At 31.8% G+C, this 122,845-nt stretch overlaps 12 protein-coding genes and 1 long non-coding RNA gene across 16 annotated transcripts; 10 read left to right on the top strand and 3 right to left on the bottom strand.

Annotated features, from left to right (window-relative positions):
* The first annotated feature begins 4,092 nt into the window (after nucleotides 1-4,092).
* On the top strand, nucleotides 4,093-4,875 carry LOC129876263 (40S ribosomal protein S17-like). The gene has a single exon (XM_055951646.1). It carries the CDS (start codon nucleotides 4,228-4,230, stop codon nucleotides 4,681-4,683), a length of 456 nt encoding a protein of 151 aa, XP_055807621.1. The 5' UTR covers nucleotides 4,093-4,227; the 3' UTR covers nucleotides 4,684-4,875.
* Nucleotides 4,876-6,198: 1,323 nt separating this feature from the next.
* On the bottom strand, nucleotides 6,199-17,589 carry LOC129876521 (uncharacterized). Its single transcript, XM_055951974.1, has 8 exons — nucleotides 17,403-17,589; nucleotides 17,203-17,305; nucleotides 17,022-17,126; nucleotides 13,166-13,251; nucleotides 10,149-10,390; nucleotides 8,558-8,738; nucleotides 7,327-7,510; nucleotides 6,199-6,822 (listed from the first exon to the last, which is right to left on the bottom strand). The coding sequence occupies exons 1-8, from the start codon at nucleotides 17,453-17,455 to the stop codon at nucleotides 6,520-6,522; spliced, it is 1,257 nt and encodes a 418-aa protein (XP_055807949.1). The 5' UTR covers nucleotides 17,456-17,589; the 3' UTR covers nucleotides 6,199-6,519.
* A 7,492-nt stretch (nucleotides 17,590-25,081) lies between these two features.
* LOC129875536 (E3 ubiquitin ligase PQT3-like) lies at nucleotides 25,082-35,144 on the top strand. 3 transcript variants are annotated; one of them, XM_055950844.1, is made up of 17 exons: nucleotides 25,082-25,931; nucleotides 26,788-26,899; nucleotides 27,396-27,477; nucleotides 27,579-27,745; nucleotides 27,884-27,972; nucleotides 28,439-28,507; nucleotides 28,608-28,764; nucleotides 28,841-28,989; nucleotides 29,177-29,341; nucleotides 29,447-29,758; nucleotides 29,870-29,911; nucleotides 30,055-30,319; nucleotides 30,538-30,660; nucleotides 31,053-31,128; nucleotides 32,240-32,967; nucleotides 34,525-34,589; nucleotides 34,820-35,144. In XM_055950844.1, exons 1-16 carry the CDS (start codon nucleotides 25,766-25,768, stop codon nucleotides 34,532-34,534), a joined length of 2,712 nt encoding a protein of 903 aa, XP_055806819.1. In that variant the 5' UTR covers nucleotides 25,082-25,765; the 3' UTR covers nucleotides 34,535-34,589; nucleotides 34,820-35,144. The 3 variants fall into 3 exon arrangements, with proteins under 3 accessions (XP_055806819.1, XP_055806818.1, XP_055806820.1); XM_055950843.1 differs by having other exon boundaries at nucleotides 31,050-31,128; XM_055950845.1 differs by lacking the exon at nucleotides 26,788-26,899 and having other exon boundaries at nucleotides 25,843-25,931; nucleotides 31,050-31,128.
* A 9,006-nt stretch (nucleotides 35,145-44,150) lies between these two features.
* LOC129876517 (uncharacterized) lies at nucleotides 44,151-45,267 on the top strand. The gene is made up of 2 exons (XR_008763383.1): nucleotides 44,151-44,399; nucleotides 44,798-45,267. It is a non-coding gene; the product is annotated as an uncharacterized LOC129876517 (long non-coding RNA).
* Nucleotides 45,268-52,195: 6,928 nt separating this feature from the next.
* Nucleotides 52,196-58,048, top strand: LOC129877232 (ubiquitin-conjugating enzyme E2 variant 1D-like). Its single transcript, XM_055952721.1, has 4 exons — nucleotides 52,196-52,423; nucleotides 56,342-56,481; nucleotides 56,707-56,832; nucleotides 57,683-58,048. Exons 1-4 carry the CDS (start codon nucleotides 52,390-52,392, stop codon nucleotides 57,821-57,823), a joined length of 441 nt encoding a protein of 146 aa, XP_055808696.1. The 5' UTR covers nucleotides 52,196-52,389; the 3' UTR covers nucleotides 57,824-58,048.
* Nucleotides 58,049-60,687: 2,639 nt separating this feature from the next.
* LOC129877526 (4-hydroxy-tetrahydrodipicolinate synthase, chloroplastic) lies at nucleotides 60,688-63,302 on the top strand. The gene is made up of 4 exons (XM_055953042.1): nucleotides 60,688-60,791; nucleotides 60,890-60,954; nucleotides 61,077-61,160; nucleotides 62,183-63,302. The coding sequence occupies exons 2-4, from the start codon at nucleotides 60,896-60,898 to the stop codon at nucleotides 63,108-63,110; spliced, it is 1,071 nt and encodes a 356-aa protein (XP_055809017.1). The 5' UTR covers nucleotides 60,688-60,791; nucleotides 60,890-60,895; the 3' UTR covers nucleotides 63,111-63,302.
* An 8,100-nt stretch (nucleotides 63,303-71,402) lies between these two features.
* On the top strand, nucleotides 71,403-72,567 carry LOC129877548 (transcription repressor OFP18-like). Its single transcript, XM_055953066.1, has one exon. The coding sequence runs from the start codon at nucleotides 71,546-71,548 to the stop codon at nucleotides 72,455-72,457; it is 912 nt and encodes a 303-aa protein (XP_055809041.1). The 5' UTR covers nucleotides 71,403-71,545; the 3' UTR covers nucleotides 72,458-72,567.
* Nucleotides 72,568-79,863: 7,296 nt separating this feature from the next.
* Nucleotides 79,864-80,588, bottom strand: LOC129877251 (transcription repressor OFP6-like). Its single transcript, XM_055952742.1, has one exon. The coding sequence runs from the start codon at nucleotides 80,488-80,490 to the stop codon at nucleotides 79,924-79,926; it is 567 nt and encodes a 188-aa protein (XP_055808717.1). The 5' UTR covers nucleotides 80,491-80,588; the 3' UTR covers nucleotides 79,864-79,923.
* An 8,574-nt stretch (nucleotides 80,589-89,162) lies between these two features.
* On the top strand, nucleotides 89,163-91,401 carry LOC129877322 (putative HVA22-like protein g). The gene is made up of 5 exons (XM_055952809.1): nucleotides 89,163-89,294; nucleotides 89,387-89,485; nucleotides 90,272-90,328; nucleotides 90,438-90,714; nucleotides 91,017-91,401. The coding sequence occupies exons 1-5, from the start codon at nucleotides 89,263-89,265 to the stop codon at nucleotides 91,233-91,235; spliced, it is 684 nt and encodes a 227-aa protein (XP_055808784.1). The 5' UTR covers nucleotides 89,163-89,262; the 3' UTR covers nucleotides 91,236-91,401.
* A 2,100-nt stretch (nucleotides 91,402-93,501) lies between these two features.
* LOC129876169 (2-Cys peroxiredoxin BAS1, chloroplastic) lies at nucleotides 93,502-97,911 on the top strand. The gene is made up of 7 exons (XM_055951515.1): nucleotides 93,502-93,858; nucleotides 94,781-94,855; nucleotides 95,701-95,782; nucleotides 95,904-95,983; nucleotides 97,116-97,241; nucleotides 97,389-97,502; nucleotides 97,620-97,911. The coding sequence occupies exons 1-7, from the start codon at nucleotides 93,649-93,651 to the stop codon at nucleotides 97,734-97,736; spliced, it is 804 nt and encodes a 267-aa protein (XP_055807490.1). The 5' UTR covers nucleotides 93,502-93,648; the 3' UTR covers nucleotides 97,737-97,911.
* A 1,581-nt stretch (nucleotides 97,912-99,492) lies between these two features.
* LOC129876871 (cytokinin riboside 5'-monophosphate phosphoribohydrolase LOG7-like) lies at nucleotides 99,493-103,627 on the bottom strand. 2 transcript variants are annotated; one of them, XM_055952349.1, is made up of 7 exons: nucleotides 103,419-103,627; nucleotides 102,368-102,465; nucleotides 101,522-101,552; nucleotides 101,324-101,423; nucleotides 101,137-101,207; nucleotides 100,139-100,282; nucleotides 99,493-99,979 (listed from the first exon to the last, which is right to left on the bottom strand). In XM_055952349.1, exons 1-7 carry the CDS (start codon nucleotides 103,527-103,529, stop codon nucleotides 99,881-99,883), a joined length of 654 nt encoding a protein of 217 aa, XP_055808324.1. In that variant the 5' UTR covers nucleotides 103,530-103,627; the 3' UTR covers nucleotides 99,493-99,880. The 2 variants fall into 2 exon arrangements, with proteins under 2 accessions (XP_055808324.1, XP_055808325.1); XM_055952350.1 differs by lacking the exon at nucleotides 103,419-103,627 and adding an exon at nucleotides 102,665-102,753.
* Nucleotides 103,628-115,717: 12,090 nt separating this feature from the next.
* On the top strand, nucleotides 115,718-117,004 carry LOC129877810 (F-box/kelch-repeat protein At3g23880-like). The gene has a single exon (XM_055953342.1). The coding sequence runs from the start codon at nucleotides 115,718-115,720 to the stop codon at nucleotides 117,002-117,004; it is 1,287 nt and encodes a 428-aa protein (XP_055809317.1).
* A 3,806-nt stretch (nucleotides 117,005-120,810) lies between these two features.
* LOC129876859 (uncharacterized) lies at nucleotides 120,811-121,719 on the top strand. Its single transcript, XM_055952339.1, has one exon. It carries the CDS (start codon nucleotides 120,811-120,813, stop codon nucleotides 121,717-121,719), a length of 909 nt encoding a protein of 302 aa, XP_055808314.1.
* The last annotated feature ends 1,126 nt before the right edge of the window (nucleotides 121,720-122,845 follow it).

Below are 122,845 nucleotides of genomic sequence, written 5' to 3'. Positions count from 1 at the left end.
AGTTTATCTTGAGATCTAGTCAAATTAAAGATTGAATTTGGTCGAATTTAAGACATCAAAAATTTATTTTATAGTATTATAAGTCAAATTCAAATGTTGAATGCCCAACAAGATATTGACATCCAGAGAAGATTGTGAGCCATCCATGCAATAATGCCAATATTATAAGGTCATGCAGATTGTAAAATTGACATTAATACCTATATTTGATGGGGTGTTACACAAATCATAAATGTGCCTCATCTATAGTATGGAGGATAAAAGTGGGTAAATATCCTGTTTGGCCATCAAATTTGCTGAGTCGTCCCTGCTTGCATGCATACATACGATATTTATCAATACATGTTCATTTACTATAATTAAATAATTTAATATGATAAAATTGAAAAATGACTAAAATAACATTTATATTATGATCGAATTTACAGTAATACAATCATATTTTATGGTGTCTTATGTTTCTCTTGGATATTTTTAAAAGCATTTCCTTGATTTTATCGAGTGAGAATTAACAACAAATCAATGTTTTGTTATTTTGTTTGTACTCACACACACGACAAAAAAAAAAGACAAAGGAGTTTGATCATTATCACTCTTTGAACCAAAAAAAAATATGAAAACACCCTTCGCTTCATACTTCATTTTTTCCACGACGAAATCAGTTGAATCTCTTGGTATTAAATCTCGTATATATATAACTATATTCTTTCATAATTAAATTTTGACTTATAATAAGATAACTATCAATAAATATACTTTACAAAATATCCAGAAGGTACGTACTAAAGTCTGTAAAATATAAGTTTGTTACTGTAAATACAATCAGAATTTATATAGGCATCATTTTAGTCATTTTCAGGTCCCTATATTTATCCCAAGTGTCGGTAGTTGGCATACATTAAACTATAGGTAACAATATTTAATAAGAGCATGTGATATTGATGATGCACAAGAATGCCTGCCCTCACATGCATTAATCATCTCAAGAGTTATGTCGTACGCTAATAAATTACATTTCATTAAAAGATATGAGACGTGTCATAAAATTAAGGTCTTTCTTTCATCATATGGGAAATGAATTACATGAACATGTTAATGAGTACCATTTTATTGAAGTGTTTATCAAGAAATTAATTTATAATTTATTAATAAGTGATTTAATTATGCAAATATTATTTACACTAATAAATATTTATAAAATAAAACCGAGGATGAGCTAATCTAAACAATCATAACATTATTTATTGTATCTGTTCTTCACATTTAGGTTCTCTATGTTAAGTACTCAATGTTTATTATTTTCTAAATTGAATGATTGTATTGAAAATACGTATATACCTTTCTAATTTGAATGTTTGTATTGAAGATATGCATATGTTCCTCAATTATGAGGCTTAATTAATATACAGATACTTAAGAATTTTACTTGTTTATTCGATGTGCATCTAAACTAATTCCAACTTTAACATGTGAATTGTGATAGATTTCTTTCCTTTGAGATGGATTTGTCCATCACATGAGTTGGGCTTTATAAGTGCATCATTGGAGTAGGAGTTGGGTTTGGGTCCAGCCTCAACCCATAACTTGAAGTCAATGGGCTAACTGAGGTTAAGCAAAATAGTCTGTTAAACTTTCAAAGTTAGCTTATTTGAAACATATTTTTTGCCAGAACATTTGAAGAATAACCGTTTATCTTTGACTAATCAATTTGAAGAATAACAATTTATTTTTGGCTAATCAATTTGGAAAGTAATTTTGTCAATACTAAAGTAATAATGTGGACTTGGCCAAGGCCAAAGTTCCAAAAAGTAAACAACTTAGGCAACTATTCAAAAGCCTTTTTTTTTCTATTAAAAGCTTGATGAAACACCTCAATCTCGAAAGTAAGTACTTTATGCTTTTGAGAAATTTGGCTAAATAGATTATCAATTCCCTCAACTCTAAAAGGTAAAAATTGGGTCGCATAACCATGTTTTTGATCGGTATTCAAAGTTTAGTTGTCATTTAAAATGTAAAATGAAAATGTGATCCTTTATATTTGGAGGTAGATTTAAAATAGTCCCTTAAATACTCTTGAGTTATTGTGGTCCTTTTAAGTTTATTAAAAGTGAGCAATTTGTACTTGGGTTTGATACACTTGAATTGAAGATTTTTCGCAAATCTCACGAGTTAGTGGTAAAATCTGCATACACTATATCCTTACAAGACCCCACTTAATGAAATTTTACTGAGTATATTGTTGTTGTACAACTATAGAGGTATCAAGTTACTAAGCCACACTATGAAAGTGTGGGAAAGAGTGGTGGAGATGAGGGTGAGGAGAGGCGTGTCTATTTCAGAGAACCAGTTCGGATTTATGCCGGGACGCTCAACTACAGAAGCCATCCATCTTATGAGGAGACTGGTGGAGCAATATAGGGAGAGGAAGAGGGACTTGCATATGGTATTCATCGACTTAGAAAAGGCCTACGATAAAGTTCCAAGAGAGATACTATGGAAATGTTTGGAGGCTAAAGATGTACTTGTGACATACATTAGGGTGATCAAGGATATGTATGAGGGAGCCAAAACCAGGGTAAGGACAGTAGGAGGGGACTCAGAGCATTTCCCAGTTGGGATGGGGTTGCATCAAGGATCAGCTCTAAGTCCATTTTTATTTGCCTTGGTAATGGATGCATTGACGCGACAAATTCAAGATGAGGTGCCATGGTGTATGCTTTTCGCGGATGACATAGTCCTGATTGATGAGACTCGTAGTGGAGTTAATGCTAAGCTGGAGGATTTGAGACATACCTTGGAGTCTAAAGAGTTTAAGCTGAGTAGGACCAAGACAGAGTACTTAGAGTGCAAGTTCAGTGAGACACCTCAGGAGGTTGGCGTGGAAGTTAAGCTTGGTGCCCAAGCCATTCAAAAGAGAAGTAGTTTTAAGTATCTTGGGTCTATCATGCAAGGCAGCGGGGAGATTGACGATGATGTCACACATCGTATTGGGGCAGCGTGGATGAAATGGAGGCTCGCTTCCGGAGTGCTATGCGACAAGAAGGTGCCACCACAACTTAAGGGCAAGTTCTACAAAGTGGTGGTTAGACCGGCTATGTTGTATGGGGCAGAGTGTTGGCCAGTTAAGATCTCTCACATTCAAAAGATGAAAGTTGCCGAGATGAGAATGTTGAGATGGATGTGTGGTCACACCAGGAGCGACAGGATTAGAAATGAGGCTATTCGGGACAAGGTAGGAGTGGCCTCGGTAGAAGACAAGATGCGGGAAATGCGACTGAGATGGTTTGGGCATGTGAAGAGGAGAGACACAGATGACCCAGTGAGGAGGTGTGAGAGGTTGGCCATGGATGGTTACAGAAGAGGTAGGGGTAGGCCGAAGAAGTATTGGGGAGAGGTGATTAGACAGGACATGGCTCAGTTACAGCTTACCAAGGACATGACCTTAGATAGGAGGCTGTGGAGGACCCACATTAGGGTAGAAGGCTAGTACATAGTCTCGTTATTCTTCCCTATTCATAGGCGCACTAGCACATTACAATTCCTTGTGCTCTCATTTCTGCTATTTCTGTTACTATTTATTACTTTCAGTACTTTTGATTACTCTATTTTATCTGTGATGCCTTCGTTATTTATTTTCCTATAGCGCTTTGAATTTCTTAACCTTATCTGACCCCCTTTTATGCCTTTTTTGAGCCGAGGATCTCTCGGAAACAGCCGTCCTACCTTGGTATGAGTAAGGTCTGCGTACACTCTACCCTCCTCAGACCCCACGTTGTGGGATTTCACTGAGTTGTTGTTGTTGTTGTTGTTGTATATTGTTGTTGTAAAAGTGTTTAGTATCCTATAACTACACCTTCAAATGAGAGTTCAAGTTAAATATTAAAAAAAAGGCAGCCCGGTGCACTTAAGCTCCCGCTATTCGCAGGGTCCGGGGAAGGGCCCGATTCAAGTTAAATATTAAGTTTGTTAAAAATTTATCAAAGGTCAAAAAGTGTTCACTTTTAGCAAATGTAAATGACCAAAATTGCTCAAAGAAACATATTGAGGGACTACTTTGAACCTACCACAAACTTGAGGAACCATTTTTGTCATTTCCTTCCCCAAATCCTCATCTTTTAAACCCTAAAGCAACCCATTAACCCTAGTTCTCCTTCTTCCTCCTCCATACACAACTCGAATCTCCTCCCCGCCCCCCTACCCACGTCGCCTCCGCTCCGTTAAGCAGCCATGGGTCGTGTCCGTACAAAAACAGTGAAGAAATCTTCACGCCAAGTCATTGAACGTTACTACTCAAAAATGACCTTAGATTTTCACACAAACAAGAAGATTCTAGAAGAAGTTGCTATCATCCCATCCAAGCGTCTCCGCAACAAGATCGCTGGATTCTCCACTCATCTGATGAAGCGAATCCAAAAGGGTCCCGTTAGAGGCATTTCTCTTAAGCTACAAGAGGAAGAAAGAGAACGCCGTATGGATTTTGTTCCTGATGAATCTGCTATTAACACTGAGAGGATTGAAGTTGATAAGGAGACTATTGACTTGCTTGCTTCAATGGGTATGAGTGAACTACCTGGTGTTGTACTCAAGGAAGAGCAGACAGTAGCTATAGCTGCACCTGTTGGTGGATTCGGCGGCGGCCGTGGTGGATTCGGCGGCGGTCGTGGAGGTCGTGGTGGGTACTGAGATGGGTTTGTTCGTGTTTTTTACTTAAATGTTCGTTTTTGTTGTTATGAGAAGTGATTTTTACTGAATTGTAGCTTGATTTTTATCTGATTATGGGTTTAAATTTGGGATTTTGTGAACCAATTTAGTGTTTTGAACTCATGTTACTATGCATTTCTGTTTATGAATGGAATATTGCAGAATTAAAAGGTATTTCTATGCTTTAATACTTTTGGTTATCGCGTAGTTTCGTATTTTTTTGTGTACGACTATATGTTGCTAGATTTGTTTGTATCTTACTACATTGCTGTCGTTGGCTCATTATATTCTTTATTTTCTCCGGATCTCACTTATGGAATTGCTGTCGTTGGCTCATTATATTCTTTATTTTCTCCGGACCTCACTTATGGAATTAACGGGCTTTGGGTTATGTGCATGTTATGTTGTAATGATTCACTTCTCTGCTTGTCCAATTTGGTGTAAACTAAAACTTCAATTTTTGTGCCAAGTTCCAATTTCAAGATTTGCTTATCTAAGCATTATAGAATTTACTTGTGTTAGCTCTGCAACAGATTGAGATGAACTCAAATATAATCATCAGACATCACTAGATCCTTTAATGTCTACATTGGTACCATTTCTGTCCATGTTGCATGTTTTCTTCTTTGAGCAATTGGTTAATCATTGGGATATGGATGTGGAAACTTTGTGCAGAGTCTTAGGAAGATATTCTGCACTTCCCTATCAGTATTCTATCATAGATGGATAGCGAATTTGTTCATCCATGATTTCCTTTTTGTTTGTTACGAGAAATCTATCAATCAGTTTTGATTTTTTTCTCTCTTGATTCTTCATGTATAGATTCAGATTTTCCCTATGCTATTCTAGGAGTCTCTTTCTTTTAATGTATGGCATCGCCATTTCCTTCAGATAGCAGCCAGTAATTCTGAACTTAATTTGAAAGACATACTTCTTCTTGCATGTCCATGTCATTTGTCCTTAAGTTCAGAATGTTGCATTCTTATAGACGTTTTTAATATCATACAAATGCTATGACATGTTTGAACTCAATAAGGTTCAACAGTCTTATATTCACATAAATGTTGCAACATACTAAAAACATGAATTTTAAGTTGTTTCTTTCCTTGTTCTTTAAAATTTTGTTTGAAATCACTAAGGTTCAACAGTCTTATATTCACGTAAATGTTGCAACATACTAAAAACATGAATTTTAAGTTGTTTCTTTCCTTTTTCTTTAAAATTGTGTCAAGTAAAACTATGACGAAACAAAGTGCATGAGATGGAGCATGTTCTATAGAATGTGAATTGGTTGCTGTTGACCCAAAATCAAAGTTATCGGCGAGTCCAAACAAATCGTTTCCAAGTTTGGCCATTCTTTAAACCCCCAAAAATTGTCCTTCTAACTTTATGAATCGTGTAAATTCACAGAAGAAAAGCAAACATAGAGTAACAGGTTCTTGGCCAATGAAGCACTTTTCAGCATGCACATCTAAGGCATTTTATGTTGAAATCACCTTAAGAGCAACATTTGCTGAATCTGCATACATTAAAATGATAATTACTATTAACAATGATGGGAGAATGGCTTTAAGTAATGATTGCAAAACCTTAAATTACACTCTCGATTCTATTTACGCATACACAGGGTTTGAGCATCTATTGATTTTGCACCCACTTTCATTGTAACAACAAAATACATTATTAAATTACACGCAAGACAGTGATCTCTTGAATTTGCAAGCCAAACCGTGCTAATTGGGCAGAAGAAGTGAGTCCAGGAAAACAGCAAGTGCCTCAACTTCAGATAAGTCTGAGTGGACGCAGCCCACAGGCACATCACTGACTTGAATTTGCAAGTCCAACCATGTTAAGCATATGGCGATCCTCTTTAAATCTTTCTAACACGGTACCTTGAAGTCGATCCTGATTATCTGGAGCTCTTTTTATTGCAACTCCCCAGCATTCTATCACTTCTGGGAAGATTTGGTGGGTCTTTGACAAGCTAGGACTGCCAAAGGTAGTGCAGGTGAAAGTATGCCCCTGGTCAAAGTTAGCTGAGATGAACAAGCCGAAGTGGTGAGCTCGTCCTCCAAAACCAATGCCATTGGGAATGCTCTCAGAACTAAAATGTATAGCACACTGCCGAAAGATAAGAGCTTGAATATCTTAGTAGTAGTTCGATAGTCGATGAATAAAATTCCAGTTAGCAAGTATAAATTGTTTCAACGTCTGAACATCCAGGCTAAAGGAGTTTATATGAACCAGGAAAATTAGCATCAGAGAGGACTTGGAAACATGTTGATACATTTCTGCCTCTGCCCAAGTCTCAGAAGGCAAGAGAAGAATGACAGACCTCAAGCTCCAAAATCCAGAATCTGTCAAGGATCTTGGTGACTGCTGGTCAAAGTGAGATGATCACTTACTATTCTAAGGCAATAGGTATAGTAACCAATAGCAACGAGTTGCAACTTGAGAAATGAAGAATACACGGGATAATAGGAAAAATGAAGTTTTGGAGAGTTGGAGGAACTTTGAAGTTTTGAAGACGGAGAGGCCTTCTCGAACAATACGAAGTGCATCCATTATTTATTTTGACAGCTAATATGGATAAAGTAACTGATATCAAAAAGTTCAGAAACTTACCCACTGTAAATTAGAGTTCGCTCCAGTAGGACGGTAAACCGATGCCTTTGGGTATAGCTGGAAGATGAAAGACTTCATGTCCCCATAAAAGTCAGCATGTCTCTCCCATGGCTGAGATGCATAACCACCGTAAATATAGCCTTCTTTGTCTTTAATTACCAATAAAGATGGTCCTTTGTCATTTCTGCAGTTCACGTAGGGAGTTAATACTTGGCTCAAAAAATTGATAGTAAACACACTCAGACATAGAAAGGGGAGGACAAAGTGATGGCATTTATGAATTAGTTGCGCCAAAATTTATCATTTAGCTACTACAAGAAACAAGGCTACATGCAATATGGTGTACGGTCCTGTGGTGGGATTCATGTAGCTAAATAAATGACATTTCTGTGTGGGTGTCAATAGCAATTTCAAGTCTTCGACAACAAATTCTTGAGTCATCTTTGGATTCCTTGTATTGTATTATAGACGCCTTAGTAGTTTCTTGGTTAGTTTGAGACTCAGTTATGCAAAGTTTATGAAGAAAACAATGAGTGATTCTTGAAACTTACCGAGGCTACATACCCATGTAGAGGGTGTAGAAATGCCTGTAGGCTAGGTCTAAGTAGGAAAACTCCACACACAAGTCACAGCAGAGCAGGGGTAGATAAGGGTGGCGCATCTCAAGAGGAGAGTGGTGTGAGCCATGGGAATTATGCAATGCCCTATCACCACCATAAATAAAGATCACAGCTTTTTAGAGGATGGATCATGAATATGACACTCCACTCATATATTAATGCAACTGGCAGATACCTTTAACCTTCCTAAGGGAAGCATCTATAATTATACAATGCGGTTAGTTTTGCTGGGAACCTATTGGAGAAATGTGGGTTATACTATCTTGAAATTTCAAAGTCCATTGAACTAAAGATACTTATGTAAACTTTGCAGCTGATCTCATGGCATTTAACCTTAAAACTATTATTAAAAAAAACAATTAAAATGGCATCTAATAGCAAGTTGTGCAAGTGGATGTTAGGATAAACTGACAGATATAATATAAGCATATTCAGTGATCTAATAAGCAGAGAAATGTTCTGTCAAGCACCAAGTAATCATGGAAACAAGGTGACTAACAATAAAATATTTACCAAATTATAACTAATTTAAAGATCTCAATGAGATCAAAGATAATGATAGTTAATCCTCAATAAGAAACTCATTTCTAATTAAGCAGGAAGCCACTCACGAAATGTTCCCCAGGAAAGTACTGAAACTTAGGCCATGTACTGTACTGTGATACAAAAGTCTCCATTCATGCAGCTCGTCTTGAGGGAGGGCCCCACCTATATGCCAAGCATATTCCTTTCTTAACAATATTACAGCAGGATCAATGTTTTCTGGGTATTCTAGCATAGGAACCTCAGAGCCTGCAAAAAAATACTAATAGATTAGTTAACACTGCTTACCACCTACCTTGACTACAGTTTTGCAACTGGGAAAATAATTCACCGTTTTTTTTGTTTTTTGGGGGTGGGGAAGTGGAACGAATATTATGAATACAGAATAAACAGATTTCCTCGCACAAATTTAAATGTGTATAACTGAATATTCTAGAGTTGCTATAAGTAAAGTCATGGTTACGAAGGAGCGAAGCCAAATCATCATTCACTAACAATCAACTAAATTACTGTGCTACAGCTCCTTTTGGTGTCTCAAAATGAAAAAGGACTTATTTAAAAGCATCTCTGATGAGGTTATCATTAATACAAATTAAAAAATGAAAACTCGTTGAAAAGACTTATAGCAATATGCAGAAGGAAGATCCATGAATTCGAAAATATGGGTGCACTATTACGACGAGGTGGATTAAGGATGTAAATTTGACGGGTTTCAACCTTTAAGTTCTTACCATTGGATCTATTACGCTTTTTGAATTATAGGTTCAAAGCTAATTATTTTTATATAGTTGCATATGTATCTATATTTTGTGTCCAAATTATTGAATCAGTTGAACTCATTGGCTATACGCTATATCCTTCACTGCTACTAATTTTAATTTACATATATATTTTTACGGCGACAAAAGGAGAACAGGAATTTCAATGTGTCATACTTGGAGATTTTGAAAGAACAAACTAAACACAAAAAGAAAGAAAAAACATATTTCATTAAAACGCAAAGGCATAGAAAAAAGTAAAATATAACAAGATAGACATAGATTTTGAACCCCGGCCTCACTTAGAGAGGTGTACCCAAATACCATTGCACCATATCACACTTTGAGCTTGGGCGCGCACACATATATTTAAGTACTTTTAAATAATTTTAGCATTCCTATACATGTGCGCATGAACCCAGGCTCCCCACCTAGATATGCCATAGGCAATATGCTTAAATTATGTTTTAGTACTAACATCAAGATTGCCTTTTTAATATGATATCATCACAATGAATTCTTCATTTGTTCTCTTATTTATTGTTGACGCCGCTTACTAAAATTCCTGTGCACACCATTGGTTATGAGAATCCCCGTAACAGCAACTACACCAGTATATTTAACAACTCCAGCATATGCATGATAACATATAAGTTTCAAAGAAAACACAAGTAATGTCTATTACATGGAAAAGTCAGTATCATGCCTAGTTGTCATAGAAGTTTCAGCGAATATAGAAGTAATGTAAGAAAAGCTAACATTTAAGCCCAACAGAAATTCAGCCAGTAAGCAATGTCCAATATGTAGAAAAGACATTCCTCTTATAGAAACTACAAATGAAAAGAAAAAAAGAAGTGTAAATACAGAATTAGAAAACACAAGATGACTGTAAAGCAGAAACCTGAATCACGTGGAGACAACAGAGTTCCGAGAAACTTCCTTACTGATGGAAGACGGGCACACCAGCTTCTAAATTCCTCAAAAGACATACAACTTTCAGCGCATTTTTTATCATCAGTTGTTAAATTTGCAGCATTGAGGAAAATGCCGAGAACTTCCCTCTCTGAACAAGGTTCAGATTGATGGCCCTCATGAGAAGGTATATTTCTGAGTACTGCAGTCAAGACAGCTTCAAGATCTGATCTGCAAGTTGATTTCATTGATGTATTTACCACCATAAAGGAGAAAACAATACTGCTGGTTTCTCTTTTATCTTTCTCTTTCTGGTATTCAATAGTACGGGTATCTATATAAAGAAAAAAGTGGATCCAGAACTATGTTTAATCATAATGAAAAATTAGATGTTTAAAACCGAACTAATCTGGGGATATTTTACCAGAGCTTCAATGAATTTATTTAACATCCAAGTTTAGGTAGTCAAGCTCATAAAGTGAAGAAAAAGCTTCGCATTATACATATATGTGTTCCATATAAAGAAAAAAGAGAAAGAGAAAAAGAAAAAGAGATTCTGGAAGAAATGAACCTTTCATCTGACAACAACTACTGAAAAATTAAATTACAGGAAACAATCTGTCATCTAATGCCAGATGATATGCCCTTTCCAATTATTTGTCAGATCCTCTGTACATCCATATCAGCTTGCAACGATGATTTGTAGGTTTTTCTCACACACACACACCAAAAAAAAGATTAAAAAAAAAAAGAGGATAGCTTCTAGTTCATTGAGAGCATTCAAAGAAGAACTCATTTTTCTTCGATTATAGAATATTATTTTGCTGAAATAGACCACGGAAGATACCCCAAAGGCCAAAGGCATGGTCAATTACATTTTATTCAACAAGTGTATGTACATGCTACTTAATGTTTATCAATTAATGTGACGTGATTATGTTGCCTATCTTGAATAATAAAACTGGAACTTCCTCCTTATTCCTCTTGTTTTTCCTCCATGGAGATCCATTCTCAGAAATAAAATTCTATATCACTTCCAAGTTCCACCTCAAAAAAGTAGGGATAATTTTTAACAAAAAAGGTCCAAACCCAGATGTTTCGAGTACAGTGAACAAACAATACGAGCCTATACAGTAAAAAGTAGGTGCAGTATGGTTGCCTCATTCAGAACTTAAATATTAGCATTTTCTTCACAGAGTGTAATGCTCCGGCCATCCTCCCTTCTTGTAATTCTTTTACCTGATTATTAGAGAGGAAATATAGCACTATCAAAGACAACCAACAACACTTGACTCCCCAACTAACCTGATGGTTAAATTTGTATCAAATGCTTGCAAAGATGGAAAAATAGTTAAAAGTTTGCAAAACACGCTTATTTGTACTTCTTAGGAAAAGCGCACCTGCAGAAGACAGCCAAGGAAGGGAGTTGAGAGGATCAATTATTGTAAAGCTTAACGGAAGAGGAATAACCCAGGGAGTGTGAGGAGGCTATAGAAAATAAGGTCTAGTATGTACCTATTAAAAAGAGTGATCATACTAAGACAACTGCAGGAAAAGGAACAGAATGACCAAGGATGACTAGAAGAAACAATTTTGGAAAGTCTGATAAGCGGTTTATCATGCAGAACTTTGCATAAACCAAGATACGCAAAACTTCCCTTGGAGAAAACCAGCCTGAGGGAACTGGATTTATCATTCCACCATCACTCGATTAGAGAGGGTAAAGGAAGAAAAAAGAAGTCGTGAATATCATAAGATGAGCAGGACAAAGACATGTTGGGTCTTTGTGAAAAATGTTACACACATAACAATCTCGACCAACTTCCATATAAGCTTTTAATCATAAAATGCATGCCTTAAATCCCTATTTTTTCAGAAGCTTGCATCACAACCTTTTTCGAGATATTCATTCGCTTGCCAGTTATATTAACATTTGACTAGTCTTCATTGACAGCTTATCTAGGAATTATGGTCAGTCATTCTTTTACTAAGATTCCTCCTCTCCGTAACATTAGCATCTTGATTATGATCATCTTCTCAACATTACCATTTTAAAGTAGTCCAAGAGATGCCCCCAGGGCTCTGGTCTCCAGTAGTAATAAAATCGCAACAAATGATGTGTGATTTAGGCACACATCATGGTTTCGAACATTGTCATTTGCCACAGATAAAAGCTCGAAATTTAAGTCGAGAAGGGTATAGTAGACCATCATCCACCAAGTTTCGAACCGTGTGCCACTAGGCATCAGGGATTCTTCGTTATGAAAAAAAAGTATACTAGAGATTCTGATATGTCCAATGCGAGAATCTCACAAGTCAGTTCAATACAAACAAGGTCAAAATTAAAAGGAATGTATAAATTATCCCTGGTCCTCATAGTGGTGGAAGGAAAATGAACTGCCTCAACTGTGCAACCACCCTCGATTTTCACATTAAACGTGTAACTTACCTTCACCTTACAGTATATTTTTTTTCTAATGAAATCCTACTTTACAGTATTTTTTTTTTTCTAATGAAGTCCTTCACCTTACAGTTTTTTTTGTTTTTTTTTTTTTTGGGGGGGGGGGGGGGGGGAGGGAGAACAGAATCTATGGGAACAAGTGAAAGAGTTAATTTTAAATCCAACTAATGGCAAGTGTACCCCTTGGCTAGTACTTTAAGGAGAGGATTCTCACTAAAAATAACTGCAGTTTAGCACATAAATCTTCAAATAGCTAGTCCAACCTTTTACCCAAAATGTGATCCCCTCACGATGTCCGACAACCCTCTATGCCTTCAACCAACCTACAGTAACAACCTCTGCCAGTTGTTTTCGTAGGTATAAAGTTTGAGCTGGTGAAATTGTCGATTCCACTATAAGTTAGTTTGGACTTTTTAATTTTAACCCATGTACCAAGACAGGTAATTGACAAATTTTGAAAGTCGAGCATAGTTACATGTGAAAAACTAAATCTAGAGGGACCAAAGTATACATAGCCTTAAACATATCAAGGTTTATTGTTCTACCTTCCAACAACGCCTTCATCAAAGACATCTAACAACTGATAGATAAACTCTTCAATATCAGCATTTGTCCCTTTTTCATAGGTTCCCTGCAATATAAAAAGTGGAACCACACACCATGAGTTCATATTTTTCATTTATTACTCGCAATAGAAACTTCACAGGTAGAGAGATACATGTCCACCTTTATGCAGCAAAGGGTAATGATTATCAGAATGAATTACAGTTTACATATATAACACCATTCTCTGCAATTGTGTTCTTCACTCTGGTTGTCTAGAAGGAGAGCATCTATATGCTGGTAGGAAACTTGAAATGGCACACAAGGAGAAGGCATGAATTTCTAGAGAGTCCTCAAATTCCAGGAGAAAAAGATATCATCATAGAGGTTTATTATGGTTGTTTTAGGGGTATGATGGACACATGAAAGCACCATAGCCAGCAGTTGATTAAGTGTTAAGTCTTCTGTTAAAACATCTCTTCATTCCATTAAGCTAGACCCTAGCTCAGCCATTGAACTTATCCAGTGAGTCCTACCAAAGTAAGTAAATCATGTTTCAGTCATTACTACCCTGAGTATCGGGACTGCAGTTGGAGCTTCCAATGGATCATACTGTTAGCTCCAGGATTTTAATGATGACAACAATCTTGTCCTTGAAAAGAGTATGTCACTAATATGGTGAAGTTTTGAATGCAGGTACAGCAATATGCTAATGAAGATCTTGTCAACTATACGCAAGTGAAGAGCCAGTACAAATCAATCAAGACTTACCAAGGAAACTATTCTATGATTGACTGAAGAAAAGGATCGGTGGAGTGAAACTAAATATATCCTGCTGCCAAGAATCAAGGAATGAAATTCCCGTTGAAGGGAACCAAGAGTATCTATGCAAGGGATGAACATGTTGTCGCTTTTTCTTTTCATGATAAGGTCAAGTTTGACTTATAAAGTACCAAGAATGTACAGAACAGTACATGACTCAATAACATACCATTACAATAGATTATCAAGTGACCCTTCCTTAGTCCTAACAAACCCAAAGTCCATACTGCAGTTACACCAAAAATATAAGTTATGTGGACAATAATTATTAATTCTAGAAAGGAGTCTCATTTTTCCTTCAAAGCAAGCATTCTTCCTCTCCAACCAAATAGTCCAATAAATGCATAAGGGAATAGTTTTCCAGATCTGCTTCAAATTTATTGAAATTTCCAGTACTCCAGTCAGCCCCTAATCTTCGAAGGGACCCATGAATCATGATACACCAATAGGCAATAATGTTCGGAAATAGCTCCCAGCATTGTCTTGAACTCCCACCCACCCACCACCCGATTCACACGCACTTGTATTTTCACACCAAGATGTTGCATTCGGTGTTGGTGATCCAGTGAAAACCGACTTAGCCGTGTTAGTGGTGAACGCTTTGAGAAACCACATAAGACTAAGCAAAATATTTGTGATCTGAACCAATATAAAAATTCCTTTTCACTTCCATACTTGATTAAAATGCAAAACTAACAAGTGTCTTCCGTAGCTTCTAGAACTCAGTTTTCTGTACACTAAATCAGGGTAAGACACACACACACACTTGTCTTTTCACATATTGCATGATGACAACCTCTACATCTCTTCCATGCTTATCATTTTGCATTCCTTTGGAGGTCCTATATGCACTAGCTTGGAATTCAATCTTATAAAAATGGAATTTGCACTCAAATGCAGTAAAGATGTAACTTGCATTTACTTCTGTAGATCTTATCTCTACCTCTAAGTCCCATGCTCCATCCTCCAATAGCTTGTCCTTGAATGTTTAGTGGTTTAAGCCTTTTAGTGTGCACATTAAAATCTGGTTGCATATTTCTCTTTTCAATTTTCACTCCTTTCTTTCGCTCTACATGCAAGAGCACCAGTCTCCTTTGGATGGTTAGGTCTTCTCCTGGTATAACATTGTCGTCCTTAAATGTGGCATTGTCACTTCTTTTAGTAAGAATGAAGTTTATATGTCTCTGGCTGCCTCCTCTCTTAAATACCATCAAATGTTGTTCTCTTTCTTCAAAGTAGGTGTTAGCTTAAAGCCTAAAAATAGATAACAAGCTAATGCAAACTTTAAAACCTTCCCTTCTCCATTGCTTGTACCACAAGATTTGTTATGTACTCAGTTTAAGTGTCACATATCTAACCATGTATCCATTCAAATCTCCTTGTACAGACATTTGTTGGTCACCTAGAATCCCTTGTACCAATGGATATATATTTTTTCAAAATTTAGTTCTTGTTTCCTCATCTAATTCTATTTGTGAAGCCTATGCACTAATGATACTTTTTGTTTTCTTTCCCACACTAAGATAATCCTATCAGCAATTTTTTCACTTCTGCAACTTTATCTTTAGCTCTCGGTTCTACATGATTTCCAACCTGTGCCTACTTTGATCATCTCACAAACCAGAATACCAAAAATTATAGCTTGTTTTGTTCATCTCGTTAACCTTCTCTCCTTTCCACCAAGTCTCTTTATAGACATGCAATATAGTTCTTCTCCTCCAGTCCTCTTTAAGGTAGACATTGATTTTATTTACTTCTTCGTACCTATCAGAAAAGATTCTTTGATTTCCCTATAAATCAACTTATGGTCCAACAACCTATTCGAAATTGACTCTCTTGGACGAACATATTACTCTATTCATCCACTATGATGGAAATATCCTCATGGTTTTTCTATACTTAGCATGATGGGCTTGGCGTTAAATCCTTTCTCATCTACCATCATATCCACATATTGTTTTGGTGGAACTAATTTCTTTACCCACATCCGTGCATGATGTGAGAATCCTTGGCTATACTCCTTAATACCAGGAGGCAATAGAATGGAAGCCCTAGCCTATTTAACGCCAAGCCCATCATGCTAAGTATAGAAAAACCATGAGGATAAAGGATTCATCACAATTGATTATTTCTTTACCCTAATCCTGAACCTAACAGGGCTAACACAACCCTCTTTTTTCAACCTTACTTGGAACTAGATGTATTCTGCGAGCATACGTAGAAAACTCATATGTAGTTTTCATATTGTAGATGTACTTCTTTTTCAAATACAATGTAATAACATCTATCTAATTCCTTGTATGTTGAGGTTGTTACTAGTCAATAATGTTCATGATGTTGTTATTCTTTTAGAGTAAAGGGCAAAGTATGAAAATTGTTCGTCCTATTATTACAACAAGGTAAGATGTGACAATAATGAAGGTGGATCATATGATACTCTTGAGCTCATACCCGAAAATTCATGAATAGGTGTAGGAAAATGTTCTTTTATAGTATTGGTTATAGGTTTAAGCCGGGAAATAGTCCCCTGCATAAATGCAAGTAAGTCTGCATACAATAAACCTACCACAGTTTGGTCCTTCAGTGGAACCCACCCACAGAGGGAGTTTAGTGCACCAGATTGTCCTTTTTTATGGCCGTGGTATTCGACCAGCTTACGTGCAACTTAAATAATCCATCAACATACAATACTATGGATGGAGTGAATTCAGATACTAACTCATATAAATTGCAGATTAAGTTATATAACTAAAAAAGCTATAAGAAAAAAAGATACAAAAAAATAAAATAAAAAATGGATCTTTACCCAAATAACCGGTCGGATTCATGTTTACTTTTACTAGCCAGTATAAATAGATTATACATGGTTATACATATATTATACATCTGCCAGCTATTTTAAGTTTATGGGGTTGAGTGGGCAGCTATTCAGGTTAATTCTTCACTGAAGGCCTATGTATACCATCAGCTCAACAAATGAGAAAACTTTAGGGTAACTAGTTCAAGACACAGTGGAATGAGACCAAAAATACTTACTTTGGCAATTACAAGGTCCTCAAATGTAAGTTTTTGATCCTTACGTTTCTGGGTGACCAAATCGAACATTCTATCACCCAACGGCCCTTCAACTCCGATATACGCCTATAATGTACAAATGCCCAATTTATAATTTGATTGTAAAAACCCAAAGAAGATACAGAAAATTGACAGAAAGTACCTTGAAAACAGAAGGAGAAATGTATTTTCCATTGCTTTGAGATTGTGCAGCTAGTGAATCGAACAACGATTTCAGGTCTTCCAGTTTCCTCTCTGTGAAGGCTCTACAAAAAAGAATTAATATATGCTGTTTGAGTTCAAAATTGATCAAATAATATTCAACTGTGTAACCATTTTGAATTGTTGTTATAGAGAAATTGCCTCTTGGCTAAAGCAAAGCGTGGATTCGTGGAATTCGTCTGAGAATTGCCCATTTTCTGCTCTTCCCTTTTCCCTTCAAGCTAAACGCGGCAGCAAGTAACAGTTTGCTGATATTTCAAGGGAACACAAGTTAGCGACCAAAATCAGATCGGCTAAAGATGTTGACAAGTGTGATTATTAGAAATAAATTATTACTCTCCTCCATTATGGCGTCTTTATAAATTTGAACACAATATTTAAGGAAAAAATTGACTTTTGAAATTTATAATCTATAATAATTTTTTTAATATTTATATAATTAAATATTAAAATATGATATTTTTTGGAATAGACTAAAAAGAAAAAGATGTCACATAAAATAGAATAGAGGAGGTATTTTTTTCCGAAAAAATGTTTCTCTTAATTTTAGTGATGCTTAGGATGATAAGTGTTAGACCTTCAATTTGAGGGTTTGAGTGGCTCGGACTTGACTAGAAATTTGCATGATGAATTTAGTCAAGGCTCAATAACTTCAATCAAGATCAAATTTAATTGAGAAAAGACCTTAACAGTGGCATGGCTAAGACATGCAAAGCAATGTGTGGCTAAGGCATAACAAGAACTGTACAAGGTTAAGACAAGATAAGATTGTGATTATGGCATAACCATAGCTAAGACAAATTCGTGAGGCTATGAGTTGGGCAAGGCAAACGATTTAGGAGGCTGAACACCAATGACAAGTTGTGTGGGGAAAAACCTGCGTACTGGGAGGCACATGGGCAAGGCGCGAAGCTAGGCACCAAAATGAATATTTGGCGTCAGATTTGAGGTTGCCCATGTTTGCCTCGCACATGCGTGTAAAGCTACTTAACCGTTTATGACTTGTTAGCAAATTAGTTTGAATTTGAATTTGGACTAGCAATTGGGAATGTCAACTGTCCAGGATAAGAATTTGTGTTTGACATGTGACAAGGGTGTGTGGCTTATTTATTGGCTCATGCAAACTTGTCACATGTCAGATTTGGCTTGTGGCTAATTTTTATAAAGTTGAGTGTGTTGTGTTTTGTTGTGGCACGAGTTTAATACAAAATTAGAAAGCGTGTATATGACCTTGTGTTGATTTCATATGCTTGTCTAATTCTAAGCTTTGAACCAAATTGAAGGGGAAATAGAGGGTTGATCAAAGATGTTTAACTTTTCGGTAGAGTTGAATTAAAGGGAGCCGACCCCAATAAAATAAGCATCTTACACCTCCAATTCTAAAATGGTACGATCATGTCAGTAAAAAGGTAAAATAATAAAAAAATGATGAGTAGAAATATCTTTTGAAGATTTATTAGAAGTTAATAATCGTTCTTCAAAAGGTGTACTATTATTTTTTTCACTTACGATTTGATGAAATTGTTTTTGTGTTAAAGATTTAATAATGTGAACAATATTTAAGAATTGTTTGAAGAGTACTATGAACAAGGGCAGATTTAGAAATATATATATATATATATATATATATTAAACCCTTCGCATTGGTATAGCGCCTTCCGAATTGATTCCTGGGTTTAAGATTTAAATCTCAGAGACTATGCCATGTTATACATTTAGCTATGTAATTTTTTTTTATTTTTCGGAACAACAACAAGAGGTCAAATAACTTCTCCACCCAAGGCTCAAGAGCCAAAAATCAAAACCCAAAATTCTATTATTGTTGACTTGTTTCATACATAAATTCTAAATTCAATTCAATTTCAAAATAGAAAATCAAAACTCATGCTTTATACTCAAAGGGCTAACTTTCTATTTTAGTGTAATTACTACTGTTAGTTTTAGGTGTTTTGTATCAGAATTACTATTGCATCCTTTTAAATTGTGTTTTGTTGACTTATTCACATGTTTATATTTTTATTTTTTGAATTTATGAGCAAAAAATATAAATTCACCACTACACAAGAAGTAAGAGTGAAGTATTTGTAAAAGTGAAAAGCTAATATTTATTCATAGTCTTTCTTGATATATATAGAGCTCGTTTGGATGGGCTTAAAAAAAATAACTTTTATGTATAAAATGCTTTTAGAACTTTAAAGTGCTGAAAGTTATTTTTATAAATAAGCAGTTGAGTGTTTGGATAAAAGTGCTTAAATGAGGAAAATTATGTGAATTTTAGGATTAAAAGAATAAAATGGGTAGTTTGGGAATTTAGTTAAAATATAAGGGATATAAAAGTAATTTCCATGGTCAAAGAAAATGACTTTAAACCCTTAGAAAAAAAAAGTTAGGAATCCTAACTTTTCATTTTTGACTGACTTTAAGAACTTTCTGGCTTAAAGTTAACATTAGGCAAACGGACTCATACTAGATAATTTGTTCGCGCTTCGCGCGGAACTAATCACCCTATTAACTTTAAAAATGATTTTTTTTCTAATATTCAAATACTAGAAGTAACAACTATTTTCTTTTTGAAAATTTTTAAGATATCAAGATCATTCCAACATAAATTTAAAAAATTGATATTGTTACATATCTCAAGAACCTATAATTAATGATTATAAATTCCTACTATTTGATCATTTTATCTTTTACTGCTCTTAACTTTTGCTCTCTGATTTAATTGGATAATTTAATTAATTTTTTAATATTGAATGATCTTTAATGAAATAATCAAGTGTCGTTGAATCAATTTTAGAGCATACACATATACTTGCTCAAGAACTTCATTATGTAAAGATTTATTAAAAACACGATAATTAAATTTAATGATGGATTTAAATAAGATAGACCCATTAACAAACAATACAATATACATTTGAATAAATAAAATACTAAACCAGGTAAAGCATGAGATAGAAAGGAAAAAAATAGAAGTTACATAATAGCATTGTTAAAATGTGGAATGTCTCATGACATAAAGAAGGAAATATTTTCAAATTCCATAAAACAAGGTATTTATCGCCTTTTAAAGAGATCTTGAATCTCTTATGCATCAAGATCGAATTAATCAATCTGAACAGAGACTAGTTTAAAGTGCAAATGCAGATGTTAGATTAAATTTCCTAAAATTTATAAATTTATAGCAAGAATGACACGGAAAAATTATAAATATAAGCTAAAAGATTGTTACATATAACATCATTAACAAAAAAAATCGTACAATTAGTACTAGATGAACAACCTAATAGAAATAGCTGAAAATTAATTTAATTTTGGCATTGGTACAACTAATGTTACAAAGACGATCTTCAGCCTCTATTAAAACAGAAAAAATAGGAGAGCATGTATATTCAAAAAATAACACACTGACTTAAGTTCCTCATAACTTACCTACTGAAACTCCCTATCCAGATTCATCTTTAGTAATTGACATACCTGCAATTTTCAATTTTCCAAGATGAATGTCAATTAATCACTAATTCTATCTTAATCGAAAAGGACAACAAACAACGTGCAACAAGAGTAATATGGTTATCTTCTGTTCCTAGTTCGTTACATGAGCAAAATAATAGGAGCGACCAAATTTATAAACCAACCCTTCTTTTCTTTTTAGCATCCCCCGCCTCATAAAACATCATTTGATGCTTCTGACACATATGATATGACATCAATTGTCCAACCCCTAAACAAAAAACATATATGTAATTCAAATTTCACTTCCACGATTATGAACCTTTCATTTCTCTATCGGCAATCCTAGGCCTGAGGAAGGTGATATTGAGGAAAATAAATGAAAGGATGAAAAAGAAAAAGAACTAACTCAGAGATTGCACAATTCCTAAAACATTAACATATTCCACATTTAGATCGAATTTAACTTATGTCCAAAATTCGACAATGATTTCGTGGGACATGATAATCTCAAGAAACAAAATATTTCATCAAGATATTGCTTTGCGTCTGCTTATACTCTCACTCAGAAACTGGGCTAACACAGACCCTTCCACGAAAGTACTATAAAGCTATGGAACTTGCAAATATAAACATTATACCAATTCTTGTTTTCATCTTACCATTTGCTTTAATCCTCAAACTTGTCAACATTACTATAATTACTTGGTACTCTTCACCATCCTTTGTTGCCTTGTCTCTAGCTGGACACCAGCCTCGCCTCCTTACAGAGAAGATACTCCAATTTCTCCTTTATAACATGTCACCCTGTAATACTGTAATCAAATTTCTACAGTTATTTACAGTGTTGAGTATCAAACAGTTGCTAAAAATGCTTATTACAAGCTTAAGCATGTCAAGAGAAGCCAAAAATATTACTACCCACAACCCCTAGCTCCAAGTATGATTCTTGCATTATAATAATTACAGCAAAAATACAAACAATGAGGAAAAAAGACAAAATAGGAAAAAAGAATACGTACACAGAGTTTTGAATGAAAAGGACAAGAACGGTTTCTTCTATGCCTTGACTGCCACTAATATTGAGGATCTGAGGCTTTGGGTTGAAACGGGTGTTACATTGAATTTTACTTTAAAATATGTAAATAAAGCATCAAAATTAAAAGCTTTGCGTTTGAACTTTACTAACAACACTTACATATCACAGATAAAGCATAAGGAGCGTGTTCTTGGTTTGATTCTTGTTTTCCCTTTATGCAGAGGACCTTTTTGGACTGAATGATTTAACAATAAGGTATCATTTTATATCTTCTGTTTACCTTTAAGTTGTGAGAGGAAAATTTATTGTATGAAAGAGGAGATTATTGTTAATACAAATCATGTCAATATTACTATACTTTCTAAGGGATGTGTGGTGTTCTAAAAGAGTTTCTGCTGCACCGCTACTTCAGCAAGGTACCTACATCATTCCCCAATATTTTCATTTAGATATTTTTGCATGTCTTTTCCCCCCTACCTATTAGATTAAACAAGAGTGATTTCATTGGATTAGGAAGTTCGTGGACCTGCAGATGTTTCAGAATCAAATGTTCAAGGCTACTCAGCAAACCAACGACTTGAACCTTACCAGTAAGAATATCGGTGATGTTCTTTCTTTTATGTGTACATCCATCTATATTTTGGACTATAAACTGAGGTTCTGAACACCTTACGTATATTATCACCTTGAAGAGTTCTAACTGAAAATTTACAAACTCCTAACATCTTCCAACAAGAACAAATCGTTGATGAAAATGTATTCTTTTCAGAGCACTTAGTTATAATTTTTGTTCTATCTTATTTCATTATCTGAATTTCAAAGAATATTGATATTGTTATGTCTTTCAAAGTCCTACAAGTAGTAACATTTCAGAGTTTTTAACCAATTGCTAATGAGTGATTAACCAAGATAATATTCAAAATGAGTACTGGTGAGATGTGAGAAGGATTTGAATTAGGATCATTTCTTATTATCTCATATACTAATCTCAATACCTGATTCAGCGTAACTCTAGACACAGAAATAATCTTTTTTTAAGAGTTTCACTATTGGACTTTGAATCCTTTCATATGACGGTAGTTTTATGTATGTACCTTCGGCTTCTTGTAAAGAGCATTCATATCTTCTTGTAAAAATATCACTGAGATCACCATAGTTAGAAATACATCCTTATTATCAAATAAAAAAGAAGAAGAAATAGAAACACCAAAAACATAATCATCTATTCAAATTCCTACTAGTAAATTATAAATATTCAGTATCTAAAAAAATTCCAAATCAAAGTAAGCAGAATGCAGTAAATGAAAGTGGATTTTGACATACCTCGATAATTACAAAGTGTCTTTGGAGACATCATTTTGGATCATATATCCATTCTGAAGAAAAAACTGAATGCTAATAGATGAGTTAAATAATAGAAAAAATTAATATGTTTCATGGAAGAGTGGAAGAAGAGGAAGAGAAACAATTAGAAGGCGTAACTTTTGTTCTTCCTAGAGAAAAAAATTAACTTTTGGTCTTTATGGAGAAATAAGAGGAAGAGACATGATAAGATGGCATAGCTTTTTAGTTCTCTTTTAATTAGGCGCAAATAATAAAATGAATGAATTATTGTGTTTTACGTAGATATGTATTTGAATAATATTATTATATATAAAATTCCTTAAAATCTTTGATTTTTAGTTATTAATTCAAAAGAGATTTTAATATAATAGCATATAAAGTAACATAACTTGCAAATGACAGGTTGAGAAATAGTATATTACAAATAACGAATTATTTAATTTCACATGTATCGATATTTTGAAAGTTGAATAGTAATCGTAACTTCATAATTCTATGATCAAGCACTATATTATATACAAGAGAATAAACTGATATATAAGAATAAATATTAGGGTCTATCTATGACACTATTCCATAAGATTAATCAAACAAGAAATAGCAACACATCGACATGTACATATGACAAGGCATAAATACCTATAAACGCTTGAAAAAGACATCTTATTACAAATAACAATTTAACAATGCAAGAAGACAAAAAAATAAACAAACATTAGTTAAAAAAAATCGTTGTCACAATTTAATCAAAATAAAAGTGAAATATAAGTAACTATCAAAACAAAAAATATGAATTCTATATCAAATGTTATTTTTCACCGGAACTATTTAATTTATGATTGGTTAAATTTTATTGATTGTTTTTCTTTACTTTTGCCTTCATTGTGGTGGTATGTCTAATACATTGCTTTTTCCTTAAGAAAAACACGACTAATTCATTTAGTAAAATTGATAGCACACTGCAAAAATGCAAGTTGTAGTTTCAAAATTCCTTTGTAATCAATATATGCCTTTATCGTGCTGGTATTTTTTATAACTTGTAATAATATGAAATTTATCAATTTTTTTATCAATTAGAGAAAATTTACAATTACGATTATAAATTGAATCTGATCAAAATATCTAACCGTCAACTAATCACTAAGTCCTTTGGTAGAGTGTATAAGAATAATGCTAAATAAAGTGTATTAGTAATGTTTGCATTAATTATTTCTTATGTATTGTTTGGTTTGGTGTATTAAAAATAGCATGCATTGCACAATTTTTTTTAAAATTATTTATTTACAAAGATACTCTTCACAAATGTGGTGGAAAAGATGTAAAAAAGTTTTTGAGGGCCAATTGAGTCTTTAAGCATGCTAATGCATGCATTAAATTTCCTTGCATTACTAATATCTAAAAATTCATGGTATTAGTAATACACAACTTAATACACAATAGAGTGTATAATTATTGCAAATATTTGTTATACATAGCATAAAAAAGCATATCAAGCAAGATACTAATATACCAAATTAATGCATGCATTATATCTCGAAGAATACAATTGAGTACACAACCCTTTGTTCCCAATGATTGAAATTCCAAATGATGCCATTTTTCTTTTTAAAAAAATCTTTAGACGATTAAACTAAAAAAATAATATAAAATAATTTTTTATTATGCGTATTCAATTTTGCTTGATGGATGAAAAACCTAACTATAAACTAAATAAAATAAAATAAAAAATTAGAAAACAATTTGCTACTAAAACGAAATTAAAGAATAATAAGGATAATAGACAAAATAAGATAATCAATTTTTATTCAAAATAACTGCCTCCACAAAAGAATGAGCCCACAGCTAAGCGCTAGCGTCAACACTTGTAAAATTTGCTGGGCTTAAATTGAAAATACTAAAACTAAGAGGACTAATCTGTAGAGAGGTCTTTATTTTTATTTTTTTCAATAGAGGGGTCTTTATTAAATTGTATAAAATCTGGAATTCTTCCCCAAATTCACCCCGACTATCAATCAGTTTCTCACCGTGGAAACCCTAGTTACGACACCCTATAAGCTTTACTCTCTTGGCTTTCTCTTTAGTTCTCCGTTCGATTCGCTTCGGAATTCAACGGATTTTCCGATGAGTTCACCGTGCGTGAAGAGGAATTGACGTTTTCCAGTAGAGAAATCTCTCCTGTTCTCTGAAGAATTGTCGGTCTGTCGGCGCTGATGGGATTCGATTCAATTCAATTCAATCGATCTGAAGAATCAGCTCCTGAGGTTACCGGATAGAATCATCAACCTCAAGTGTCTGCTAAGAGAGACGTTCGGCGTGATTTGATAGATCGGATCGAGATTATCCCCCAGTCGAAGGAGTAGCGGTAGCAGTGGTTTGATTTTGTTTAATAAACTCGTAGAAATCGCTGCTGAGTGAAGCTTGCGGATTAACTTGGTCGTGGAGGATGTTCAACTGATCTGTTGAAGGAATTTGGTTTGACTGATTTTCTTGAGTTATTGAAGAGAAGTTGTGAGATAGAAAAAAAAAGAGCTTCTTTTAATTTCTTTTGTACTTTATATTAATTTTTCTTTGAGTTCAATATCAGGCCTATTATAATTTTTGATCGGCCTCTTTGTTGTTGTTATTGATTTGTTTGAGGAAAAAAAGGAATTTTAAGAAAAAAAGAGCTATGTCAGTTTATTTTAAGTTTAAAAGTGCCAAAGATTATGATTCAATTCCAATTGATGGTCACTTTATTACCGTTGGCAACTTGAAAGAAAAAATATTTGAATCCAAGCATCTGGGCAGGGGTACAGATTTTGACCTTGTTGTCACCAACGCCCAGACTAACGAAGGTTGGTTAGCTTCCAATATAGTCAAGTCATTTTAGTGCATTCCTAGTTGCATTTTTAGTAGTATTGCGCAAGTTATTGTGTGACATTGACTTTGGGGTTTAGCGTAACTCAGGCATTGTTCCTGAGGTGTGTCTCGGTTGGCGATTTAATTGTCAACTCTCTGCTATCAATATAGTTAGGTACTTTTGTATGTGCTGCTTATATTCAAGGATTTTCAAAAGAAAAAGTGGCTTTTATCAAATAAGAAGATGATCACAGTGGTTTCAATTTAATTTTGAGTGGCTCATGCCTCCTAAATGAGAAGGATGATGCATTGACTTTTTAAAGAACCTTTGCATTGTAAAAATGTCTGATTGCAGTTTTCTCTCTTTGGTGGGATATAATTCTGGCACCTCATCTTAATGGGTTGTTTTTACATAATTATACTGATTTAAAAGGAGAGTGGTCTATTCGTTAATGTTTTAGTGTTAGGGCTAGTACACTAAGCTAGGACCATATCATCCTGTATAGCGTTTACCTTAAACTTGGTTATTCCGTAGTAGTCTTTGAAGAACTTAACCGATACTACTATGTATTGTACTACCTAGCATAAAATCCTTACCTTACTAGTGCTAGCCGAGGCAAAAGATATTATGTAAGGAACCTATTTCACTCAAGGTTGATGTCACATAGCAAATCTCATGGTCTAGTTGATCCCCTCTGTAAGGAATATATTGCTTGACAAATACTTTGTTTAGATTAAGGGAACTTGAATGGTGGATCATGCCATATTGATTGCATAGCTTGTATTTATTCCATATGTATTGTGAACTCTACAGGGCTTTATGTGCTTTGTCTTCTCTTTTTGCAATTTCAGAATATCTTGATGAGGACACCTTGATCCCCAAAAATACTAGTGTTTTGATTCGTCGCGTTCCTGGACGACCTCGCATGCCCATAGTAACTGCACCTGTAACAGAACCAGACGAGTATTAATCTTGATCCTTTTGACTCTCATCTGTTAGATTTATGAATAAAAATACTGTTTTATCATTAAGAATTCAAAATCTGTGGAAAAAGACAGTTGACCTGGATTGGTTACCTTGCTTATTTCCATAGAAAAGAATTGCGTGCGGGTTTCTCTTCTTCATGGAGCTGGTGGTGGGGTGTTATGGGTGTTTACTAAATCTCAAGATCCTTTTTCTTTGATTTTTCCTTTCCTTCGGAAGATTGTAGAAAGGTGGTGGGGTGGGGTATAGACCTTTGCATTTGTGTGGAAGGTGGTTGAAAGGGGTCGGTGTGTTGGGGGAGAACAGGTGCTAATGCTGTTACTGGCATTTTGTTGAATATGGTGTTCAGACCTTTTTTTCCCTCCCCCCTCCCCCCAGGGTGGGAAGTGGTAATCGTAGGTCCTTATACTACTTTTGTCTTTTGGGCTGTGCCATAATAACTATTTTGAATATGACCGAGATGTGCTTTTTGCAGGCCCCAAGTAGAATACCAGTCTGAGGAGGCTCAAACAGTAAAAAGTAGTTTCGTGGGAGGGGAGTCATCTGCCACCAAATATGTAAGCGTCCATAACACTATACGTTAGGAGAGTCTTGGTGTCTGTAGTCATGACAATTGGTGGTCTTTAAGCATACTGAAATATTTATCTCCATTTTGTAGCCTGAAGATCTCGACTGGGATGAATTTGGAAATGATCTGTACGCTGTTCCTGAAGCATTACCAGTCCAGTCAAGCAACCAAATGCAGGATGCTCCTCCTCCAAGTAAAGCTGATGAGGAGAGTAAGATCAAAGCTTTAATTGACACTCCAGCCTTAGATTGGCAGAGGTGGGAAAGCTTCCTTTTTCTCCTTTTAAAATTTTCATGCACACTTGAGAGTGTGTTTATTGCATTAGCTGCTACTAATTTCTAATATGCGATGATATTGGTATGAAAACGATTCTGATGATCTTTAAGTTAATGCAGTCAACCCTGTGATGGCTTTGGTGCTGGTAGAGGTTATGGACGAGGTCCAGGTGGAAGAATGATGGGGGGACGTGGTGGGCGAGGTTTTGGTAATTCACTCTCACTTGTCTGTTAATCTGCTATGAATCTTCCTATCCGTGTTGGGTTAAAGGACATTGTTTACTCAAGTATTTGCTAACTTGACATAGTAGTCTTTCCATGGTTTCATTTCATTACAACAATTATGCCTTGATTCAAACCAAGTTGGCGGGCTGTATGAATCCTTACTGTCCAAGCCGCTCCATTTAAGCCCGTCTCACTCCCACATGCCATCATTTCATTCTTTTGTAAAATCTGATGACAAAAGACTCATCAAGCCAATTGTAGGTTGAAAGTTTTTAAGATCTTGTGGTTAAGTTTCCTTGACTAGCCATGTGGGTTGGATAATTGTCAAGATGCTTTTGAGTATGTATTAAATTTTCATGTTGCTACTGGTTAGATGAATTACTGATTGTAATTGAATTTTTGGCTGTTTTATTTCTTATTTATGCTCAAAATTATATGCTACTCTTCCAGGTTGGGGTGGTGGATTGGAACGGAAAACACCACCACCAGGCTATGTATGCCATCGCTGTAAGGTGCCTGGTATGTTTCATATTTTTCATCTACCTGGTGGTCATTGTCTAAGAAATCTGTTATTAGCATACTGAGTCATTGTATCCAATTATGACATAAATCATTACAGGGCATTTCATTCAGCACTGCCCAACAAATGGTGACCCCAATTTTGACATTAGGAAAGTGAAACCCCCCACTGGCATTCCGAAGTCCATGTTAATGGCAACCCCAGATGGTTCATATGCTTTACCAAGTGGTGCTAATGCCGTCTTAAAGCCCAATGAGTAAGATTTCTTGTTATGTTGGTAGTATTGAGTTTGCTTGTAACAAGAATGCATATGACTGTCCCACTTGTTGCAGGGCTGCTTTTGATAGAGAAGTTGAAGGGATGCCTTCTATACGTTCCGTCGGTGATCTTCCACCAGAGCTTCATTGTCCCTTGTGTAAAGAAGTAATTAAAGACGCAGTGCTAACAAGCAAGTGTTGTTTTACCAGTTTCTGCGATAAATGTAAGGAGCATGCTGTTTAATTTGAGCATACTTCTGTTTAAAGAGTTCTTGCTATAAACACAAGGAGTTTGCTGTGTGATGTGGGTGTAGTGTTGTTGCTTCTACAGTGAATTTAAGGTTTTTACTATTCAATTTTAGTGTGTCCTGTATTCTTGAATTTCGAACTGATTGCAAGGGTGATCCTCAGGCATAAGGGATTACATCATCTCGAAGTCGGTGTGTGTCTGTGGGGCCACAAATATACTTGCTGATGACCTGTTACCCAACAAGACTTTGAGGGATACAATTAATAGAATACTGGAATCAAATAATAGCAGTGCAGAGCATGGGGGTAGTGCTCACCAAGTTCAAGGTTAGTACCAGTTTTAACTCTCTGAACTGTTCTCTTGTTTAAGTCCATTATCTGTTTAATTTTTTTATGAGGCTCAGGTCTTGCTTTTGTTGTTACATCTTCCAGATATGGAGTCAGCACGCATTCTCCCACCTAAGGTTCCATCTCCTTCACAATCTGCAGCTTCAAAGGGAGAGCTGTTACCACCACCACCTCCTCCTCCTCTGAAGGAGGAAAATTTTAAAGCCCAGGAGATTGTGGAAGGGAGTAAGAATGGCAGTGCTCCTCAGCAAATGTTGGAGAGAGGAAGAACTTTGAAGGTTGCAGATGTTTCTGAAGCCACACATGAGTCCGTCAGTGTTAAAGAACCTGCATCCCAGGGAAATGATCCATTGGCTGATGAAGAAGTTCAGCAAAAGCCTTTAGTTGGGGAGGCGGGTAATGGTGCTCTTTCGTTTACCTTTTTGGCTTCGCAAGTTATTGGTATTTTCTTACCGCCCTTGGATCGGAAAGTGTTCTCATCTAGATTTTGTTATTTTATGATTTCAGGAAAGAAAAAGAAGAAGAAGAAAGCACGATTGCCTTTGAACCGTACGCACTCATTTCCCTTCCTCTTGTGCACGGATTGATAGATTTGTTAACTATTTTTGAAATAAAACTTTGATTATTATGTCTGCAATCTTGATGGAGCTTTTTACACTTCCTAGTTCCTAAATTACTTGATGCTCTTGCAGCTGCTGCTGCTGAGATGCAGTGGAGAGCTGCTCAAGATCTTGCTGCTGAGAATTATATGATGTCCGTAGGTCCTGCTGCCTATAATCCTTATTGGTCAGGCATGCAACCTGGACTAGATGGGTTTGGAGCCCCTTATCCTGGGGCCATGCCATACAATCCTTATGGGATGGGTCCTCTAGATGTTCCCTTTATTCCTCCTGTTGTACCACATGATCCATTTGGTGGACAAGGTTTTATGCTGCCTTTCGGTCCTCCAATGCAGAGGTATAACTTCTGTTGTATTTTATTCTAAACTTCTCTCTGTTTAATCTATGATATGATGAGTGTTTTCACATGTTTTCGGGTCTTTCACTCTTGCAGTTTTGATAATGGCTATATATTGCAGTTAAATTACTTTTATATTAATGTATCTGTATACATCTTTGTTGGCGCATTTGAGATTTAGCGGTACCTGACTGGTTAAAATGGCCACCAAATTTTAGGGACCTTGCAGCAGACTTTGGGATGGGATTCAATGCTGGCCCACCAATTTTGAGCAGAGAAGAATTTGAGGCTAGAAAAGCTGACCTGAGAAGGAAGCGTGAAATCGAGAGACGTGGAGAGAGGTAATTTGACCATTCTTGTTAATTCTCAGCACATTAATGTGCTCTTACCGTAGAAAATCACATTCAATGGTCTGAGCACTATGCATTGAGGTTCTGTAAAGAATGTCCATTTCATAGTTCATTTCATCTTGATGGGTGATATTGAAATTTTGTTAAATGGTTGAGCTTTTGAGTATTGAGTTTTTTGCTCTGTTTACTCTAAGTGCCTCTGTACAACTTAGGTTTTCTGTACTTGGAAGTCATGTTGCAATCAGTTTGCACAATCTAGTTATATCCTCATATTTTGTCCTCCTTGGTAGGTCTCTATTGTCAACAGTCGTTGTCTTTTCTGCTTTTACACTTTTGATCACCTTCAATGATAATTTGATAATATCTTTTGTCATTTCCAGCAGGGAGCTCCCTAAAGACAGGGAACATGCAAGGGAAGTTGGGAGCGCTGCTGATGGTCCTTCTCTGAAACCCAAATCTGTAAGTATCTTGATTATCAAATATTCTTGGCTATTCTGGCCCTATATTTTAGTAGAAGACAGGCTGTGTGTTACAGGAAAAGTTTGGCTTGGTTTAGCCAAGAAGCAGCTAACAGCTAGTTTCCAGTTTCATCTTTCTATTACATGTAAAGTCCAAAAAGCAGCAGCCTTGGAGACTGAATTTCTAGGATAATTTCTAAGATTATTAGTACAGTACACATTTCTTTGGATTACCTTGATAAGGGGTTCTCAACGTATAGAAGATCGGTTGCCCATTATGCAAGAAGGGTATATATGACTTCCTAACCGTAGTTGGTGCTCCTTTTGAACGCCTGATGTTGCTTGATGAAGAAAGATATTGTGGCAGTTTTTTGTTGCCCTCAGTAAAATGGGCAGTGGACTGGAGTTCAATTTAGGAGCTATCAGAACAGTCCTCATTAAGATGTTCGTTTATACTTTTTTGTTAGTTCGTTTTTTCTGGTTTCTGTTCATTGGATGTGGTGGATGATCAGTGATTTTGTTCCCTTATTTATGTTCCTCTTTTTCAAAAAAAAAATGAACCTTTTCCCTACAGCATCGAGATTTGGCTATGGCAAAAGCGTTTTATGATGAAACTGTTAGCCTAATTTGACAAAAATGATGGACAAGACTCCAAAAGTATTCTCGACTTGAAAAAAAAGGAATCATTGAAGTGGAGTGGGAGATGGGGTGATGTAAATCATCTTATAATAAAAATTGGAGTGACATTTGATTGGTCCCTGGAAATGTACAAAGGTGTATTGATTTTGAATATTTTCTACACCTCCTAAAAATAAAAGAAAAATCAAGTTCAAAGAAAAAGATCTCAAACGGAGGAAATCCTTTTGAAAATTCAACCTGAAGTGAAGAGCCTATTATTAAGAGTTGTAAATTTCTTTCTCAAGAAAAAAAGGAGTTGTAAAATTTACTATCCTCTCCTTCTATAGTGCATGAATTTCCTTCAATTTTTTTTTGATAACCGTGAATTTCCTTTAAATGTATTTTATGGCTTTAGACCTGCATTTTAGTGTTCTTAAATATTCTTTTCTTTGCAATATTTGATATTATTAATATTTTCATTGATGATTCCCCAGAAAGCTCCGTGCTCCAGCCGTCCCCGCCAACCTGAGAGGCCTTCCCCGGACCTTGACCACCGCCGACGTGAGAGGCCATCGCCAGACCTTGATCACCATCGCCGACCTGAGAGGCCATCTCCAGATCTCGACCACCGCCGTCGACCTGAGAGACCATCACCAGACCTTGACCACCACCGCCGACCTGAGAGGCCATCACCGGACCTTGATTACCACCGCCGACCTGAGAGGCCATCTCCAGACCGTCGATCGCGTGACCCTGAACTTCCTCGCCCTTCTTCCAAGAAAAAGTATGAAGATTATGACGATCATCACCATGAGGACCGCCACCGCCATGACCACCATGAGGACCGCTATCAGCGCGAGCATACACATCGCAGTAGCAGTAGCCATCACCGTTCCGAATCTTCAGCTAGTGCCAAACCATCCTCCACAGGCCCATCTGAACCGCCATTGACAGTGCCATCCAAATCCGTGGATAAGAAGAAGGCAAGTGTTTTTTCTCGTATCAGTTTCCCAGCTGAAGATTCAGCAGCAGCTTCAAAGAAGCGAAAGGTGCCATCCTCGAGTGAAGTGCCAGTGAGTTCTTCGGCGAGCCACAGGACTGCCACATCTAATGGGTATCATGGGGAGTACAAAACGGCTGCTGGATCACGGAAGAGTGCCACCGCTAGTGTGGATTATGAGAGCAGTGATGATGATCGGCACTTTAAAAGAAAGCCTTCAAGGTACGAACCATTTCCGCCACCAGCTGCTGTAGAGTGGGAAGAAGAGGAGCAGGAGGGGCCTCCTCCTAGGCATAGCAAGGGGTCAAGGGGAATGGGGTGATCTGCATATAAGTTATATTTGCATTTTTCACTTCTTTAATATGTCAATTATTTGAAAGTTTCCAAGTTCAAAAAAAATGTCAATTATTTGCATTTCACTTGACAATACTGGGGTATGTTGTTGTAGTTGACTCTTCTAATATGTCAGTTGGCCAGTTTCTTGAGTTCTTTACAGCTATTCTGTTTGGAGATTTTGACGTAATACTGTCTGCAATAGTTAGAGTTGAACCTAGGTACATCACATTGATTCCTATTTTTGTTTCTCATAGCATTGCCATGTACTGTAAAATAGAGTTGATTGTTCATTTGTGCATTATGTATTACTGTATTGGCAAAAAAATGTGTTACTGGCTTAACTATCTCAATTGTAGCTCTACTTATCTAGGTTTGTTTGTCTTAGGAACCCAGCAAAATAGCCCCATATCAAAAGCAAAGTCATTTACTTGTGAGAATCTGGAGATAAATTGTGTGCATGTCGATGACATGCTTTAGCTTTACTGATTTCATTTGTAACTCACATGCAAAGAAACATTTTGATTTTTTTTATTGGTGTGGCACTGTAAAACAGCTGTAATTCCATACCAATGTTACTAGCTGTCTCATGATTAGATCTTGTCCAATTGCTCTGAGCTCCTTTTATGCTTTAGATAAATGGTAAGTTTTAACCTTAATATTCCTTATAATTGTCACTTAGCTGATACATTGTGGCACCTTGGTTCTGTCCAGCATCAAGAAAGACCTTTATTTACATTGAGAAGGTGCTTTAATTGTCCGTGCACACAAGATAGATCTCTCTTTTATGTACATCTGTGAGCATTTACACATCACTTGACTGACATCTGGGGCATGAGTAAAGCAGAGTATGTGCCCCTTTTTAGCTTCTTCTGGTGATGTGTTAGTGATGTTTTAGGGGTTTATAGTTAATATGAGTCTCGTTTGTCACGCTGACAAAAAAGGATCTGGTTAGTTGTGAACATTGGTGGCTTAACCTTGTTGACATCCTACCTTATGATAGTTATTAAAATAGTTCTTTAGCTGGCAGAAATTCTGAATGTCAAAAGAATTCACGGGAAGGAAGAAAATAAAGAGAATGAGATAGACGTCACTACTTTGCTTTGTACATACAACTAATGAAGAGGAGCCTGCACAGATTCACTTGCACGCGTTTTTCGTTACAGTTGTATGCTAATGGTCAAAATTCCGCCGCACAAGTATTGTGGGAATATCACTTAGAAGCTTGATAGGAACCATCTCACATTGTGTGTTGCATTAAAATCAGTTTTCTTTTTAAATGTTGTCATTTTTGTTTGAGGTGCCAGTGGAGCTCTCTTTTGGTGCTTGTGTGTCTAGCCTCTTCATTATTGAGTACAGATATCCTTCTACCATTCCTGTCATAGCTTCATAATGGCCTTGTGGTCCTTTCTCTACATATGCTTAACTCGTTGGTTCTCGATGCAGATTGAGATAGTATATGACAAGGGAGAGACTGAATCAGTAATAATCTTGCATGGATATAAATACAGGTAGAGAATAATTCTTGTTCGACATTCTTCACATATTTGCCTCTCAGACAATGCAAGTATTTTTCACTTACAAGCAATTTCCGGTGCCCTTTTCTGTTCTCTGATGGTGCAATAGAAACAGAAATATTTCTTTGGGGTTGAAGAGAATCTGTGAAGTTCATTATATCTGGTTATCAGAATGTTTTCACCTTGTTTCATTTGAATTGACATATTGTTTAATTGGGGTGCAGATTCAGAAGGCACGGGCATCTTTGGAACATTGAAATCTGGATGTCCTTTCCCGAGTGTTATCATCTACTTCACGAAGCTCTCAGTGCAATGTTGTTTCGAGTTTTAGTTTGATGCTTGAAATATGGGAAACAGCACAAATTTGCGCGTCTAAGGATCGTTAAAAAATGGACGGTCTATTGAATTGTTGTAGATTCTATCTAAGAATTGTAATATCTTATGAATGCGACATAGTTGTTTTTTGTTAATTTGAAACACCAAAAATTGAAAAATAAGATCGCGAGTTCTCTGCTTTTTTATTGCAATTTTGGTAGATAATTGTGATCATTATTATGTGGCATTGCAGTTGTCATATATTTTTTCAGTTGTGGGTTATATCCTTTTATTGGTTTTGACTATATTCTCACTGCAATCATATAATTTGTCCTTAATGTGTAGTTGGAAGTGATCTTATAAAGTGAAGAGACTGTTTGCTATGGTGTATAAGAATAATGTTAGATAGAGCGTATTAGTAATGTTGATATTTTTTTTTTATGTGTTGTTTGGATTGGTATATTAAAAATTACTCATTTACATAAATATTTTCCAGCAAATACAGTAGAAGGGATGTGAAAAAAGTTATGAAGGGTAATTGTGTTTTTTCAATTTTATCGGATGTATTTTTAGCTATGTTAATGTATGTGTTAATATTTTTTACATTATTAATATCATGATTTTTTTTATGTATTGATTATATATGATATCAAATAGAATGTATTATTATACTTAATGCTTACATAATTATGACTAATAAAATAGAAAAATAATAATTTAGTCATGTTTGAAATTTTTAAAATGATAAATTATTTGAAACAAACTATTTTTTAAAGGGTAAATTACCCTTTTACACATATTCCCCTAATATATTTACTTTTATTCCCATATACATCAAAAAAATTCCAAATTCCCTCTTTTTCCTTTCTCTCTCTATACCTCACTGATACATCCGCTTCTTCCTTCATCCTTGCCCTAATTTGCTCTAGTTAATTTGTTATTCTTCAACTGTTAATCAATTTCAAGGTTCCAAATAAGGTATATTTCAATCTTCCCTTATATGGAATTTTACTTCATCCTCATTCAATTTGATTTCTCCTAAAATTTGTATATTTTGATTTCTTCTGAAAATCTTTGAAAAATCTTCTAAATTTTTATCATTTGCTTTCTTCTGTAAATCTTTCTATTTTTGTTTCTCATACCTTCAATGATACATATGGAATCCGTTCATGGTCTCAAACAGTCCAATAAAAATCAACGAATTCTTGTTTCTCCTGGTTCTGATTCGTCTTGGGAAGGTTACGACGAAGTTAGATCCAAACATCGTAACGATCCAGCAGTGATGAATAAGCTACGTGAGAAATTGAAGTCGAAAGTTACAGTTAAACATGCACCCAAAGAAATAGACAACAAGATTGAAGGGGTTACAACATGCCCTAATCTCCCAAAGGTATGTGTTCAATTAAGTTTTTGTTTTAGAATGAAAATTTTGTGAAGGTTTTAATGATTCTGATACATATCATTTATGTATCAGATATATAATGTCTTTTTAAAAGGAATTTTTTTTGAAGATTTTCTATTTTTGATACATCATGTTTAAGTGTCAGTTTCTGTTGTTTTAATTTTTAATGATTCTGATACATATACATTTATGTATCAGATACATAATGTCTTTTTCAAATGTAATTTTTTGGAGATTTACTATTTCTGATACATCATATTTAAGTGTCATTTTATGTTGTTTCAAGTTTTAATGAAGCTGATACATATCATTTATGTATCAGATAAATAATGTCTTTTTCAAATGCAATTATTTGAGATTTACTATTTCTGATACATTATGTTTAAGTCTCAGATTCTGTTATTTCAAGTTTAATGATTCTGATACATCTACATTTATGTATCAGATACATAATGTCTGTTTCAAATGCAATTTTTTGAGAATTACTATTTCTGATACATCATCTTTAAGTCTCAGTATTTGTTATTTCAAGTTTTAATGATTCTGATACATATACATTTATGTATCAGATACATAATATTTTTTCAAATGCAATTTTTTGGAGATTTACCATTTCTGATACATCATGTGTAAGTGTCATTTTTTGATGTTTCAAGTTTTAATGATTCTGATACTTCTACATTTATGTATCAGAATATAATATATAATTGTTTCTGATACATCTTCTGTATGTATCAGAATCTCATCTCATGGATCAGATATTTTAATGCATATGATACATCGTATTTATGTATAAAGTTCAAGTTGTATTTAACCATTTTCATGCCAATGCAGAGAATGAAATACGTCATCAAGAAGATTCCGTCCCACCCATTGAGATTCGGAACGGCATATAGGGCTAATTTTCTTGATGATTTTGAATCATCAATAGGTGAAGAAGGTATAAAGTTATTTAAGATGGAATTTCTATTCCAAATACTGGACTACATGCCGAATTCTTCCGTTCAAGATATGCCACACTATTGTGGAATTTTGGTTGTCGAAAGGCCAAGGATGGTTATGTTAGCGATACCGAAGATCCTAAAAAATCTAAGAGAGATTTCATATCTTCTAGTCAAGGAGAACCGATGGACGTCGAGTATTTTTTTTTTTTGAATTTTGTATTAGAAGAATGTACAATTACCAGACTTTTAAGTTTTTCTCATGTATGAAACTCTAATATAAGATGAAAGTTTATATATCATATTATCAAGCATCAAACTTGACTGCTTCTTGATTCTGATACATAATATTAATGTATCATATTCTAATGTATAAAACTTGACTGCTTCTGATACATATTGTTAATGTATCATATTCTAATGTATAAAACTTGACTGGTTCTGATATATACTGTTAATGTATCATATTCTAATTTATCAAACTTGATTGTTTCTGATACATACTGTTAATGTATCAGATTCTAATTTATCAAACTTGAATTCTTCTGATATTGTATATGTATCAGCATCTCATGTATCAAGATTTAGTGATTCTGATACATCTTATTTATGTATCAGAATCTCATTTATCAGCTTTAATGAATCTGATTCATCTTGATTATATATCAGATTATCATGTATCGATATTTAATGTTTCTGATACATCTTGTCTATGTATCAACACCTCACGTATCAACCTTTAATGTGTCTGATACATCTTGTTTATGTATTAAAATTCTCATGTATCAAAATATAATGATTCTGATACATCATGTTTATGTATCAGATTCTGATACATCTCATGATTCTGATTGAATTTTTTTTCGCACTGATGCTCTGTTTTTAGAATTTTCCTTGATCTTCATAACTATTTTATTCTTAAAAGGATTCTTTACCTTATTTAGCACTTTAATTTATTGAAACAATCAATCATAACTTAAATTACGTTACTATCCATAAATAACTCACAAGCATTAATTATTTTACACCCAAAAACTGATGTATCAGGAAGGTGAGTAATGTATCAGAAATTTGAAAAAAAAAAGGGAAATCGGGTAATTTAAGAAAAATGAGGGATACATTGTAATTGAGCTTTTTCACTATGGGATTTAGGTAAAGTTTACTTTTTTAAAATTACGAGAGTAAGAAGTAACAGAAAAGAGAAAACATCATATTTTCATTGATTGCAAATAAAAACTCAAATATTATTGTTGAAAGTACACAACTTATCAAATTATTACAAAGACAAAGGTGTTCACTTAAAATAGGCGGGGTCCACTGACTGCTATTTATTTATTGGTAATTAAAGAGGTTCATAATTGACACCTCAACATTTAATTTTTAATATCAGAACTTTTACTTCGAAATTGAAAGTGGGTGCAGAAACCAAATTAAGAAATAATAAATCATAGAGGCAAAGTCATAATTTCATTAGAGTTACTTATATGGAATTATTATTATTTATTCTTTTAAAAAAATCAATAGAATTTTTTTTGAATAAATAGATAATTAATGGTATCTGAAACAAGTCACCCCAAGATCCAGTGCTTAAAAAAATAGTACTCTTTATAATGTCAGATAATTCATTTATGTTACTATCACCTGCTTAAATTTCTTGCATTAGAATTAGGGTGGGAATTCGGATCGTTCGGATTAACTATGAAAATTTTAATTTTGATTTATTTTTGAATTGAAGTAATTATAATTCAAATTCCATTAAGATAATCCTAATAGTTAGGGAGCGGTTTTTCCAGGGTCTTACCCAATTCCAATTCGCATGAAGAAAAATAACTTAAATGGCCATTAACTCAACCACTTAAACTAGAAATAGACAGACATGATTAGGGATGACAATTGGGCGGGCACGATCAAATTTGGATGGATCATAATGGGTCAAGACCTAATCCACTTTAAATTTGCTTGGGTTAAAACGAATTGGATAATAGATTATAGAACAGATCATGACCCAATCTAATTTTACTAAGTTTAAATTGTTTTATTTGTTTTTTTTACAATATTTTAGTACCTAATATTTTCTCTCTCTTTATTATGGCTATATATAATATAGCAAATTAAAAAAAAGAAGCTTTTCTAAAGTATTTTGATAAGATTTCTCTCGAGTCAATTTAGGTTACATATTAACCCAATATTTAATGTGTTGAAATGAGTTGAATTAATAAATGAGCAGGTCACTAATCCGCCCAAACTTAAACGGGTTGGGTAGGTTGAATTTGATTTTATCACCCCTATGTATGATACGTGTATAATCAATGAATATTAATTTATTTATACATGCTCTGAAAAGTAGAACAAAATCCTTGGATCGGCTATTCATATAAAGATCTCAATACAAATTAATCGAGACTTCAAAATAAGTACTTAACATCGATAGGATAATTTGCTCGCAATTATCTCCAATTGAATGTACTATAGACGTTGCAATTGAATTAAAGTTAGGTGCTAATGACTACAATTAGGTCAACATTGAATTGCTCATTATGTTACTTTACTTACATATATAATTGCTTAATACCAAACTAGCCCAAATTCATCTATATCTTGCCATGATGACCTTTACCTAAAATTATATTGCATAGGAAATTATAGTAATTTCAGATTTAATTATCACCAAAAATTTATTGAGTAGTTGTATTGTGACATTATTATTATTTTGGTTAAGATTTTCTTCAATTTGGAATATAAAATTATACTTTCAAATAGCATGTCCAAATACTACTTTAAAATCATAATATGCAAAGTGTCACACTAATTGAATAATATTTTTGTTATAAAAATAGATTAGTGGCTTCTATGATATTTATTTATGTACTTGTTGGTTGTTCACTTCAATCTTTCCTCAACTCTTCTTCCATTAATCTGTATTTTTAAAAACATTTCACAATAAAATTAAGGAAATTCCAAGATCCAATAAGTTGTTATAAATCAGGGCGGATGTAGAGGATTATATATTAGTTTATAAGAACCCAATAGCTTTAACATATATTGTGTGTATATATATGTATTAAGAAATTTACTAAAATAAATATTTGAGTGTGAATTCAATTATTATTGTAATATCAACTTGACATCAAAGTAAGAATCTATAAACTTCAAATTATGAATTCGCCTTCTATTATAAATTATTTTATATCCTTTATGATACGATAATGTACATGCATTTTCATCATACTTCATGTAAAAATCTTTTAAAATTAAAATTTATTGGCTAAGGCAATTCTTCTGCCAATGTCATACTATTTGTTTTTTCCTACTAAATTAATTGAGTTTTTAGGCAATTTTGCAATATTAACTCCAAAAATAATTACTCTCGAGTTTTGTATGATTTGTAAAGTACTTTACAAAAGTTCCAATTAACTTCAATCTCAAGCCAATGTTGATTATTGAGAAATTTTCATAAATAAAAGTCATTTTGAAGCCTATTTGCCATACATAACATACTTTTGATAAATAGTGTATCCAAATTATAACATTATGCGGCTTCTCTTTTTTTTTTCCCGATTTTCTTCTTGGTGTCAAATATCATCATTGAAATTCGATTAAATCAGAATTCATGCATTACATAACCTATTTCTGATCGCTCATAACATGATTTTTTTTCATGTTCTTAGGAACTAGAAAGCTCTTCAATACGATCCATTTCTCCATGATAATCATTTTATTAATAAAAATACAAACTAATAGTAAATGCTAGTACATGCATAGTTGACTTTCATGAGATAATTAATATGAATTAGATAAAGCAAATTAAAAATAACACGAAATTGATTACCATCAAATCCATAGGTAGATGATAGATCTGCATTCATGATTCTAACAGTTGAATTTTTAATAAAATTATTTTTAAGAAATTAAATCACCATGAGGAGAAATAGAAAAATTAAAAAAATATTACGTCTATGTCACACGATCTTGGTGTTGTTTGGTATTTGTTAAGAAATATTATTCATCATAAGAAAAGTCATTTAATTTTATTTTGATTATCCTTTTTTTAAAAAAATATTGACCGCTAGCTATATCATTTAATTGTTCATAGATTATTTTAGGCTTGTCTGTTACTCCAATATTTCGAGGAAAATATATTTTTTAAGATAGTTCAAATATAACATATTTTCTACGTATATAAAGAACTAATAATATACAGTTTAATTAAAAATAATTAACTCAATTAGCATCCCATTATAACAATAAACTCAAAATAGCTATAGTTGTTATCAATTACATATAGTAGTCGGTTGGGTCCTTTTTATCTATTTTACGAGCCCCTACCCTAACACCCATTTTTTTAATTTAAAAAAAAGATATGTATTTGGGGAAAGTGAACGCGATAATAATAAGCGCATAACTAGTGCATAATAAATATATAATCCGTGTATAATGAATATACATAGAGTATACACAAATTATTTAGTGATTATTTATCAATTATTCACTGCATATTCAATATATAAATTGAATTTTACGTCAATTATACACAAATTATATATATATTATTTTTATTTTTTTTCACCGAGCAGCCAAATTTTATAACTTCCCCTTTGTATTATCCTCTTGTTGATTTTCACCAACCTTAGCAGCCATATATTATCACATGAATTAATTAGATAGGCAAACTCAAAAATCATAATTTCAAAAAATACATTAAGGTGCAATAAATAGTGGACCAATATTAGAATATTAGTCTCTCCCTGTCAAATTATTTGTCATAATTTTTAAAAATATTAAGCTCGTATTATTTATTATTTTAGAAGTTTAAAATAAAATTAATTATTTTTTTCTCATTTTATCCTAATTAGTAATTATTCTTGAATAGTACAAACACCTCAATAAAATAAAATATTTAATAAAGAGAGATTATATCTTAAAATATACTTAAATCAGAGTAAAATAGTCAAAATTTCCTTCTAGTTAATATTTTTCTAGCGAGTAGTGAGTGTGTAAAAGAGAAACATGAAGATAATTTGAAACGAAGGAATCGAATAATATTTAAGCCGCTTTTATAAAAAAAAACTTTGGTGGAATCGCAAATGTATACAAATGTATTTTCAATAAAACAGTATAAGTCATAATAAATCGCCATAAATGATTTCAATCTAATAATATCACGCCAATCCTCTAAAAACTGGTGACAAATAGTACTATATATTTATCAATCACCCAAATAAATTATTTCCTCCTGTCCTTTTTAAATGACTTTATAGCTTGTCACACATTTATTAATTTTTTTTTACTAGTTACATTTATCAAATAGGCCATTTTACTATCAACTTTTATATTTTCCTTGAAAAATACCCCCTCTTTAATATATTGCTCTTATACTCCTAGAAAATGTATAAAATAGTTTAAATACCTGTAATAGCCTTTATATTTTCCTTGAAAAAAAATACTTCCCTCTTTAATATTCTACTCCTATATTCCTTGAACACGTATAGAGTAGTTGAAAGATATTTTAGAAAGTTGTTCACAAATTATCATAACAAGAATAAGTTGATAAAATAAAAAGAGAAAAAAGTTTTCTTGATATTCTTTTATTTTTGTTTAATAGAAATGACACTTATTTTGTACCGGAGGAAATAGTCACATATATATACAAAGTAAAAAAAAGTATTTTGAATTTAGAATATATATAATTAATGAGAATTTATATAATCGATCTTAATTTAATTGAGACGGAGGAAAATTAATGTTGTAAGAAAATAAAAATAGAGAAGATGTGTTTAACATGACCTATTAATTCATTTCATTAATTACTAAACAAGCCCATCATGATACGTAACTCAAGAATTTATAATGGATAGCTATTGAAAATTAATATGAGTGAGGTTTGGATTTGTTAGAAAATTTAGTTGGAAGCTTTAAATACTATGTTATAAATTTTCTTGTGTTGTGTATGTATAGATTTATCAAGAAACACACACAAACACACAGTAATAATGCCTATATACACCTTTTTTTTTCTCATTATTGACCAACTCTCTTTAACATGCAATGAATGAATCCCCTCTCCCAACCCCCCTTTAATTTTCCCACCACTGTATGCACTTAATAGTTTTAATTGCAAAATATATTTACTCCAATTTTCTTTTTTCAGCAAACCATCTTGGGATTTTTTCCAACATTAATAAATTTACAGCCCCTCAATTTAAACTAGCAAAATATTGTGGTGAGGTGGCAACCTCTTTTAGTTACGGATTCGATAGAATTTAATAATTTTTACTAAAATTTAATTTTTTTATATATAAATAATACTTTCTCTATTCCATATTAATTGAATTTTTGAGAATTTTTTTATTGTTCAAACTAATTGAATTGTTCAAAGTTCAAGATGGATGTTTGAAACTTTTTTCATATTTGTGCTTTCATTTATTGAAGTTTTATATTTTCTAGGAGATAAATCACACTAATTGCAAAGTTATATTTATGGTTTTACAAATGGCAATAGTGGAAAATATGGTTCAAATTATGTCCTTAATATTTTTCTTAATATGTGTGCATTGCCTGACAAATTCAATTAATATGGAATAGATGGAGTATATATTAAGAATTGGCAAATAGAAATAATTGTGATTCAGAACTCATAAATTAGAAATTCTGGTTTTATTTCTGGGAAAGTACCCCATTAATTCTTAATCAAAAATTTCAAGGTCATAACATTTGAAGTAAAATCAACTTTAGTAGGGGAAGTTTTACTCCCAAAATAATATTTTTCGACTTGGAATCTGGATTAATATATGATCTAAATATGAAAATCGATCACTGGACGGAAAACGAAAAAATATTTATTTCTCTTTCACTTAATTCATTCAATTGATTTATTGTCAATTTTCTCTCTCTTAATTTCTCTCACTAAAAGTCTTACTTGTTCCAACCCCTCTCCCTATAATTTAATTAAGCTTTAAAAGCAATCTCATCTCTACCATCAATAGTTCCCATTATATAATATGGCCTTTTACAAGTCCAAAAATCATCAACTTGGACCACAAACAAGTATAACTAATTGTTCATCTTAGTGGTGGTTCCGGTCATATCTCCACCCTTCTCCGCCGCACCGTTCCGACTACAAAAATCTCACACTTCCTCAATCTCAAGGTACTAAAAAAAAATTGTAATTCTTTTCGATTCCTCAATTTTTGAAAGTTTACACCATCAAACGAAGTTTTACCTGTTATAACAAGTTACTTATTATGATCTCCATATTAGCTATTAAAATAATTATCTTTTAAATGATGCAATATATATAGAAATTTCTTTATAATGTTATATTAGTTAAACTCTTTCTCTTAAAAAATGTTTTTCACCATGTATTTGATTGGTATTCTTTTGGGTCTTTGATTTAAGAAATTTTACATTATTAATGTAGTTTTATTTGTTATAACATGTGACTTGTTATATTTTACGTTACCCCTATGACTAACTTTTAAATGACTTGATATCGTAAAAAAAAAATTATTTTGATATTGATTTTTTTATTTTTGGTTCGATTTTAGACAGGGAAGATGAGTAGGAGAAATGGAAATGGTTCAAGGCTTGACCTTAAGCTGAATTTGTCACCATCACCAAGGGTGAACCACGTGGCACCACAAGTGGAGTCGCCGACCAGGTCGTTGACGTTGTCTCCGACGAACTCGTGCGTGTCATCTGAAGATTCGTCGGGGGGCCAACATGGTTCCAACAGCCCCGAAGCGATAACTTCGATGCTGTTGGTTGGTTGTCAAAGGTGTCTAATGTACGTTATGTTATTGGAAGTTAATGATCCACCAAGGTGCCCAAAATGCAAGAGTACTTGTTTGCTTGATGTTATCTATGAGAAAAAATAAGAAGTACTAGAAGGTCGATCATCAGTTAGTCAAGATCAAATCCACCAGACTCTCGTATTATTAGGTTTATCAATCTTCTTGTCCTACCCCCAACCTCACCTTGAAAAAAAAATATATGAAAAATTAAAACCTTTGTACCCTTTTTTCGACTTTCTATAAATAGCACTATTTGAGCTCCATTTTAACTTAAAATTAAAAAAATTATATAAATATGAAAAAATGAAGTGGTTGAAGGGAAATTTGGAGCTTCTATAGTGCTATGTATTATTTTATTTTTATTTTTATGGGTTGAAGTTCTAGGTGAATTAGGTTTGTTTCTAGTCTAGGAAAGTGGTGAACTTGGAAAAGTAGAAGGGAGTGTTTTGTTAGTGTTGGTTTGTTTAAGGTATGTTCTTGTTCTATCTTTAGAAGAAGACTATGTAAAAGGGCCAAGTGGAAAATGGTCATGTTTTCTTATGAAAAAAAAACTAATGGTAGTTTTTTTTCAAGAAATGCTTTATTTTGATGTTGGTTAATGTTTATGTTAATATTCTGCGAAATTTGTAATTCCATAATAGTGAATAGTTTTCGATTACTAGAGCTGAAAAAGAGATTTATTTATTTTTATGAATGGAAGGGGTCCACCCTTAATTTGCATTTCCAAAAGAAAAAAAACAGAACATTCAATCTTGATGAATGCCCACAAAAATTGGTAAAACATCAATTGATTAGTCTAAAACCCCTTTAAAGTTTTAACTTTTGTGCACCACAAGCATACTAAACTTTTTACGCCATCAGCTAATTTTAAAGGTTCTACATATAACTTTTCATGTAATTATAATTTATGATCAAAATATATTAAAAGAAAATTAAATTTTAATTATAAAATCAAAATTCTTTCCTTTACAACATCGCTTACTAAATCTTATATTTTTCATGATTTTCATATCAGCAAAGTAATTCTTCGACATCAATTTTTTTTCACAATTGAATGTTATTTACTAAACTATTATTATTTGCTCTCAACATCATGATAAATCAACCATTAAAGTAATTCTTCAACCCTCAAATATTATGAATCTTAAAAAGAATTATTTTTTATTGTCTCAAATATCTAGTTTTTTGATATATTTTTTTAATGTTCATTATGAATTGTTGTAATTCTATATGAATCTCAATACATGTCATTATTATTATCGGTTATTGCAATATAATCTCTGATTAATTTAATTATGATCAAATGATTAATTTTTTTTAAAGAATTCATTTATTCTATCTTACTGGTGGGTTAATTTAGTTTTCTTATTTAGTTCTCACAGTTTTTCACTTTATTGTGTTGGAATCGTAATGGAGTCTGAAAATTGCTATGAGAGGATTCTTGTGTAAATAAACATTAGTTTCAATAATCGAAAATAAAAAATACAAATCATTCTTTCAGAAGAAGTTCCTGATAAATACAACGCAATGAACAATCTATAAATAGAGAAAGGATTGTGGACATATGGGTTCGGAAACATTAAAAATAATAATTTAAGGAGCTATGAATACGGAGGTTTTCAAGGAGAGAGATTAATGAGAAAAATAAAAAGAATGAGTGCTTGAATTTTGGAAAAAGAAAATAATTAGAAAAAAAGTTGGTTACCTGTTGTAGCAGGTTAGTTTAGTGTTACCTGATAGTGTAAAAAAGTTATACATTGACGGTGCACAAAATTTAAACTCTTTATATAAGGGAAAATTTCCCTTTAAATAAACCTCTTCTTGTGGTCAAGTTTCTAAAAATAACAACATGGGTTTGTCGTGCAATGATGCGACTATTTCACCCTTAAACAGATGTTTTGGGTTCGAGCTCTGGATATGGAGAAATTTTTGTTGGGAGCGCCACTTTCGAATGGGTCCTTCAATGTGCGATCCAAATTTAATTGGGGCTACAATACGAACTCCGAGCACCGAGTGAGAAATCAAAAAAAAATAGAAACCAATTGAAAAAATATATATCACAAGAAAATCTATAATATTTTCTTAGAATTTAGAAAAGAAAAATTAAGTATTGCAAATCAAAGAGGTCGATTTCTAAAAAGAATTAAAAATGTAGGGTTGAGTAATGTGAGGGGTGAGTTGAGAAGTTCGATGTATATAACATCAATGGGAAGTAACATGTTGTATATTAAAGAGTATTAAAGGGTTGATAATATATGTCATTATTATTTATGTTTATAATTGTATAAATAGACAAATAATTAATGTGATGATAACACGATTTACATGCACAAATAGGAGGGGTTAAATTAATTTTGATTTTGATTTTTTAATTTTATGATGTTACTGCATTATCATAATTCGAATATCTAATTAAGATATAATCAAGTATGTCTTTCCTCATTTTACCTTAATAAATGAGGAAAGAAAGGAATACGGTGAAAAGAAGAGTAACATTTAATTAAGATCAAAGAAAAAAAAATGATAATTTATTTAATTTTTTTTTAATCGTACTAAAGAAAAATATAACAAGTAAAATAAATTAGAGGGGAGTATCAACCCTTCCCTCAACGTGCCTCATTAAATTCTGTTTCTACTCTCCTCCTCGCGATTAGAGGTTGTGAACTTGTGATTGGGTAATAAATTAGTATTCGTTTACTTTTTTTAATTAGAATTATTAATTAGCTTCGAATTTTGAAAATAAAATTATCTTAGCAGAGAGTATTGTATTGTTAAAATAAGATTTTCAAGCAAGATTTAGATTAATCGAATTTAAAGTAAGATTTTCAAGTAAGAATTTAAATTAATCGAATTTAAAGTAAGATTTTCACGCAAGAATTTAGGTTAATCGAATTCAAACACATATATAGAACACCACATTAAAAAAACAATCCCATCTTTGTCCCACCCTTTTTTCTAGAATACGTTGCAATTCATTTTCACATGCTACAATAAAAATATCTTAACTTTCGGAAGAAGCCATCAAGACTACTAATGTCAATGGCTGCAAACACAAAAGATTTGAGATTGAATTATACATTATATACCTAATCAAACCTTTCTATTCGTTCATGTTATATCAAAGTATATATTTGACATAACATTATTTTGTTATAACAATAAAAAAATATTAGAACAAATGATGGAGAACTTTTTTTTTTTGATTTTCGATTTGGTGTCTGATATCTGCATTAAAATTCGACTAAGTCCGAATTTGTGCCGAAAAGTCCCACATAGGGAAAGCACTAATAAAAGCGACTTCATATCTAAGAAGACTCAAATCAGAAACTTCTGATTAAAAATAAAAGAGTATTTATCACTCCACCACAATCTTCGTGGGTTAATATGGAGTAGTTTGATTGTACTTAGAGCAAAGCTCATAAATACACATTAATGTGAGGCTAGTATAGTCAAGATAGGGCCACTCATAGGGGGAACATAAATGCTACTATTTGCAAGATGATGAAACAAACTCTAACCAGAATTAATCATGGGAACAAGAGGATGAGATGAGATGAAAGTAGTCACAAGTCAGGTTGTATTTCTGTTACACTTTGTCCTATGATATGACAATTTTATTGATCAATCATGTCAGCCTTCCTTCCATGTTACCTAGCAACAAGCATATATTATCTCTCTTATATATGCTTGTTACCACTCTTATTTCTTCTTTTTCGTTTCAGATTAGTTGACATGTTCTCTATTTTAGAGTTAAATTATATGAATTTTGATCAATAATTTAAGATATATATTTTCCTTAATAGTATTTGTTTTATGAGTCTTCATTGTCTTTACTATATCAAATGTAATGTTATCACTCATTTCACATTTTATGTTATTTTCTTAAAAAGTGTCATATAATTATTGAATCTTACCAGGAGAGAAGAAATGTTAAGCATTAATTGGAGTATATGTTTTGCGTTAGGGAGACTTTACTAATTTTTTTTTAAAAATTCGAACCAAACTAAAAATTTGAAAAAATGTAGATTAAAAAGCGATTTTGACGTAATTAAATTAATTTGATTAATGAAAAATTTAAATTAAATCGATTTATATACACCTCGACTAGTCTACCTCTTCATCTGAGTCAAGATGATCAATCATCATATTGGGCTTCATGTTGGGCCTGTGTCAAGGTGGGTGATAAACTACAGGCCAATTACTTAAACAATCCATTATATAATAGGAAAAATTATTAGGAAAAATACTTTTTAATAAATAATTACTGATTTTAGTAATATTTTTTATTTATTATTATTTATAGCAATATATAGCAATATTATGATATATTTACTATGTATTAAAAGTGAATTATGCATGCAATATAAATGTATTATAAGTGTTTTAAAATATATTATACTTGTTTGGTAAGAAATTGACACAATATATTATAAGTGTATTAAAGTATGTGATAAATAAATTATCCATGAATAAAACTTGTATTATATGAGTTTTATAAATTATTCTCGCTAATATGTATTAAAATTGTATTATAAGTGTTCAGTGGAAAAAAATATATTTTCTATAAATGGTAAATATTTTCTTAATGTAGTACATTTATGTAAATTTCCCTATATAATATTAATTACGAATTTTATTAATGTTTCAAATTCACAAAAAATGACAATACTTTTTTTACCGAAAATAATAAACAAAAATAAAGTACATTTTTTTTCTTACTTTCTCTCTCTCCTTATATTTTTTGCACCATTTTTATTTTCTTCCTATCCGTTTTTCCTTCTCTTTCTTCCTCTTTCTCTTTCTCTCTCCTTTTTTTTGTTCCTTTTTTCTCTTTTTTTTCTGTTCTTTTTTTTCTCTTCACTTTCTTTTTCTCCCTCTTTTAAAAATAATAATTAATTATTTTAATTTAAAACTTAATTTTTAATTGGATATTATAAAAATAATGTTTTTACTATTTTTAAAATTAGGTAATTTTTTTTATGTAAATACATGTATAATATATTTCTAACACAATAAATGAAATAAATATAAACAATCAGTGTAATACATTTTGAATTCAATATATTAGACATATTATATGCATGTTTCAATGCACGTAGTGAATATATAACTAAAATATTTTTAATACAAATATATTATAAGTATTATGCATGAATTTCACACATTCTAGTACTATTCAAATTAATTTATGTTGTTAGAAATATATTATATTTATTGAAATAACAACAATTGAATTCATACCAATATATAATATTGATTTTAATTGTAACACATTTTGAATTCAATATATTATACATATTATAGAGATGTTTCAATGCACGCGGTGAATATATAACTAAAATATTTTTAATACAATAATATATTTAATTAATAAGAGAAAACAATAAAAAATAAATATAATAGATTTTGAATTCAATATATTATAGGCATGTTTCAATGCACGTGGTAAATATATAACTAAAATATTTTTAATACAATAATATATTTTAACACCATTAATAAGAGAAAAAATAAACAATAATTATAATACATTTTGAATTTAATATATTATACATATTATAGGCATGTTTCAATGCATGTGGTGGATATATAACAATTTTTTTTAATACAAATGTATTATAAGTATTATATGCGACTGCCAAATATTTCGGTACTATTTAAATTAGTTTATATTATTAGAAATGTCCTATCTTGGTAGTAGTAAGGTCTGCTTACAATTTACCCTCTTCAGACTCCACGTTGTGGGAATTCACCAAATTGTTGTTGTTGTTATTAGAAATGTATTATATTTGTTCCGAAATAACAACTATTGAATTCATAACAATTTATAATATTTACAACTATCCTTTATATTTATTACAATTTTAATACAACTTTAATACCATTTTCAGTGCTACACTTCTTCTTCTTCGGTGAAATATCACCATCACCAGATCACCGCTGAACTACCAGTAGCTCCAAATCACTGAGCAGTTCACCCACTCACAAATCATCCATCAATCTTCCTTTCCCCCCATTTTTTGGTACAAACAACAACAACGTACTCCACTCTTTTAAAATGACTAAAGATAAATATAAAAAAAAGTCATTCGGGTTTGCATAAATATCAAATTACTCATTTTTCATGAATAGGAAACTAATAGGTGCTACTACTATTGAGTACATTGACAAAAAGACCATAAAAAATCAAAATAAAGAAGTATAATTCCCCTAAATGCAGAAGTACTGAATTGTAATTTTATTTTTCCAAATTACAAACCAAAACTTACAATTCATATCCAACAGGAAATATGTTAAACTTGTACTCTATTATATTGGAATTGCTTGACAAGTAGATGAGTAGCAATAGCTTTAAGCACTGTCACCTTTGTCATCAGTCGGAGCTCGTAATTTTTGGTTGAAGTTTGGTGGTTTTCCTATTTGGTTGCTGTGTTATTAGTTGTTGGTGGGTCTATTTGGTGGTGTTGTGGAGGTGAGAACGAAAAATGGAAGTTGGGATGGTTGTTATTTGTTTTTTTTTCGTTGGAGAAAGCCATATCCAGCGAGACTAACCAGAGAAGGAGAGAGAGGGGGTTGGAGGAGATGGAGAGAGATGATGAGAGTAATGAGATGATTATAGTTATTAATTAAGATATATATGATATATATTATAATAAAAGAATTTTTTTTTAAAAAGGAGTAATTATTAATAGAAAAAAATTCAAAAATTTCATAAACTAACTTGGTACATTCTTCAATGATAAATAAACAATTTTGGGAAAGTTAACTTGTGTATTTTCTCTGCCCTTTCATTTTTTTTTAGTTATTAGAGTATTAAATGATTTTTCAAGACAAAATTTAGTAGTTAAGTGATGCATTTTTTCTGTCTTTTCAAGTATTTTTATTTTTTATTTGGTTGTCTTGATACTTGCGTCGAAATTCTATTAATTTAGAATCACTTTGTATAAAACTCATTCTGAAAAAAAAATATTTTATTAAGAATTTTTTTACATAGTCGAGGCTCGAAATCGAGATATTTATTATTATACATGATACATCTACCCTAATTTTCTTTTCTCCTTTTGTTTAATTTTATACAATACAAATTTTCCTTTCTTTTATTATCTTTTAAAAGTTTTTGAGAAATATGCATATTGATTTTCCAACCAATCATAATTTCACCTCTTTTATTCCTTTTCTTTTCTTTCTTTTTGGGCCCTTTGTTGCGTTTTCTCCATTAGATTCTGCCTCTTCTCTTGACTTTACCTCTGCTGCCTCTTCTTGTTTTTCATCCATCTTCGATTTCTCCTCCTTCCAAATCGATCTCTGCACGAACCCAATTTTTTTTTTTTTGGAAATAGTCAGCTATGGCTCTTGGTTCAGGAGGATCCAGTGTCGTCGGTGAGACATTTTTCCATCCCCAAATCTCTTATTGTTCTTGTTTGTCTCAAATCTGATCATGGGTTGTTTAAATTTCACTTCTTTAATGCATGTTTTATGTTTATATGTGTGTTGTTCTTGTTACCTTAGATTAGAACTTTGAAATCTTGTTTTTTTATTATGTGGGGTTTCTCTGTTTTGGTCTTTATAGATTGATGTGTAGTGAACTCAGTAATTGCAGTGAGTGGATTGAAACATCCAGAATTGTAAAGAGGTAGATTTTAGGATTTTAAGTAAGGATAACTGCGAAGGGGATGTGGCGTAACTGGTAAAGTTATTTTCATGTAATCAGCCGATCAGGAGCTCACTGGTTTGAGCTGTGAACACAGCCTCTTGCACCCTTGTGGTCCAGACCTTTCCCGGACCCTGCGCATAGAACGAGCTTAGTGCACTGGGCTGTGCTTAAGTATGGACAACTATGCCCGCTACTTCTATATGTATATGTTTCTTTTTTGTTTGTATGTATATATGTATAAACAGGTCGAGCTAAAGGAAGTGTGTTTTGAGATTGTTGTTGATCACTTATTATGTCCACCGGCAATTAACTTGAAATTTGTTATCAGTTGAGCTTTATTAAACGTGAGGTTTTGGCAAAAGTTAGTCTGCTTGTTGCTTGGGTGACTCTATTTTGGTGTGTTGGTATGTCCTTGATACTGGATGGATGTTAGAGTAGTACATAGTGGTCAGTCAACTCATCATATATTTCCAGATCTTTGATTGTTCAATTTTGGATTGGTATATGGACAATGATAGGGGATTATATTGGTGTCAGTATCTTTTAGTTAGTCTTACCCGGTCAGTGTTAAAAATCTTATATCGTAAAAATATGAAGCTAAACTTAATGAGTTTATACATGTTATGTCATATACGAGTATTTAAATTATCCCTGTGCTTGCATCATAAACAAGTCGATGTCTGACGGTATTAAGGATATTTTATTTTCTTCTCCTTCAGAGAAGCATTTAAGTTCCCCCCTCCCCACTATGAGGGAGTGCAAGGGTTCAGGACATTCATAAGAATTTGTTATTTCACAAGCATAGTGATCTATTTGTCTGTTGTGCGAACTTAACATGGTAATGATCCTATGTGGACTGTTCTGTCCTGTTTCCTGCTAATTAGTTGCTTTGTTTTAGTTGTAGCTGATACAATTTCAGTTTGTTATGTTGCATCAGCCAAATTGTGGACTTTGATTGCTATTTAGGAAACGTGAGAAAGTCCACTGTGTAAACAACTACACATAATTGTGGACTTGATATCTTTATAAATAAAAATTCTCTGGTTGTTCTTCCATGCTGATGACTGGTGGATGTACGATCATTAGAGACCATAAACTGTGGAAACGAAGTCTCAGCTCAACATCTAAAATCCATCTGGAGTCTTATGTGTTACACTTTTACATGAGAGTAAAAATCTGCCTTCCTTAGGAGCTGTATATTCAAGAAGATGTTTATTGATTCTTTTAGCATGATAATATTTTTAACCAAGGGGTTGCATATTTGAGCCCCGCCATACCAAGTTGATTTTATTGTGTTCTTCAATCAATGCCACAACAAGGATACCTCTATGTCAATAACTGCCAGAAAGAAAGTGAGAAACTTTCCTTGGAGGGGGCAAAGCTAAGAAAAGGTCTTTGCTGTGATATTGCACCAAGATACTGTCACTTTACATATATCAGAAAGTTTGGAGTTAAGCCTCCTAAAAATCCAGCAACTATTATACAAAGTGGAATATTTACTTCACATAAAAATCACAAATGGAACATAAGAGAGCTTTAACTCTCCATAGTAGACTTTCAGATCCTTCAGAAGTTCTGTTAATCCTTTCTTATCAAAAATTACAAAGTTGAGCTGCCTTCCATATCTCTTTCTTCTTTTTGTCCATTCTCTATGTCCAACTTGCGGTAGTTTTTATCACTGCATTTGGAGGGTCACAAGTTATATCAACAACAACAAACCCAGCGTAGGGGAGGGTGGTGTATACGTTGCCTTATCCCTATTTTGTGAGGGTAAAGAGGTTGTTTGCAATAGACCCCCGACTCAAGTGAAGTATATCAAACAAGAAGTATGTAAAGAAAATACAAAGAAGAAGAGAACAATAGAAACAACAAATAATACAGGAACTGGAGCAAAGAAAACGATAGGTAATACTAAATTCAAAGAATAAGATAGTAGGACAGTAATACTAACAAACTGAAAGGGAACTAGACAAACTCGACTACCTACTAATCTTCTACCCTAGAGACTTCCATATCTTCCTGTCTAGGGTCATGTCCTTGGTAAGCTGCAAGTGTGTCATGTCCTGTCTAATCACCTCCAAAGATTTCTTCGGCCTATCTCCACCTCTCCTTATACCTACTAAACCTCTCACACTTTCTCATTGGAGCATCTATGCATCTTCTCCTCACATGCCCAAACCATCTCAGCCTCCCCTCCCTCCTCTTGTCCACCATGAAGGCCATTCCCACTTCGTCCCCGAATAACTTCGTTTCTGTTCCTATCTCTCCTAGTATATCCACAGATTCATCTCAACATTCTCATTTCCGTTACTCTCATCTTCTAGATGTGTGCCAGTTCTTGACTGGTTAATATTCCACCCCATACAACATAGCTGGTTTAACCACTATTTTATAAACTTACCTTTAAGGCTTGGAGACACAACCTTAGCACACAAGAATGGGGTGATAAGAATTTACCAAGGACTATAACTCTATTGCAAAATGACATTGCAATGTTCTTGTTGGCACCATCAGAACTTCATGCAGGTCGGGTTCTTTGTTTCTATTCATGCATGGAAAACTGTTGAAACTTGGATGAGATATATCTTTCTTTCTTTAGCTTACTTTTACCTGTCTCACCCCTCTTAATTCCTCCACGAAGAGAGATAGTGTCTTCTCGAGTTCTCCGTTCTTTCACCATTTTCCTGTCTTATCCCTTGTAAATAAACATTTTGCTAAAATATTAGAGATATTACCTTGTGGTGGGTCTTGGGACAATGGTAAGAGTTGACTATGTGCCCGTTTGGATGGGCTTTAAGTTGGTCAAAATCAACTTAAAGCTCGTTTTTAGCTTTTGGACGTGTTTGTCTAATGCTGACTTTAAGCCATAAAGTTCTTAAAGTCAGTCAAAAATAAAAAGTTAGGATTCCTAACTTTTTTCCCAAAGTGCTTAAAGTCATTTTCTTTGACCATGGAAATTACTTTTATATCCTTTATATTTTAACTAAATTACCAAACTACCATTTTTATTTTTTTAACCCTAAAATTCACATCATAAGCACTTTTATCCAAACACTCAACTGCTTATTTATAAAAATAACTTTCAGCACTTCAAAGTTCTAAAAGCACTTCATACATAAAAGTTACTTTTTTAAGCCTATCCAAACGGGCTCTATAGTTCACGGGTTTGAGGTGTGTAAATAACCTTTGCAGAAATGCAAAGAGAAGGCTACATACAGTATACAACCACCTTTGCGTTTCCTCTGCTCTAGCCATGAGCATTTGATGCACGGAGTAAGTCCATTTGTTAAATGAAAAACCTTCATACAAGCCACTTGCCATATATTCAGAATGTCTATTGTTTTTGCTGAGATGAGAGTTGTTGATGGAGCTTAACACTCATTTGCATTTGAAATTAGTAGTATTTTTATATGAGCTTATTAGGTCATTGGAACTGTTACCATGATTTGACATGCAGTAACTTCAACTATTTAGATCTGTAAATGATGGGAACAGAAGCAATGGCTAACAATCCAAGCATTTGATTTTTGTACTGTCATTTAGCCTTGTACAACTACTTGGGAGTTGGAACCATCTTCAACGTTATGGATTCTTGGCTTACCTTTTGTGAATCCTTCACTTACCAAAGTTTTAATTCTTTGCAGTCCCTCGGAATTTCAGATTACTTGAGGAACTTGAACGCGGTGAAAAGGGTATTGGAGATGGGACTGTGAGCTATGGGATGGATGATGGAGATGATATCTATATGCGTTCCTGGACTGGCACCATTATTGGTCCTCACAATGTTAGAGCATTCTTTTCTCTTTCCTAGTTCCAGCCATCTCCAAGTTTTATTTTAATATGGCTTCATTGTAGTCAAATGAAATCTCTAGTATATTTTCTATTAGTTATTTGAATAATTTCTCAGGACTATTCACTTGCTTTGTTTACTATCACATTAACTTCTTTCCATCATTTTGGTGTATTCTTAGTTCTTTAATAGTTAAAGGCTAATTTTCCATGTTTCCAGTCCGTTCATGAAGGTCGCATTTATCAGTTGAAGTTATTCTGTGATAAAGATTATCCAGAGAAGCCACCAAGTGCCCGCTTCCATTCTCGAATTAACATGACGTGTGTCAACCATGAGACAGGAGTGGTAAGCAATCTATTATTGTATTGGTATTTGGTAGAAAGGAATGCCATTTTTGTCATCGAGAAAATTTATGAAACACTGCATTATCGTAATGGTATCTGGAAATCCAAAATATTAGGACGATAATATGATTTTGGCTTGCTATTGGGGAATTTAGAACTTGCATAGTAATTTGCTATTGTAGAATTTAGAACTTGCGTGGTAATTCCTTTTTATAACATTCCGTGTATAGGGAATTATAGAAGATAGAGGGTATAGATTAAATGTATTATTTTCTGGGATAAAAGCTATTTCTCTATGGATTGCAGAGCAAAGATGCTGTGATGCACACACAAAAATTGATCATGAAAAAAATTAGTAGAATTGTGGTTACATGGTTTCCTGTGCTGATTTACTTCTGATGTCCTTGAGTAGGTGGACTCCAAATTTTTGATCACCATGTTTTTTACTGTTTATTAGTAATTATCGTAGATGTGGCTGTTATTTGTGCAGACTCCAAATTAATTCTATATTATATTTTCCCAAAATTTTCATTACTTGGCTCAAGCATCCTTCTCAATGCATATGATTAGTTGCTATAAGTGCAATATGATATTCCAATGATCTTTTCAAGTTTAGGCTTTCGATCTTGACAACATTCTGGACTTCTGTTTCTTTTGCTAAATGGGGTTATTTTAGCACTTGCATAGTATGTGGATAACATCACAACATTTCTTACATGATGGTTTGTGTACCAACCTAATTTACATTCTTTTTTATCTGTTTGTATTTGTGTTTGCCCCCGCTTGTCCTGTTGCTTAATAAATTGATGAACTAGTTGACGAGAAGCCACAACTCTGTCTTGTTGATACAGGTGGAGCCAAAAAAGTTTGCTTTACTTGCAAATTGGCAGCGAGAGTACACCATGGAAGACATACTAGTTCAACTGAAAAAGGAGATGGCTTCTCCTCACAATCGCAAGCTAGTTCAGCCCCCCGAAGGCACCTTTTTCTAGCGCATAACGACAATATATAGGTCTGTTCGGTCAATCAACTATGTGCCAAACTTGTGTTGCTGTGTCATGACATTGGAAGTTTAAAATTTACAAGGGATATGCCTTTAATGGCTTCTTGATCACCTTGTGCTTTCATCCTTTTATGAACTTTGCCAGTGTTGTTTGATTAATGAGATTTTATGGTGTGTCAAGTATTAAGAGTAATAGGTTCTTGTGCCGTCTGAATCATTTCTTCAACCTCTTTTTGTTCTTCGCCAATGCCCTTTTCGCCCGGCGTTTTATCAACTTAATTCGTCTTATATCCTTCACTATTTTACTAAAAATGGAATGTAATGATATTGTTTTGTGTTCCTTGGTTGAAAAGAGATGTCTTGAGCAATCGGAGCCCCCTGTCTTCTTTCTTGCATATGCATATTGTATGCAAGGTTACATCGATGACTTATCGTGTTGGACCCAAATCATTATCTCTGAGGGGAACAAGTCACTATTTGGAATATGTAGTTATCTGATTACATTGAGTATATTATTGCCCACGGTGATTGGTTTGTGGAACACACCAATTTAGGATCCCAAAAGAAATATGTACATTTTGCTATTTTAAAAAGAAATACTGCTATAAATCTCTCGTTTTTTTTTTATAAAAAAAATCAACACTACAGAAAGACAGTATGTACTAAGTAATCCCATCACTATTCACTGTGCTTATACTCAACCAAGGGATTGGTTCAATACAATCAAATGGTCAAAAGCCAAAATTTAATAAACTATCATACATATTTAAATAAGGTTCATGTATTTTTTATTTTTTTTTTGAAATTCACTCTTTTAACTTCTATTGTTAGATGCAAGAGAGGGAAAAAGGGATAATTATTGTTATACCCCAAAAAGGGAAATTATTTATCATTAGATATTCCATTACTTTCCTATCCCCTGTTTTTAACTATTTCGCGCGTTTGATACAATGAGAGTATATAAATACACTTTGATGGTATCAACTATCAAGAAGGAAGAAACAGTGCTTCAGCGAACTGTTTGATACCATCGAAGTATATATATATATATATATATATATACATTGATGGTATCAAAGAGGAACAAGGGAAATGGCACTAGCGTAAATACATGTTTGATACCATGAGAGTAGAAGGAAGAGACAGTGCTTCAGCGAAACTGCTTGATACCATCCAAGTGTATTATACTCTGATGGTATCAAAGAGGACGGGGCACTGACGCAAATACTTTGGGCCTAAGGTCCAAATCGTGTAAATAGATTAGGGTAGGTCTAATTTGAGTAAATACTTTACCTAATGGGTCTAATTTGTGTTATTTTCCCATGAAGAAATTAAAAGTTCAGAACCAACAAGGTAAGTATATATAGTAATTAATGAAAAACAGAAACATAACCTATTTTATTCGCTTAAATTTGACTCTTTAAGAAAGTATTTATCTGAAATTGAAATATCACATGGGATTATCTTAGAAAAGTATAATTAAGTAACCATTTTATACACTATATACTTTGGTCCTCAATGTTAAATTTTTACCTATGTATAGAAAATGTATAAAATTTTCTTTTCCTGGCTGAGTTTAATCTAATCCTTTAAACCCAGTTTATATACAAATGATATATACACTAAAATATACTTATGTTTGGGTTCTTCAATGTATGCATTAGGTATTAAAATAGGAGTCAAACTTTTTCTTTTCATGAGATTTTGATTTGTTGAAATCTATCTTTATATCCATTCTATACACTAAATGTTTTCAAAACCAGAAATAATCACTTGTGGAATCTCATCTACCTGCATGTTGAATCAAATGAATAAAGACTACTACCTTCCATGTTAAAAATTAAAAACTTCTTCAACAACTACTGAAATCATGAATTTCGAACTAGGAGAAAATAATGTATTTTAATGGAGTTTCAAAGCAATAAGAAAGAAGGAACGTTAACATAATTGTTGAAAAAAATCGTACATTGATAACAACCAAAAAAACGTGACCAACTGATAGAGAGAAAATCGAGAGATTGATATATCATGCAAATTTCAAAAATCTACATTTATGGAAAGGATATTGGTTGGTTAATTACTTTAGAAATTTTTTAAATACATTTTTCATTTAATTGTTCATTAATTTATTAGGTATGATAGAAATCTGATTCTATGTATTAAAAATTAAAAAGTATTGTTAGAATTTGTAATAGTCACTCTTAAATACGTTATTTATATTTTTTTCTCACTTTATTAATCCAAGAAATAGACATATTTCACTATCATATATACCATTATTAGCTATACTTTCAAAATATTACGTACCTTACCATTAATTTAGAGTTTTTATCATATATTGAGGAAGATACACTTAGATACATGTATGTTTTTTTATCCGATACACTAAAATAGAGAAAGAGATGAGCGAAATAGGAGGGAGATAAGCGAGATTTGTTATGTATTCCAGATACATGCAAATCACACCAAATACACACTAGATATATGCATTTGATGTGATTCACATATATCTAAGATATCAGATACACAGAAGAGTGGCAAGCGAGATGGGAGAAAGGGGAGGGAGGTGAGCGATACATGCGAATCCACTTGGATACAATGTATCTAAAACAAATTACACCTAATTTTCACCCTATGTATCCTGAGATACATATATCTGAGCGTATCCGAATACACCAAAATCTAATAAAATACGTAATAATACAAATTAGAGTGTATTAAGTAATTAACTCTTAAGCTAGTGAGATTTATATAAGTTTCTTGTAATCCAAAGCCAGCTCATAATAATCATATTTGGGCCAACTCCACTCTGGCCCAAAAGTGTCCCAGACCCGGCCTACTCTTATTTTCTCCCCAGACCCGACCCTTTTCTCTTTCAGCATCAAACCAAATGAACCCTAAACCTCTGTAAGCCGCCCCATTACTAGCCCAGAAGCAGAAGATTACAACTCTTGAGGGTAAGTTTTTGCGATTTTGGATTTTTATTTCAAATTTGTACGAAATCGTACCATTAAGGATTTCTGAATTTCTCATCGGAAATTTACATCTCCGACAGGGAGAAATGTCATCCTCAATTATAGGTCACTGCCATTTCTGCGTTGAATCTGCCGGAACTAAGAGGTATGTTGCTGGAGATCATTTTCGATTGATAAGATGATTGGTTTTACATTCAGAAAAAGCCATAATTTGCGTGATAAATTATGTATTGTGAAATGATTACTGTTCCTGCTGTTTGTTAGCAGGAGAACTGCAATATGGAGGTCACCTAGAGCAGCAGTAATTCCAAGTTTCCACCTCCCAATGCGCAGTTATGAAGTTAAAAATAGGTAATATCCGCTTACAAAGAAGATTTGGGGTTGAAATGTGATCTCAGACATAAAAAAAAGTTTTCTTTTCATTCGGTGTTCGTACTGTTCTGAATTGGTTTGGTTTGAGGAAATCAATTTTTTGTTCAATCGACTAATTGAAGTATACAATTCTCTGTGTTTTTACTGCTCCAAATTGGTTTGGTTTGAGGAAATCACATGTGTTGCTCAATCGACTGGTTGAAGTATACAATTCTTTGTCGACAGACAAGAGTTTGATTATTTGTGTATAATTGGAATGTAGTGGCATTTTTAGGTTAATTTCAGTCAAGCAAACCTCAACGTGGCAACTATGATTATTGCAACATTTGTCAAAGGTGAAAATGTTAGGGAAAACCATAGGTTATTGGTGATTTTAGAGTAAAGGACATTTTAAATCCTATTTGAGGAAAGTGTTAGGTGAGATGATAGAAGGAATAATGTAAGTATATTCACGAATTTTAGTTGCAAAAGAAAAGAATGTTGACCATCAGAATTGATTTAATAGTAGTGACATAATGCAATTTGTAGTTGGCAGATCAATGTTAGTATAACATATTACAGAATAAGATATTAGAAGGCACGGGTGGTTCCTTTAGCATAGTTTTATCATCTCTTACAAGACCAAACAAACACTAAAAGTTAAATGGAAAAAGAAAGGAGTTTAGTGTTTTGATGAATGGTTCATCTGTTTGGCATGTTGTTCCTAGCCTTGTAAATGAGGTCAGTTTTAGATTTCATGTTGTCAGTCTTCCGTGAATAAACAGTATTATGAACTATCTAGTCTATTGAATACTCAGGTATTGCTGTTGAACAAAATGGGCATTCATTATCATCTTATTCTGATGAGCTATTAGCAGCAATCGATGCATTGGAAATGGACAAACTTTTCCCGTTTAGTTAAAACAAACAGCGATTAAGTGAATATCAGCATCAAGGAAATTTATAAGAGATACATGCAAACACAATGTTAACATAAATTCATTTAAACTTCTCTTATGCAGGACATTTGCTGAGGACATAAAAGCACTTCGATTGATTACTGCAATCAAAACCCCATATTTACCAGATGGAAGATTTGATCTTGAGGCTTATGACGCCTTAGTAAATTTGCAAATTGAAAATGGCGCTGAGGGTGTGATTGTTGGTGGCACTACAGGTGAAGGTCAATTGATGAGTTGGGATGAACACATCATGCTCATTGGTCACACAGTGAACTGTTTTGGAGGATCAATCAAAGTCATTGGAAACACAGGAAGCAACTCCACGAGGGAAGCAATTCATGCTACAGAACAGGGATTTGCTGTAGGTATGCATGCAGCTCTTCACATCAATCCCTACTATGGGAAGACCTCCATAGAGGGTATGATTTCTCACTTTGACAGTGTGCTCCCTATGGGCCCTACTATCATTTATAATGTGCCATCACGAACTGGTCAAGACATTCCCCCACGTGTAATTCAGACATTAACAGAGAGCCCTAACCTTGCCGGTGTCAAAGAGTGTGTTGGAAATGATAGAGTGAAGCAGTATACAAGTAATGGGTTGGTCGTGTGGAGTGGGAATGATGATGAATGCCACGACTCACGGTGGGATCATGGTGCTACAGGAGTTATTTCTGTCACCAGCAACTTGGTTCCTGGTCTGATGCGTGAACTAATGTTTGGAGGAAAGAACCCTGATTTGAACTTAAAGGTAATGCCATTGGTTGAGTGGTTGTTTGATGAGCCAAACCCCATTGCTCTAAATACAGCTTTAGCTCAACTCAGAGTTGTGAGGCCTGTCTTTCGCCTTCCATATGTTCCAGTTACAAAGACAAAGAGAGAGGAGTTTGTGAAGATTGTTGAGGAAATTGGACGGGAAAACTTTATAGGGGAAAGAGATGTCCAAGTTTTGGATGATAATGATTTTGTTTTGCTTGGTAGGTATTAGCTTTTTTCCCAATTGGTATTGAGAAGTAAGTTTTTCTTAGCTGCTTAATTTGAAAATTTCTTGATATGAAGATATCTTCTAATATGTTCTCTTTTGTAACAATGCATTCTTCTTGTTTGCTTTTCTCGTTTGCTCCTCATGTACATTGTAGCTGTTAGTTTATGGTTTTAAACTAAATGTAATGTATCGAAATGCTCCTTGAATCTTGTAGTTTTAAAAATGTAACTTAATTTGCTATGTTGGTTTGTTATCAGCACGGGCCTTCATCATCTTGAGCTATTTTAAAAAGGTAGCAAAAGGGTAAAATTTTATTTTCTGAAAATGTCAAATATTTCTAAACTTGAATTTGTTGCTTTTGATATATCTAAAAAAAATTACTCATCATGGGCACTAGATGTCGAAATACACCTAGAATCGATGGGCCTGACAGATACCATAAAAAATGATAATATGACATCTAGTCAAAATCGTGCCAAAGCCATAATATTTCTCTACCACCATCCTGACGAGGGGTTAAAATTATAGTATCTCACATTAAAAGACCATTTTAAACTGCGGAAGACTCTAAAAGAAAGCTATGACCACCTGAAGTTGGTCATCCTAACACAGACACGTCATGATTGACTCAATTTGAGATTAATAGATTTTAAAAATATAACTGAATATAATTTTGCCTTAGTTAGAATTATAGTACAGTTAAATTTATACGGAGAAGAAATCACTGAGGAAGGCAAACTTGAAAAAACCTACTCCACATACCCGCGAATATGCTTCTGCAGCAACAATATAGCGAAAAGGGTTTTAAAAATATTCTGAATTACTTTCTCACCTTCTTATTGCTGAACGTCGTAACGAACTGTTAATGAAAAATCATGATAGTAGGCCCGTTAGTTCTTTGCCACTCCCTGAAGTGAATCAGACAAACTATAACCAACGAGAAAGAGGCCATGACACAATCGTGGTCGTGGTCGAAGAAGAAATTATAATCATGATGCTCGGCTGACATCGACAAATGACAGCAATATAAAAAGAAGAGTGAAAAGCAAGAAGTTATACCAAAAAAAAATTCAGAAAGTATATGTCATAGATGTGGAGGTATGAGACACTAGTCAAGGACCTGTCGGTCATCAAAACGTCTGGTTCAGCTATATCAGACATTCTTGAAGAAGGCAGAAAATAATCCAGAGACAAACTTTATTTTTGAAAATAATTCAAATTATCCAATTAAGGCTATTCGCCTTGATAATGCTGGAGAATTTACATCACAAGCTTTTGATGATTATAGCTTATCAATTGGGATAAAAATTGAACTTCATGTAGCTCATGTTCATACTTATGAACATTAAAATGGTCTTGCAGAGTCATTTATTAAGTGCATACAATTGATAGCAAAACCTCTACTTATGAAAACAAAACTGCCGATTACTGTTAGGGGTCATGCTATTTTACATACACCAACACTTGTACGTCTCAGACCGATAAATTATAATAAATATTCTCCGTCACGATTAGTATTTGGTCATAAGCCAAATATAGTCCATCTACGAATTTTTGGTTGTGCGGTATACATGCTTGTAGCACCACCACAACGTACAAAGATGGGCCTCAACGAAGGTTGGACCTATATGTTGGGTTTGACTCACCCTCCATGATTCACTACTTTGAACCGTTGACAGGAGACTTATTTACTGCTCGATTTGCAGATTGTCGGTTTGATACTTTCTCGCAATTAGGGAAGAGAAAAGGGAACTCGAAAGAGAAATTGCGTGAAAAATATCATCACTATCTCATTTTGATCCACATACCCGCACATGTGAGCAAGAGGTCCAGAAGATCATCTACTTACAGAAAATAACAAATCAAATGCCAGATGCATTTAATGATTTGAAAAGGATAACTAAGTCACATATCCCTGCAGTGAATGTGCCTATCCGGATTGATATCCCAAAAGGACCATCTACTAGTATCATAGCTTCTGAATCCCAAACACTCCTAAAGTGTCGTACATCATTGGGTTCAAAGGATAAAAAAACATGAGGAATAATAAAGATGATACTACAAAAGAGCCTCTTGAAGAAGGTCAAGATTTGAGTAATCCTGATATTTCTGAAGAAATCAGTAAACCTGAGACTCAAGTGAATGAAGAACTTTTAATAAGTTCTACCGGTGATGAGATAAATTTAAATCGATCGAAAATCATGATTGATAATATTTTTGCATATAATGTTGCACTTAACCTCATGCAAGATAGTGAAAGACTTAAGCCTAAATTCATCGAAGAATGTTGACGTAGATGTGATTGGCCAGAATGGAAAAAGACAATTCATTCAGAATTAGATTCACTTACTAAACGTGAGGTTTTTGGACTTGTAGTCCAAACCTCTTAAGGTGTAAGACCAGTTGGCTATAAATGGATTTTTGTGCGAAAACGAAATGAGAGAAATGAAATTGTAAGATACAAGACACGCATTGTTGCACAAGGATTCTCTCAAAGACTCGGAGTCAACTATGAAGAAACATATTCACCTGTTATGGATGACATACCTTTTCGATATCTCGTCAGTCTAGCTGTACATAAAAATCTTGAAATACATCTAATGGATCTAGTTACAGCTTACCTTTTTAGTTCACTTGATAATGAAATTTACAGGAAAATTCAAAAGGATTAAAATTGCATGAAGCATATATAAGGTTCGGGTACTCAATCAAATTGCAAAGATCATTATATGGTCTGAAATAATCAGGGTGTATGTGGTATAATCGTCTTTGTGAGTACTTGATAAATGAAAGTTATATAACTGGTGTCATTTGTCCATGTGTTTTTATTAAGAAAATGGAATCAGAGTTTGTTATACTCGCCATTTATGTTGATGACAAATCTCGTTGAAACCCTAAAGAGGTCCAAAAGGTGATTGAATATCTAAAGAAAGAATTTGAGATGAAAGATCTTGGAAAGACAAAACTTTGTCTGAGTCTGCAAATTGAACATTTAGCAGATGGGGTCTTTGTCCACCAATCTGCCTACACTAAGAAAATCTTAAAATGATTTTACATGGATAAAGCACATCCATTAAGTATTCCAATGGTTGTTTGATTACTTGAAGTGGAAAAAGATCAATTTCGACCTCCAGAAGAGAATGAAGAACTTTTTGGTCCTGAAGTACCATATCTCAGTACTATTGGTGCACTTATGTATCTTGCTAACGCAATCAGATCTGATATAACAATTTCTGTTAATTTGCTGGTAGGGTATATTTTATCCCCAACGCAAAGACATTGGAACGGTATAAGCATATTTTGCGATACCTAAAGGGTTATATTGATATGAGCTTGTTTTATACTAACAAAGGTTGTGCAGAACTTATTGGTTATGCATATGCAGGTTATTTATCAAACCCACATAAAGCTTGATCTCAAACAGGCTATTTATTTACACACGGAGGAACTGTTATATCATGACGATCTACAAAGCAGTCTATTGTTGCTACTACTTCAAATCATGCTAAAATAATAGCAATTCATGAAATAAGTAGAGAATGTATGTGACTGAGATCGATGATACAGTTCATCAAAGGAAGATGCGGCCTGAAAAATGATATCAAACTATCCACAGTTATATTCGAAGACAATGCTGCGTGTATAACTCAATTGAAAGGTGGATTCATAAAAGGAGACATAATAAAACATATTTCACCAAAATTATTCTTCACACATGATCTCCAGAAAAATGGTGATATTGATGTACAACAAGTTCGTTCGAATGATAATCTTACAGATTTATTCACAAAGGCATTGCCAACATCAACTTTTGAGAAGCTAAGATATAATATTGGAATGTGTCGTCTCCAAAATATCAAATGAAGTTTTTATCAGGGGGAGTAAAATACGCATTGTACTCTTTTTTTTTCTTAACCAAGGTTTTGTCCCTTTAGGTTATCCTGGTAAGGTTTTTAAGGAGGCAGCATTCAAGACGTATTATCAGATGTGTGTACTCTTTTTTCTTTATTAGGATTTTTTCCATTGGTTTTTTTCCTAATAAGGTTTTAATAAGACACAATATCTATGGGTGTTCAGGATATTTGTTCTTTCACTAGAATTTTTCTTTTATATATGAATATCTTAGGGGGAGTGTTGTAAAAGTAGTCAAAAGTGGATGTCCATGGAACCACTTTCACTGTAGTGAATAGTATTTTCACTGTAGACTCACACATTTTTACACTGTAGCTCATCATTTTTTCTGTAAATTTTGCCTATAAAAAGGCATTAAATCTGTGAAATGAAATATACCAACACTCACTTCTCTCAATTTTCTCTCTTTCTATTACTTTTTCTTTTACTGTCTTTCCTTTATTGTTAATTTGCTAAGTTAATTTGTTTTATAACAATATTTCTTTTTTAAATAGACTAAAAATAAAAGTAAGACAAATAATTTGAAACTGAGAGAACACAAGTTTCTCTGAAGTTTTCATTGAATCATCATGAAGCTATTAATCAAGAAGATGTGTAATTACAGCGAGGTAACAAAGTCTCATATTATTCATTAATATAGGGAAATGCATAGATAAGTATGGCAAGGATCATACTATCCCAGTATTAGTCGATTAAGTTACTATACAATTGGTCACTTGTGAGAAAGATGAAACAGAGAAAGGATTGAAAGAAAACAAAAGAAGAATATAATATGCTACTTTTAAACAAAATATTCTTGCAATAGTCTCTCCATTAGTCCATTTACCATAAGGAGAAAGAAAAATCCGACCAAAATTGAGGTAATAAATATGCTACTCCCTGCTGATCTCTCCTTCAACACTTTGTAGGGTTGTTAACAAACGAGCTCAACTTTGTAGTTAACGACTTATTGGTGGGTCGGATTACTCAATTTCTTTGTCTACGTAAATTATTTAACTTAGAATTAGAAGTTGAAAACTTATAACTAGATAACACTTGGCTAAACATGAGGATGTCCGAGCCGAAGGTGCTAATGGGAGGAAAGAAGTTTGGCGGCCGAGAAAACTTTATCACTATTTTAGAATAGATCCTCAACTCAGGAAAAAGACAATTCAAAGTAATATAGATTAAGAAATAATTGAAATGAAGAATGTCATGACAAAATACTACTATAAGATAACCCGATAAATCATCCTAAATAGTAATCATTACAGATAAAATGATAATCGAAGTGTAAAAGAAACCATAGGTAATAACTGAACTCAAAGGACAAACAACTATAAGAGTAATACTATGACTAATAGTATAAAAGAATAAGTAGACAATGCTCAATTATCTAATCTCCTCCATAATTTTCTATCTAAGACATGTTCTTGATAAGTTGAAATTGTGTCATGTCATTTCTAATTACCACTCCCCAATACTTCTTCGGCCTACCTCTACCTCTTCTGAAATTATCACTCGGTGTAAATCTAAAATCCGTAACTTATAAAACTACGTTAGAAAATAAGAAAATGGTCCAAAAAAGTAATAAATGAAGGAGGTTATACAAATATTTTCAAGCCCACAAAATCATATATATAATCACTGAATTCAGTAAAGAGTTAGGACAGTATCAACAGTTGATTTGAAGACCTAAACTGCCTCTTTTTGCACTTTGTTTTCTCAAATTATACACGTCATGTTTCAGATCAAAAGAGCAGTCAAAAATTAAATGTTCCAATAACATGGAAACAATGCAAAGAGTTATCTAGCTATATAGCCCCAAAAAAATTTGGTTAGACTTATTGCAATAGAGGTATGGCAATATTGTCTTACAATAGAGTTGTTCCAAGGAGCAGGGGAAGGAATTAAGAGTTCAATTTCTAGGTTACAATAGATTGTAATTTGAATGTTGTTTGATACGTAATTAGTGAAGTTGTTGAGAAATTTTACGTGATAGTTCGTGATTTTACTCTCTTAAACAAGGACGTTTCCACGTAAATATTATGTGTTTCTAATATCTGTTAATTTATTCTTTATTTATGCTATTTACACGAGAACCATGTAAGGAACCTGATTCTCCAATCTGTGGTGGATTCGTATAAGCCATCACCAAGCAAGCCTTTTGTAGTCAACTATAATTATCGCTGCACCTCTAACGTATGACAGTTTAAACACACAAGGAAGGAATAGCCATTAATAAAGTAAAGTAATATCTACTGTTATATTAGCAAGTCTTGAAACTTTTCTATTTTGGCTAATATTGGTAGGAACAATATTTGCACCAATCATGTATCTACACGTGTAGCTACGTAGCAATGGCGAAGTCAGAAATTTTATTAAGGGTGTTCAAGATTTAATATATACGTATGAAAAATAATTTTTGACCTATATACTTTGTATAATTTTCTATATACATAATATAATTTTTCAACAAAAAGTGTCCGACTAACCATCCTGAGCTATATGTGGCTACGCCTCTACTACTTAGTATGCTTAATAATAATAATATCCTATCTTACCCAAAAAGGAATAAATCATGGCTAAGTATAATATTACCATTGATTAATCTCCCAAAGATAAATGCAGACTGATAAAAGGTGAAATTATAAGAACCGAAAATTCTAAAATTTAGGAATTAATTCTCGCGTGGTATTTCAGATGAAAAAGGTAACAAATAATTATAAAAGGATATTTATACCTATATTTTATCATATATTTTTAAGCATGACGTTATTTTGAAAAGATGCTCTTTTTTTTTATAACGAAGAAATTTATTCATTAAGCATAATTAAGAGTCATTATAAAGTGGAATTAGTCTAGGCGATATAACACTTATTCTATCCCTTCCAAATACTAAAACTCTATCTCTTCTTCATATTTATTGGTCTCAAGTGATTCTCAAATGTGTTCTACTAAAACTTCAAGGACTTGTTTAGCCATGAAAATATTTCATTTTTTTTTTACTTTATTTGAAAATCGTCCTTTGGACATAAAAATTTCAAATTTAATTTGAAATGTATTTTGGAGTTTAGAAAATACTCAAAATCTTGTTTTCATTTTTATTATATTTTTCTTTTTTCAAAAGTATCCTAATTTTTTATTTTATAAAAGTAATCCATTAAATCATGTTTCATGTGTTACATTATATATATATATATATATATATATATATATATATTTTAATGAAAGTACATTTAAACATCCAACATTTATTTACAAAAATTATAATCAAACATAGCTCCATCTTCAACTTCAAAAATTTCAAATAAAGTGAAAAAATATTTGTAATGATATGTAGTAGTTCGTATATGAGATTTAATTTATGATATTATGTGGCTATCTATTTGAAGATATTACTCTTTTAGATCAAATTTGATAGTATGCTTGAGGTAAGTAAGTTGAGTTTAGTGATTTTGTTAGTTTTTAAAAATTGCGAAGTATAAACTATGTTTTAAAAAGTACTTTAAAATTTTAAATATTTTTTACACAAGGGTATAGTCAAACAAAACAACAACTCTAAATTTAAAATTTAATTTTAATTTTTTAAAATTTAAATTATTTTTTTTTCATTTTTATGGACAAACGCCCGCTAAATTACTTTCAAATTTAAAATTCAATTTTTTTAATTTTTTTTTTTTTGTATTTGATTCCATCACAACCCAACAACAATGTAGATTGGGGGGCTTTAATTTATTTGCAGTCCAAATTTTGGCCAGACTACGAGAATTACTCCAAACATGAGTAGCAGTAATACAAAGTCCAAAAAAAATTCAAACTTCTATTTTGATTCGAAAGAAGTTCATTTTAAGTCATTTTTAATTTAACTTATAAATGTAATATATTTCATAAATGTAAGTAAAATTTATGCTAACGGTAAACATATCTTTCTTTTTTAAATATATTATTAGTCAAACATCCATTAAATAAAAAGAATATTTAACATGTTATATCATATTACATATATTTATTTTACAACAAACCTTCCTTAAATCTTAAATCATAAATGTAAGTAAAACTTGTGCTAACGGTAAACATGTCATTCTTTTTTAAATATTTTGTTTAGTCAAACATCAATTAAATAAAAAGAATATTTAACATGTGATATCAGATTATATATATCTATTTTACAACAAACCTTCCTTAAATTTTAAATTTTAAACAACAAATTTTGTCATGACATTTATTACTCTCCATACCAATAAAAATTCAAGAAAATTACATTTATATTTACAATCCAACCATCAAACTCCAACAACTATATAAAGAAAAAAGGTCACATCATTTTTTTCACCATTCAAACATCAATACTTCCCCCCTTTATTTTTTTTTTAAAAAAATAAATGAAGCTCTCTTCTCTCTTCAAAAGCCGAAAAAAATCCTCTTTTGCTCCATTTCTATGTAGATTACCACATTGTGGAAACCCCAAAACTTTCTCTTTTAGAATTGAAAATAATCACAACATTTTCAACTCTCAAAGATTTTACAACAATGTTGATGATTACATGGTAGAGAAAGTGATTGAAGGCCTAAAAATAGTGAAAGATAGGTTCTTTTTTGAGGCAGGGGGAAAAACTAGTTCAATTCTTGAAGTGTCATCATCAACATTGTCAAAGAGTAATATTAGTACTAGTGGTAATGGGCTCAAGTTTCTACCATTTAATGACTCATGTGTTATGAATCCTTATGGGGAAGAAACTAGTTCAATTCTTGAAATGTCATCATTAATATTGTCAAAGAGAAACAATAGTACTAGTAGCAATGGGGTCGAGTTTCTACCATTTAATGACTCATGTGTTATGGATCCTTATGGGGAAGAAACTAGTTCAATTCTTGATGTCATGTCATCACCAACATTGTCAAAGAGTAATAATAGTACTAGTAGCAATGGGCTCGAGATTCTACCATTTAATGACTCATATGTTATGGATTCGATGGATCCTTATGGGGAAGAAACTAGTTCAATTCTTGAAGTGTCATCATCAACATTTTCAAAGAGTAATAATAGTACTAGTAGCAATGGGCTCGAGGTTCTACCATTTAATGACTCATGTGTTATAAGGCTATCGAGTGAGAGGGATCTTTATGAGAGTTTCAAGGGATCAATGGTAAGAATGATTGAAGCAAAAAAAGGGAAGAAAGATTGGGAGGAGTATATTGAAGAGATATTGGAATGGTATTTGGTGGTTAATGAGAAAAGCATTCATAAGTATATTATTGGTGCATTTTGTGATTTGTGGATGTACTATGCATCTACTTCAAGAACATATACTCCAATTTCATTCACTAATTCTCCATTCTCATTTAGTTTTGATGTTCCTCCTAGTCCTTCTTTTTTGGCTTTGGTAGAAGCTAAGGCTGATCAGATAATTGCAACAACGACAACAACATCCAGTGTAATTTCATGGGGGATTTAGGTAGGGTAGGGTAGGATTTAGACACACTTTATTCTTATAGTTTATGAGGTTAAAAGATTGTTTCTGATAGATTCCCGCTCGAAAGAAATGTTTTCGAAGCGAAGGCTGAGAAAGAGATTTGTGAGAAAAGTATTGATAGTGTTTCATTTTTCATATGTTTCAAAGAAAAAAAATATAGAGAAATAAAATGCTGAATTTTAAGATATGTTATATCATTATTAATAGTAGTATTGTTTTATATTTATTTTTCTTGTTTGAAAATTCAAAGAAATATACTTTCTTTCTTTTTTTAGTAATGTTTGTTGTGGTACTCCAGTTACCCAAAAATAGAAATTAGTTTTGAATTTTGTCGCTAATCTTTTGTTCTAATTTTTTTATCATATATACTTTGACCTGACATGTCATATCAATGATTAGAGTAATACAAAACTTAGTTTAGGTCTATCTTCTATTAACCTAGAGAAAAAATCATTGTAATTTAAATTTTTTCTATTTATTTAACTTTTACAATGCATACTGTGTTTATCTATTCATTATAATAATAACAATTGTTGGGCAAATTAAGACAAATAATTAAATTTTCTAGATAATTATTTTTCCTCTGCCAGAGTAAGTAAATTCAGTAAAAAATGAAGATTTGCTTAAAAAACACCCTGCTATTAATGCTCAACAAATCCAAATACTTTTATAGTTGGATAATAAATATTTTAGGGGTATATAATCATAAAATACTATTATTTTAATACTTACAATTCACATTTCTACACTTGTCCTAATTTGACTTTAATAGAGCAGAACATATGGTCCAGTCAATGACAAAAAAATATATACACATAGGCCCTAGATGTTGCAGATATTGCAGTTTACAGTACATACAATAATGGAGACGTTTGTCTATATTTTATTTCAAAAAAATCGAAATAATATTAGTCCAAAGGTAACTTTCAAGGGGTTGGATTTGTACAACTATTAAAATTAAGGATAAAATCTGAATAGTAACCTAAAAAGGGGGACATATGTGTAAATCAACCAATTTTCACTCACAATTCCAACTAAGCAAGCGTTTGATTCAAGATTTTGAAAATTTATTTTCAAATATATGTTTGACCCTAGATTTTAAAAATTCATTTTTAAATATATGTTTGATCATGAAATTTGATTTGATTTTGAAAATTTATTTTCAAATATATGTTTGACCCTAGATTTTAAAATTTTATTTTCAAATATATGTTTGACCCTGAAATTTGATTAGATTTTAAAAATTTATCAATTTTAAGGGGAAATTACACTCTCACCCACAAAACTTAAAAGAAATTCAAATAGGAAAAAATACGGGAACAAACGAACATATACTAGTTAATTAGTTAATATATCTATGGTTTAGCTAATTTACAATTCGTCATTAATGTTTAGCGTTAATTATGGTTCGAGTTTGTATAATTCAGACGTTTTTATAATTCAAAATTTGTATAACTTTTGTATAATGTAATTTTGTATAATATAATTTGTATAATTGTTTAAAGTTCAAATGTTTGTGTTTGTATAAATTCATTATTTCGAGTTTATACAAAAATAGCTCAATTATACAAACGTACCCACGAATTATACAAACCAGCAAACTATACAAACGAGACAAGTTAAACTATAGTTACATCCTGTAAATATGCAAACTATAGTTAAAAGCCTAATTAAGTTTATTACAATGGCTATTTGCAAAATTTCCCCATTCAAATATGCATGTCCAAACTCAATTACAAATTTCAAAAGCCACAACTTTAAAAACTCAAAATTTCATATTTCAAATATCAACTTTTAAAAAATTATCTTCAAAATATTTCAAATTTTGCAAAAACAGACTATAACCCATATGTCCAAACACAATTTCTTCTTTCAAATAGTAATTTATTTAATTTATTTTTAAGAAAATATCAATTAATTCATGTCCAAACTCATAAGTTGATAAATCATGAGAGTCCCAGATTTTCAAATTTACAAGGTTGTTATCAATTGATAGCAACAATACTACTAGGACTGAATTTTTTATGAGGTGGTCCTTCACTGCAAAAGTATAATTAACTCAAATTTTGAGAAAGGTAAATAATTATTCTAATTTTTGTATCTTTATGGTTACTGTCTTTGTCTTTTTAAAATGAGAACAAAATGTATTTATTTTACATTTTAGTATAAAGAGGAATCCACCTGCAACGCAACTTGCTCTACAAAAATGTGCTTCTTTTTTTTTTTTTTAAATTTAAACTTTAAAATATAAGAATACAAAAAAGTTCCAATTTTTATCTTTCACGATCTAAAATATATATATATGAAAACCACCTATATTATATCCAATGTCTTAACGCGATAACTCAATTACTAACGGATGATGTTGCTATCATAAAATTAAAAAATCATAAAATTCAAGTTCTTGTTTCGCCTCCGATACATTTACTTGAGGTGGAAAATTAAAGTAGATAATTCGCACAAAAAAATTAGTGAAGAAAAATGACAACACCAAACATATACTTAAAAACAAATGATAAAAAAGAAATAACTCGGCGTTGATACTTGATAAGAGCGAGTTTACTTAATGTGTACCTGAAGAATATACAGCGGTTGAAGTTTTTTCTAGAATTTCCAAAAAAAAGATGTGATTTGTGAGCCATAGCATATTACCAGATTTATTTATCAATGTACACTCTAAGAATAACGGCTGCGAATTTTTTAGGTTTTCCAAAAAAAGATGTAATTTCTTGGAGACATCCTAGCATAATATACTCTACTTTTGTTGGTGTCTCTACCTAAAATAGAGTTCATTTATTAAAATGGTGAACAAACGTGCAAATTATATTTAAAATGATATTTTAAAATTAATTATTTCATGATTAAACCTTTAGGCTAATATTATATACATAATACATATATCAACAAAGTTAAAATTAATTTATAATAATGCAGAGTTGAATTAAATAATCATGTGATATAATGTTTTCGGTTTCAAAGAACTCAAATATAAGGTATGCAGTATGTTTTTTATATTCAAAAACTAAAAAGGTTTTTTCCTGCTGGTATTTATTATTAGAGGAAATTAAAAGCAGTTTGGTTTCTGTGGTTATGAATTTATCACTACTTCAAGGTAATTAAGTTTTACATGGTAGTGATGACTAACATTATTATTGTATGAGGCAGAGTGTTGACCAATCAAGAAAGTTAGCTTTTAGAAAATGAAGATAGCAGAGATGAGGATGTTCAGATAAATGTGTCGATATATTAGGAGAGATATAATTATTTAAGAATGAAGTTATATGGGCAACATGGAAATGGGCTGTAGGACAAACAAGATGAAGAAAATGAGTTTGAGATGATTGACGGATATGAATAGAAGATGCATGGGTGCGCCAATAAGCAGAAGTGAAAAGTTCGTTGTAGCGGGAGTTAGCAGAGGGAGAAATAGGTCGTAAACCTAGCCTCCTCCTTTCCTCTTCTCCTTATTACTTAGTAGTCGTGTAATTTCTCATTCTTCAATATATATTACTATATGTGGCTTGTAGTCACATAATCTCTCATTCTTAAATATTTATTACTAAATTTGGCTTCATTTACTTTGTATGTTACTAACATTACTTATATAAGTTATCTCAAATTGGGTACACATATATATACGCATTTGCATGAATTAAAGTAGCTAGTGACTTTAATAAAAGGAAATGAAATAATTAATTAATCTCTTTTAGAAAAAAAACTATTACAAATAGCAATATTGTTTATATGGTTAATAAACCCTCTATACTACAATGTTAATGCTATTGTATTGTTATTGCTTTTGTTTATAGATTTTTATTGATTTAGAAGTATTAAATATTATGATTTATTATCTAGATCAAATGAGGATTTTAATTAAATTTTAAAGTCCTAAATATTAGGATAAATAATTAAATAATAATTATTTGAAAAAAATAGTAAATGAACAATTTTAAGGACCTTCTAGTACATTGCTACAATATAGGCTACATATGTCAGATGGCTAGATATGAAAATAATAATTGGACTTGACTTCTCCAGATTTGCTAATGTTGGACCATTGTATTTGAATTGGGCCACATCTTCAGAAATATGACCTTAGGCTCTATCACAATGAAAAAAATTACTTGATTGAGTGTTTTTTAAAAAATAATTACTGATTTTAGCGATATTTTTTATTTATTATCATTTATAGCAATATATAACAATATTATGATAAATCTACACTTGTATTAAAAGTGAATTATGCATACAATATAAATATATTATAAGTGTTTTAAAATATATATTATGTTTGTGTAGTAAGAAACTAACATAATGCATTATAAGTCTATTAAAATATGTGATAAATGTATTATCCATTTATAAAACTTGTATTATATATGTTTTATAAATAGTTCTCTGCAATATGTATTAAAACTGTATTATAAATGTATTATTAGTGTTCAGTGAGTTTTTTTTTTATTGCTATAAATGATAAATATTTTCTTAATATTGTATTTATGTAAGTTTTCCTATCACAATTCTGCTCTCAACTATCTTTAGTTACTCACATCTCCAAATGTTTATTATATATTTTCATTGCAAGGATATTAATAAAAAAAAATCAGTAATTTGACACTCATATATCCTTCAATCGATATTAAAAATTTTACGAATTAACATATCGTTGAAAAGATCTCAAGAAGTTATTTTCCGTGATACTAAAATACCATATACAGGGAGATAACATAATTGAAATTACTATCGTTCATCATATTTTTCACATTTTTTTTGCACTCCTTCAATATCACTCAATGAAATATCCGATTTTCACTAAGTTTCAACCATATAATGGTGGAAAAACACATTTGTACCATGTTCTGATATCAATGAAGGAAGAACTTGAAAACATATGCGGAATTAAACATGCCTTCTTCAGTTCTTCTAAGACTGTCTGTATAATATCAATTATACTAATCGTCTCAACATTTTCTTGTAAAATCATTTGCGGAGTGTTGTAAAATTTACGTGGCATACTCTTCTTAATTTAAAGGATTTCAATCTCAAGTGTGGTGTCCAAAATGACCTCAAGTCACTCCTTTTTATTGTAAAACAAAATGTGATCTTATGTCCTCTTTTAACACCAATTCTATAAAAGAGTTTCACACTTCAAACTCCCACTTTATTAAAGAGTTACATAACACTTGTTCTGTTGGTGAGACAATATTTTCATGGAATAATATATAAACGTGCTCTTCAACTTGGCTTCAGCTAATATATATGCCCTTTAACTTTGTTTGTGCACAAGTAGGTACTTAAACTCGTATAATATTGAACAAATAAATACATTAGTCTTACGTGGCATCTTATATGGCAATTTTGTGTCCTACATGACATCTTACACATACTATGCTACGTAGGACGTGTATCTACTTAATTTTATACAAATTTAAGTGTCTATTTATACACATACAAAGTTAGAGAATATAAATATCAGTTGAAGTCGAGATAAATAACATATTTATGTATTATACCTATTTTCATTGTCTTCACAACTTTATCATGTTCATTCAGTGCAAAAATTGGTAGGAAGAGTTAAATAATTGTAAGAAGGGATAGAGAACATGGACCCATTGTGATTAAGGCAAACCGTAAAGACTAAAGAGCCACAGAACCCAACTCCTAACATTGATTGTTGAGATAGAGTTACGTACAAATAAACTTCACTACTCTTAATTGCATTAAAAACACCTCTATCAAGTTGTCATTATTTAATTTTTTATTTCTTTTTGGTTTTTCACTTGGTGTCCGGAGCCATATTGAAGCCTCGATTAAATTTGAATCGTGCATTGCAGTGTTCGAAGTCCGCATTAAAGCCCCGACTAAATCGAATCATGCATTGCATGGCTCATTTGGGGATGATGCTCCCAGCATAATTTTCTATATACTCAGAACTGAACCTGAAACCTCTAATTAAGAATGAAGTAATTACACTATTGCACCACAATCCTTATTGGTTGTCATTACTTAATTAATTTTTTCATACTGATTTTATTACTAATTTTATGCTCATATTCCAAATCCCAAAGTCTTAATTACTTTCCTTTCCCTAACAAACAAGAAGTACAGAGAATGGAGAACTCTCCCAATTAAAAAGCAAATTTATCTTATTTGCATACAGATTTCCAGGGTCATATGTTCAAATTTATTTATCCAGTATTCTAAGAATAAATTTCATTTTTACTTTAAAAATCACATCTACGGAATAAATAATTAACACTAAGAATATATTATGGAGGAGTAAAAAAAAAAATTGTTGAGATGTACAAGGAAAAATAGAAAATCTATATTTATAATAATAAATATTTAAAAATGAACGGGAAAATAATTAATTTGTATAAAATTTAGCACACCAAATACAATACTAGATTACCATTTTATAAATTCACATAAATAAAATAGACATAACTTATGAGTCAATTGAGTAACCATTCATAAAATTACTGTATTAAATTTGCTTTATGCTTCGTTTGTCACTTAAAAGGAAGAGGATAAGTTAAGTGAAGGGGAAATTAAAAGTCATTTGATAGCTGGTTAGAGTTATGTAGGTATTAATAATGTAGAATTAATTATGAGTGAATCTATGCATTATTTTATATTGATATTAATTATTCATGTTAGTTATTCCATATTCTATCATTCATACATAAAATGTTATATAGATTTTCTAATAACTTTATATTAGTTATGCGGGTTTTGAAATTGTCAAACAAACGTCATATTAATTTTATCCATGAACAACTTAACGTGGAATAAAAAAGCAGTTTCATGGACAAGAGAGAATGAAAACCTCACATTGTATTGTACTATTAGAAATAAAAGATTACAATTTTCACAGCATTTTTTACCACCTTCTCGTCCGTTTTTCTCTTCATCAATTCCTAAATATAATAAAAAAGACTGTGAAAATAGCATCTTGCTATAAATTAACCCCCCCCCCCCAATACCCACACACCTCCCTAACACTAAAAATCTAAAACAAATTACAAAAAAAAAAGATATTTATGGAACCCAAAAAATAGTTATGGGTCTCATATCTTCGTACTACTCACTAATTTTGATACGTACTAAACCAGAGCTTAGATGGTATGAAGCGATAAAACTTAATTATTTTATATTTATTTTTAAAAAATTTATATAATATATATAAATTATTAATATAAAACTCAGCAATTCAAAAAAATAAAAATTCTAACCATAAGTTTCAAATTTGGTCTCCGTAGACCGGAGCCAAAATTTAAAATATATGATTAGAAATTTTAATTTTTTTGAATTACTTAATTCTAAATTAATAATTTATATATATTAAATATTTTTTATAAATATAGAATTTTACAAACTTACAGTATTTTATCAAACTCGTCATTCGTATTCTAGCTCTAGCTCTAGCCATGAGTCAGCAATATATTTTATAGTAAAAAAGTGTCACACACGTGACCATCGCCACCGTCTCTCTGGAGGAATGGCGAGTCGGCTCCGGCGACTCCAGGATTTACGGAGAAAACACAATGCCAGATCTCCGTAAAAGCTCTAACAATAATTCCATGGTAATATGGAGAATTCAGCTGCAAAAAACAATTGAGAAGTTGTCTTAATTCGTCTTTAGAGTAAATCTCCTTCTCGAGTATCATTTGTAGCATTGACTGCCGGAAATCCACGTAAGGATCGTCGGAATATTTCTCGACGGCGACACTCTCCCCATCGATTCTGCCGAATCCTTGAACGGCTCTTTCGGCTTCGGAAGAGTAGTGTGCCGGAGACGGAGACCGAGATGGAGAAAAGGTGGTGGCGATTGTGTTAGGAGAATTAGAGGAAGAGTAATTATTGGGGGTTTTGTGGTGGTTGGCAGCGGTGGAGTGGTGGCGGCGAGGCTTAGGGTGGAAAATACTGGATAGTTTGGGCCGCATGCAACTACTATTGCAGCCGAGTTTTACTGTAACGTAGCGTAAAATAACCCTTTTTTTGGTGGTTGACATGGAAGAATTAGCCAGAATTTTGCAGTGTGTTTTTATATGAGTTTGTTTAAGGTAAGGTATAATAGTGAGGTGAAGGGATATATAAATTCTCCATGTCAACTGAAAAAAACTGCTTTAAATAATACTTCTATCTCACTTGTCGGAACGTCTCAATTTATGTGATGATATTTGATTAAACATGAAATTTTTAAAAATAAAAGAAATATTTTTAAAATTGTAGTTCAAAATAATCTTAAATATATAAGTGACGGTAAATTATCTCATTAAAAATAAGGTGAGCAATTTAAAATTAAATAATCTCTAAATAAAAAATTACGATACTAATTTTCTATAGACATAAATTGTCCGAAGACTAGCTTTGCTACAACTTTCCTAGCTTTGCTACAACTTTCCTTAACCAAGGAGTCATTTAAGTTCCAAGTATAAGTAGCCTTTTGCTCAAAGTCGTTAGAGGTTTTTCTGACAGTATAATATAAGTTATTATAGTATCGTAGCCTGATAATCGAAGTATAACGAAATGAGAATATAATGAGTAATTTAGCTTTCTTAGACTTCGAAATTTAGTACATATCCCATAGTTGAACAATAGGATTTAATACTTATGTATATATGAATCATTTTTATAATAATGAATATATCAATTCTAAATAATAAAATTAAGGGGTATATCAATCCCTTTTTCTAAGATACTATAGTATTAATATAGTTTTAGTTTACTGTATATATTACTGTATACAACAAGTCTATTATTCTTTTTATCTGCTTATTAATTAATGCTTTGATAAAGATCCACATTAATTATTTTGTAAGTAGGCTATGCAAGATAGTCAAATACTACAAAACGCGTTTTCAATATGTAGTCAAAAAGAGAACAAAATGCGTTTTGAACGCGTAGTCAAAAAGGGAACAAAACGTGTTTTGAACGCGTAGTCAAAAAGGGAGGTGTAATACGTGGATTTTACACGATTCTAGTTTTCTATAAATAGAGGGCCTCTTGCCCTCATTTAGATCATCCCACAAAAAAAAATTCCAAAAGAGTAAGAACACAAAGAGAGTTATACACCAAATAAATATTGTAGTCTTTAGTGAGTTGTTCCTTTTACAAGAGAGAAGTGTTAATTATTGTTTTCTCCTTGTATTTGAGAGCAGTATACTCCCATATTATCATAATAAGATCCCTCTATCTGTTTGAGGGATTTTCACGTAAAATTCTCATGTCCAATTTATTTTTATTATTTATTATCATATCAAACTTTAGTTGTAATGCCTCTTCCCCCAACAGTGGTATCATAGCCCACGGTTATTCTGTCTGTTTTATGCGAAGGTACTATCTGTGAATTGTAAATTTTTGTGAATAGTAAAATTCGGTGAAAAGTACTATTCACATGAATAGTAAATTTTTGTGACGTTATAGTTTGTCACGATTGTTCAAAAATATTCAGAAACAATCTAGAAGGATGATACAAGCAAAAGAAGATAGCACTTAGAAAGAAAAATCAAAAACTACTACAGTTGAAATTAAAGAAATAGAAGATGCTCCAATTTCTTCTGAGGCAACCCCAGAGCACGAAGAACAAGAGCAAGCTGAGATCAAAACTTCACAAGTTCGACGGTCAATTAGGGAGAGAAGAGAACCAGCTTGGCATTCAGATTATTCTATGGAGGGCAATGTTGCATACTATCTATTAACAGAGGATGGAGAGCCTTCAACTTTTCACGAGGCTATGAAAGGCCAAGAATCATCTCTGTGGATGACAGCAATGCGAGAAGAAATTAAAGCTCTTCATAAAAATAAAACATGCGATCTTGTTCAATTTCCACAAAGAAGAAAAGCCATTGAAAACTAATGGGTCTACAAGATCAAACGCAATGGTAATAATCAAGTGGAGAAGTATTGTGCAAGATTGGTGGTGAAAGGATTCACTCAGAAAGAAGGTATAGACTTGAATGAGATATTTTCTCCGGTGGTTCAACTCACAACAATTCGAGTGATCCTGGCGATGTGTGCTACATTTGACTTGTACTTGGAGCAGTTAGATGTCAAAACTACATTTTTTCATGGAGAGCTTGAAGAAGAAATGTACATGCTCCAACCAGAAGGTTTTGAAGAACAAGAAAAACAGAATTTAGTTTGCAGGTTGAACAAATTTCTATAAGGTCTCAAAAAGGCACCGAGATGTTGGTATAAGTGATTTGATTCCTTCATTATAACCCTTGAATACAATAGACATAGTTCAGATCCTTGTGTTTATTACAAGAGATTTGGTGATGACGATTTTGTTATTTTATTGTTGTATGTTGATGACATGTTGGTAGCAGGCCCCAACAAAGATCGTCTCACAAATTTAAATGCACAGTTAGCTAGAGAGTTTGAAATGAAGGACTTGGGACCAGCAAACAAGATTCTAGGAATGTAAATTCACCGAGACAGAAATAATAGAAAGATTTGGCTTTCTCAAAAGAACTCTTTGAAGAAAATCTTGCGCCACTTCAAGATGCAAGACTGTAAGTCAATTTCTACCCCACTTCCTATTAATTTCAAGTTATCCTCAAGAATGAGTCCTAGAAATGAAGCAGAGAGGATGGAGATGTCTCCAGTACCGTATGCATCGGCAGTAAGAAGTTTAATGTTCGCCAAGGTATGTACAGACCTGACATTGCACAAGCAATAGGAGTGGTTCGTTGATACATGGCTAATCCTAGTAGAGAGCATTAGAATACTATTAAGAGGATCCTGAGATATGTCAAGGGTACCTCAGATGTTGCAATGTGTTATGGAGGATCAGACTTTATTGTTAAAGGTTATGTTGATTCAGATTATGCAGGTGATCTTGATAAAAGCAAGTCCACCACATGTTATGTGTTTACTCTTGATGGAGGAGTTGTAAGCTGGGTTTCAAAATTGCAATCTATCGTGGCGACATCTACGACGAAAACAAAATATATAGCAGCTACACAAGCTATCAAAGAGACAATATGGATGCAGATGTTACTGGAGGAGCTCGGGCACAAACAAAAGAAGGTTGCTCTGTTTTGTGACAGTCAAAGCGCTTTTCATATTGCAAGGAATCTGGCATTTCATTCAAGGACAAAGCACATACGAGTTCAGTATCACTTTGTTCGTGAAAAGGTGGAAGAAGGCAGTGTTGATATTCAAAAAATTAACACTAATGACAACCTAACAGATATGTTTACGAAGCCGATCAACAGTAACAAGTTTATAAGGTGTCAATCTTCTGTTGGCCTAGAAAAAACGTAATATTGCAGTAATTGGGTAGAAAGGATGGTATGAAGACTTAATTGATTCTCAATTATATCTTCAAGTGGGAGAATACAAGATAGTCAAATACTACAAAACGCATTTTGAACGCGTAATCAAAAAGGGAGCAAAACGCGTTTTGAACGTCTAGTCAAAAAGGGAGGTGCAATACGCGAATTTTACGCATTTCTAGTTTCCTATAAATAAAGGGCCTCTTGCCCTCATTTAGATCATCCCACAAAGAAGTACAATCCAAAAGAGTAAGAACACAAAGAGAGTTATACACCAAGGTAAATATTGTAGTCTTTAGTGTCCTCTTTAATGGGTTGTTCCTTTTACAAGAGAGAAGTGTTAATTGTTTGTTTTCTCCTTGTATTTGAGAGCAGTGTACTCTCATATTATCATAGTAAGATCCTTCTACCTCGTGATTTTTTCCCTCTATCTGTTTGAGGGGTTTCCACGTAAAATTCCCGTGTCCAATTTATTTTCATTATTTATTATCATATCAAACTTTAGTTGTAGTGTTTCCACCCAACAATATGATTATATTAAGTACTACTAATAGTTCTTACACGAATGAATAATGATGCAGTAGACAAGTACTTAAACCCAAAATTAATTTAATTAAGAAGGAACATATGATGCCTTTATTTACTTAGCAAACTATTTGTGTGAATAAATTTTCTTAGTATTCTCTATTGCTACTCTGACAGCCTCTCTTTTTTCCCCACTACTCTAATAGCCATGTTGCCTAATTAAAACTAGTTAATAACAACTATATTGGTGACTTATAATGATGACAGTCATGCATATTATGGTCCCTCTTTTTTATTTTATTTAAGGAAACCTTAATTAGCTCCTTTTTTTGAAGTCGACAAATTAAATATAAAAGTGTAATCAATTATGTAGGGCTGCCCAAAAGTTATATTCCAAGAAAATAATTCACTCTCGCATTTGGTAGAATGTATTAGCAAAAATTATGTATGTATTAATTAAGTATTTTGTATATTAATAATATCTTATTTGATACACTTCTCAATGTTATGTATATTAAGGTGTATATAATTACTAATAGCATGAATTTCTAGATATTAGTAATGCAATGAGCTATAATGCATGCATTTGCATTGTTAAAGACTCAATTATTCCTCAAAACGCTTTTTACATCTTTTTCATCATTATTGGAGAAGATATCTTTGTAAATAAATATTTTATATAATGCACGCTATTTTTAATATACAAAACCAAACAATGTATAAGCAATAATCAATGTATAATTAATACAAGCATTACTAATGCAAGTGTTACTAATGCACTCTATTTAACATTATTTTTATCCAGTCTTAAATCAAGGCTAAAATGAACATGCGGAGTCACTCCTAAACCAAGGGCTAAAATCGACGTACGGAGTCAATTTTTTTAAGGAAAAGTGAGGTTAAACTGACAAACTATACATAGTGAGTTTCACAATTGATTTTGTCCATCGATTTTTGAAATGTTTTTTCACAAATACATGAAGAAAGACTTCCAATAACACATTACAAAATGTGAAAAATTACATGAAACAAAAATGGGTCGGGGTGACCATTGCAATTCGTTTAAAATTCTATGCATTAATAATGTAAAATATATTTATATTTACAATCATATTATTTGTGAAGTAATGAAAGGTACCCTATAAATATTACTCTTACTTAGTAACTTGATAAAATCATAATTAACTTGTTATAATAAAAATTAAACTAATAACTTATATGTTTAACTTAAATCTAACTTACATAAAAAAAATTTAAAAAAACATCGAATTGATACCACCACACAATATGTAGTAGATATTACCCAAAAGAGGTCATAAATGCAAAGACAAAAACGAAACAATACATTATTATAATCATGAGAAAGCTGTGTATCCCACGGCGGTCCATGATAAGTCTGAAAAATATTAAATTCCAAAAATAAAAGCCGAAAAGACATGATCAGTATTGGCAACTGTCGTCGGTTCTGATTTTAATTTGACATAAAATTTAAAAAATTTAAAAAAAAGTTTTTTTGAATTTTATGGTCTTAAATTAAAAATATATAAAATTAATCTAAATTATCTCATTTTGTGAGTTTCATACCTAAAATATTGAAAGTGTGAGTTTCATACATAAACTATCACTCATTAGTTTGAGAAATACACCTCGGTGGTGTATGTAATAAACTTTCTCTACTCTCTATATATTTTGAAAAAACCTTGTCACATGACATTCCACATGAATAAAATATTTCACTTTGATAAAAATTAAATAAACTATTAATATTAGTTAAAAGTTAAAGACTAAAGTATTTTTATTCCCAAAAAAAGAAATTTTATAAAAGAAATTACTTTTTTAAAAAAAGAAATTATTTTTTTAAAAAATGAAATTTAAAATATTTTGTTCACATACTCCACCACTTCCCCCCACCACCACCCCACCCACCCCACCCAATCCCCATCCTTTTATTTTTTTAATTTTTTTTTATAAAATATTATAAAAATATTCATACTTCAACCCCACCCCCACTTCTTCCTAAAAAATGTTATTATTTTTTTTTTTTAGAAAATAAAATTATACTCACCCCATCTAATCTTTCTCTCTTAATATATATATATATATATATATATATATATATATATATATATATATATATATTTCTCATTTTGTGTTAGATATGTACATATTTTTTAAAAAAAATATTTTCCTTCTTGCGTACTAAATATAACAGAAATAAAAATTTTATTTTAAGAAAAACTTGCGGCAAGTAAAAAATAATTTCCTAAAATCATATGTATATAGATAACACAAAACGAGAAAAAAAGTTGAAAGTGGATGGTTAGGTGGGGCGAGATAGAATTTTTTTTTAAATAAAAATATTTAAATTAATATTTGAAGAAGGAAGGGGTATGATGAGAGAAAGTAGTGGAGTGAGGTAAGAAAAATATTTTCTATTTTATTTTATAATTTTTTTTTAGGTGGGAGATAGTATACTTTAATCTTTAATTTTAACTAATTTTAATACTTTATTTAATTTTTATTAGGTGGAATGTTTTGCCAATGTGGAGTGTGATGTGACGAATTTTGAAAGAGAGATTGTAGTACACACATTATATGAGAATGAAATAAAAGAGAGAGGTGTATTTATAATTTATCTCTATTATTTTATCTTAAACATGTCAGGTTAAAAAATAAAATTAAAAAATTATTAAATACCCTGAGGCTCATTGGGATTTGGGAGTGCGTAGTGTTCGACTATAAGTCCTAAACACGAATCACAGTATCACACCCATCAACTTTCGAAGCTCGCCAACAATTGCTAGGCAAGTCACGTATCTAATTCATCGGGCCGTCTCAATATGATTGGGGTTTAAAACCAAATTTCATTAAGAGATTCTAAGTTTTTTCTTTAAATGATATATAAAATGAATGACAATAACAATAATAGAAAATTCCGTGTAATCATATAAATAAGGTATGCGGAGGATAGGATATACACAGACCTTTTAAAAAAAAGTAAACAATACAAATTTTTAATGGAAAAATATTATATAAGGTTAGAATAACAAAATTTGACTCAAGAATTAATAAATTGATAGAGCGATATCGAAATAGTATTGGGTTAAATCTGATGAGTTGATATAATGATATCGAAATAGTATTGTGTTACTTCAATATAATGATAATTTATTATTATGCTTGAAATTTGAAAAAGACAAAGCAGCTTTGATTTTTTTAAAACAGACAACAATAGATTTTTTCTAATGTAAAAGGTTTAATCTTTGGGAGACTTCAGACTATTCAATAATAGGATAATTGATCGGGATGATACTCAACCATACCTTCAACCCTAAATTTGTGCGTTTGAGTCACCAATGAAACAAAAAGGATGGGATTATTGGGATTTACCAGGAAGGATACAATGGAAAAAGAAAAATAGGAAAGGATAAGAAAGGAAAATATAGAAATAATAATGTGGGTTCATGTTAGTAATCAAAATATAAATGATACAATAAAATAGACACCCACATAAAAACAATACTACAATCACCTAAAAATTACTCTATTTTTCAATTATTATAACAATCCCCACATTAAATAAGATAAAAAAAAATTATTATATTTTTTATCCAATAAATTCTTTACAAATTTAATAATACATTATATTATTTTTTTAAAATACCTTTTTTCTCTTTCATTTGATTTTCAAGTGTTATAAGTTCTATACATCTCTCTCTCAGATTTTATATGACTTTTATTATTATGCTTTGTACCTCATCTCGAAACCGGAATAGTTTGCCCCATTTGGGATTATAGTATATAGCTACAATACGTCATTGAGATTATATTAGCAACACCTTAAATAACTATAACAAATTGTTCAAGTCCAATGTTGGTTTGGTGAAGTGAGAATATTATCGATTTTTTATATGAGTTTGGATAAGTTCAAATTGTTCAGTCTCATATTGGTTTGGTGAGGTGAGAATATTATCGACTTTTTATATGAGTTTGGATAAATTCTCTTTGAAGTTAACTATTTACTTTGACAATCAATAATAAAATATTAATATAAATTATCATCCGCGGAAACTTCTCACCACGTTTGTGTTTTGCTGTTTTTATTTGCTCCAAAGTCCAAATTCAACTTTCTAAAAAATAAAATAAAATTCGAAAATGAACAAAATGAAAGTCAACTGAGAAATTGTTTCAATGACGAAACTACCCCTTCCACTAGATAAAATAACTAACGTTGAACTCGTTGGTAGAATCCCAATAAATCTAACTTCCCTGTAATTACGTGTAAAATACCATATTATTCCTATTCTTAAGCCTAAAAAAAAATAATTTAAAATCAAACTTCTAACTTCTACTCATTCCAAACCGTCACCACCCTATATATATATATATATATACGTGTTTTTTTTTTTTAAATTATTATTTTTTCAAGTTATGTTAAGTTATATATGTATTTTCTATAGCAATATATCGTTATAACATCAATAAAAATATCATGACAAAAAAAAACTCAGTGATAAAGATATTTGATTGTATATACACTATATATCGTTAGATTATTTGTATCTATGGTAATAATTAATTAATATTTTGAAAAAACTTACCTGTAAATATTCTTTTTTGGATAAACTCGTACTTAATTTTTTTTTCTTCTAAATACATTTAATGTAATATTCTTAAATAATGTTTTAATTACGCTGACCAAAAATATAGGTAGGACTGCTTCTCACGTTTGCCAATAATTATAATTATGTAAACGAACTTATTCTACTTTCACGTTTCCTATAGTTGACAAGTCTCTTTTTATTTATTTTTATTTCCGGCCTTTTTTTTTTCTCTGACTATATATATTATCTTCTTAATTAATTCCTCTCATTATATTGAAAACTGAAACAAAAATAGTTGAAATTTTGTTCAAATGGTTACTGAAAGAATTTCAATTACTTGATTAAACAAACACAAGGCTTTTTGGAGTAAAAGATGTTGGGAAACTTCATTACCAGCGGTTTAGTGTATGTATTTTTTTTTCTTTTGGATTTTGTGAATCTTAATTTTTTTAAAAAAACATGTTTAGATGATTTAATTATGTTTTGTGGATTTGCAGATTGATTCTTGGATATGCGTATCCCGCTTTTGAATGTTTTAAAACTATTGAGAAGAACAAAGTGGAGATTGATGAACTTAGATTCTGGTGCCAATATTGGTAAAATTAACCACATTATTTATATTGAAAATCCTCTTATTTTTATTATCAAAGTTGATTTGTATTTTCTCTTTAGGAGTACTGGATTTGAATAATTTTGAAGCGAAGTTTGAGAAATTGGACCATAATTGTAGTTACTAGTATCACTGGCCTGTCAGAAATGGTCTTTCTATTGTTGTGAATTAGATATAAGGTCTATATATACTTTATCCTACACAAACTCCACATATATGGGATATGTTGTTGTATATCATGAGAACAACATGAAGAATAAGTATAATGAGATGGATTAAAGTTATTTACGCTTATATTATTTTTTTTTACGTTATTAACGTAGTTTAACCTATTATATTAGGTTTGTTATTATTTTCTTATGTTATCATAGAGATTTATCAATAATTACCTTACTAGCTTTGATGTGTAAATGTTTTTCACACAATTGGGGCTATAATACATCCTTGAACTATACTGAGATTAATGACTTGAGGCTTTGAAAGCATTTAATACATCTTTAAATATTACTAGTTTGTTGGTGATTGGTTAAGTAAGTCAACTATATATCCTTGCCGTGCACCTCTAGTTTCATATGATATCTGTCATTTTTCATTAGCCTATATATATCGAATAATTTTGTTTATCAAAATTTTGATAGATGAGAAGAATTTATTTATTGTCTCCATTAGGATTCAATCAAATTCATCGATCACACCCTTTTAAGTGTAAAGAATTTCAATGATCTCAATCCATATTTTTGAATAATTGCTGATAAAAATTGATTGTTTTAAGGATTATCGTCGCGGCGTTGAGAATCTTTGAGAGCTTTGGTGATTTGTTCTTGTCATGGTATGTTCTTAAGTGAAAAACTTGCACATTTTTTCATATGACATATGAAGTTCCATTTACATTTTTACCAAAAATGACACATGTTATATATTACATAATTGTGTTTTAGGTTACCAATGTATGGTGAGGCAAAATTGGCACTTTTCATCTACTTATGGTATCCAAAAACAAAAGGCACAGCATATATCTATGACACCATATTGAAGCCATTTGTTGCAAAGTATGAAACAGATATTGACAGGAGTTTGATTGAATTTAGAGCCAAGGCATGGGACTTAGCCATTTATTACTGGCAAAATTGTACAGAAATAGGACAAGCAAAGTTCTTGCAGATGATCGAGTATATAGCTTCTCAGTCTAAAAGAGGAACATACCCCAATTCCGAGGTATCGTTTTCTTGACATGTATTATTAGTTGCAAACCTAAACTATTCGTAATTTTAATTACGTACCCTCTGAACTTGGCTATCGAATAGCACTACTAGTAAGTTAAAGTTGTTGAGATATAATGTAATTAAATTATTAAAAGTATGTTATATTAACTAAAATGGTCATATAATTCAACAAAAGTAATTCTACTAAAATTATAATATGAAAATTTAAAAAAAACGCATGCTTGGATTAGTCCTTGAAAATTAGTTAATTTTGATTTTTCTTACGAATTAATTTCAAATTTTATTCATTTGCAGATTAAAGATGAGACTAATCATTCAGGTGAAGTGCCACCAAACACCCCATCTGGATTATTTAAGAGGAACAATAAGCAACCGGTCGATAAGAAGCCAACACACAGTTCATCTTCACCACCACCCTCGCGGCCTCCGTTTCAAGACTATGATAGTGTTGAAGACAATAATTTTCATGCTGGCAGGGCCACATTAAGACGTTCCAACAAAGGGACTAGTTAGCAAAATTGTCGCACAACAACGGAAAAGTTTTTGTAATATTGTAACAAAAAAAATTAGAAAAAAATTGTGAGCAAAATATTTTTAATGATTTCTTTTTTCTTTTCCGTTTTCGATTTTCCAGTTTTGACAGAATTATTTTATATAAGAAATGAAATTCTTTCGGTTATTATTACTCCTTATTTAAGTTTTCCAGTCTTTTTTTGCTTAATGGAAGTATTTTATTTATATATTAAGATTCGTCCATGGACATACAAAAAGGAACACAGTTTCACACTAATAATAGTGACATTAAAAAGAGCGTTACAGAATGATTGATCAAAGATTCATGTTACAAAAGAAGATGATAATATCTTGGAAAATAGATACACTTACTAAAATATATGGAGGTTGATGAGTTCTTTTAATTTGGAGATATGAACATGAAATGTGCATGCTAGCTCGTAACCAAGCTAAATTCACCATTTCGCTTTTACATAGGGTTAATTACTTGAAATTATGCTTTCTCGAATTGAGTTGTAAATGATGGTTATAGAGTTTTATGAACATTTGAAATATATTATAAAGTAATATGTAGCTATTTACGAAAAAGAAAAAAAATACTATTTCTATGTAAAAGAAAATTAATCATGAAAATTTCACTTAATTAAAACAAAAAATGATGTTTTTAAGTTGAGAGTGAAAATTAAAAAAAGAGTTGATGCTCATACTCGAAAATCCTTGTACTAAATTTGACTCACTTTGCAAAATAGCTCTTCCCCTTTTTCTCTACGCACGTGTTAGAATTTCTTTCGTTTTTCACTCCGACGACATATATTTTAGGTATAAATTAATATATTTTTCATATCGAAAAATTAATTTTTTTTTTATGATAAATAATTTCACACTTCAAGTTTGAATTTGAAAATTCTGATTATAGATGAAAGATTAGCCGAATGGGGTCTCTATTCATCAATACAAAGATGTCATCCTTACATAACTTCTTGAATGTTTTCCCATACAATTAACTCTATTTTTCGAATTTATTCTTTGGTAAATTATGCAAAATAGCCATTCATTCATTTGCATTACCAAAAATTTAGCCAATATTTCAAAATTACTAAAATTGGCCAAAACCTTCTTCTTCCTTCCAGTTCGTCATTAATGACTTCTAACATTCTTCTTCTTCCTTCCCATTTCCCCACTAATGGCTTCTTTTCCTTTTTCCTTCATTCCTCCTCCTTCTTCTTCATTATTTTTCCTTTGCTTTAAAATTTTACATATTTATATATCAAAAGACTCGAAATATCAAGGAGATTTCATATCTAAAATTTGGAACGGTTTAGAAGTGATTTCGAATTGATCGAGATTGAACAGTCAATGTATACTTCATGTATAGTTAAACTATATTTAGTTTTTTGAGTGTATTATAATGTATAGTTAGTGTATAGCTCATGTATAGGTACGCTATTTTGTATAGTCAATGTATACTTTCTATAACTTTTGGCAAACTCTAGTATATAATCAGTGTATACTTTCTATGACTTTTGGCAAGCTATAGTGTATAATCAGTGTATATTTTCTATGACTTATGGTTACTTTTTTATGTAAATAAAACATGACTATATTATTATAAAGAAATTACTTTATTGTATTTATTCTTAGCAACTAAGCATATCTAAAAAAGTTCTATTATTATTTTACGAGACAATCCACATTAATAAAAGTGATGGATCCACGACAATAACAAAATATCCTGAATAATCGACTCATTTGTCAAGCAAAGTCTTACGAAATCTTCCTTCTTTTGCCTTCAATCACACCAGCAAATGACTTCTAAACCTTATTATGTCCTTCCCTCATTCGTTGTACCCAAATTTCATCATTGTGTATTCACAATTTTCTATACTAATTTTTCCCGCTACATTACTAATACACAACTTTCTATACTAATTGCTCCCATTACATTACTAATTTTTTTAACGTAAATCTACTTGTTGTTAATAAATCAACAAGTCAAAAAGTTATTGATACATTTTATATAATATTTTTGGGTCACATATGATTGTTATCCCGCTATTTGTCCTATTTTGCTTAAAACTCATGGAGCCAATAGATGTCATATTCACAAAGTTATAGTGAAATGATTAGTATTTATTTATCTTTAATCATTACAGAGTAGACTTTGTTAAGAAGAGCTCTATTTTTTAATATGAAATTTTTCGATAAGAATATATTATGCCATATTCCCCCTCAACCATTCACCAAAGGCCAAAATCCTTCCACAACATATGAATCTACTTATCCACCAAACCCTACACAAAACTGTTTCTCCACCTTTAACCTTTCAAATTCAGTAGATAGGGCAAGGCCAGCTTTCCCTATCTTTATCAAATACCCTTTTCTCCACTGTCCATTCATTACTCAATTTTTTCCAATGGCTTGCTCTGCTTCTTCTTCAACTGCTCTTCTTTCTTCCACTTCTAGAGCTTCCATTTCCCCCAAATCACACATTTCTCAATCAATATCTGTTCCTTCTGCTTTTAATGGACTTCGCAATTGCAAGCCCTTTGTTTCTCGTGTAGCTCGTTCAATCTCTACTCGCGTTGCTCAATCACAACGCCGTCGTTTTGCTGTCCATGCCTCTGTAAGTTTCTACTTCACCCCTTGTCGCATTTTGAGTTGATTATCTGAAATTATGATTGTTTTCGGATAAAGGGTTCACTTTAATTTTGGGAAAGTTTTATTTTTTTCCCACTTTTTAATGGAGTTCGTAATAAACACTTGTTATAAAAGAAACATTTATAACACGTTGTAATCCCGTCACCAATTTCCCCTTCCCATGTTATAAAAGAAACATTTGTCTATTCAATTGACCACATCCATTTGTGAAATAATCCTCTTTTCTTATATTTTCTTATTACTGCATTTGTGTTTGGCACTTGAATTTGGAAGCTCGATGTGGTTAGTTTGAACTTTTATCTATTAAATCCTTGCTTAGTAGGAGTTCCAAACGGAACAGGACCATGTACATTGGCCTCTAGGTGAGGTGAAGTGTTGCGTGTAGCTTTAAGGCTTTAACATGGTTATTAACATACTTTATACTTTGAATTGTGAGGCAATGTGAATTGTGTTTATGGACCGGTCTTGGGGGGTTGTGAATTAAAATTTATATGTTCATTTGTATCTAAGTTGGTACTGGTAGAGTGGTGAACTGAAGTTCATATCTAGGATTAACTATTATGGTATGTTGTGTGCTTCATAATAGTGGTTTTAATCAGAACTTATGACCACCCAATGTAAAGGACAACTGACAACAAGTATTGGGCAATGACTATCTAGTAGATATTAGACTACGTATAAACCAGTCAACATAGTTTCTGTAGAGTGACCAAAGTTGCATAAGAAGACAAGGTAATACCAAGTAAAAATAAAAGGAATTTTTAAATCAATATTCTCGAGTTCCCAATCAAATTTCTTCTGCTTCAAGATTCTCTGTGGTGATTGTGCTTCTTTTTAGATCAGGATTCATTTATTTAATGTCGTTTCATGTATGTTTTCATATATAGAGTGAACTCCCACTTGTTGGAAATCAAGCACCAGACTTTGAGGCTGAAGCTGTCTTTGATCAAGAATTCATCAAGGTAATATATTTGTGTTATTATTACTTACCTGTAATTGGACAAAAATGCTTAATTCCATTCAAAGAGTGTGCTTAATTTTAGATTTCAAAACATGGATGATATATTTATCTTTCTATATAAAGATTTAACTTATGACTATACAATAAAATCATAAATATTTGATATTATCACTTTAATTTCACTCATTAACAACTTGGTTTGTATTTTTATTTTTTCTTTCCCAATTTTGCTTTAATTTTCATTAGAATCATAAGAATAGCAGATTTATGGTTTAAAGGCGAAAGGTCGTGCATGAAATATGAATATGTTTAAATAAGAGTAGTTTCATCTCTTTTCCTACTGTTTCATTCAGCTCACTAGTTGCTATTTTATAGAGTTTTGTTGGAAGAATATAGAGTAAGGGATGTAAAAAATATATTTAAAACCACGTAGGAGGTAAATGTTGCAAGCCTATGCATCTAGTGAGGTTCCTTTAATTAGCCAAAAAATTTTTTTTGTTAATCAATCAAATCTCAATTCTAAACTACTCTGTGTCAGCTAAGTTGCACTACCATGTCGGCTAAGAATAAACACCATTGGACCTTAAGGGAGTGTGCATTGTTGGCTAACCCCATCTGATTGCATTTGGTGAAGAAATGAGGACATAGTAAGAACAGAGTGTAGTACTACCTCAATATGCAACGTTTCCTGCTCATCTTAAGTTGTATCAAGTTTGAGATGATATGGTTCAAGGTTCTTACTTTCACTTCTGGACCTGTTTAGGAACTATTAGACCTTTACATATTTAATCGAATTTTATGTATTGTATCTGCTGTTTGCAATTACAATAATCCCTTTTTATGCAGGTTAAACTATCCGAGTACATCGGGAAGAAATACGTGATTCTCTTTTTCTACCCACTAGACTTCACATTTGTTTGCCCTACAGGTTGGTTTCGTCCCTGAAATCTCTCTACTGCCAATTTCAGATTCTTCGTTTTAGTTTTCACCAACTGTTTAGGTTGCTGAATGTGTTGTTTTAATGTAATATCTTTTTCCTGTTGCTGTAGAGATCACTGCTTTCAGTGACCGTTATGAAGAATTTGAAAAGCTGAACACAGAAGTATTGGGTGTTTCCGTAGACAGTGTGGTAAGTATTTCTTTCCTTCAAAATTTTATTATGTGTGTGCCCAGTTCTTTCAATTTGTGCATTTCATATGCTTACTTCAGTATAATGTGATAATTTAATTGTTATTTCTTCGAAATGCCTAGATGGTTTGTAAGATCTTTTAGATGCACGTATGCCTCCAGGGGGCCGATTAGAACATGGACGTAATGCTTTTGTGATGTTGCATTTGTGCTGCTAACTAGTTTACCTCTTTCACTTGTTTGCAACTCTGTGTATCTTTGTGATGTATGATATAGACATGAGGAAGGGTTGCTCATCACTTTTTCTTTCTCTTTACACGGGTGCGAGGTTGGGTTAGTTTGGTGGGGTGGATCAGGGAAATGTTAAAACAAAATTCATTACTCCAAGAAAGATCTAGTAATATTTGGTGAAAGAATCTCTTCTCAAGATATAACGGAAGAAATAAAGAAAACTATTAAGTAAACAATTGACAAAAAGTTCAATTTACTTAGGATTGCTAATGAGATAATATTTGATTTAAGTAGGGACGTACCGAGCCAGGTTGGTAGTTCAGTTCAACTCATCATATTTGAGCTAAGTTTGGCTCAATTCCTCACAGTTCGGATTAGTTTACCAAGTTTTGCTCAATTCCTTGAAGTTCGGATTAGTTTACCTGGAGAGGAGTCATTTATGCTTTGGTTAGAAAAACCCTTGGCCAAGCAAGACCATTGCTCAGAGTAGAACCCTTGACCGCTGCTTGTTGGTTTCAACTTTCTAACATCTTAATCTTTGGACTGAAGAGATGCTATTGTTGAGGGTTGAATTTTCTTAACCTTTTCTACTTCTTCTGCAGCAGTCACTGAAATAGCTTATGAGAAACTCTTGTACAATGAAATTTATGTACACTCCAAAGAGGTGTTTAATGAGAAATAGTGTGTGAAGTTTTTTTTGGAGTATATAATACATTTCTTTTTCTTTTGTTCCTTTAATTCTTTAATTTTAAGCTCCGCAACTTGTAGTATGTAATATTGTGGTGCCTCAGTTATGGACTTGTTTGCAATTATTCAATTGTAATATCCAATGATTTTTGTTGCTAGCCTCTTGAGTACCTTTTTGATCTTATATTATTGATTTCATGCTGTTGCTCTTGCAGTTCTCCCACCTTGCATGGGTCCAAACTGAGAGGAAGTCTGGTGGTCTAGGTGATCTGAATTATCCATTAATTTCTGACGTAACGAAGTCAATTTCAAAATCATACAATGTACTGATCCCTGATCAGGTATGTCATTCCGAGAGTCTCTCATAATTGGTTCGATCTCTCCAAAAAGGGAGGAAATAATGTGTCATTTGAGATCCTGTTTTCTTGTGGCTTACACATTCTAGTGCTAAATGGAATCAGCTACCTACGATTTTTCTGTTGTTTCAGGGTATTGCATTGAGAGGACTTTTCATCATTGACAAGGAGGGAGTTATTCAACATTCAACCATTAACAATCTTGGAATTGGGAGGAGCGTTGATGAAACATTGAGAACTCTTCAGGTATAGATTGGCCATTGTATTCTTGCTTTTGCCAGTACAAATTTCAGCCTCGTATAATTTGACCTGAGTCAAAGTACTATATTATTGCTTATAATTGCTTTGGGTGCCGAAAAACAGGCGTTGCAATACGTTCAGGAGAACCCAGACGAAGTGTGCCCAGCCGGATGGAAGCCCGGGGAGAAATCCATGAAGCCTGATCCCAAGGGCAGCAAAGAGTACTTTGCATCCATATGAGGGAATGGATGAGATTGCTTTTATCTAATTTGTTGTTTACAGAAGGTGGAGAGAATACTTCTCTGTAACATTTTTCTAAGGTACTGGTTGAGTTTTGGCATTTTTGAGAATAAATATGTGCACTCATGTATTCTGCCTTTGAAGACCATTACCTTAAAATAACGTCACAATCCAAGCCTGTGGTACATATTGTTTACTTTGGCGCAACAGACCTCACGGATTTGTCACTTAGGCCATAGGCCACGCTATATCGAGCCAAAATTGTGCGTACCATGGGAATCAGTGATATGCCTTGTTAAGCGCAAGTGAATGTGATATGCGTTGTTAAAGTTTTTTCATTCTTCTCTATGGAATTTGTCTAAAGTGCCAATTGTGCTTGGACTTCTTCAAAAGCTCGTCACCCTAAAAGTCTGTCAATTCTCCTTTTTGTCTCGCTTTCGTCGGTTTGCCTTCTGTCATGGACGTCACATATAACCTCCCTCCATCTTTTCTTGGAGTGGATCATAATTCAATAATAAAGCTCAGGAAATATACCATACTTTTGCATCACTTCACAAGTTCCTCTCTTCTCTCATGGGCCAAAATCCCTACGGTTTACAGATTACAAGAAACCGTAGTAAGAAGTGCACGATCATTAATTCACGGAAACAGCTTCTCAAATTTATAGACGACTCGCTACGTCTGCATTAGCTATCTCTTGTTAATACTTATCGATGCGAAAGTCGGTTTTCTCGCCATCTTAGTGGGACTAATTTAAAAAGGTTTCACTTGAATTGTGAAGGCTTTAATTTTCTGTAGGAAGGTCTCCAAAATTACGTGCAACATTCCTCTGTGACTTCCATTTCCCAAACTGGTAAAAGCAAAAAAAAGATATGCCTCGCTCCAGACCCAGCTTTGTGAGATTTTGTTTGTTGTCGTCTCATTATACAAGTTGTTGTCTTTAGAATTACGTTAATTTCCCCTATGACTTTTCCATTTCCCAAACTGTTAAAAGCAAAAGAAGATATGCCCCGCCTCAGACTCCACTTTGTGGAATTTCAATGGATTTATTGTCGGTGTTGTCATTATACAAGTGATTGCCATGGAAATATTTTCTCGCAAGTGTAGGTTTTATTGTCATGTTCCAATCACATGGCTACTTACTATGATAATCTTAGTTATTATATGTAATCCTTCCATATAATGTCTAACACTTGCTCAATTATAATTCGAAGAAGACCTGGTCTACAACCACTTGTTTAAGAATATTTTATGAAAACAATACGATCATTTAAGTACCTTCGACTGATTAGACATCATATTTCTATTGGGAGTATTTTAATTCATCGACATGGTCTACAACCAATAACCTTCTATTAATCAAAGGTATAATAAAAAATTGATCATATATATTATTTTCCAGATGATTCATAAATTAACAAACAAATAATGAAGTAATAATTACCATATTCCATATAATAAACTAATTATGAGACATAGTATTTCTTTATTAAATAGCTTGTAATTTTTTGTCTGTTGTAATCTAAGTTATCAAAATTGTTGTGGTCTCACCAACCTCCACATATATGGGGACACCTCAAGAAACATTCTGAGTATCTTATACAGGGTCTTGGTATGTTTTATAGATACTATAAATCATTAATGATTCAATATGCATTAAAACTATATGAAATGATTATAAGAAATTAATAGGGTCATTTCTATTTCAAAAAATTGGGCAACATTTGGGAACCATGAAAAAGGACACAAATATATATATACTAAATAGTGGCGGAGCCAAAATTTAGCGGATAAAAATGTGAAAACACTTACAATAGCTTACATCTAATCTTTATACAACACATAATTTTCCGACAAAGGATGTATACTGAACCATGCTTTGCCTAAGGTGGCTCTGCCATGCCAAGTATAAACATAGACAAAAACATAATATGCCTAAACAAAATGATCCTTTTACAGATCCACAAAAACTGATTTCAACTTTCAAGCATAAATGCCTTGAGCAAAATGGACATCAACATATCCACAAAAATTGATACTACTATTTTTTCTTTTTTCTTCTTTGTTTTTCTTCCCACAACTGTAGTTCACTGGAAATTCTAAATACCAAAACCATATATAATAATTATAATAAAAAAGACATTTTATGTAGGAACACTGGACTCGGGCGTATAATTATATCTTTGAATTTCCTCCTCCCATATCAATTTCGATATTATTTCATCCTTCTCCGGTACATGTTCCTGTAACATAACATAAAAAAAACGAACAAACGAAGAATTAACAAAAGTATTTGGGAACGTGGAATATACTGAGTATGCTGTTGTTGAAGTTGAATTGTATAAAGAACCTAAACTAGTTTTATATTTGTACATTGACAAAACAAGTGAATATATTCATACCTCAAGTTCTCTGATCAACTCTTTGGCTGTTGGAGCAGACACGATTATGCGACGTGCAATTGGAGAGATAAAGCCTTCATCAACGGCCTTATCGATAAAAGACAACAGCGAATTATAGTAACCCTCAACATTCAACAGCCCCACCTGCATAATTTAGATGTAGATTAGATTAGTGGTTGAATTCATTATTCTTTCAACGATAAAACACGAATCTTTGGACCAAATTTTGGCATTATTCTAATGCTTAAGAAGCACTTTCTTGCCATTCAAACAGGATTATGAAGCATGACGATGATTAGGACTTGCAAATCTCTTGTATAATCTTTCCATGTGAACAAAAACTATCAAGGACCACATGCTTCGATACCCTGTTCCGTTCCATTTTTTTATTTTGACAAGGATTGTTGACTTGAATGCAGAATCCCAGCAGGAAGAGTTCTTTAGACATTTAAGAACACTATAAAATAAGGTATGTCGTGAAAAAAGGTAACACATTTCAGAATATAGAATTTCTTGTGTTGGGTTTGGAGTAATATCAGCAAAATCGTGAACAAGATAATAGCTATGTTGCACGGACTCTTCAAAATGCCAAAATGCCAACAAATGCATGTTGGATAACACAGATGCAACAACATTTTTGAAGAGCTCGAGCGACGTACACTTAAAAGAAAGTATTAAAAAAAGACTAGATGTGTGTCGTTGAATAACAAAAATGATGGAATTTAGTCAAAAAGGTTTAAAATTCAAGCAATGACATATTACATCAACTCATTGATTTCTTTTCATTCCAAGGGAACACATTTTGTGTCAAACTTTGCGTCATTAAATACTAATTTATCATACCTTTTTACTTTAGTATATGCTTTAATTATAGGTGCTTCCATTGGAACGTTACATTTATACCTTAAATTAGTCAAGACCTACCACCACTACTAAATTCTGGTATGCATATTTCTATGTAGCGTAAAGTAATCTGAACAAAATCATAGAATGCTTACTGGTTTCTGATGGATTCCAAGCTGAGCCCATGTGATGACTTCAAGAAGTTCTTCAAGAGTACCATAGCCACCTAAAAATAAAACACAAACACCGATTCATTAAATTAAACTGATGTCATAAAAGTATACGACACGAACCCTGCAGCAACAACAAATCAGGGGAAAAGCATAAATTTTGATGATCTACCAGGGAGGGCTATGAAAGCATCAGCTTGCCGGGCCATTTCAGCTTTCCTTTGGTGCATACCAGACACTTCTCTCAATTCTCCAATAGTTTCTCCCGTTAACTGTCACAACATTCAGCGCCATCAATTAAATTTAGCATGTCTTTAAACATGAAATGAACTCGGTAGAAAACGATTTCAAAGTTTGCAGTGAATAGTACCTCTCTAGGCATGAGTGTCTTTGGAATCACCCTGCAATTGAAACCCCGTTCGCATAAGGTTAATTAATAGTCGGAATTAATAAAACAAACAAAACTGATAACATGTATAGCTGGGATGTGTGCTCAGGTATGTTTATCGGATACTCCAAAAATAATATTGCACCCGTGTCAGATACTACCAAAATGCACTAGCTTTTGGTGGATCCGATATGCACCAGTCAGGATTTCTAAAGAGTCCGAGCAAAATAGGTGCTCAACACTAAATTGCTATTTATAAACTGATAACATGTATAATACTAAAAGAGTGTAGTAATTATTTAATTGTTCAGAAAATGTCCCATTTACTGTGCCAAAAAGGGATATCCACAGACAACAATTATAAAAAAAACAAGCATTTGATCCCATGATGTCTGCCTTTAGGTAGTCCTCAAGAAAGCCATTTCATTGAGAACGGAGAAACTTGCAAGGTATGTTGAGAACAGAAAAAGTAAAACAATCTTACACAAGTGTATGTTGCTCGGACTTTTCGAAAATGTCAACCATTGCATGTAGATGTCGGATCCTACAGTAGTAGGAAAGTGCATTTCTGGAGGATCCGACCCCGATGCAACAGCGTTTTTGAAGAGTCCGAGCAATATGATAGGTCAGGTCCATTAGATGGAATCCGAGTACAAGAGCGCATTTTTACTTTCATTTTTGTGGCAACTCTTTCATTTCAATTTTTCACGCAACAAGTTCAAAACTACAAGATTAAAAAGACATCTTTATACATTCTACATATTATTTATACATTCTACATATTATTAGTTTAATATCACAAAATTCAAATATTTGTAAAACGCTTACCCTAGAACATGGCGCCCGCCATCATGAACAGCCTGAGAAACAAGTCCCATCAAGCCCACACTTCCACCTCCATACACTAAATCAATCCTTCTCTCCACCTTCATCACACACACACACATCAAAATCATTAGCAAAACTATCATCATCATATGTCCAAAAGAAATAAACTACAACAACTCAATTTCTCCAAAATTTTTACGATATATAAAACATGCAATCATTAACAGGAATAAATTAACATTATTATACTCAATATAAAATCTGGAACCAAAAAAAATCTCAGTTATAGAGACGTGCCAGAGAGTGGTAATTTTTAATATTTTCTTATGCATGTGCATATATTCATAAGGACTGAACAAAATTAAACACAATTGTATGTGTCATGATAACAAGGTAGCACGTTCTGTTCCCTATGAAAAAACTATCAAGAACTCAAATTCTAAAAAAAAAAATAAAATTAGATCATGCAAGAACTGCTCAACTAATTACAGGCAGGCTACAGCTAGCAAAAAAAAAAAAAATTTTGAACACACAAAAATGTCATTCTTTAATTCTCTTTCTCATGCCAAACATAACATTAAATTCTAAACACTTTTCTTGTTATTTTCCAACATAATCATATACCAAACTAGAAAAAGTTTGGTTCTTTAAGCAAAATAGTACCAAATGATATACAAGATACAGACTAAAAAAGGAAAAACCCCAAAGAAATAATAAAAATGGTTCTTGATTTTAGTTTTCTTTGATGAACATTATGAAGATCTTATGTTAAAAGTTGGAAAAAGGACATAAAAGGGACTTTTAAAAAATTATCTTTTTTTCATGAAAAAGTACAAAACTTTCTACCTCTTCATAGAATCAGAAAATGAAAATGCTTAAAAATCATATATTTTTTCATGAAAAGCACAAAACTTTCTGCTTCCTCATGGAAACAGAAAATGGTAAGGGCTTAAAACTCATATTTTTTTTTTTCATGAAAAACACAAAACTTTCTGATTCTTGAAAACAGAAGGAAAAAAAAGGTTGGGGGGGGGGGGATTAAAATAGTTACCAGTTCTTTGCCTAAATCAATAGCAGCTTGTTGATAACTAGTTTTTTTCCCAGAACTGCTTCCACAAAACACACAAATTCTATTAAACTTTGAACTTTGAACTTCCTCCATATTTTTTTTTATATTTTATTGTATGTTTTACCAAATGAGACAAAAGGGAACTATGGAAGAAAAAAGGGGAAATGGGGAATGAGAAGAGAAGTTGCAAGTTCACTTTTTGGCCTATACAAGAAAAAAGGGACTACTTTTATAGACCCTTCTTCAGCTGAGGGCTAATTAAAAAAATGAGTAATTAGCAATTTTTATTTAATGATTTTATTTTATATACTTACTATAATAATAATATATTAAATATAATTCTATAAATAGATTCTTGAAAAGATACGTACACCTTAGCCTTATTTTCAATTTTAAATGGATGGACAGATTATTTCTGATTAATCCCCGACTTCTTTCCTCTTTTTATTTAAATTTGGTGTTGATAATTTGAACAATGAGCTAACACACGAATATATTTTGTACTCCTTTTTTATTTTATTTTTTAATAATTATTTAATTTTAATTTTTCACATAAGTTTTTTTTATACTTCTCTGTATATCAACTTTTTTTTTCTCATAGTTTATTTTAAAATAGAATTACTTTCTTTGATAATGATTTAATTTTAATTTTCTCTGTAATATTTTAGATCATAAAATTAAAAAATATTTTGATATATTTCATATATTTTTAATTAAAAATTATATAATTCAAATATTATATTTTTTTTATATTTTGTGATAAATGAACCATACAAATAAATCGAAAGGAATATTATATGTCCAAGGCATAAAAAGCTTACTTAAGAAAGTTGTTTAGAAGTATGTCTATGTTGGTAGAATCGATTAGGATATTCTTTTTGTCTTCATCTTTACCTTCTTAGCCAAGCAATTGATCACTTTAAACATTTTAAATTATACAGGATAATTTCCACTTCCCTAGCTTATATTTTCCATTTTTATAAACTTTAATGAGAAAAAAGATTTTATGAAGCATAATCTTTTTTCCCCTTTCTTAGTTGATCTGCTTTTAATTAAATTTAAGACTAAAGATTTGACCTTCTAGATATTAAAATATATTTGTGCCCATCAAAAAGATACAAAAATTATCTGAGAATATATATTTATAATGTGAGAATCAAAAGAGGATTCAAAATTTAATATTTTACTCTAATAATCAGGTTTATTATGAAATATTGATATATATTTAAAGACTCTATTAATATATCTATAAAAGTTTAAGAAACAATATTGAGCTCACAGCATGGATCTGCCTTTATCGAAACTGATTATTTTGTTGAAAAAAATGATTATAAGTTACAAAAACAATTTAAAAGATAATTAGAGATAATTCTTTATACAAACATTAATGGGCTTATGACGTTACCACTTACGTAGCTGGTTCTTCTTAAATTGCCCACTTTAATATGTTAATTTAGATAAACAAAACATATACTCTCTCTATTCTATATTAATTGAATTTCTAAGTTAATACACACATATTCAAAAAAGTATTCAAAAATAAAATTTGAATCATATTTTTCTCTATTATCCTTTTGTTTGATCAAACTCATAAAGATAATTAAACGTGAAATCATAAATATAAGTAATTCTTTATTGGAATATAACTTTGTAAGAAACGTAGTTTATTCCTAGAAAATTATAAAACTTTATTAATGAAAAGGGTAAACATGAAAAAAGTTTCAAACATTTCTATTGAATTTTGAACAATAAAAAAAACTTTACAAAATTGAGTTAATATGAAATAGATGAATTATTAGTGAAGAGTTTGCTACATACAACTAGCATTAAAAAATAATTAGCATAATTTTTCTAATTAGCATGCAGCTCACATGTGAACCCTACAAGGTCGTGTCAATTGCTTAATCTTGTTGGATAGTACAACTAATTCATTCAACATTACTTAATTATTTTTTATTGACTCCTCATTAAATTTAATAAAGGCATAACATATAAATGTGCTCGTTAATTTAACCTCGGCTGATATTTTTGTCTTTTAATTTTGAGTGTGTATGAGTAGAGATTTAAATTTGTATAAAATTGAATAAATACACACACGTCTTACATGATATAATACATGAAACGTCAAGTAGTCAAAAAATTTCACATAAAATACATGTGTGTACTTATTCAGTTTTATATAGATTATAATATAAAGACACTTGCACATCTAAATGGGAGAACATATATATCATAGGCGATCAATTTGAAAAACACGTTTATATATTATGTCTTTAATAAACTATAAAGAAGTTTGGTGTAATATAAAAGGTCACACGTTTAAATTTTAAATTTTAATAAAAAATATATTTTATTATAATTAAATGATAACACAAATTCAAATTAATAAATTTCAAAATATAAATTTAAGAAAAAAAGCCATTTTCTCACGAGTCTCATGGAAATATAGCGCCATACCGGTGATCCGACCGTAAGGAGGAAGGTAAGGTGCGTTGTATCATATTGAAAAAGCAAATACAATATCGGTTTGATACGTGGAATAAGGTGAAATATTTATAATTAAATTTAAAAATTAAAATTTATGTTTCAACTAAATATAATATAATTTTAATTCTATATATTACACCTTATTTCATTCAACTTAATAATATTTTATTCCATTTTCCAAATAGAATAAATAAATTCCAGCCTCTAAAAATTATAATTCTAGAACTATATATAATCTCGGAGTAATTTTATTCAGCGAATTAAACGATTCCTGAAAGTGTGTTTGGCATTGAGAATATTTTCTCTAAAAATATTTTTTTTATAAATAAGAAAAATGACTCTATTTAATGAATGTAAGGAAATGAAAATAATCTTTTATATTTTAATTTCATTGTCTCCTTACATAAATTATATTCTCTTCCGACCTCTTGATCATCTTATCTCTGTAACCCTCGAACCTCCACTCCTCAGCCAGCCACCTCATTCTATAGTATGTTATTATTAGATTATAAATAAAATAGTTTTGAAATTTTTAAAAAATCAGTACTTTCTTCATCTCATTTTACGTGATATTTTTTTTATTTATTTAAATAGAATATTATCTTACTTTAATTAGATATAATTTCATTTGAATTTTTTTTTATCTTTAATGAAATAATTTATAGTCACATCAATATTCAAAAATTGTTTTAAATCACAAAATAATCTTTTAAAAAAAATATCATGTTAAATTAAATATTGTCACATAAATAAACGTGGAAAATAATATTTATAGTCTGTTTGACTTAACTTATTTTAAGAAGTTTATAAATTGTTTTAAAAAATTAAATTGGAGTAGCCCAATTTATTTTTTTGACTTATAAGATGAAAACATCTTATAAGTTGCTTTAGATAAGTTAAGTCAAACAAATCTAATTATTTTTTTTAGATTTATTTTAAGTATAAAATGACTTTAAATTGATCAATCAAACAATCAAAAATAATTTAAAATAACTTATAAATCAATACAAACGGAGCTTTTACTCGTCAAACATTAAAAAATTATTTATTTGTTAGAAAATCTTTTTTAGAAAAAGGTTTTCGTACCAAACACATCTTTAAGTTGATGTCCTTAGAAGTGACAATATAGGCAATCATTGTGTTTTCTGCTTGATTTTGATTGACACACTTTCTTTCTTTCTTCTTTTTTTTTTGCATTGAAAAGCGCAAGAAATTACTGCACCTCTTCTTCCTTGTCACTCACATAATCAGACTTTATTAACCCAGAAAATAAGGGAGACGTGAAAGTTCACAATTATTACAATTACCTTTCACCCACTAATCACTCCCCTCCATTCCTTCATCTCCAATGTAATACGCGAGATGGAATAAGTGTTTTAAAAATGCTTGAGACTCAATCTGAAATTTAATTCTGTAAACCTTACATTGAGTTCAATTTTCGTTTTCAATCCATGATCAATATGAGTTCGAAGCTTCCTTCGTAACTCTCCAAAACTTCTTCGTAGTGACTCCCTTACATGTCACATTTTAGAGAGAACCTCAAAGTGACTCTATTTCATTATATTCCAAATTTTATGCCTTAAGCGTTTGATAGTATGCCTTAAGCACACCTAACGCTCCTAGCTCGATAAACGAATTTTACACAAATTATGTATTAAAATGTTTTGTTAAAATTGTTGACCCTCGTAATTCTTGAATAAATTAATGATACTTGGTGATTTCTAAACTATAGGAATAAGAAGATTGCGAGTAACTCAGATAGTATCACATATTTACTATTTGATTACAATATAAAGGTAATTATATATTACGTAATATTCTCGCTTTCCAGAAGTCACATCAGGGAGGATGGCTGCTGAAAGCAGAATTCAATAAAAGGATGATAGCAGCATGGGTTAGAGCTACGTTCAACTGGGTAAACCCGCGCAAACAAAACTCTTCCTTATTTTTTTAAAAAAATATGTAGTGAAATTTTAAGTTTTTTACTTATCGGTGGTGTTTATAATTTTGTCATATGTCTCAAAATTATTATATTTTATTTAATTATTTGAAAATAATTTTATTTTTGTTTATGATGAAGTGATATTTTTATTATAATACTAGTAAATTTTATTGTTTATTCTATTTTCTTTTATTAGATAATTGTATCGTATGATAAAAAAATATTTTTAGAAATAATGATTTTTGACACGAAACTAAGAAAAAATAGAAAGATTTTTGAAATTTATAATCTAAAATAATTCTTACATATTTATGTGATTGTAAATCATTTCATTAAAAAATCATTTGATAGAGTGTATTAGAAGAAATAATTTATGCTTTAGCTTAGTGTATTAGTAGTACCTTGTTTGTTACATTTTTTCAACCTATGAAAGATTAGTTATACATTGTTTTGTGTATCGATGATCGTATTATTAATACATGAAAATTCATGGTATCAGTAATGCAAGAGATTTAATGCATGCATTAGCATTGTTAAAAATTCAATTGTCCCTCAATTTTATTTTTTTTACATTTTTTCCATCATGTTTGTGGATGATATCCTTGTAAACAAATATTTTTTAAACAAATTCTATAATGCAAGTTATTTTTAATAAATCAAATCAAACAAGAAATAATGTAAGCATAACGAATGTAAACATTACTAATACAGTCTATTTAGTATTATTTTTATACACTCTACCAAACAACCCTAAGGATAAAAGAAAAATTTTAAAGTTAAATCAACTGCCTGTGATAAGAAAAAGGAAATTATGGACTTGGGCTTTAATTCGGAACTCTGAATCGATCAATTATTTCTAATTATAATAAGATGACTATCATTATTTAATGGACTTAAAAAGAAAGAATGATATAAAATGAGTTAGTAATATATAGTGAGATAAAATAATTTCAAAGTTGCTGAATATCTCAAATCAAATAGGAATTAAATAATTTCAAATTTTATCTCAATCTCATAGTACACTTTATTACTTCCTCAATCTCAACTTATTTATCAAGTTATCTTTTAAGAAAATATTATTCTCTTTCTTTCAATCTCTTAATCTGTCTTTGAATTTGCATGAAGTTTTAAAAAATAATTTTTTTTTTTTTTTATGATTTTGAACTAAAGACATATGGAATGTAAGAAAATAAGTTTTAATCTCATGGTCTTAGATATGTCACGTAGAAATTGAAATTAAATAGTTGTCAAAAAATAAAAGATATTTTCTTTTAAAACGAATTAAAAAAGAAAAATAAGACAAATAAATTAAAACGGAAGGAGTAATTAAGACAATTTTTTAATTATTAAATCCTCATTTATGTTTAAGATATACTATAAAAAAAGGGCAGTCCGATGCACTAAAGCTTCCGCTATGCGCAGAGTTCGGGGAAAGACCCTGATCACAAGGGTTTATTATATGCAGCCTTACCTTGCATTTCTGCCAGAGATTGTTTAAGATATACTATATTTTCATTAAATATTTACTCTGTTGAGATGTTTGTAATGTTCAAGAACGATCACCACTAATAATTTTATCTTCAACTTTTAAAGTAACAAATAATTCAAAATAACTATTTTTAGAAATGATGATAGATAATTTGAGATAGAGTAACTACTGGTCCATCCCTATTTTTTTTTTTAGGGAATTTGGCTATTGGTAGAATTACAAAAGTATTAACAATATAGAGTATATGAGTATTAGTAATGTATAAATTAATTATATATATATTAGTAATATAAGATTTAGCCATGTAGAATTAAGTTATATAAGCTTTCTCATAATTTATACCTACCTTATATATGTAATAATTATGAAATAAAAATACAAACCAAATATTGCGAAAACTAGAGAATATGCCCGTATTAAAAATTATATTGGACCATAAAGAAGTATCATTCATTTTGAAATAAAAGATTCTACAATCTGATTCTTTAGTATTAATAATTAAATGAATATTCAAAGGTCGTAAATTTTTATTTTTATTTTTATTTTTATTTTTTAAAAAAAAAGAGGTATCATAGGGATATATATTAAACAAAAGGAATATTTATTATATTAAATAAATATGGTGAAAATAGAATCCATGGGAACCCCAAGGAGAAGTCGCCGGCAAAATAATAGGTGTACCGGCTATGGGACCCACATCAGGCCGTGCTCTAGATACGTAAAGGCGGACTTAGAATTTGAAATTTATGAATTTAAGATCATAATTCTTTCAAGTTAATTCTTAATTATCACTAATATTTAACTATCGAATGAATTTGCAAAATGAATATAGAGTTAGGATCAAAGTTCTTGAGTTTAATTAAACTTGTATTTTAATCTTTTATTTCGTCCTTAATGTGTAACACACTATACTAGCATGGTTTAATTTGCTTCAACTGTGTCATGATGATCTGTTTAGATGCGTGAAGGATTTGTGTATATATAAAACCTCCTCTTTGCTATTAAAATACTATTGTTATCTTAATTCATGTGGCATATATTTATTTTTCTTCTGTTTCAAAGAAAATATCACTTTTATATAATAATAATCTAAGTATGACTACATAAACAATTTAACTTTATTTTATAAGAATTGATTCTTTTGCGTGTCATTTTATAAGAATTGGTGCTTTAGAAGTTATTAAAAATAATAATCTAAGTATGACTACATAAACAGTTTAAATTAGATTAGAAAAAAATCTTAAGTATCACTTTCAATCGATATTTTCTGCTACTTCCGTGACCCTCACAAGGAACAACCTAGATAATACAAGCAAAAATAATAAAATAAAATAAGTCTTGTATTGGTATTCATGAACAAATATAATACTATCTATTTGGTCTTAAAAAATTCGAGTTCCTTTTCGATTTCCTTCTTGATCACTAATAACTGCAGCATTTTCATCATATCATATTATCATTTCGTTATAAAAAAATAAAAATTTAAGCATATTTTTTTTAATTATTGATTTTGTTACGTTTTACTTGAATTGAGGGTTTATTGAAAATAACTTATATTTATTTTCATAAGATAGGAATAAGTCTATACACACAACATCCTTCCGAGACTCTATCTATAGACAAAAAAGGATCTAAAATTTAAACATTATGAGTTCACATTTATAATTCTACCATTTCATTATATTTATTACGGAGTTCAAAATCTACTATTTATACATAATTAGCAATATTTTTAACACATATACATGGCTTAGGCCAAAACCCATGGTTCGAATGAATCCATAGCTTATTGATTGGATACATCTTTGCTTGTTGAATTATATATACTTGATAATTGTTATTTTTGGACAAGATTCCCAAGTGTTTATAATATAGCAACAGAATCCTTTTTAAATTGGATACATCTAAAAATATAATCTTGTGAACAATAATTTAATGAAGCCATCCATTGTTTATTTTGTTAAAATAGATCTTATAAGATACTCAATATCTAAGAAAATGACTTATTAGTGCCACCCAATCCAATTCACAAGATATTAGAAGAGTACTCAAATATTTGTGGAGATTCTTGAATTTATTTATCAAATTTGCTTAGTTGTTAGTTGTTACACTACTTGGATAGCATTACTAGTTAATTACCTATTGGAGAGGCATTATAAGTACTAATTAATTTTCACAACCGTCATTCTTTCTTTTTAAAAAAAATCTTTTTTTCCCCTAAAGCTAAGCACATGTTCATATTCAACCATGTAGGTGCTCTGCTAGATCTTATGAATTTTTTTGACCATATATGCGATGTGAACGCACATTATCAAATTATAAAATTTGAATATAGATGGTTATATATATAAAAGAATTCAACCTCTACGATTTTTGATAGTGGATATTACGTGGCGCGATTCGAATTAATTGTGATCCTAAAGTGAGTATTTGTAACGACCCATTATGTCGTTTTGAGAAATAGAACTTTTTATTTCATAAAAGACTCATTCCGTATTTTTTTATGAGTATTTTGGACTATTCGATAACCATAGTTATTTAGTTGAGGAATAAATTTAAATAACTAATTTAATTAGTGGGCTAAGTTGATAATTTATTTAATACTCTATACCAATTATTAAAGAAAAAGGATAGGATTTATTAATTTTGATACATAATTGAGTAGAAAAGAAAAAAAAGAAAAAAGATAATAATAAAAGAAAAAAAACAAATATATATATATATATATATATATATATATATATATATATATATATATATATATATATATATATATATATAAATCTGATGGCATTAAGCCATCAGATGTAACGACGGCGTAAACACGAAAACAAACGCTGGGAGAAAAAAAAATATGGAGGAAGAAAGAAAAGAAAAGGGAAAAGAAAAATAAAGGGGAAGAGAAAAATAAGGATTTTCATTCCAAAGCATCAAGGTAATTATTCTCATCCTTTCCATTAAATTTTTATGCGATTATGAACATATTTTTAGGATATATTGGTGGAGAAATAATGCTAAAATAAGGAAATATGACCCTAGGGTTCTTCACATAAAATCTTGATTTGGGTGAATTTATTTTATCATGAGTGAATATAATCGGATTTTTTTTCCAGATTTGACTTCAATGACTCAGAATGACTTTTTGACCTAATTATTTATCCGAAAATAAATATAGCTATATGGGTGTCATTGGATTCGTATTCTTATGAAGATTATGTATTTGAACATATTTTGATAATTCGAAAGCGTTATGAGAGGCTCAAGTTTTAAAGTGATTATTTAATTTAATTAAGGTTTAACCCTAGTTTTGAAATTCATAAAATATGAGAGTTGACATGTTAAGTGACATCAAGATTAGAAACGTGTTTATAGAATTGAGTGAGTTATTGGGGCTAGGTTAAACATATATATAATATTGGTGTTTACGGATTAGTTTACTTATAAATATTATATATTTGATAGATTGAGATTGGTCTGAGGCATTGAAGAAGGGGAAAGACATTGGTGGATTAACTTGCTTTACTTCGGTTCTTCGATTGAGGTAGGTTATGGTTTTTATTCTATATCATAGATAGACTCTTAATAGTGATTGATATTCATTGAGTAATGTGTGAAGTTTATTACGCATTTAATTGTTGTGGTTTAGATGGTTGATATGTTGTTGTGATTGGTCTAAAATCCAGAGGCCATGAAATCCATAATCTTGAACTTGCCCTATCAAAAATGGTGCCTTGAATAAAGAAGGTTTGATGAAATATTGTTAATGAAGTGGAATGTAATCATGAAGAATGATAAATTAATTATATTTGGATCGGGTGTCACATTTCGACACGGTATATTTGGATCGGGTGTCACATTCCGACACGGTATATTTGGATCGGGTGTCACATTCCGACACTGTATATTTGGATCGGGTGTCACGTTCCGACACGGTATATTTGGATCGGGTGTCATGCTCCGACACGGTATATTTGGATCGGATGTCACGTTCCGGCATGGTAATATTAAAGGAAAATAAATTAAAATGACTTAATACTACCCAATCTCCAATAACTCATTTTTCAAAAGAGTGTGATATGGAGGCTTGAGTCCTCATGTGTGATCTTAATATTGTTGATTGGTTATGAAATGGTTCATTGTGTTGTCACTTGATCTTGATCTTGTTGGTTGCCACCTGTTAAGTGTTACGGTTGATTTCCCGCTATTACTTATTGCATATTGATTCCTATTTTGAGTCGGCCGATGATACCTACTCAGTACATGTTGTCCTGTACTGACCCCTACTTGTATCTTTTCTTGTTTTATTTTGTGGGGTGCAGCGAGTGTTCCACCGACTTCGACTCGACCTCAGCTCTAGTCAGTCTCGAGTTCATAAGATTTCAGGGTGAGCTATCCTTCTAGCTGGCGATGGAATCTCTTTTCATGGCATGTTGTTCTTAGTTTTCAGACATACTATGTTAATTGTTTATTCTGGTGTTGATATTTTCAGACCTAGTTTTAGAATTTAGATGTCCTTCATGTGATGACTTTCAGGTTTGGGGGAAAATATATTTATTTGAGCTTCCGCGTTATTGTTATTAGTTGGGGTTTGTATCGTTGGTTCTCCCACCCAGGAGGTTAAGTGTGGATGCCACTCATGACCCATTTTGGGTCGTGACAATATTGAATGTCGAGCAAAATAATTGATTGTTGCAAGTCGTGAGGAGGATAATCTTGTCCGTCTTTGTCAAAATTATGTAAAATCAAATTTGTTTTATTTTATTGATTAGGATAGTGAATATATAAGACGCTGTTTCAAGATGGGGTTCATGTATCTTCTCTTTGCCTTATAAAGTACAACAATGATGAAGTAGTAGAAAATAAAATATATTCTAAATAATTTTTTTGTTATACTTATTTTAATTAAAAAAATCAATATTTATTTGAGACATTAAGTTATTCTATTGCAAAAAATATAAATTATTGACAGATAAAATATATAATTAATATATTTAGCTAGTGAATGTAATTGTTTTTGACTAACGGACCAACAGAATGAAGGAAAAAGTGGTGGCCCATTAACAAATCCTATAAACATTCTTGTTGGATCTGTTATGGGCTAGGAAATTGGGCCTTTCTGTGAGACCAATATCGCAAATAAAACTTCAGAAAAATGGGCAAGCAAATAAATTCCATTAGTTTATGGCCTAATTACGTGCTTTCCCATGTGTTTTCAAAATTACCATTCATGCCAGATTATGATTCCTAGCTACATATATCGGACATGTCCAGATAGATATATCTATCTCAAATACATAGGGTCAAAATTAGGTATAATTTTTTCAGATATACTGTACCCATGTGGATTCGCATGTATCTGGCTTGCCTCACTCCCTATGTATCTAGTATCACTAATACACGTATCTAGTGTGATAAATACATGTATCTAGTGTGATTTGCATGTATCTGGGATACACCTATTCTCTCTCTTGCTTCCCTCCTCTCTCACTCGCCTCTCTCCCTATTTATCTGTATTTTAAAATGTATCTAGTAGCAATGACACATGTATCTATGTGTATCTGACTTGAAATCTGATATAAATAAAATTATTAATTAGTGAGACAATATATAATTATTCAATATAATGAGAATTAGTAAATATACAAGAATGTTTTTGTAATTAAGTATTCATAGAAAAATTGACACAATTATCCCGTTAGATACATGTATCAGGAACACTATTTCTAACCGAAAATGTAATTTGAGAAGCTGTTGTTTCAGCGTGTAATTACTACCAATAATAGTGTGTTTTATGTTGTTTCCTCAATATATAACGTCTAAATATTATTTGATTACAAGTAGAAATTCCTGTACAAGTTGAAAAGGGACGGTACTGATGCGTTGTATGCATTTGTTTCTTGGGGTGGGGGATGAAAACTCCTATTCTAAATTCTCTTAATCCTAATTATCTTCCCTAATTTCAGCCTCAAAATCTCCTTTATCTTCTGATCCTGTATTAGTCACTAGATAATCTCAACTACTTTTTAAACTTTTATGCTTAATGTTAACCATTAAATAGGATGAATGATGCAAAAAATCAGAAAATTTTCTAAGATTATTGAATGCCTCATAAAGAAAACATTAACCAAAGAATAATTAAAGGTCAAATAGATATTAACATCCTAATTACTTGGATTTTAGATTATGGTATGCCCCACGAGTTCAAAAAATCAACATAGACCAAACAAATCATCAAAGGTCACCCTACTTAAACATGTACAACATAATAAACATCTCTTTTCATTTTTCCAATATTGTTATAATTACAAATGATCTATATAACTTCCAAAACCAAAATTTTCCCAGTTTTTTCTAATCATAATCATGAATTCAAACCAATTTGGTCAAGAAACGATTCTTTGTTCCCTTCTTCCCGGGGACATTGTCATCGAAATTCTTTTGAGACTTCCAGTAAAATCTTTATCACGATTCAAATCCGTATCAAAACCCTTTTGTTCTTTAATCAAGAACCCTAATTTTATCTCCAAACATTTCGAGAAAATTAGCCAAGAAACACCACGCCATATCCTAATTATGGGTCGTCATCACAAAACTCTTCAAGTCACGTTACGTTTAATAAATTCTCTAACGATACCTCGCAATGTCATTCCACCTCCTCTACATTTCGACGTGCCATTTGGTATGACATCTGAAAAAACAAGAATCGTAGGCTCAGCCAACGGCTTAGTATGCTTGAATTTGAATAACCATAATGGTATCGCGATAGTTATATGGAATCCAGGTATAAAAACGTTCAAGCCAGTTCCAAAATCTCCAAATATATCAACCCTAGGTAAACTCACTGTAATGGATTTAGGGTTTGGTTATCACCCTGGAAACGACGATTACATGATTGTTAGACTCCTAAACGTTGCTACGTCTAGGAGGAAGTACGAGGTTGAAGTTTACACGTTGAGTACAAATTCCTGGAGAAAATTAACGTGTGATGGACGTGTTTTACTAGTGATACGACCATTCTGGAAGCCAATGGCTCCCGGGATGATCGTTGTAAAAGGGGTTGCTTATTGGGTAGGAGTTGAAGCTAGAAATGATGAAATGTGTAGTGTTGTTGTTTCTTTGGAAATGAATAGTGAGGAATTGAATTTTATTTTACCACCAATTGAACATCATGGCATTGTGGTTGACCTAAGGGAAGCAATAACATTGAGACTTTTTAATTTAAATGAATCATTGGCTTTGATTTATTCAACAAATCTTGAAAAAGTTGATATATGGATGAATAATGGATTTGATTTATGGGTGTTAGATGAAAAAATAAATATTTGGAGTAGAAGATTTAAAATTGAACCTATTCAAGGGTTTTTATTAGAAGCTGGATTTTGGGAGAATTCTAAGGCAATGGTTGCACAAGAGAGAAAAGAAATGTGTTATGATGAAAATGGAGAATATGTTTATACAAAAGGTGAGACAAATTTATATTTGTATGATGTTATTAAAGGTGATTTTGAGATTATTGAAAACCATGAGCTACGTGCACCATTTCAAGGTTATAGTTATTTGGAGAGTTTAGTGGATGTAAATGGAGGAGTTCATGTTGCAAAGGAGGTTGATTTGACAAAGTTTTTGGATTTTGATCCTTTACTTTTTTGAGTACCAAATTTATCTTCTAGCCAAACACAAACTACTACTACGTAGCACTAATCTCCAAAAAAGTTTCTTTCAAACAACAATTTTTATTTATTTTTTCATTTCTGGTGGGGTGGCATTCCATATAGGATATTTTTCATATTAAGGGCTCAAATTCGAGAACTTTGATTAAGATGGAGGGATTCCAACTATTCCACCACAATTGATGTTGATTCAAAAAACATTTTTAATAGAAAACGCTTTTTAAAATAAGCATATTTAGGAAGCTTGAATAGACGTATTGTTTTAGTTTATTTGGTAAAATTAAGATTTTATGGACCTTAACGGATTTAATTAATGTTTACCTTGCACTGATGTAATTTAGTTTTTATTAGATTTGTTAAGAAAAGGATACGTTGTATTGCCTAGTTGTTGTATTAAGAATTGCTATTATATTGCTCTATATAAAAAGAGAGAAGGTAAATAGTTCACTTGTAATTTTTTTTAAAGGCAAAAATTTGTTGGAGTTTCAAATTTCATGATTGATTTGTGGTGTTCAAACTTTAGAAATAATTCGTAGAGTTCCATGTTTAAATTCTAGTAAAAATTTCCTGGAATTTTTTTCTTCTTATTTTCACTCTGGATACTTTTATATAATTCTTCTTTTCATATTATAATATGACAAAACTTTAATAATTTTGAACATCCCCGATCACCAATAATAAAAAATTAATTAGCACAATCAAAGCAGCAAGAGCAAGGAAATATTCTCTAAAGATAACTGCAGAGTAGAAGAGCTAACTGTTGCCATTTAATTAGATTTAGAGACGAATTTAAGATTTTTAGAACATGTGTGCACTGTCTTAAAAAGAAGAACGAAATTCCTCTACTTAACATTCAACCTTTCTAAAGTAATATGTGTGTCAAATGTAACTGATAATATCATATCAATTCTAAAATATATATATAGATACATAAAATATTTAATTTACGAAAAGACCATAAGTTCACATAAAACATAATTTATACAGTAAATTCGCCCTTGATTATATCCTCATTATACTAGTAATTGACAAGTGTATGGAAACGTAAGTTTGGTCCCCACAAAATAATGAGATAGAAAAATTAAACTAATCGCACTCTTTTTTGGAAAAAAGCAGCATGTAATATACGTAATTACCATCAACTTTAACGTTATATAAGAAGGCTGTCATGTCAAAAATGAAGCAACTTTTTCCCTCTTCAAAAGTTGAATTAAAGCCCTAAATACTAACATTAATATCACTATTCTAGAATTTAGATCTCATAAAGTTTGAAATCTAGCTTGACTCATGCTTACACTTTTTCACTATTTATTGGCTATCCTTATTATAAATCTCCTTTAATTAATATCAACCCTTAGGTACCGATATTTAATTATTTTTTTCAAGAAGAGATTACGAGTACTAATCGCAAAGCAACAACTTTTTAAAGAGAAATCTTCTTACAGAAGTACAAGTAGTAATTATTAGAAGTAGTTCTGAATTCTTTTTTTTTGGTTCAATTAAAGTTCTCTAAGATAAAAGAATATATATAATAACAATCAAAATGTATATGGTATGATATACTTATTTTCGAAGGAAATTTTTAAGCAATGATAAAGTTGTTTTCATGTGACGTATAGATCATGAGTTGGTGATGTGGAACAATCACTAATGCATGCATTAGGGTTGACTGTCTATATCACACCTTTGAGGTGTAGACTTTTCCTAGACCCTATGTGAACGCAGAATATTTTTTGCATCACACTGACTATTTTTTTTTAATATACTAATTATTCGAAAGGGTTCCTTATTTTTGTACTTTTGAGCTTCAATACGCGTCTTGTCCATGTGGTTCAAAAGCAATTTAATTCACAAACAAAAGCATCTCGACATACATTTTTCTATTCTTCTGAAAACATTTTAGAAAAGTAATTTTGTTGGAAAATTGAATGTTAATTTGGATTAATTTTTGGAGAGAATATTAAATTGAAAAAGTTTTGTGAAACATATCTTTGGTTATTTTTATTTTTGATCTTTTTTGTTGAATTACAGGAACAAAATATGATTTTTTAACACAAATGAGCTTTATTAGTAGTTGTACTATACATGGTACTAAACGTTTCATTTTCATTAAACCAATTTCTTAAAGTTCTAATATTTTGAGTGTCGCGGAAAGAAATGATCTCTGATATCGGTTACAATTTGAATAAAAGATTATGACCGATAAATATCGATAAAGTTACGTTATATTTTACTGCTCTCGTGTAGAAAAGACCATATAACTAAAAGATCATTCGTAATGGATTATAAAATCGAAAGTAATTCAGATGAGGTGAGTCCAAAGTAGGTTTAATGTTCATTTCCTTGGATCAAATATGGAAAATAATCAATTTCTTTGTCTCAATTTATTTGACACTTTTTTTAGGTCAGTCTCGAAAAGAATGATATATTTTTATATTTAGTAATAATTTAATTTTAAAATTCAGTTTCATCCTTAATAAAATGATTTACTACTACATAAACACCTTTGACTTATTTTAGAACACAATATCAAAAAAAATTCATACTAAGTCAAACTACATCATAAAAATTAAGACGGAGGGATATGAGTAATAAAGAAAAAGAAAAAAAGATAAGGTCCCCTAGCAATCTTTGGCCAAACAAATCTCCAAGTAGCCCAACTCAAAAAACAACATGTTGAGTATGTGAATAAAGTCTCATATTAATTCGACAAGGAAAAAAAAAGTTGTTAATGGTGTGAGATTTTTTTAAAAAAACACGTGGGCTTAAGTTAAATCGTACAATATCGCGTCATATATATTAAGAGAGTATTTTTGAGGTTTATTTTAGCCTTAAAACTACCAACATGTTGTTGGGGTGACTTTTAATAACAGTTGGTTTATCTATATAATTGAGAGATGAATCTTATAATATATATATATATATATATGTATGGGTGATATTTGTTTGTGTGTGATTAATTATTTTTTTTAAAAAAGTTGCTTGCTTTCATTCAAACATTCCTTTTTGTAGCTTCCAGCAGGAATACTACTATTCTCTCTTTAATACTTTTTTCATTCAAACAACCTTTGTATGTCTTTTTAGGCCACCAAAGAGAGGGGAAGATTATTAAGCTTTTTTGACTATATGAAATATATATGGTAAATATATTAGGTTGATCCTCTTGAAAGAAGATAAATTTTCCTTCAGCTTTTGGACCATTTTAATTTACTACTATCTAGTAAAGTTTCTGTTTTCTTATACTTTTACTTTCCCTTAATGCTACTCTTCACCAAAAAAAAAAAAAAAGAAGAGAAAAAATGGCTTTCATGCATACAATATATACTTGCATGAAATTAGAAGCCATGAAGTTGCCAGGCTTTTTGCTTTAATACTTTTTCTCTTTTTGGAGTATTCATATATATTACTTGATCTCTGTTAACCTGTTATATCGCTAAAAAAAGCTTTATTTAATATTATATTTTAGTAAATTAATATTATTAACGATGTATTAAAATTCTAAATTTGACTACTATTACTTTATATAGTTATTTAATATTAAAGATAGTATGAGGAAAAAAAACTCTCTCTTTATTTGATAAAAGTGAAAAGTAAAATAAAACATCTCTTATTGATATAGGGATTAAGTACAATGAAATGGAGGGAGTACTATTGAAGATAATTAGTTGTTAGTTATTAGTTGTTTGTTAGTTGTGATAATTGGTTGTTAGATTGGTTGTTAGTTAGCTTAATAGTTTGTTAATAGTTTGTTAAGATAGTGGGGCCCACACTAATTAAGGGTTGTATATGTACAGGAAAGAATGGATATTTTGTACACTGTTTTCATTTCCAATTGGAGTAAATCAGAGGAGCCCTAATTTTGCTCTCCGCCTCTCTCTTCATCTTCATCACTTCTCTTCATCTCCTTTCTTCTCATTCCTTCACGGTTCCATTGATCATCGAACATGGTATCAGAGCAGGTCACCGATTGAAGACTGGAGCTTATCGAAGAGAACGAGATTAGCCGGAGAAACCTTAGGAGCTCGGAGGCGACGAACAGTGAAGAAGAAGCTGCAGAAAATGGGAGATCTTTCGCAAGGTGAAAGAATAGTCATAGAGCATGGCCATCCCTTGTATGTGCACCCATCGGACACTTCGGGATGTGTTCTAGCACCGGTGAAACTCATCGGATCTGAGAACTACGGAGTATGGAGCCGAGCTATGAGAATCTCGCTTCTGGCTAAGAAGAAGCTAGGGTTCGTAACTGGAGCGTGCAAGAAGGAATCGTTTGATGAATCTCTCCACGAACAATGGGAGACGGTGAACGCGATTGTGCTCTCGTGGATCATGAATACAGTGTCGGAGAGCTTGTTGAGTGGTATTGTATATGCATCAAATGCACATTTGGTTTGGGAGGACCTGAAGGAAAGCTTTGATAAGGTGAATCGAGTGCGAACATTTCAGGTACACACGGCCATTGCAAATCTTAAACAAGGAACTAACCCGGTGTCAATGTACTTCTCAAAATTGAAGGAGTTATGGAGTGAGTTTGATTTGATAGCCCCTTCTCCGAATTGTGGCTGTCCAAAGTCTAAGGATTATGTTGAGTACCTGCAAGAGCAGAGATTGATGCAATTTTTGAGTGGTCTGAACGAATCTTATGATCAAGCTAAGAGGCAGATTTTGATGAAGTCCAATGCACCATCTGTAAATTAGGCTTATGCCTTGATAGTGCAGGATGAAAGCCAACAGTTGAATGCAGAGAAATCTATCCCAGTAGCAATGCAAGTCAGAAGAAATGATAACTATAAGGGTGGCATTTCATTGTTCTGTGAAAATTGCCACATGCGAAATCACACAAAGAAGGATTGCTACAAGCTAGTTGGATATCCCTCAGAAAGAAGCAACAAGGCTAATAGGAGGGACAACAACTATCGTGATGGATGGATGAGATATAGGTACAGAGAAGGGCACAAGCGGAATAACAATGAAGAGTGGAAAAAGGAAGCACATGCTGCTCTAGCTAACAATGCAGATTGTGTCCAGGAAAGGCATGCTTGTAAGGATGACAATGAGGGCCGACATGTTGATGGCAACAGAAGAAGTGATTCAGAAAATCAGTACAAACAATATGGCACTAATTCTGAAGAGTACCAAGCACATATGACAGGTATTGTGACTTGTTTGATGTCTCAGTTAGAAAAATGCGAATGGATAGTTGATTCTGGAGCATCTCATCATATTACTGCAAACAACAAGATATTGAAGAATATTCATAGCCTGAGATCAAACAAAGGAATGAGGATGCATTTGCCAAATGGAAGTACAGTGCCAATTACGCATACAGGATGTGCTGAGTTGTTTGGAAAGGAGAGAATTACAAATGTGTTATTTGTGCCTGATTTTAAATATAATTTACTGTCAGTGTCACAACTAACTAAGGAACTGAGTTGTTCAGTCAAATTTTTTCCTGATCACTGTGTCTTTCAGGACCTCTACAGTGGCAAGGTGAAGGGGATTGGTATATTGCAAGGAGGATTGTACATATTCCAAGGAACAGCTGAGGACTATGATGAAACAAAAGGAAGCATGAGACAGGCTTACATGGCAGATGCAGATGGAAGATGCAATCTATGGCATAGGAGACTGGGACATCCTTCAACATCTACAATGAAGACTATGGTAGAATTCAAGGACAAGATTGGCAAAAATATGCATAATAATTGTAGAATTTGCCCCTTAGCAAAGCAAACTAGGCTGCAGTTTCCTTTGAGCACTTCTAGAGCAGCTCAACCCTTTGAGCTAGTTCACTTAGATTTGTGGGGTCCTTACAAAACCCCCA

The sequence above is a fragment of the Solanum dulcamara genome, chromosome 12, assembly GCF_947179165.1.
Source record: "Solanum dulcamara chromosome 12, daSolDulc1.2, whole genome shotgun sequence".
NCBI lineage: Eukaryota > Viridiplantae > Streptophyta > Magnoliopsida > Solanales > Solanaceae > Solanum > Solanum dulcamara.
Note: the sequence above shows the minus strand (reverse complement) of the source record. Positions and strands in the feature narration are given on the sequence as shown.

Excerpts from the sequence above, each read along its gene's own strand:
- LOC129876263 (XM_055951646.1), top strand. The coding sequence starts at position 4,228 with ATGGGTCGTGTCCGTACAAAAACAGTGAAGAAATCTTCACGCCAAGTC.
- LOC129876521 (XM_055951974.1), bottom strand. The coding sequence starts at position 17,455 with ATGGGCAATTCTCAGACGAATTCCACGAATCCACGCTTTGCTTTAGCC. Across the intron at positions 17,306-17,402 it reads CGCTTTGCTTTAGCCAAGAG|AGCCTTCACAGAGAGGAAAC; the intron begins GCAATTTCTCTA and ends TCTTTTTTGTAG. Across the intron at positions 7,511-8,557 it reads ACTTTCCTGGGGAACATTTC|AAATGACAAAGGACCATCTT; the intron begins GTGAGTGGCTTC and ends CGTGAACTGCAG.
- LOC129875536 (XM_055950843.1), top strand. The coding sequence starts at position 25,766 with ATGTCAGTTTATTTTAAGTTTAAAAGTGCCAAAGATTATGATTCAATT. Across the intron at positions 27,478-27,578 it reads AGTCATCTGCCACCAAATAT|CCTGAAGATCTCGACTGGGA; the intron begins GTAAGCGTCCAT and ends TCCATTTTGTAG. Across the intron at positions 31,129-32,239 it reads CTTCTCTGAAACCCAAATCT|AAAGCTCCGTGCTCCAGCCG; the intron begins GTAAGTATCTTG and ends ATGATTCCCCAG.
- LOC129877232 (XM_055952721.1), top strand. The coding sequence starts at position 52,390 with ATGGCTCTTGGTTCAGGAGGATCCAGTGTCGTCG. Across the intron at positions 56,482-56,706 it reads CCATTATTGGTCCTCACAAT|TCCGTTCATGAAGGTCGCAT; the intron begins GTTAGAGCATTC and ends CCATGTTTCCAG. Across the intron at positions 56,833-57,682 it reads TCAACCATGAGACAGGAGTG|GTGGAGCCAAAAAAGTTTGC; the intron begins GTAAGCAATCTA and ends TTGTTGATACAG.
- LOC129877526 (XM_055953042.1), top strand. The coding sequence starts at position 60,896 with ATGTCATCCTCAATTATAGGTCACTGCCATTTCTGCGTTGAATCTGCC. Across the intron at positions 60,955-61,076 it reads GAATCTGCCGGAACTAAGAG|GAGAACTGCAATATGGAGGT; the intron begins GTATGTTGCTGG and ends GTTTGTTAGCAG. Across the intron at positions 61,161-62,182 it reads AGTTATGAAGTTAAAAATAG|GACATTTGCTGAGGACATAA; the intron begins GTAATATCCGCT and ends TCTCTTATGCAG.
- LOC129877548 (XM_055953066.1), top strand. The coding sequence starts at position 71,546 with ATGGTAGAGAAAGTGATTGAAGGCCTAAAAATAGTGAAAGATAGGTTC.
- LOC129877251 (XM_055952742.1), bottom strand. The coding sequence starts at position 80,490 with ATGTCAACCACCAAAAAAAGGGTTATTTTACGCTACGTTACAGTAAAA.
- LOC129877322 (XM_055952809.1), top strand. The coding sequence starts at position 89,263 with ATGTTGGGAAACTTCATTACCAGCGGTTTAGT. Across the intron at positions 89,486-90,271 it reads AGATTCTGGTGCCAATATTG|GATTATCGTCGCGGCGTTGA; the intron begins GTAAAATTAACC and ends GATTGTTTTAAG. Across the intron at positions 90,329-90,437 it reads GGTGATTTGTTCTTGTCATG|GTTACCAATGTATGGTGAGG; the intron begins GTATGTTCTTAA and ends ATTGTGTTTTAG.
- LOC129876169 (XM_055951515.1), top strand. The coding sequence starts at position 93,649 with ATGGCTTGCTCTGCTTCTTCTTCAACTGCTCTTCTTTCTTCCACTTCT. Across the intron at positions 95,984-97,115 it reads GTGTTTCCGTAGACAGTGTG|TTCTCCCACCTTGCATGGGT; the intron begins GTAAGTATTTCT and ends TTGCTCTTGCAG. Across the intron at positions 97,242-97,388 it reads ATGTACTGATCCCTGATCAG|GGTATTGCATTGAGAGGACT; the intron begins GTATGTCATTCC and ends CTGTTGTTTCAG.
- LOC129876871 (XM_055952349.1), bottom strand. The coding sequence starts at position 103,529 with ATGGAGGAAGTTCAAAGTTCAAAGTTTAATAGAATTTGTGTGTTTTGT. Across the intron at positions 101,424-101,521 it reads AGACACTCATGCCTAGAGAG|TTAACGGGAGAAACTATTGG; the intron begins GTACTATTCACT and ends ATGTTGTGACAG. Across the intron at positions 101,208-101,323 it reads TGCTTTCATAGCCCTCCCTG|GTGGCTATGGTACTCTTGAA; the intron begins GTAGATCATCAA and ends TTTTATTTTTAG.
- LOC129877810 (XM_055953342.1), top strand. The coding sequence starts at position 115,718 with ATGAATTCAAACCAATTTGGTCAAGAAACGATTCTTTGTTCCCTTCTT.
- LOC129876859 (XM_055952339.1), top strand. The coding sequence starts at position 120,811 with ATGTACAGGAAAGAATGGATATTTTGTACACTGTTTTCATTTCCAATT.